Consider the following 141,489-nt stretch of genomic DNA (forward strand, 5'->3'; position numbering starts at 1 on the left):
TGCTGCTAAGAGTCCCCTCTGGCACTCTCTCAGACCAGAGCCATCATGCTGTTTTAGAAATGTACCTTTTCCAGTGCTTGCATATATTTCCAGGGATGCATCACAGCGAGAACGGCAGGGACCACCTATAAATCTGATTTTATTATCCTGAAACCGCTTTGAGAACCATTATGGCTGAAGACTGCAAATAAATAATCAAGGTAAACTCCTCTGAGCACAGCCTTTTCTTTAAAGGAAATAAGAAACAAGTTGCTATATTTCACTGTGCCTTTGCTTCTCGGGGGGAGGGTCCAGTACATACATTCTTTGCTTAGCTCTGCCAAACACAGCAAATGAACTCGCGCAACAAGAGCACATTGCCTCCATATCATCCGATATGAAGCTCCCAGGTTCAATAGCTTTAGCAAGAGTAATATTAAGTATTTGTTACTAGGATGGTGGTAAAGTCCTGCCTGCCTTCGACTCTGGGCTAGGAGTGCTGTGAAGAGTTTTTTAATGAGTACATGTATTGGTTTTTATCTTGGAAAGTTAGGGGAACAAATAAGATATGTGTGTGGAAGGGTTCTTTTCTTTTTTACATTATTTTCACTCTTGCAAGCTGCACAGAAAAGCCGCTTAGAAATATTTCAGTTAAACAAATTTTCCAGTAGAATAATATTATAAAAGCAGTAGCTGACAAATATTACAGCGGCCTTCCCCAAGCTTGGTGCTGTCCAGACGCTGTTGAACTAAAACTCCCAAAATCACTGACCATCAGCCATGTTCGCTGGGGATGATGGGAGTCGGGAGCCCGAAATATCAATGGCACTAGATGAAAGAAGGGCAGGTTACAACATTGCGGCTATAATCAAAGTTATCCCCAAATGCGTAGAAGTACGAATTGTTCAATAACAAAAACACAAAATGCGTTCCACAAATATTTCATTTTATTTTAGAGGCGTCTTCCCCCGTTGTGTTTGCTGCCATTCCACAGTAAGGGGTGTTCTTTGTTTTTCCAGGGAGGCAGCTGAGAACTGGACTCTTAGAAGGACCCACTCTTTAATGGACAGGCAACTTCCAATGGAGTCCAACATCGGTTGGGTTCGGCGTTAACAAGTCAGCTGCTTCGATGCAACTCCCCTACTGGAAACTCACTCGTAAGAACGAGCGTGAAGGAGACCCACCCCAACTCTCTTGTGCAAGAAGCTAACATCGTGACTCAAGTGTCTTGACATCTGCATAAGACTCTGACCTTTTAGAGTGATCTGGCTTATACAATATTGGGTGGAGGGAGAAAGAAGTCACACGGGTGAAGTAGCCCCAAGTTCCACTGGACATTCCACTTTTGGTGCAGCATTTAAGAAACAAATATACAGGACTGGCAGGTACTGAAACAGGATCCATGTGGGCTTAGAATAAGGATAATCAACCAAAAGCAGGTTGCACAGAAGGGGAAAAAATAGAAAGAAAACCCCACAATCATCTGAAGGCGTCCTTAACCTCACACAGTTACATACGAAGCAGATCCCTGCAGCTTGAGCTTGCTAGTATCTCATGTATATATTTATACTATTTCCGCAGCAAGTCTAAAGGGTCCAGGTATCTGAGCCAAGCATCACCCATAGTGACAATAGGCTGTTTAGGTCTGGAGCAGATCTCCCACTTCAGCAGCTCCATTTGAAGAAGAGAGAGAGGGAAAGAGTCCTGGCTCCCAATGCAGCCACAGGCAGGCTCCTCTTCTCCAGCAACTCCTCCCGCAAGAGAAACGCTTATCAAGGCAGCTCCTTGGAGATCAGCCATCAGATCCTAATGTGATGGAACAAATGAGAAGGGGGGGACACAGGGGGGTGGGGAAAACACTTCACCAGGCAAGAGAACAGACAGCAGGGGGAGCACCTAGCTCAGCCAAAATGGCAGATCTGTAACAGCGACTTCTCCCTTGCTTTCCTCAGCGCTGGAAACAACTTCACCTGGAAGGTGCAACTTGTGTAATTTGTGAATGGCTGGATTTCATAACATACACGTGTCGGCACTGCCAGCTTCACCATTTACATCTTTATTTGCAGACTTCTTTAATTTAGGGATTTTAATTTCAGAATTAGAGCAACTTAGACTTCTTAGCCCCTTGCTCCCTGTGCCCTAGTTAGGCAGGTGGGCATCATGAAATGTGAACGGCTCTCTATTGCCAGAACCTGTGCACCACTGCATCTTATCAAACATACGCCACATCAGGTGCCGTGCCATTGCATGTCACTCCCTGAATACTGTTAAATATGAAACATCAAATAAAATAATCAATACATGGTAACATCCAAGATATGAGGCATTTGGGCACCATATTAGATACCCAATTTTGCAGAAGAGAAGAATTAAATTGTTAGGAACAAGACCATCTCAGCTCTAAGCTGGCCATTCTCAAGTTACAAGAGGCACTTTCTCCTTGTTTCTGAAAAGTGAGGAAAAGTTAAGTTTGCAGCACAGTTCATACTAGCTCCATCCAACAGTGTTCAGTGCCGCTTATTCCCAGGTGACTTACTTCTGAGTAGACATGCAAAAGACTGTTGTCAGGCAGCAGTCCTATACTCACCTACTTACAGGGCGATCTTAAGCATGTCTACTGAGACGGTCCCCACTGAATTCAGTAGAATACACTTCTGAAGAGGTATGGTTAGGAATGCACTGAATCTCTGAATTCAGCAGGGTTCTCTCCTGGGTAACTGGGTATAGAATTGCAGCCTTAATTTCTGAACAGATGTTTATCAGGCCCAGGAACCAGCGCCCCTCTAGCTGCTCTCTGACTCCAACTCCCACCATCCCTTGTAGGAGCTGATGGGGGCAGAGTCCAACAACATTGGGAGGGGGCGGGGCAACAGGTTGTGCACCTGATGCATATGATCACAGTGTTAAAGCCTCAGACCAGTTTTAATGTTAAGATTTGCACTCATAGGGGTGTCTAATGGCCAGCCAAACCTGCAATGGAAACTAGCAAAAAAACCCACACCCATATAATACAGGGTTTTACTAAAAGACAGATATGCAGAGACTTGTGGAGGGAGATCAGCAATGCCACATCAGAGACTATAATTTACCATGGATTTTTATCATGGGCTTATTTCAGCCATCTTGGCTGAGATATGTGGTATAAATCTAATTTAAGAATTGGTAACTCTCATGAACACGAGTGAAAGGAACTGGGTACTTTCAAAGGAGATGTCAAGAGTTCAGTTCCATAATGGTTGAGCCGTGATTCAGAACAGTCTCTCTCTCTGTGTTTTGATGAAAACCACACTTTCTCTCTCTCTCTCTCCCCCCCAGCCCATTTTAGACCTTATATAAAAATTCCTTAGAAGCACAGAGATTTCTAGATATTTTGTGGTATAAAAAAAGTAATCACAACCAATTATCATTAATCGCATGGTTTGTTTGTGGGTTCTTGTTGTTTGGGACAGCTAAAAACATATCCAAGAGGAGATCATTGCATTTTGCAGTAAATCTTATCCCTTTTCTCCCAGCCCATCATCTGAAAAGCAAAACAAAAACCTGAGGTGACACTCCTGCTGTTGAGACATCTCTTGAGAATAAGACACTGTTTCCACCCCCACATGGAGGACCAAATCCTGTAAATGTCCAGAGTTTGTTTAGACACTTCTCACAGTGCAAATACCGTTTCGTGGGTGGACAGATGCACTCCAGGAAGGGGAAGAGCAAGACCCACTCCTGGGATATTCACACAGATTACGCCCTATCACTCAGGGAAGGACAACTTAGGCCCTTTCAGATATGGCTAGACTCCATCAGCCCCAGGCAGCGCAGTCAGTGGTCAGAGATGATGGAGTTGTAGTCCAGCAACATACTCTGGAGGGCAACAGCTCCCTGTTCCTCCTGTAACTTCTGTGCTATCCCTTGGGATGGTGTGTTTTCTGCCTTGGTTTTTTAAAAACAAAACCACACACACAGACCATAAAAACTTGTGCTAAGCCTTGAAATACTACAAGCTGACCTGCATAATTTTGCGAACCTGCCTGAGTCTACCTAACTTATTTGAACTTTGCTGTAATGGCGAAGGGCCAGGGTGCTGCAGCCCCCCACCTCACAAACCACTGGAAACTTAAGTTTGCAATTCCCCAGGCTGCAGCATCCGTTGCTCACATGTTTTCAAGCAAACTAAGAAACCTACTTGCTTGCTTTTCTCTCTCTTTTAAAAACAGACTATTTTTCTGGGAGGCCAAATTCAGTGGCTTTTATTTGTGTCTGTGGGACTGCACAAGCACACACTACCATGGGGGAAATTGGTCTTGTTTAAAGTGGGGCTCTTTGTTACTCCTGTTCTTTCCACCCATTAAACACCTCCCCCAGCCTGAACAGTGCACACGTTAAAGAACGTTAAGACTTCAGATGTGTTCACTAATGGGAAATAACTGATTAGTGCAGCAAGGGATCTAAGCAGAAGCAAGTATAGGTCCTTGTGCAATTGCATGCTGTGCACAATAATGGCCAACAGGCTATTGGTTCATTCAACTAAGAGGGTGAGAATGACAACTCACGCATAGCAGGGTGTGCCTATCAGCTATATTGAGACTGAAATTTTACACCCTAACAATTTTGTGCCCAGGGCAATTGCCCCTGTGCCTCCCCCCACGCTACGCCACTTGTTCTACCACTAAGTAGGCTTGAGGTTGCAGCCAGCCAATCAACCTGCTCCTTGCATTTCCAGGTGCAAATAGGGTTAAGTTATTAAACCACCATCAAGTGGCTCCCCAGCTGCCCCAGATCCACCCTTTCTGCAACAGCTTGCAGTTTGTTGCTTGTTGGAGAACCAGGTTTTGCCCAAGGAAGGATGCGCCCCCCCCCCCCATGCACTGCTCATCTTAGGCTACTCTTGCAAAGATGCATGACTGTTTTGGGGTAGGGATTTCTCACCAAGAGAGACACAAGCCTCAGGTTGTGTTTCTGCAAACAGGTCACACTGCAGAAGGAAGACCGCAAGCAACACCACTACTGGAGCCCTGGAGAAATCAAACTCCCACAAGCTTTAATGAAGAAGTCAGGATCACAAGTCTGTGCCCCAGGTGTCATACAACATATGGATAGTCTCCCTCTCTCCTCCCCCCGCCCACTTGCCAAGGAAGGCTCCAGGACTACAAAAGTCACACGGAAACACACAAAATGCACAGCAAGAACACACAGAATTCATTCCTCAGCTGGTGGGAGGGGAGTAGAGAAGGCAGCTAGTTAGAGAGCACCCACATACCGTATTTTTCGCTCTATAACGCGCACCTGACCATAACACACACGTAGTTTTTAGAGGAGGAAAACAAGAAAAAAATAGTCTAAACGAAACAGTGGATGTATGATTTTTGTGGTTCATGCTGTGGCCAAAGACATGTGACCTGACGGTGAGTTTGCGGAGCCCAATGCAAAAATCCTGAGGATCCATGTGGATCCATGCTTTGTAACCACGTTCTTGCACCACTGCGGTCCCAGGCAACAATGGATGCGTGATATTTTTGGTGCAGGCTATAGACATGGACATGCTATGTGATCTGATGGTGAATTTGGGGTGACCCAGTGCAAAAATCCTGAGTATCCATCTGGATCCGTGCTTTGTAACCACGTTTTAAGTGGGGAGGGAAGGAAAAGCACTCAAGGGACAAGGAGCATGCGTGGGGTGGGTGGAGAAGGATGCTGTTAATAATGCAGAAGAGGGGCATAAGGGGAGAAGGCTCCTCTCCTCTCTCGCTTTGCTCCTTTAAAACAAGCAGGCTCTGCTTCTCTCACTCCTCCCCAGCTTAGAGAGCTGAAAAGCTTTGCTGCTATTTAGCGAGCTGAGTGGGGAGGAGAGAGGGACAGAGAGCAAGGTTGCTTTAAAGCAGCCAACCAGACAGGAGCCGCTTACACCTGTGTAAGCAGCTCTTCTCCCGCTTTGCTGTTTCAAAGCGAGCCACGGAGGAGGGTAGGAAGGGGATCCATGGATCCTCTGCTCATGACTGCAGCAGATCCCCCGCCACCTGTAGGCATTCGCTCCATAACACGCCCAGACATTTCCCCTTAATTTCTAGGAGGAAAAAAGTGAGTGTTATGGTGCAAAAAATACGGGTAATTCCTTTGTTATGGGTCTGCAGGCTTTTGGACTTGGCAGTGTTGCCACCAAGGAAGGGTTTTAGGGAGACATCAGATGCAGAAAGGCTGGCTTACCATATTTTGACGTAACCTATGTTACTGTGCAAAGAGATGGGGAGAATAAGACCAAAGTCTAACAATACCTAACTGCACCACTGAGATTTGGGGGCGAGGAGGAGGAAAAGGAAGATGACAGCAGCCCAGACATTTCTGATATTTTGAATCACTATGAGTTTGTGCCGATTGCTATTAATTGTTTTATGGGTTACCTTATTGTGCTTTTTGATTATACGTACTAATGTTTGTCCGTTTTTAATGCTACTATTATGGTGAGCCACTTTGAGCTCCACAATGCTCTTAGAAAAGTGGAAAATACAAGTATCAAATCAAAAATAAATATCAACTCAAACTTTAAAAAATCTCCCACCCTGCCAGCAGACCTGCCAGTGGTTTGGAAATGTTGTTGCTAAGCAGATTCCCAAGGAAACCTAAAATGGCTGCTGACACTGATCGGTTCTGATTGAGATTACTCTCCTCGCAATGACGCAGTGCTCAACTCCTGAGTCCCAGTAGCAGCCAGTCATTTAAATGATAGGTGAAGGAACCCCATTTCTGCTATTGGGAGATTCTGAGAGCAGAGGTTGCTATAGCGGTCTGCAAGTATCAGGCTGGATTACAAACAGCAACCATAGATCCCAGGGAAGTGCTGAAGCTCAGCGGCAGAACATCTGATTTGAATGCAGAAGGTCCCAGATTCCATCTCCAGTTTAAAGAACCAGGTCAGTAGCGATGGAGAAGACCTCTGCCCAGGACCCTGGAGAGTCATTGCCAGTCAGAGTAGACAATACTGGTCTAGATGGACATATAGGCCCAATCTACACAATAATGCTTTAAATATGATACTACTTTAAATGTACCATACCGCTTCTCCGTCCCATAAGAATTCTGGCAAGTGTAGTTTGTTAAGGGAGCTGAGAGTTGTTAGGAGACCCCCTATCCCCCTCACAAAACTACAATTACCAGAGTTCCCTGGGAAGAGGGGTTGATTGTTAAACCACTATGTGAACTGTATCGTCAGAGGAAGCCATGACCATTTATAGTGGTGTGACGGTGCTTCAAATCTATGGTGCAGATAGCACTTAAGTATACCCAGGATTGCAACCTAAATGATCCGCTTCCACCTATGAATGAGCTTGTGTGGTGGCTTACAAATGATGGCTAATTAGGCTATCAATTTATTCTACACCTCCTTGGGTATTCCACAGCAAGGCATAAGATTTGAAGGTGCAAAAGGGAGCATGGGAAGAACTCTCCAAGAATCAGGATGTTACACCCAGCTAATCATCTGGAGGCACTTATTTTTGTATTTGGTTTTTTTTAATGTGTAAAATGTTTAGGGTAATATTTTGTTTTCTTGTTATTACGCTTCTTTAAATGTGCATCAGCACTGTAATTGTGTCTGATTCCTATTTGTAATGCTTGATAGTTTGTAAGGTTCTACTTGATTATTTAAGGCAGGTTAAAAAACTGATAAGAGATTGTTTCCTTTGCAAATGTGAAGCGGTATAGGAATTATTTAAATAAATACATAAATAAATAAAAACTTTAAAAGCCCCTCTTAGTATGTGCAAGGAAATAAGGCTCATGAGCCCACTGTTAATGTAATCAAGTTCCCAAAAGTGTAAAAACATGGACTTGCATCCAACCAAGTTACACTCAGAGAAGATCCATTAAAACCAATGGAGCTACGTTAGTCATGCTCATAAATGTTAATAGGAGTACTCTGAGTAGGAATACCACTAACTACAATCCACGATTTATTCTTTCCTGGTGTGTACTTGGTTTTAAACATAAGCCACTTTTTAAAGCTTTTCTTGGGGTGGGGAGGAGAAAAGAACTAAAAGCAACAGGGCATAATAATACCACATTTTAACTAAGGGCGTCAAAGTCTTCGCTCCCCCCCCCCCCCGAGAGCAGCTATTTCTCAATTGAACAGCTACAAAAAACAAGGGGGGAAAGGAAAGGGAAAAGAGATGGAAAGCCAGCTGGGAATAGAATCCAGTAGTCGCCATGGTGACTCCACAGCTTCACATTTTCGATCCTTTACTTTCTCAGCCACACCACAGGGAAGCCATAGGACCAGCACAGGAAGAAGAGGCCTTGCTTCTGAGCAGCATGTACTGGGACACCCCCACATAATACACTTGCCACGTGAGAGCTTCTTAAAGTTTCGCCACTAGAGGAATAAACTAATCCCAGGGTGGACAGACTTCAGGCTGATTTACTTACTTACATACATATTTACTTACTTACTTAGACCCCTAAGGTCTAACCTGAGGTGCAAAATGTTGTCATACATACCATGCATTAAAAGCACAATACCTACCCACCCACCCCAGCCAAAGTGTAGTTAAATATGCTGGGAATTGTAGTTCTGTGGGGGGGTAAACTACACTTCCCAGAATTGGGGGTGGGAAATGTGCTTTAAATGTGTGGTGTGTACCCAGTCTAAGAATTAACAGGATGCCTCTGAGCAGATGTGATCAGTACCAGAAGCGAGCTCACAATTTCCTTCACAGAAAAAAAATCCACTTCTGGTTGGTTCCCACCCCACCCCCAAATTTCAGCAATGCTTTTTTATTTTTTTATTTTTTTTTGAAGGGAGGAGAGCTTTTAAGGTGTTGCTGTTGTTAAGACAACTGGGAATCAAAAACTCTTGCTGGCCTACCACAATTCACCCATAGATCTACCAGTCTGCATGCTTCTGAACACATGTGCAACAGTTAGCAGGGGAAACTCACTAGGGCAATGGGAGCTTTTCTCTGGATTTTTTGTGTGTGTGTTGCTGGGGTGGTGGTGGGGAGTTTCATAGGGGCCTCAGTGGGTGATAGTGGTGACTGGTTCCTGTTAAGAACGGGGCTGCTTGCACACTATACGGCACATTCAAAGCACATCTTCTTCCTCAAAGAATTCTGGGTACTTTAGTTTACACCTCATAGGGCTACCACTCGCAGCAACCTCACAAACCAACTACAGTGCCCAGAATTCTTGGGGAGGGGCATTTCAAATGTGCTTTAAAGCAGCGGCATACCTTGGGATCTCAAATTTCAGCCATGCCCTGTGCCCCCACGCCTCTAAATAATTGTTGCGCCGCCCCCAAGGCTCTGCACCCAGTTCGACTGAACCAAACCAGTCGCACTCCCCTAAATTTAAAGGTATAGCATGCAAGCAGCCTGGTAGGGTGACCAACAGCAGGTAGAGCCAGTGACAGGTGGAGCAAACCGATTCTAGTTTTGTTGCAGCCCTCCTCCCTGCTCATTTCTACAAGGCGATACTGAGACTAAGGAGGAGACTGACAGTCTCAGGCACTCCCTGGACGGCTTGTTAAGTACAAAGACAGGCAGGTGGAGCCAGGCTGAGGGCATACTGAGGCCGGTGGGGCAGTGCCCCATTTGCTCTCACAGACCAGCCTCCACTGGTGGGAGAGGGAAGGATTTGACCACAGTCCCTGCGACCTATATTCTCTGTAGCAACTTCCCCAACCTCCTGCACTAGGCATTCATTTTAAAAACCTCAAGAAGTACCTGCACACTACATAATTAAGGCGATGCGTTGTTTTGAGCCTAAGGAAAAGGGCTGGAGGAGTTAGACTTTGCACACACAGATGAAAGTGGAGCTGCTGTTTGGTCGTTTTTATCTCCTGACCCAATTTCCCCCTCCCGTCTCCCCATCTCTCTTTTCTTATTGGCTATGCTGGCAAGCAAGTAGATCCTACGCCACTCAGTGTGCAATTTCTTTGTCCGCCAGTTGTTGGTAAAACCTTTGAGATTCAGCTGCTCTCTCGTGGCAAATGTAACATGTGGTCATGCTCTCAATCAAAAAAATAAGGGGGGGGGAGCAGAGGAGGGAGAGAGACAGACTCTGGTCAGCTCTGAACAGCTCATCTCCACTGCTCATCCCTGCCCTAGGGAAGGCCCATAGTTTCAAAAGCAAACAAGAGCTGGTTGTTTGCACATTCCCGTTACACACACAATCAATCAGAAAGTTAACAGTATTCAGTTCAAAGCAGTCCCTGTTCTCCATCCATCCCTCCGCTGAAAGCAGGAAAAGGGAAAAGCAAAATGTAAGCAGGATCCCCAGAGACAGTTTTATGCCTTCAGCAGAAGCCAGGAGTTAACTATTTCCCTGGCCTGTACCACTTCAGCATGGAAGAGAAGGATGCACATTTGAATATTCCTGCATATATATAAAATCACTGGCACATGAAAAACTAAAAGGCCAGGGATTTCAAGGTAGCTTCCTCTGAAGACATGCTACATTTCTATGTGCAAGGAGGAACAATCAAACATGCAAGCTCCTCGCAGCAGGCTAATGTTCTATGGTCCAGGAAAATCAAGATCATTTGATGCTGCTGAATGCATAAAAACAGGCTCATAATAGCCTTTCTTGGCTCTGAGGAAAGAGCCCCACGAAGGGAGTGGGTCTAAGAGAAGGTTCATAGATTTTCCTGGTTCCAGAGACAGCCCATTACTTCCCACTGTTCTTTCACACACAGCTACACCTACTGCTGGTTGTCCTCTCTGACGACAGGCAGCGTGCAAGGGAGATACAAAAAAAGGGGGGGGTTGGGAGGAGGCAATTGGGGACATGACGTTAGAGACAATATCAAAGCACAATGCCCCTTTAAACACGCCCAATACACACATTTCTGGTAGAGAGTCACTGATACGCCAAATAAATAGAAGGTTCCCCTTGGCTAGCATTAGTGCTCTGGTTAATGGGGACTGGAGAGGAATGGACATAATAGAGCTATGGCAAAATTACCGGTATAAGCTTTAGTTTGGAGCCAAGGACAGGGGTACAGTTAAGAACAGAGAAGCAGCATGGACCAAGTTAAGAGAGAATAAGATTTTAAGAGATTTGTACTTTATGTTTCAGATTGAGACAGGGTCTACCCCCAGAAGGGCAGAACTTCTGTTCCCTTTAAAGAACTCTGAATTTTCAGCAAGGCCAGTCCTCCTCATAAATGCACCACTATTTGTTTTTTTTTGTCAGGAGGGGAGCTGCACCTGCCTTTCAGAGAGTTCTGAAAAATGACAGGAGCAATGGGTTCATCCAAACTACCTTTTGTGCTGTGTGCTGTGTTACTAGGCACGGTCATGGGCTTTACAGCCCCATGTCTGAACGTTTGTTTGCTTGTTTGTTTGTCCCAGTGCTTTCCCTGCGAAAACCTGCATTTCAACACTAGTTCAGTTTTCTGCAAATTGCCATTTGCTCTGATTCAGCGGTAAAACGTGGGTTTTCCTGGGGAAAGCGACAGGGGGAAAAAACCCCACCTGGACACAAAGCTTTAAAGTGCAGGCCTGTGCCTGGAAAGTATGGGGCAAAAGATAGCCTGAATGAGCCCAATGTTCTATTGGGAATAGAATCAAGCTAGGGCTAAGCAATTTGTTACACAAACAGAAATAAGAGAGTGAGAGGGATGCTGCAAACAAAAAACAGCAGCAATCACTGTCTTTTTGACATCCCAGCCACCCCCAATAGCGGCAGCTTTCCCCAGTGCTAGAATGCCAAACAAACCCCTCTCTCAAGGTGCCTGAACAATTACGATTTAGGGTAGGAATCAGCATGAGCAAACGCACTCACAGTCAAAATTTGGGGATCACACATGGCTGCAATCATCAAGGAAGTTAAGCCCTCAATAGCAAGGCTTCTGGAGTGATTTTGCCAAACTGGCTTTGGAAGGGAGCCAGCTGCCCAATGATGTTTTAAAAGCTGGAACATTGGCAGGCTTTGGCTCGCACAGATTTTTTTATTATTTACAAAGCTGAAAATACGGTCCAAGGCTTTGGGCAAAGGGATACAACTGTCTTATCTTGCTTCAAATTCTTCCTCCATGGCCCCCAATAATGTGTTCCTAAGCTGGCCCACTGTTTAAACTGAGCCTTGACTGAGAAGAGATCCAACACTGGGGCAGAAAGATTCAACTAAGACCCAGCCAAATTTGCTGAGGGAAGTTTGAGCACCCTTTCCTACACAGAGGTATTTTTCTTTACATATATCCAACTTCAAGACTGAAGACATTGGCTGTGTACGCACCATACATTTAAAGCACACTGCTTGCCCCAAAGAATCCTGGGAGCTGTAGTTTACCCCTCACTGAGCTGCACTTCCCAGCACCCCTAACAAACTACAGTTTGCAGGATTATTGGGGGGGGGGGGGAGTCATGTGCTTTAAGAGTATAGTGTGTGTGTGTGTGCAGTCATTGCTGCCCTCCGAGGCAAAGACCAAAATGGTACCACCACCCTCATTCCATGTTCAGAAGCCAACTGGACTTTCAAATGAAGTCAACACTGGTGACTTGTCCAGCGTACCACAGGACAACAGGCTAGCTGGGCGTGCAGGCCAGGCTGTGTTGCAGACACAGCTCTGGCCTCTCAACCCGTCATCACCCACTGCCAGCCCCCAAGCACTTGCCACCTGAGGCAGTCACTTCACTCCATAACAGGCCCTGCCCAACTGGCTTCCTAGCACACACAACTGAAGCAAAAGATGATGCTCATGCCATAATCCACACATGACTATGTCAGTGGAGTACCTGTGTAGGAGAAAGCATCATTGTGTGAAGCAGGCTTAAAGACATCTTTTGATCCCACACTCTCCTATGAGAGGTGGGTGGGAGGAAGAAGAAGAAGAAGAAGAGTTTGGATTTGATATCCCGCCTTTCACTCCCCTTCAGGAGTCTCAAAGCGGCTAACAATCTCCTTTCCCTTCCTCCCCCACAACAAACACTCTGTGAGGTGAGTGGGGCTGAGAGACTTCAAAGAAGTGTGACTGGCCCAAGGTCACCCAGCAGCTGCATGTGGAGGAGCGGAGACACGAACCCGGTTTCCCAGATTACGTGACTACCGCTCCTAACCACTACACCACACTGGCTCCACACTCCACAGGAAAGAAAGAAAGAGAGAGAATCAAGGACAGATTGAGAGGAGGAGAACCCAGCTGGTGATTCTCTGAAAGGGTCTGTCGGAGATTCTCTGAAAGGGTCTGTCGGAGACAGAGATGGCAGCAGAAGATACAGATGAGAAACCCAGAAATATTGTTGGGCGCATGCGAGGAGGAGAGACCCTCACAGAACATTTGAAATTTCCTTTAACACTGACCAAAGATTACACACAGCAGGGATGGAGAGCTATTTGGCTAGGATTTTGTTCACCACCTGCCGACAAAAGTATAACCTACTTTGAGTAGGGCAAACCACAAGTTATAGCTTTTGCAATTTAGCAAAGTATGCTCAAACTGGCCCCTCGTTATATGGATAAAACATCAGTCCCAAAGATGTACTCTCAGTCTGGGGTTGGTTTGCCACAGACAACACTTTCACTCTCCCCCCCTCCAGGTATTTGCCCTCTGAAAGTGCTGCTTACAGTAAACAGCACCAACTTCACAGGGAAATATCAGCTTGTGGGAAGGTGTCGCGAGGAAAATGGCACAAGGCCCCATTCTGGTGTGAGGCCTTGATGTGGATTAGGAGAGAGTTCTAGATCGGAGGGCCATGCTATTACTATATTTATTTCCTTTATTTTTATTGTATAATTTAATTTTCTCTGTGTGTTTTGCTTTTTTTGTAATTGGTTTTTATACCAATTTTTGAAGCCTGCCCTTCCTCCCAAAGGAGCCCAGCTCAAGCACGCTTTTCTAAAAGTGTTGTACCTCCACTGATGGAGGCAGCATGCCTCCGTTTGCCAGTGGCTGGTAACCGCAAGTGGGGAGGGCTCTGGTGAGCTCAGGCCCTGTTTGCAGACTTCCCTAAGGCATCTTGTTGGCCACAGTGAGGACAGAATGCTGGACTATATGGGCCACTGGTGTAATCCTGCAGAGCTATTCTTATGTTCAGAGAGAAACCGTTCCCTGCTGCAGACAGTTGGCTTCCATAAATTGGAGGACAATGAAAATAGCAACCCAGGGGAATGAGAAAGATAATAAAAACAGGGACCCTAGGTGTGTGAAAGTAGCCACTGATGTCACACACACATCAGTGTTTTAAGGCATGTTCACACATTACACTAAACACAAGTACAAGCTGTTTCTGCACAGGCACATGTGTTTGTGTAAAACAGCTCAGCTACTGCATACATAGACTGTACACTCGTTGAATGTTACATGTGAATAACTGTACAAGCGTGTAGCTGAACTATCTGTGTTCACAGGTATGCCGACACTGAATGTAACATGTGAATGCCTCTACCTGCTGCCACTTTGGGACATCTAAAGAGAGCCGTAATCACAACACAGCCATAATGAATGTGAGAAAGATTTTTAAATAATAATTAAAATTTCAAAGCTTTGCTTTGCTGCCCTTCTTAAAGATCCAGAGTCCTCATTTAAAGTGAGTCACAGTTTTGCAGCCAGGGGATAGAGGGAGAGATAGCAGAACAAAGGAGGAAGTCGACAGAGAAACCCAGAACTGCAGACAGCCAGTCATGGGGTTGGATATGAGACTGCAAATATCTGTGTTGAGGAAATAAACGAGCCTTCACTAAAAGTTATGTGGTGTGAGTAGGCTGGACCAGCCCCTTCCTCAGCACAAAAGAGTACTGAGCTCAGTGGCATGTCGAACTGCCAGTCCTTGAACACATTCAGTAGCATGTATGTGAGAATTGCACAGCAGCAACGGAGAGAAAAACTGAGTGCAATGACACAGGAATAATGCGAAGGTGGGGAAGAGGGGAGGAAGGTTGTCAAGCGTAAGATCCTCTATTTCTGTGTTTAGAGGGATATAAGAGCTGATCTGCCGTGCTTTATACCCCAAAAATGCACAGAAGACAAACTGGGGGTGGGGTGGAGAAATGAAGACAGCAGGAGAGCTGAAACTCACAGCCTGGACAGCCATTTTGAAAACACATAGGAAGTTATTGTGTGATACAAGATGGCCGACCATCATGAAGGCAGGCTTTGCATCCCACTGGATGCTCTCGGTCTTCATGTGTGAGTAGTCAGTTCCAGTAACTTTCCCACTAACACCACCACATTGTCTTATTTTTTTAATGAATATAGTTTCTTAACTGCCCTGGGCCACATCCACACCATAATTTAAAACACCAGTATGCCACTTTTACAGTCACAGCTCCTCCACGTCTCAAAAGCATCATGGGAACGGTCATTTGTTAAAGGTGCTTAGAGGTAGGAGCTCCAATTCCCTAAGTTCCCTAACAAGAGCGGTTGACAGTAAAACCACTCAAAAATTGAGTTCTGTTAGTTCCTAGCAACTCTTAGCACCCTTAATAAACTACACTTCCCAGGATTCTTTTGGGGAAGCCATGACAAAGGAGTATAATGGCACTTTAAATGTACACTGTTGATGTGACCCTGGTCTAAACTATTATAGCTTGGGCACCAGATGAAAAACAACAAAAGGCCCTGAGGCATCTTAAAGACCATCAAACATATTAGGGCAGGCGCTTTTGTGCACCAAGCTCATGCCACAATAAAGCTGTCAGTCTTTGAAGATGCCACAGATTAAACAAAGCAATTGCTTTGGAAACTACCCCAAAATGAAGATCAGAATGTTCTTACGCACAGACCATCTCCCTCTCTGCTTCTCAGAGGACAGCACATTTCCCCACTACCACCACCAAACCCCCCCCCCCCTGCTCCCAGCTGCTTGTAGGGAACTTACAGTGTCTGATAGGTGCTGTCCTTTGCCTTGAGGAATTTCACCACGAAAAATACAACGGCTTGGAGGCTGAGCACCAGGATGATTCCCCCGATGAAGCTGGCAGAGTCAAATCCTGGCGGGTGGAACTCCGGGGAGTCAGTTAGCGGAGGGCTGGCCGTTGTACCTAGGGGGAGACAGAGCAAGGGGGTTGTGAAGGTACCTGGCAAAAAGGGAGAAGGCTGCAGCTCAATGTGGGAAGAGTATCTGCTTTATACGCAGAAGACACCGCTGCACAAAAATACTAGAGAGCCACTGCCAATCAGTGTAGGCAATGGTGGTTTGACTTGCATGTTCTTGAAAGAGTTTACAACTGAGAGATCATATTCTTTACTTTTCCACCAGTCCGTTAACTCACTATTACTGGCCCCTCCAGATTGAGTGGGGGATTTTTTTTTGGGGGGGAGGGGGAAGCGTGTGTTTTGTATTGAATCGCTTATACAATAATATTTAAGCATTTATAGGCTGCACGTTTCATAAAAATGCTACAAGGCTGTATACAATACACAAAATTACAACAAGATTTTGTTTTCATATACAGGTTCCAAAGATGGAGTAATGATTAGTTCTGTCATAAAAAACCCCCCAGCTAACAACTTATTCAAAAATTCAGCCACCTCTGAGCAGTCCCACATGTGCTTCTATGGACCAACTACACAGCAGCCCCTCCAACACAGTGAAGATGGACCTGTGTGCACAATGGAGAGCAGTCCCGGAGTAAGGTATCAGTACTGTGCTAACTTTAAAGAGAGCTCTGAAGTTTGAGCTGACAAAGACCTGTATGGAGGCTTGGCCACAGACCATATAACACCTCTGCTCAGAGATCTGTGCTAGTTGTTGATTTGCCAAGTTCAAGGTATTACTATTACTATCTGGAGGCAGTTGGAGGATGGATGGCGGCTAATGGATTAAGGCTGAATCCTGACAAGAAATAAGTACTTTGGGGGGGGGGCAGGAGGCTGGCAGGTATGGGGGACTCCCTGGTCCTGAATGGAGTAACTGTGCCTCTGAAGGACCAGGTGTGCAGCCTGGGAGTCATTTTGGACTCACAGCTGTCCATGGAGGTGCAGGTTAATTCTGTATCCAAGGTGGCTGTCTACCAGCTCCATCTGGTATGCCAGCTGAGACTCTACCTGCCTGCGCACTGTCTTGCCAGAGTGGTACGTACTCTTGGTTATCTCCAGAATTTCCTGCAGCATACAGGGGGTACCTGTAAGTCCCCTGCAAGTCCCCTGCAAGTCTTATGATTATCTGTCGCACAGAAATTCCAACAGCCTCTGCAGCCTAAATTTCCTGCTTTCACCAAAAACTCCCCCTAGCAATGTGAATGGGTCAAAGTGAAAAATACCCTTAAGGAACAATTCAAGCTTTCCTGATGGTGAAAGAGATTAGGTGGCTGAGGCGGGCAGTGTCTGAAATGGCACCTCCTGGCCCACCTTACACCTACAAGATGTAAGGATCGAAAGGCATCATTTTGTTGCAAGCTTTTTTTGTGTGTCTTCCAGCATGCCACGCCAGTCAGCTCATGTACAGGTCGTATTGCAAAGACGTAGCTGCTAGAACTTAAACCTTCGTTCCACGGACTGTGCATTCACCACCCAGCCAAGTGTTTCGCATCTCCATCACAAAAGCAGCCACGCAATGCTGCAGCATTGCTACTGAAGGGGTGCACTTTGCAAGGAAACAGAGGACGCAGTTAAACACAGTGTGGGCAAGACTGGCGTGGAAGCCAAAAAACAGGAGCCTTCGCTCATGCAGAGATAAATGAGTGCATACAACTTCCCGTCGGGAGCCTGCGCTGGATCAATAATTCACAAGGATTCAGGATAGAGTTACTCACTTTAATTAGCCCAAAGCTCTTCAATTCTTGCTCTTCTTTTCGGCAGGAAGATTCATTCTCCCTGAGAACACATACATCCATCTCTCCTTCACTTCTTTATTAGCTAGCTTTTCCCTTTCCGTTCCTTTGGCCTGCCTTGTTAAGTTTTCTCATCCAAACCAGCAATGGTGTACAGCAAGAGCTTGCCAGGCCTCTTGGCAGTAGCAAAAGGATCTGCTTTATTTTATTAAAGCCCCTTAATTTCCACCTGAAATAGTGGTGGGAAGTCTTGCTCTCTTCTAAATTGCTGTTAAAAGCACAGTCATTTTTCAAAGGTGAGGTCTGAATGACCCTCCATGTAGGATTGGGAACATGTTGTGGGCTTGTGGGTGGGAAGATTTGGAGCTAAATTCTAAGCAGAATCTGAACTGAATCCTAACAATAATAATAGTAGTAGTAGTTTCCTCAGCCACTCCAACAAAGTATTAAAATACAATAATTAATCAAATACTAAAACCTTTCCTAAACAGGGCTGCCTTCAGATGTCTTCTAAAAGTCCAAATTGTTGGAGAAGCACACTTTGCCCTGGATACAATCACACTGAGACTCTGGGTTTAGGAAAATAGGAAGATCCTAGTTCTACTTAGGTAAGGTGGCGATGCAATCAGCCATGTTTGCTGTCACGTCTCAAGGTAAGCTGTGGTCCTGTTCCCCGAGTGACAAGTGTTTACCACAACAGAAGGGCTTGCTAAGGAAAACAGGGCCTGGAGCACATATGACCACCAAGAAGCCGCTCTGCATTCCCCACTTGGAGATGCTCCAGCACTAGCTCACCAACATTCAAACCCTCCCCTTCTCCAATGCGCAAAAGATAAGGGGAATCACACTTACCAAGTGTGATGATCTCATGCTCCTTAGTGGCTGGTTTTGGAGGCTCTTTGGTGGTTGGCTGTGGAGGTTGCTTGGTGGTTGCTTCGGATGCTAAGAAAAGAACCATCATTAGCAGGGGGGGGGGGGAGGTCAACCCACACCTCTTTCCTACAAGAAAATTTCCCTACCACACATTGCATTATCCAAGCAGATCATCACATTAGAGAAGCACACTCAGGGTTATGCACACTCGGTGGCAAGAAAAGCCACACTACATTTATATAAAGTAGAATAATTAGAGCAAACTAATAAAAAAGTAGTCATTCAAATACCTGAAGGGAAGAAGACAAAGATTTGTTATCTACTGCCCCACAGGACAGAGCTAGATCTTAATGGAGACCATCTTGCCTGTGTCAAGATACAAACAGCTCCCAATGTCTGCACTTTCTGGAAACTACTGAACATGGTAGGGCAAGCTTTCATAGCTGGATAAATGGATATTTGCCACGAGCGAATATTTTGTATTGTTTCAGTTTTATTTTAAATGTATCTGCTTTTTGTGATTTAACTATTTATTTATTTATTTAGTGCTGTTTTTATTTAGACAGCTGTAGAACATGAATAAACAGACATAAACAGCTGTTAACATCAATAGCTAGGAATGAACTCTTATGTACCTTATGGCAAGAAATCCCATAAAGATGCCTGATAACTCAGGAAAAATTGCTGCCAGGAAGGGCAGCCTGTATTGGATCAGATGGGCAAATGGTTTGAAGAGGACTCCTCCAGCTGGTCATGTGAAAGTGTCCTCTGTGTCAGAGATAAAGAACCCGTGGCCCTCCAGATCAGGGAGTCTCCTCCCCCTAGCTACTTTTCTGATCCTTCAGGGAGGAAGTGCCACCCCACCCAGAACAGAACGTCTCCCTAGTTCCTTCTTGCTTCTGTATCAAGAGTCATAAGCAAGAAAAATGTTTGAGGAGGTCCTGGTGATCAGGTTCCAGAATGAACAGGCAGAGGCAAAGGTCCTGAGGCAGATGATGAGGCCTAACAGACAGCATGGTGATCAGTGGTTGGGCAGAAAAGCATTACCTTCACACCTGGAAGTAACATTGTAAAAGTGACACTTCTCCTTGGCCGGCTCTCCCTTCACAACACAGCTACCGGAACCTGAGGATAGAGGAGAGAAACCAAGTCACACTGAAAATCCTGCATGTCTCCCTCTCCCCCAAACACACATTTCCCCCACTCTTTTATACAGGGCTACGCAACCAGAAACAAAGTGAAAGACAAGCCCTATTCTGGGGTTCACATCACGTGACTGGCATCATGTGCCACGTCTGCGGTCTCCTCTCCCACCCCTGAACGTTGGGTGAAGGTCTGGAGAGTGGAGTCACACATAGATCGCTAGCCAACGAGATGTCCTCCAGATGTTGCTCAACTACAACTCCCATCATCCCTGAATATTGGGCCATGCTGGCTGGGGCTGATGGGAGTTGCAGTCCAACAATGCTTGGAGGCTGCCATGTTGGCTACCCTCCAGGGTCACACCCACACCATATGGCTTCCTCCAAAGAATCCTGGGAACTGCAGCTTGTTACAGATTCTGGCCACATAGACCTACAATTCTAAGCACTCTTAACATGACTCCAGGACTGTTAAATTGGTCTAAGAATGCTTCAAATGCATGGTGCAGATGGGACCTTAGGTTCTGGGTGCGATTTAGAATCCTGCTTGCATAGAGCACGCTCAGGTCATCTGATCTTCCCCCTCCCCAACGAGTGTGGAAGACGGGGCTGATGCAGATGCAAGAGACGGTGTGGGGAGCTAAGTAGGCATCACCCTGCTGCCCTCCTCACCACACAATTGTGATGGCAAGAGGGAAGCATACCTGGACAGGGATGCTGCAATCAACAGCAAGCATGATTTAACACAGGAGTGAGTGAGTGAGTGAGTGAGTGAGTGAGTGAGTAAGTAAGTAAGTAAGTAAGTAAGTAAGTAAGTAAGTAAGTAAATACAACAATAACAACAATAATAATAATAATAATAATAATTTATTATTTATACCCCGCCCATCTGGCTGGGCCTCCCCAGCCACTCTGGGCGGCTTCCATAGAAACCAGAAATACAGTAAAATATCACACGTTAAAAACTTCCCTGAACAGGGCTGCCTTAAGATGTCTTCTGAATGTCAGGTAGTTGTTTATCGCTTTGACATCTGCTGGAAGGGCATTCCACAGGGCGGGCGCCACTACCGAGAAGGCCCTCTGCCTGGTTCCCTGTAGCTTTGCTTCTTGCAATGAGGGAACCGCCAGAAGGCCCTCGGTGCTGGACCTCAGCGTCCGGGCAGACTGATGGGGGTGGAGACGCTCCTTCAGGTATACTGGACCGAGGCCGTTTAGGGCTTTAAAGGTCAGCACCAACACTTTGAATTGTGCTCGGAAACGTACTGGGAGCCAATGTAGGTCTTTCAAGACCGGTGTTATATGGTCTCGGCGGCCGCCCCCAGTCAACAACAACAACAACATCATCATGCCCATCTGACTGGATTGCTCCAGCCACTCTGGGCGGCTTCCAGCAAATATAAAAGTATGATAAAACATCAATCATTAAAAACTTCCCTATACAGGGATACACAGTTGTATTAACTAGTAGCACCTTAGAGACAAACTAAGTTTGTTATTGGTATGAGCTTTTGTGTGCATGCACGCTTCTTCAGATACATGAAAGCTCATACCAATAACAAACTTAGTTGGTCTCTAAGGTGCAACTGGAAGGAATTATTTTATTTTGTTTCAACTATGGCAGACCAACACAGCTACCTACCTGTAACTTGTATTAACTACCTTTCGACCTGCTCTTTGGGGCTGGCGGTGGGGGAAAGCAACGCCTTTCTGCTGCTCCCCGACCTGAACACACCTTGAATGGCACCTTGTTTTAGAGGGGGAGAACAAGGGGGAGAAATTCTCCCCCTCTCTGCGCAGCACCTCCTGCCGCTTCACTGAAGGGGCGCTGGGCAGAGAGGGGGATATATTTTTTTTCTTGTTCTCCCCCTCTAAAACCAGGTGCGTCCTATGGTCCGGTGCGTCCTATAGAGCGAAAAATACAGTAGATAGTGAAGAATGTGGAGTGGGGAATAAGCACCAGAGGAAATCTTGACAACCCAAATCTTTCCTGAAAGAATCATCTATTCTAGAGTTTGCTGGGTGGGAGATGCAGCTGCTACCCAAGACTCCTTCACCTGAGATCAGGGGTGGGGAACCTTTGGCCCTCCAGACAAGGGCGATGGAAGGCTAATCAGCACCCAGTGGGGGGTGTCGGGAGCGGGGCAAACAGCCCAGCAGCACATGTGCATGCGGCATACGTGTGACGCATGCACGCCGCCGCTACGTACTGCACATGTGCGTGTGCCGTACGTAGCATGTACAGCATACAGCGGCATTGCGCATGCGCCATGGGGCAGTTTGCCGACGGCGCTGGTCAAGCGCCATATGGACAGCGGTGGGATCCCTCCACCGCTGCTGCAGTCACAAGCAGGAGATCCTCTGTATGCGACGGCTGCGCGATTTTGGCAGCTTCTGCTGCTGTGCCCAGGGGCGGCGGGGCGAGCCCCCCCCCCGCAGGGTGCCTTCTTGCCACCCCCCTTAGAGATGGCACCCAGGGGGCACCGCCCCCCCCCCCCCACCATTGGCTATACTTCCTGGGACTGTTTGAGCTACACGGACCAAAGGTCTGACTCAGGATAAGGCAGCTTCTTGTATTGGGAAGCGACCGTAGCACAATGGCTGAGCATCTGCTCTGCATGCAGAAGGCCCTGGGGTTCTTTCCTTAGCATCTCAGTCTGGGAAAGAACACAGTCTGAGATCCTGGAGAACAGCTGCTGGTCAGTGTGGACAATGTTGAGGTGGATGGACCAATGGTCTGATTGGGCATAAGGCAGGTTCCTACGTTCCTAACCAAATCTCTCCCATCTTTCGCCTCACCCTTCTTCCACCTGCTGTAGCAAGTAGGGCTCCAGGTAGTCTGAACACCTGATGAAGTGGACGAAAGGGCCAGGTAGCAGCGAGGAAAAGGGCAGGACATCACCCCGTTCCTTCTCTGTACGAAGATAAGCACTTCGGCAGGAGCTTCCAGGACAACGTTGTGAGATGGGAGTTTGTTTCTGAACCAGCAGAGAGCAGAAGGCTGTATCTTTGTGACTCCCATCTATCTATCCCCCTGGGGATGGCAGTCATGGCAACAAACGAAGTACACAAACCGACACAGATGCAGAGCTTGAGGCGATTACACTCAGAGGGGTAGCCACAAACTCCCAGCAAAATGGAAGGAGGGATTTCCAAGTATCAGCCAGGGCATAGACCTTAAAGTAGCAAGGTCCTTTGCCTTTTACTTTCAAGCAAGACAAGTGGAAGGCAGAAGGCCATGTAAAGGATGCTGGATCAGGCCTAAGGCATCCTTTCCCTACTTGTATTCCCAGAGACTTTTATTCAGAGGCATATTGCCTCTTGCACATCCAGCAAGTCAGGGACTGAGTGGTCCTTGGAGAAGGTGGCAACTGATGAAGCACAAGGCATATGCGCCAGAGATTCTGGGACCTTCAATGAGAAGTGGCCGGTGGCCCCACTGGAGAGCCAGAACCAGCCAGAGAAGACAGGAAATGGCTTGATGCACCATTTTGTGGCTTCCTAACATCTTGGTAATCTTGGCCGAATCTTTTTAACAAGAGATGGTAGGGACTGAACCTTGAGACCTCCTGCATGCAAGGCCTAGTCCAAGGGTATGGTTTGAAGGTCCAGAAAGCCACCAGCTAAGCAGGTTTGGGTCTGGTCAGTGCCTGGATGGGTGACCACCTGGAAATTACATTGTCTTGGTTTCAGTGATGCATGCATCATCCATTGAAGAGAGGTGGCAGGTGATGGTAAGCCAGAGCAGACAATACTGAGCCAGGTGAGCAAATTATTGGACCTGGCAGCATTATGTAGCATGCACACCACGATGGAATTCTTTGACCATCTGGGGGAGAAGAGGGAAGCCATTACAAAAACTCAAAGAACTGGGAGGATAAGGCAGGGAAATGGAATTACTTTAGGCAAATATGTTCCACTTTGTAGAGAACGTGTAGAATTGGGCCATTCTTTACAAGGTGTGGGGACGCGGGTGGCGCTGTGGGTAAAACCTCAGTGCCTAGGACTTGCTGATCGTAAGGTCGGCGGTTCAAATCCCCATGGCGGGGTGAGCTCCTGTCGTTCAGTCCCAGCTCCTGCCCACCTAGCAGTTCGAAAGCACCCCTAAGTGCAAGTAGATAAATAGGTACCGCTTAATAGCGGGAAGGTAAACGGCATTTCCGTGTGCGGCACTGGTGCTGGTTCACCAGTGCAGCTTCGTCATGCTGGCCACGTGACCCGGAAGTGTCTTCAGACGGCGCCGGCTCCCAGCCTCTTAAGTGAGATGAGCGCACAACCCTAGAGTCGGTCACGACTGGCCCGTACAGGCAGGGGTACCTTTACCTTTACTTTACAAGGTGTATGAACGGAGATTTTGGAAAGCATCCCCCCCCACCTGCCGCAGCTCACCTGGCTTCTCCTCAGTCTCTCGGCAGTGCATCCACACACAGTTCGTGATGTTCAGAGTAGCATCTCCTTCAATGCACTTGCCACATGACTCCAATTCTTTGCATTCTCCTGCAAAACAGCAAAAAAGGAACAGGCTGAGTTTTCAGGCAAGTATGAATCCTGCATTGCCACTTTGGAGCAGGATGCAAGAGAAAACAAAAAACAGGAAGTGGAGCACGATGTGGTCTGGGGTTGTATACGTACCCAACCGCCTGTTGATTTCTGGAGTCTTTGCCCCACATTTTGCCTGTGGTCCTGTATGCTACAGCCCCCACTATTAGAAAAACTGTAAAGAGACTCACACACACAAATATACGCAAGCCTAGATATATCAAAGGCTTCAGAGATGGAATCCTCTGGTATCTGATACTCACTGTGCTATACTGCCTCTGAACATGGAAGTTTTATTTAGCTATCATGGTTTGATTTGATTTCATGTCAGTGGTACCTCTTGTTATATGCTTAATTCATTCCGGAGGTCCGTTCTTAACCTGAAACCGTTCTTAATCTGAGGTACCACTTTAGCTAATGGGGCCTCCCACTACCGCTGCACCACCGCTGCACAATTTCTGTTCTCATCCCGAGGTAAAGTTCTTAACCCGAGGTACTACTTCAGGGTTAGCAGAGTCTGTAACCTGAAGTGTTTTTAACCTGAGGTGTTTGTAACCCAAGGTACCACTGTATTCATAAAATGCACATGCCACTTAATGGAAAAAATAATAATATCTCTTAACTGAGGCCCAAACCATCAGCCCACCAGGCACCAACTGCTGTTTGGTCAGCAGCCATTCCAGCCAGCCATGAGAAAAACAATCACATACATTTTTGGAACTTTAGCGCTTGAATTTTTGCTTGCTTTCCCCCTTTAGTCTCCGGTCTATCCGACTGTGAGCCCCCAGGCTGGCAGGGACTGCTGTAGTCTGGAAAACATCTGTGCCATGTTTCTAAGATGTTAGGTGCTGTACAAATCACCACCACCACCACCAGTTTCATTATCAAGACACTGTGAATTCCATTATCAGCTATAAATACAGAAATATTTTTAAAGCTGCTGCTTATTACAGCTGTGGCAACATGATGGAAGAGTACCCAGCTATCTGGAGGAGATTGCACTGAATGTACCGAACCCAGAAGAGCTGCCTGCATGCACAACACATGCGGAATGAGCTCTCACCAAACTCGCCTGTTTTATGTATCAATGCTGACCTGCCAGTGGCGGAACTGCCAAGAGTCTCTGCATGCTGGAGCACAGATAAGGCTGCAGCGCATGGAAGCTTATTCAACTTTTATTAAACCCATAAATGTTGGATTACATTTCTGCCACGGCACTCCATGCTCAATAAGTCAGCTGGCCTTCGGGAGACAAAGGCTTTCGGTTGAACACGAGAAGATCAGAAACTGTCGGTGACCTGACTCCCCTTACATCAGGAGTAGGGAGCCATTCCCTCTTGGAGCAGACTCTCAGGGGCCACATGCAAGTGTTGGGTGTGGCCAAAGGCAAAAGGGGTGGAGCAATGAATGCACACACCCCTCTCTACCTTCCCTTCAGGCAAGCAAGAGGTGTTATCAGAGTTCAAGGACACATTCCAGACAAGCAAAAGCACTCAAAGAGTCTGGGAAGCAGGGCCAGTGAGGGGCATGGCCTGGGACAGTTCCAAGGGCCGGACAGAGTGGTGTGTAGGGCCACCCAAAAGCCGGCAACCTCTATTGCAAAAAAGAAGAAGAAAAGGATTCAAAACACTTCAAAGTGTGGAAACCTCCCATCACTGAAAACTAGATGGGTCTCTAATACAATTTGCAAACTTTTGAAAAGTTATCTGCTTCACACAGACTAAGTCATATAGACCTGCTTTTATTTTATCTATTGCTTTATTACTACACCAATATCCCAACTTTCCTCCAGGGAGCTGACAGTGCCAGGCATAGTTCTCTTTCCCAGCCCCTTGTATCTTAGTGGGTTGTTTTTGTTTCGATTATGCATTTTTTGTTTTTATATTGTGATCTTACATTGTAACTGCCCTGAGACCTTTGAGTATAGGGCAGTATACAAATTTTAACAACAACAACAACCCTCACAAGCTAGGCTAGGCTAAGATAAAGGTAAAGGTACCCCTGCCCGTACGGGCCAGTCGTGTCCGACTCCAGGGTTGTGCGCTCATCTCACTTAAGAGGCCGGGAGCCAGCGCTGTCCGCAGACACTTCCGGGTCACGTGGCCAGCGTGACGAAGCTGCTCTGGCAAGCCAGCACCAGCGCAGCACACGGAAACGCCGTTTACCTTCCCGCTATAAAGCGGTACCTATTTATCTACTTGCACTTAGGGGTGCTTTCAAACTGCTAGGTGGGCAGGAGCTGGGACCGAAAGATGGGAGCTCACCCCACCGTGGGGATTCGAACCGCCGACCTTACAATCAGCAAGTCCTAGGCACTGAGGTTTTACCCACAGCGCCACCCGTGTCCCAGGCTAAGATAGGGGAAGCCAAAAAAGTGCCCTCCAGATATTGATGGACTCCCAGCTCCCATCAGTCTCTGACAGCATAACCAACAGGGAGAGATGATGGGAACTGTTGTCCAACAACGTTTAGAAGACATCATGTTGGCTACCCCAACATGCTGCCTTATACCGAGTGAGACCATTGGTCCATCTAGCTCAGTACTGGCTAAACTGAGTGGTAGAAGCTCTCCAGGATTTCAGACTAGGGACATTCTCCGCCCCACCTGAGATGCCAGGTGTTCAACCTGGGACTTTCTGCACACACTGCAGATGCTCTACCACTGAGTGGCAGCCCTCATGACTGTCTCAAGATCACTCAGTGAGCTTTGTAGCTAAGAGGGGATTTAAACCCTGATCTGCCAAGTGCAACACTCTTAACTGCTAAACCACACTGTCTCTCTTTTTTGACAGCTGTTTCCTTTAAGTTGACCATGATAAGCAGCAGCAGTGAATTATGGGGCAAAGCAGTTATACAGCCAAGAGCAAACTATTTCTATTATCCTTCCATAAAAGGGCCCACTTGTCATATTTAAAACAATTTTCAAAAAGCTTCCAAGCAAGAAACTTTACACACACACACACACACAGCCACAAATGCAGCTTAGCTGCAAGAGGAACTATGATCCCAGCTACGTCAGTGTAACCTTCCCTTCCAAGTGTGGCAAAAAGTGCCTGTAGCCTTTGGTGAAACCCAATACGACTTCGCATCAAGCATGACCGAATCTAATTAAAGCCCACACAACACTTCTCCATTTCAGCGTAGGGCTGGCGCAATCTGCAGGCTCAGGCTTTTAATATCTGCTTCCAAACCCTTGTCGGTCTTCCACTCTGTACCCATTTTTAATTATAATCCTAAATTATATTTTTTGACCACCCTTCAACCAAGGTTCTCATACAAAGAATCCTGTGAAAAGCAACACGTAAACACTGAAATCATTTTTAAGATAACCAACTCATAGTTCAGTTACAAACACTTCATTTATTTAATTTATATCCCACCTTCTCTCCAAAGAACTCAAGGTGGCATACGTGGTTCTCCCCTTGCTATCAGAGTTACAGATTTCTTGCTTAACATCTAGCCTCATTGGTCCTAACAATGGTTTCCTTTAGTTAAAACTTGCGACTCCTATACTAGAATAGATGGGGGGGGGTGATGGGAAAGAACGAATGGTTAAACTCCCCCACCCACATTCCTTCCATCTACCATGACATACATTAATCCTAAATCCTATTACCATGGAATGCCATCTCTTTATGGCAGCCCCCTCCCTCGCCCCACATCCACTTGCTGACACTCAATTTTTTAAAAAGAAAAAATGAGCTACGAAAAAAATAACCATGAGTCACAGCTTATTAATAGCAAATCCGTAGCTTTGTTTTATGAAATCTACCTAGAGAATTCTTTTCACTCCCCCATCAGAGATTATGCTTCAGCATGCCAATAGAATGAGATTCAAAAGAGGATTTATACTGGTAAGTTTCTCTCCCGGTCATAAAAATATGCTATGATAATTTTACATGCAAAAGGAAGCAAGGTTTGGAACTAGTTTGGGGAAAGCAATAAAAGAGGTCAGTTTCTGAGGATGCTGCATCCAGTTGTTGTTGGATTCTTCCTCCCATCATTCCCAACCACCATGCTGACGGGGGCTGATGGGAGTTGGAGTTTGACAACTAGGGCACAGGTCCTTGTTCTAATCAAACCTCAGGTGCCTGAGGGTTTGGTTTTTTAGCCATATGTTAAAGAGCGTTTTACCAGGACCAGGGAGACCAGGGCCAAAATCCCCACTTAGCCATGAAGCTCACTGGGTGATTTGGGACCAGCCATTGCCTCTCAGCCTAACAGCTTTTAAAAGGGGGTGAGATAAATTCAGGGACGCAGGTGGCGCTGTGGGTTAAACCGCAGAGCCTAGGACTTGGCGATCAGAAGGTCAGAGGTTCGAATCTCCCATTGCTCAGTCCCTGCTCCTGCCAACCTAGCAGTTCGAAAGCACATCAAAGTGCAAGTAGATAAATAGGTACCGCTCCGGCGGAAAGGTAAACGGCGTTTCTGTACGCTGCTCTGGTTCGCCAGAAGCGGTTTAGTCATGCTGGTCGCATGATCCAGAAGCTGTATGCCAGCTCCCTCGGCCAATAAAGCGAGATGAGTGCCGCAACCCCAGAGTTGGCCATGACTGGACCTAATGGTCAGGGGTCCCTTTACCTTTAAGATAAATTCACTGGAGATTAAGGCCACTGGTCACCACGGCTGTATGAAGTCTCTACCACCTGAGGCTCCATCTCTCTAAATACTAGTTGCCAGGGAACAACACAGCCTTTGTGTGTTCTCCTCTCCAAGACCCTGCTGCCTTTCTTTTCTGTTTGATGAATAGTTTTGTTGATATGTGGAAATTTACACATCAGCCACACAGCAGTTAAAGGATATTTGGGGCATAGGGTTAAATATGAGAGAATGTATTGCCAATCCTTGAATGCAACCACATTTCATTTCTTTCTTTATTGCATTTATATCCCACCTTTCCTCCAAGGGGCTCAAGATGCTGTATGTAGCTCTCTTCCCCCTCCCCATTTAATCCCCACAGCAACCCTACGAGGCGAGGCTGAACGACTGGCCCAAGGCCACCCAGTGACAGCTTCATGACCGAGCGGGGATTTGAACCCTAATCTCCCAGGTCCTAAGGCAAAACTCTAACCACTATACCACACGGCCTCTCAGTGATGCCCAGATGAGCTCTTGCTCTGAGCTGAAAATGTGGCAGTTCTGTGCGAGCAGGAGGGGTCTGAAGAGGTCTAACTGCGCTGCCCCCAACCCTCCAAATATCCTTTAAAAAATCACACTGATGAGATGTATCTAAAAAATCTGCCAATCAGCCTGCTCCCATAGGGCTTACTTCCGAGTCGGCACACACAGGACAGGAAAGAATTTGGAACTGGGAGGCAACGGTAAGCAGGTGACACCCACTCACTTGGAGCTGACTTGTCAACAAGCAATGGATAGGTGTCCAAGTCAGCGTGAGTCTTTTCTGCTCATGCGAATATACAAGTTAACCAATTACCTTTCCACGGTGGAAAAGTTCAAAAGCTGATGGGGCCTATTGCCATGGATACGGGATTCTGACTACAGAGCTTTGCCTAGCAGTGAGGGACTGGTACTGTAGCCAATCAGGAAGTGGGACTTTGCTCTCCAGATTTCTGGCAGGTTTCGACAAGTCGAGTTATTTTTATCGCGGCAAAAGGAAAGATGCTCACAAATCAGACGCTTTACTTGACTCCTCTGAATCCTGGCATGCTTTATCGGACAGCAAGAGGCATGGGGGGGTGGAGTGTGTGTGTGTGTGTGTGTGTGTGTGTGTGTGCGCGTACGCGCGTATGTAGAGAGCGCACCGGCTGTTTCAAAATCTCTCTCAATCTGTTTCAGCCACACTACAGATGGGGCCTCAAACAGTAACCCCCAGAATAAGCAAATCACTGCGAGGGAAAGCGTTAACGAAAGTTATTCCCACTTTCCCATCTGCAGGACCGTGGGCAGTTATGGGCATCCACGAGGCTGCAATTCCGTGCAGGCACTTGGAAGCAAACCCCATTCAAATCAGAGTGAGGTAAAACGGGCATCAGAGAGAGCTGCAGGACTTCTTTGCAAGCATGGGGGAAGGGCCATAGCTCAGTGGAAGAACATCTGCCTTGCATGCAGAAGGTCCCAAGTTCAATCCCTGGCATCTCCAGGTAGGGCTAGGGATGTCCCCTTCCTGAAACTCTGAAGTCACTGCTCAGTAGACAAAACCAAGCTAGACGGACCAATGGTCTCACTTGGTATAAGAGGACAAGGCCCTTGTACCTTTGAAAGGTGTGCAGAAGAATTTTGTTACAGATAGGTAGCCGTGTTGGTCTGCCATAGTCAAAACAAAAAAATTCCTTCCTGTAGCACCTTAAAGATACAGTGTGTATCTGAAGAAGTGTGCATGCACACGAAAGCTTATACCAAGAACTAACTTAGTTGGTCTTTAAGGTGCTACAAGAAGAATTTTGGTTAGGGCAGCTTCTCATCACCCTGCAGGGCAAACTGCCCGCACGCTGAAATTTCCTCTTCTTGCACAGCTGGTAAAAAAGAGAAAACCATGCAAGAACCCCAGCACCTTCCTTGGTCGCCTGGTCTTTGCACCTCTTGCAAAACTTTCAGCAAACGCCACCATTCATCTATAGAGTTGGATGACACCCTGTGCTATCCACAGATAGCCTCCAAGCCATTTTCAGAAAGAGCAAAGACCAAAGGAATGCAAGAGTCTACAGAATGTGCTTTTTGGATCCAGTTAAGGTGAGTTGCACCTTCCAATTTCCCATGATGATCACTCTCAAGGTAGCCAAGGTAGTGCCCTCAATCCGTTGTTGGGAACTACAACTCCCATCAGCCACCTGCACCCCCACAACGTGGCTAATAGCAAGAAATGATGGGAGTTTTATTTATTTGAAATGCACCATGTTGACTGCCCTGGATCCTTGCCGTGCACTGCCCTGAGATCTGCAGACAAAAGGTAGTATACAAATTTAATAAATAATAGTAATAATGATGATGCTGAGACACCTCCAAGATATTCAGTGGTGCCCACTGGGACAGGAAAGCCAGAAGGCACAGAGAACAGCAGCAGGTGGCACCAAAGCCAATGAGAAGTCTTTCTCACACCCTCCTCCCTCCTGAGTTTACAAGGCCAACACAGAGGGCCACCCCCATGGAATGATTGTAAGGAAGAAGGCAGGCAGAGAGGCTGGCTGAAGGGAGAATATGTTGATGAAGCAGTGCCTCGTTGACCCTAATGGACTAGCCTCCATTGAAGAGACATTGACTTGCGTACTACCATCAATGAAAACTCACATCATCACGGCTCCGTTGGGGCAACTGGAATTATCCCACAATTGTTTCCTCCCACTACCAGAAACTCAAAGAGGCATATCACTAACTGTGGGCATTGAAACAGCTCTTATGGGGGCAGGCAGGTCAGCGTTGGCTCCAGTCTTTCAGACATGATGCCTTCAAGGGGGCTACCTCTTCCTCTTTGCTGCTACTGCTGCTGCTGCCACCCACACCCTTGCTCTCCTCTCCCTCTCTGCTTCCAAAGGAGAGGGTGAGGCAATAGAACCTGGTACTCCTTTCCTTTGTCCCTGCTGCCACTCCCTCAATTGGAGAGGGAAAGAGGTAGCACAGAGAGGATGTTGCACTCCCAACTCACACCAGCATATAGCCAAGGGTCAGGTAGGCGAGAGATGGAGTCCCAACAACATTTGGATGGATGGTCAAGCATGCTCCATCCCTGCAAGGAGTTCACTTGCAGAATTGCCTTACCCCATGTATGCCGACCGCGATCTGTGAAACTGCTACTCTTACAGGTGCCATACTCCTTCTGCACTTGTGAGAAGTTGATTTTTTAGCATGGCATCACCGACACATTGGGACTCCCTGCCTATTAACATCAGGCAGGTACCTTTGCTGGCCTCTTTTCAGCACTTGCTTGTGTTTGTTTAGGCAAGCCTATCCAGATATCTAGGGTGGTGACATGTGTTTTAATCTATTTTTGCTTGATTCAAATCGGCTTTGGAATGTCCTTAAATACATGTTTTGATCATCTTGATGTTTTTAATTTATTTTTGCAAACCGCTTGGAGGTTTTATTACAGTCAAGCAGCGTGTAAATGTTGCAAAGTAAATAAAATTTATTAAGGAGAACATGGTTAGGGGGCTCTGGGAGTTAGCAGTGGGCCATACATGCATGCTTGCAGCTGAAAGTTAAAATAGCCCTGTGCTGTGCTAGTCTCTCCTATGCAGCTACTTACAAAACCAAGGAGGGAGGAGGAGACTTGCGAGTCGGCAGTGAGACAAGGGTCTCAGCAGTGTCACAGATCTCCACTCAATTAAATGCCAGTTCACAGCAGAGCCTTGCTTTCTGCATGGAACATTCAGATACCCTGAGAGAACAAGTGACTAGATGCATTATTAAGGGAGAACCAGTTCTAGCAGTTTTAATACCTGCATAGAAGGGGGACATCCAGGGAGTGCAATTTTTCACCTGAGTTGCGCTTGGGTCATTAGCAACCTGCACTTGCCACAATCTCCTGCAGTTCCCCACAGGAGCTGGGCTCTTGGCTCAGAAACCTGACTACATTAGTTCAGGCACTGACAACCTCAAGGCTGAATTATCACAATGTGTTCTGTGTGGGGCTGCCCTCGGATCTGGTCTGGAGATGGGAAGAGACTACAGCCGATGTATGACACCTGTGCTAAAAGACCTGCACTGGCTTCCCGTCTTCTACTGAGCAAGGTTCAAGGTTCTTGAAGAAGTGCAAGCCCTGAACAGCTTAGGCTCAGGATACCTTTAGGACTGTCTTGCCCAGTATGTCCCAGGCCAATCACCAATATCATCTGGGGCAGCACTATTAGTGGCTCCCAATGGTGCAGAAGCATGACTCATGTCAACGTGAGCCTTCAGGACAGTGGGCCCAAATCTCTGGATCACCGTCCCAGTAGAAACCAGGCAGGCACTGCCCTGGCGAAGTTTCAGATGCCAAAATGGTTTTATTTCAGGAGTGCAGCTCTGATGTTCTCCCCTCCTACAGATGTTTCATCTATGCTTTATATTTTGTATGTTGTATTTTGTCTTCTTTGTAAGTCATTTTAAGGCACCTGTGAAAAGCAGGTTGCACATTTTAAAAACAAACTGTAACAGTTTGCTGCTTTCTAACCAAGTCAAGCACAGAGGAATGACACATATGTAAGGAAGTAAAGTCGAATAGCAAAAGATCCAGGAGAGACCACCCTTTTTGCTGTAGTTGTTAAATGACTTGTGCTTACCCTAGCTGCTGAACAGAGACACCCCACTTCTATACAGGTGTTAAAAGTGCCAGACAGGTGTGCCATGCAGTATAGTGGGAAAAGGACTGAACTAGGAAACTTGCACCCCAATCTATCCTTGCTTACTAAAGTCAGCCTGACAACTGAATGGAACTCACTGGGGGAAAAGAACACACAGAATTGTAGACTTGGGTTTCCCTGGGTGACCTGGGACAAACCATTTTCTATGGGTCCCCTCTGCAAAACGGGAACAGCAGCACCTTCCTTGAAGGGGCCCTGAAAAGATGGGTGAAAAGGATTGTACAGATCTTAGCACGTTAAAAAGAGCTTTTGGGGGAAAATTAGGGCAAAGGCCTTGTCAACTCAAACATCAAGGCATTCCAAAAGGAATATACAGTAGTTTGCTGCCTTATACGGAGTCATCAGACCAGTTGTTCATTTAGTACAGTCCTGTCTACACATGAATGGCAATGTCTCCCCAGGTTTACAGGGAGGGAGATGGCAGGGATTAAATCTGGGACCTTCTGCATGCAAAGCAGATGCTCTACCACTGAGACCAGGCCCACCCCTTGAAGAATCAGGGAGCCTTTTGTTTTTATGGGGTAATTTTCTTGGGATGAGCCCAAGGGATCTCGGGAGGGGGGCATTTTTAAAACACTTGTACAACGCTTGTCGTCCTTTGCTTTAAAGCCCTTTCTGCTTCTTTGAGAGGTCACCTATTTACCGTCTCTCCTTTCCCGTCCCAACCCCAAGGACTCAGATTACACTTACAATGCATCCAACTGTCACTGGCACCCTAACAACAACTTCACAACATTAATTAGGCAACAGCAACTTGGCAAAGGCTCGGTGCCAAGGTTACACCTAGGGCTCAGTGGTACAGATCCATAGTGAGAGAGGACACATATCTAAAGTGTTGATTCACTTCCTCAGCCAACAGGCATCCTGGAAAACCTTAAGTGACAGGTTTGCGGAGCACATGTCAACCAGAGAGGCCACTGCATGTTAGGTTGTTCATACAAACAAAGGAACATAGGAGGTTGCCATATACCCAGCCAAACCATTGGCATAGCCAACTTAGTATTGCCTACACTGACTGGAAGCACCTCTCCAGGCTTTCAGATGGAGGACAGTCTTAGCCCTATCTGGAGATGCTAAGGATTGAACTTGGGACCTTCTGCATGCAAAGCAGACTGAAAACCCACCCAGAGTAGGAGAAAAGCAACTGTTTGAGCTCTTTTTTCTCAGGTTACAACATTACAAAAAAGCAATAAATGCCCTAGATTGAACACTGAGAGGGATGAGAGCTAAATAATGCTAACATGCATCTTCAGTGGAGGAAACTCTGAACTCTGAAGAGGGCCTACTTAGTGGTGGCTCCCCGGTTGTGTAACACACTCTGCAAGGAAGTTGGCCTAGAACATACCTTATGGTCTATTTTATCAACAGGCAAAGTTATTTCTATTTCTCAGAGCTTTCTAGACTCAGTCTGCTGCATAAAGATTAACAGAGACAGTACTGGAAAGGTTTCCCTGGGTAGAACATTCCACAGGCAGGGGCTACCACTGAAAAGACCACCTTGTACACCTCCCTCAGGTGCAGCACCCAGAGAAAGGCCTCCGATGAAAACGTTGATTTCTCTCCATTAGTCTGCTTTTGGAAGCAGTTCAAACACTCACAGCTGCATTGCCCTACACAAAGGTAAGAGCAGGCTGTTTCATGCAAATGTGTTCCGCTTATTACCAGGTTAACTGAGTATAGATGCAAATCAGACATTCATATGTACAAATGAATGCTTGACGTTCCCCGTAACCCTTTCCCTCCAAAGAGGAACATGGCTGGATGGCAGATCTTTGCTGAATTAGGAACACAGGAAATTCTCTTATTACTGATTCCTTCTTATTACCTTGTTCAGGACCTACTATGCTGGCTGGCAGTGTGCGGCTTCTCCAGGGATTCAGGCAGGGGGGTGGCGGCATTCGCAGCCCCACCTGGAGATGCTGGGGATTGAACCTGGCACCTTCTACAGCCACTCCCTGTTGGTATTAAAGGGTTAAGAAGCTCTAATCAAGACGCTCTAATCACTGAGCAGCTGGAGATCGTTAGGCTTCCAGGAATGTGAGTTTGTATAAATAGTCAACTCACTCATGTGTTTGCCCCTTCTTCCCCTCCCTTTTCATTTGGGGCGTGTTTGCTGAAATGTGTGATTCTTCACCAGGGTTTTTTTGTTTTGTGTAAATAAACCTTTTATTTGAGTTCCAAACCGCTTGCTCCAAGATTCCTTTATTGAAAAGATGCTGACTCTCCAGCCCTTCTTGAGCCGCTGTGCGAAATGCTCTGCTGTAATGGGACACTGTGGCATCGGAAGTGCACTGGACATATGATTAGCATTAAACTAATTAAAGTTTAATGGGACAGGTTATGGCTGTTTGTACGTCAAGAAGGAGATAAGGAGTGCAGTTAAGAGTGATTTATACAAGGAATGGAGCGAAGACAGAAGCGGTTGCCGACAACGAAAGCCTTCAAAGCAGCTTGAGTCCTGCAACGTGCCTAGGAAAAGTTTTAAAGAGGCACTGTGCAGTTTGTACTCGCTGGAAGACGCCTTATTCCTCGAGGAGCCACCTCAGCAGCTGGGAGACGGTCTACAGGTCTGTGAGTATCGTTCCTAAGCCCCAGGGAGGATGGCAGAGTCCCAGGAAAGTTTTACTGTCCCCTTTACGCGACTCAATGGGAAAAATTGGCAAGATTGGAAGTTTAGAGTAAGGGTTTGGTTGCAAGCAAAAGAGTTGTGGAGTTGTACTGAAGCACCGCCTTTACAGGCAGCTGCAGACGCGTCTGCAGAAGACAAAGCAGCAGCGGCAGTTTCACAGAAACGCGACAGGAAAGCCCAAGGTCTACTAGTTTTGGCAGTGGGACCAGAGCAAATGCCTTATGTTTCTGAGTTAAAGAACACGCATGAGGTCTGGACGGTTCTGCAGCGGTTAAATTCCAGAAACACTGCGGGGGCCAAGATCCATGCTACAAGATGTTTGTTTGATTTACGTCTCCAACCGGGAGCGTGTGTGAAAGAACATATTGCCAAAATGGTGTCCGCCTTTAATCAACTAAGACAGCTGGGCATTCCTTTCTCTATGGAGCAGCAGTCATACATTTTGTTGTCTTCTCTTGATAAAAGCTATGAGACTCTGGCTTTAACTTTGGAAGCTATGCCTTCAACTGAATTAACCCTTGAATACATTTCTTCTCGACTTGCAGATGAACAGGATAAAAGGCAAAGAGAAAGAGGTTTGTCTTCAAAGGGGAGTTATGCTGTGCCTAAGAGTGGGGATGCTGAGTTTGAGAACACAGTAAATGCTTTTGCAGCTAGACACTGTTTTCGCTGTGGTTCCTCTTCCCATTTAATCAGGAATTGTACACGTGAACCTGGTCAAGATAGCACCAAGGCCGTTGCCCCTAGTTACCAGACAAGGAGTTCCAGAGGACGTCAAAGAAGAGGAGGAGGTCGTGGCTACTCCCACAGCACACAGCACATGGCTTCAGCAATGGTGTTGATGCAAGGGCGTGGCCAAGGCAGCAATCTACGCTGGTTGATCGACAGTGGTGCATCTCATCACCTGGTGGCGCCATCTAGTGTCCGTTTGCAGAATTGCAGACATTTGCAAACCCTTAAAGTTGTGACCATGGCAGATTCAACTAAACGTTCCTTAGAGACCGTAGGCACAGTGTTTTTGAAGTGTTTGCAAACAGAAATTGATGCCTACGTGCTAAAGGGAATGAAGGGGTGTATTTTGTCTGTGTCAGAACTTGATAGAAATGGGTTTAAAACTGTGTTTGAAAATGGGGTTTGCACTATTTCAAAGAATAACGTATCTCTTTTGCAGGTGGAATGCAGAAATGGGTTATATTATTTTGAGACAAGTCCAGATGAAGTTGAACAGGTTCATGCTGGTTGTGTGAACTCGCCTACCCATAATTCTTGTGTTCATTTATGGCATCGCCGTTTGGGACATATTAATTTTCAGTATGTTAAAAGGCAACCTGAATTATCAGAAGGGTGCAAATTGAACAAATGTACTAAGTATTTGGATTGTACTGCATGCAAAAAGGCGAAGGTTCATAGATGCAGCTATCCCAGTTCAAATAGGAAATCTGACAAGGTATTCCAACTTGTGCATATGGACCTATGTGGCCCAATGCCTGTTGCTAGCATGGGAGGTTCGAGGTATGCGCTGTGTCTCTCAGATGACAAAACAAAGGTCACATGGTTTTTTCCTCTCAAAACAAAAGCAGATACTGCAGAAACAGTTAAAAATTGGGTTCATGCAGTAGAACTTGAATTCGGTACTAGAGTTCTTGCTTTTCAAACAGACAGAGGGTCAGAATTTACCGGGTCCGTGTTGCAGAATTTCTTTAAGAAAAAGGGAATTAAGCATCGTCTGTCTACACCTTATTCCCCCCAAGAAGGAGGCGTGGCTGAACGTAAAAACAGGGTTCTGCAAGAGTTGGCAAACTCTATGTTGTTTGATGCTAAACTTCCTCAAAGTTACTGGGCGGAAGCCTGGCAGACGGCTACTCATGTTCTGAACCGAGTATATAATTCAGTAATTGATACTACGCCATATTTTGCTTTATATGGGAAGAAGCCCAAAGTTAATTACTTTCGGGTGTTTGGATCTCAAGCCTATGTACTTATCCCAAAAGCGTTAAGGAAGAAGGGAGGTCCAAGGGCTAGGAAACTCATCTTTTGTGGGTACGAACCACATGCCAAATCTTGGAGGTTCGTGAACCCAGATGGGGATACTACAAGAGTGGTCCTCAGTAGGAGCGCTGAATTTTGTGAGCAATCCGGATGGACTCACTTACATGCTAACCCTGACATTTTGAGAGATGATTTAGGCATTTATGCTGAGAAAGAAAGTCCAGAGGGTGATGAGCCAGAAGGGGATGGTGCACATGGTTCAGATGCAGATTCTGACCAGGCACAAGGTTCTTCTCCTAAGGTAGAAAAGCCAGAATCTAAAAGTGTTCCAACATTGCCAGTCATTAGGCCTAGCAGACAGCAAAAGCGAAGCAGGTCGCCTGCAACACCAAGCCCAAGGGAGGTATCTAAACGGAGGTCTTTATCCCTAGGGGCACGTCCAGACATAAAGTCTGAGACAGATTCTGACAGCCAACGGTCAGAGGGGGCACAAGAGGAGCAATTGCGCAGGTCAAAACGTGCCACAAAGGGCAAGCCGCCAGAGCGGTTTAAGGTGACAAGTGTATACGTAAATATGGCACAGTGTGAGCCAGATAGCTATGTAGAGGTACAACAGCTTCCAAGCTCAGAAGCCGCAAAGTGGCAGGAAGCAATGGAAAAAGAGATGGCTTCAATGAAGTCTCTCGGTGTGTTTACAAGTACAGAGCTTCCAAAAGGCCAACAAGCTGTAGGTTGTCGATGGGTATATCGTTTAAAGCCCACAACTACTGAGGAGTTGCAATATAAAGCCCGACTAGTTGCAAAAGGGTTTTCACAGCGCAAAGGAGTTCACTATTCTCAAATTTATGCCCCTACTTCAAGATCGGAGTCATTAAGAATGCTTTTAGCCTCTTCAGCTAAGAAGGGAAATAAGCTGTTTCATTTTGATGTCAATGTGGCTTATTTAAATGCAGACTTACAGGAGGAAGTCTATATGACGCCACCACCAGGTTTTGAAGGAGACAAGCCAAACCAGGTTTGGCGCCTACACAAATCCATTTATGGGCTGAAACAGTCCGCCCGTAATTGGAATTCCTGCTTAAACGATGCTCTAGAGAGCATGGGGTTCAGAAAGAGCGCAGCAGATGCGTGTCTTTATCTAAAAGGCTCGGGATGTGAACAAGAAGCAGTCTTGATATTTGTTGACGATTTATTATACAGTGGAAAGGACGATAACCTTGCACAACAATTTGCCACAAAGCTTGGAGAAAGGTTTCAGATAAAATCACTAGGCAATGTATCTGTTTATCTAGGAGTTAAAATTCAGCAAGATGAAGATGGGCACTATTGGCTCAGCCAAGAAGCTAAGATCCAGCAGTTGCTGGAAAGGTTTAAAATGGACAACTGTGCTGGTGTTAAAACCCCAATGGAGTTAAGTTACACAAAGGATGCTCAAGCTGAGCAACAGGCAGAGTTCTGTAATCCCGGGGTTTACCAGTCAGCGATAGGCAGTCTACTCCACATCGCACAGTGGACTCGGCCCGATATAACATATGCTGTCAACATGCTGTGTAGACAAGCTGAAAAACCATCAATGCATGCTTGGCAAGGAGTAAAAAGAGTTTTAAGGTATCTCCAAACTACCAAAAGATTTCGCTTAAAACTATCAGCAGAGGGCAGCACACAACTTGAATGTTGGGCTGACAGCAGTTGGGCTGATGCTGGACCAGATAGAAAATCAGTGTCAGGAATGGCGATAAAATTTGGAAATGCACTAATTGGTTGGAGATCAAGAAAACAATCACTTATAGCTTTAAGTTCAACTGAATCTGAGTACAATGCATTATCAGATGTATGTAGAGAACTGGAATTTTATAAGCAACTGGTACAAGAATTGTTTGGAGAATGTTCCCTACCTATCAGAGTGTGGGAAGACAATCAACCTTGTATTAAACTAGCTAAATCAGGTCAATTCAAGGCACACACAAAACATTTGGATATCCGTTATCAAAATGTATGCCAAAGTGTAAAACAAGGTTTAATTGAACTAAAGTATTGTCCAAGCAAAGAAAATCTCGCAGACGGTTTTACAAAAGCTTTGAGTCCGCAATCTCATAAATGTTTCTGTTCAGGTTTAAATTTGCATTAAGGTTGTTACAGCTCAGTGTTACGAGCGAGAGGGGGTGTTGGTATTAAAGGGTTAAGAAGCTCTAATCAAGACGCTCTAATCACTGAGCAGCTGGAGATCGTTAGGCTTCCAGGAATGTGAGTTTGTATAAATAGTCAACTCACTCATGTGTTTGCCCCTTCTTCCCCTCCCTTTTCATTTGGGGCGTGTTTGCTGAAATGTGTGATTCTTCACCAGGGTTTTTTTGTTTTGTGTAAATAAACCTTTTATTTGAGTTCCAAACCGCTTGCTCCAAGATTCCTTTATTGAAAAGATGCTGACTCTCCAGCCCTTCTTGAGCCGCTGTGCGAAATGCTCTGCTGTAATGGGACACTGTGGCATCGGAAGTGCACTGGACATATGATTAGCATTAAACTAATTAAAGTTTAATGGGACACTCCCTTAAATTACACACCCATTTGACCAGTGGCTGGGCTCACATACAGTTTTCAGTGTGGCGGCATGCCTTCACAGAGTGTCCAAGTGCAAAGGTGGATAGGGCTTCTGAACTTTTAATAAGCAGAAGATGACATTTCTGCAAGTGCAACCTGTATGACAAAGCTACATCTGCTCAGATTTCCTCTTCTACACAACTACTAAAGGAGCAGAAGGCCTGTCCTGTTTTTCATCCGGACAGCCTACTACTTCCCAAGGCTCGGGCCCACTCAGCATCCCAGGCAGCATCCCAGCCTGTACCTGAATTAGCACTGGGGTGACCAGAAGAATAATGTGCAAATTTAAGAAGCCCTGCATCAACATAAGAAGAGTCGGTTGGATCAGGCCAGTGGCCCACTTGGCTCAGCGGCTAACCAGGAGCTTATGGGAAGCCCACAAACAAAACCTGAGCACAGGCGAAATCTCTGCCCCCACTCAGTGGTTTCTAGCAACATCCAGAACCATGGAGGCAGAACATAGCAAATACGTGTAGTAGCCATGGATAGCCGTATCCCCCGTTTATTTGTATAATCCTCTTTTAAAGCCATCTAAGTTGGTGGCCATAATTGCCTCCTGTGGGAACAAACTCCACAGTTTAACTATTCACTTTGTGTAGCATTTTCTTTTATCTGTCCCCTATCTTCCAACATTCAGCTTCACTGGATGTCTATGAATTCACAAGTTATAAAGGGACGGAGCTTTTCCCTACCTACCTTCTCCACGCCATGTCTAATTTTATACATTCCTATTATGTTGCCTCTTACTTGCTTTTTCTCAAAACTGAAAAACACACAAACGCTGCAACCTTTCTTCATAGTGGAGTTGCTTGAGCATTTTGGTTGCCCTTTCCTAAACATTTCCCAACTCTACAAGATCATTTTTGAGGCGAGAAGTGGCAAGAACTGTACCCAGCATTTACATTACGATATCAGCTTATTAATTTCCAATTCTTTCAGGAATTATCTCTAGCGTGGAATTTGCCTGTTTCCACACCTGCCACATAGCAGGCCTATATTTTCATTCCAATGTGACAGAAAGGGATATCTATTCTATGAATTACCCAGGTCTGTGGATGAGCAATTCCTGTGTGCCAAGCTTCTCTTAAATCAAATGCTAAACATCCATTTGCACACTGGCTATACATTTGGCCTATCAAGCATCAAACTTTGAGAAGAGAAAGCTGGTTTCAAACCTAGAGTGGCTCCACTCAGTGCGCTTGGGTCCCTCTCTCTCTCAGAGACACACACACATACAGCAGTCGAACCCACCTCAAAGGATTGTTGTGAGGATTAATGGAGACAAAGGCAGGAATGTTGCTCTGAATTCCTCCAAAGTTCAAGATTAAGAATAAAACCAAAATGATGGCCTATATACACAGCATGAACGCCAACATGAGAGTGACTTCTTCTAAAAGCAGAGATGAAAAACTTGTGGCCCTCAAGCTGTTGCTGGACTCTTAAGTCCCACCATCCCGGCCGTACTGGGGCTGCTGGGAGTTGGAGTCCAACGAACAGGCGTGCAACGGCAATTCAGAAGAGCAGGCGCTGCTCTTTGGTTAAGAAATGAACCAAGGAGAGAACTTCCAAGTCCTTTCCCGGAGAGGCTCCTCGTGGATCAAAGTACAGTAACGCCTTATTACCCAATAAAGAGCCGCAAGTAACGTCGAGTCTCTACCGCGGAGCGAAGGTCGGGTTGGACCAACCCTGTCCCAGGAAGCAAACTCGCCCGCCCACCGCTAGGTCCTCTAGTGACTGGCTCGGCGGAACCGGCCGTTGGCCCACGATCCAGCCCACCTCGGGGAAAGCGAGAGAACCAAAACTTCCCGCGCGCACGCCGCCGCCCTTCCGAAAGCGAGAGAGACCTCCCCCAGTGGACGGGGGTGGGGTGGAATGGAATGGGGTTTAGGAAGGGCGGGGGGGGGGGAGAGACAGACAAACCTACGCCGGATCTCACCCACCTGCCTGGCTGGGGACCCCGCCGTGCGCGCAAATCAGGGCGCAGAGGAGCGCCGCCCGCAGGTGCCAGGCGCGGGCCGCAGCAGGAGGCATGTCTGGGTCCTCTCCGGAGCAAGCAGCAGCGCCAGCAGCGAGCGCCCAGCTCAGAGTGGCGCTTGTTTTTCACTTTGGGAATAATGATCGCCTGTAAAGTGATCGGGGCTCCCGGGGACGCAACCGAGCAGCAGCAGGAGGAGGAGGAGGCGGCGAGTCAGCGAGCAGAGGCGCGCACGGGCGGGGACCGAGGGAGGAATTCAAGGGGATGGGGCAGGCAGGTGCGCCGGCGGGGCTCTAGCAGCTCCGCCCCCGCCGGAGAGGGGCGGGTCCTCGCCTCCCTCGCACGCCGCGGTGCGCGTCTGTTTCTTATGCTGAGGAGCCGCCGTGCGTAAGCGGAACCCAAAGAACCTTCGCCAAAACAAAGAGCTCACCCGCTTAATTTGAGCTGCTGCAATTAAGAAGCAGGCTCCATCCTGGAAGTTTTATATGGTGATGATGAATAAAAAGGTGTCCATGCGCGTGTGCAGTGTGTTTTTCTCCCCCACCCACTCTGCACTTGATCACAGGCCTGCCTGGAGGTTTTGCTACCTGCAGTAATTAGGGAAAATGTCATTATTTTTTTGTCCTGCCTTTTAAACCCAAAGAGTGCTACAGAAAAGCATTCGTGAGATACACACATTGATGCAAAGGTAATAAAAGCAACAATGTAAATAAAAGACGAAAAGCGAAAGTTAAAATTAAAAAAATCAGAAAGGATCCAGTGGCTGGCTTCCGGAAGTAATTTTGGCATGTAAGTGGTATATATTAATTAATTAATTAATAACGCTGTGAGTTTTGCACCACCCATATTTATATTATTGTTATATTTAAAAAGGTAAAGGTAAAGGGACCCCTGACCATTAGGTCCTGTCGTAGCCGACTCTGGGGTTGCGGCGCTCATCTCGCTTTATTGGCCGAGGGAGCCAGTGTACAGCTTCCGGGTCATGTGACCAGCATGACTAAGCTGCTTCTGGCAAATGACGTTTACCTTCCCGCCAGAGCGATACCTATTTATCTACTTGCACTTTGACGTGCTTTCGAACTGCTAGGTTGGCAGGAGCAGGACCAAGCAACGGGAGCTCACCCCGTCGCGGGGATTTGAACCGCCGACCTTCTGATCGGCAAGTCCAGGGCTCTGTGTTTTAACCCACAGTGCCACCCGCATTCCTTTTATTACATTTATATATTGCTTAATGCCAAAGTAGGCTTCTATGCAATTCACAAAGCATAAGAATAAATTGCACAATACCGAAATATAAAAATCCATACTGGAGATATGTAGTAAAGCAGTATCATAAAACACTGAAATATAGACACCCATAATTAAAGTATGAAATAAATCAATCCAACTGAAACAACACAGCAATTAAAATAAGACACTGAGTGATCAGGGGAATGACTGTGTCAATAGAGATGCCTTCAAAAGCCAGTAGAGACGAGGCTATAACACTGGTGCCACAACTAAAAAAATAAATGTTTTTAAAAAGAACCTCCATGTCACCAGAAGCATCAGGTCAGGCCTCCAGAAACAACTGTGTCTTGATCCAGCACATAACACAGCTAATGTTTAAGACAGCTGCATTCCTGTGGGGAGGGGATTCCACACTTGGGGTGCAGCAACTTAAAAGGCCCTGCTGCATGTAGTCGCACCGTGGACTGCAGCTGTAGGTGGAACTATGAGCAGGGTCTCCTCCATAGATCTTACAGCATGGGTCAGCCAGAAGGAAGGGATGCAATCCTTCAAGTACTTGGAGCCAAAGCAGTATAGAGCATGAGTAGGCAAACTAAGGCCTGGGGGCTGGATCCGGCCCAATTGCCTTCTAAATCCGGCCCACGGACCGTCTGGGAATCAGCGTGTTTTTACATGAGTAGAATGTGTCCTTTTATTTAAAATGCACCTCAGGGTTATTTGTGGGGCATAGGAATTCGTTCATTTTTTACCCCAGAATATAGTCCGGCAACCCACAAGGTCTGAGGGACAGTGGACCGGCCCCCTGCTGAAAAAGTTTGCTGACCCCTGGTATAGAGCTTTATAGACCAAAGCCAGCACTTTAAATCAGCCTCTGTAGCAAACAGGCAGCCACTGCAGATCTTTAAGGACAGGTGTCACATTATCTTCCACCACACCTGAGGACAGCAGGCCAGTTAAGGGCAGGGGTGGGAAACCTTTTTCAGCCAGAGGGCCACATTCCCACCTGAACAACCTTCCAGGGGCCAGAAGCACAAGCAGACTGAAAAACTACCTTTTTGTGCCATAGGCTAGTTTCTACACCCTCCTGCCTGCACCTCTCTGTCCTCCATTTGGACAAGTAAGAGGCACTATCAGAGTTCAAGGACCCTTTTCAGCTAGGGAAAAATGCTTGGTATGGGAACCTGTGTCAGATAGCTTTTGAAAGAGATAGTCTCCCATCCAAGTACTAACCAGGCCCGACCCTGCTTAACTTCCGAGATCGGACGGGATTGGGTGTATTCAGGGTGGTGTGGCTGTAGGCTTGAAAGGGATAGTCAAATTTTCCATTGATGCCCATTGTCCCCTGTCAAGAACCAGGGCACAAAGAGCCTAGGGATTTGATCCATTCAACTTACTCAGTTCTATTTAGGAGAATGCCATGCGTTGTGTGCAATCACAATAAGTAAACATACAACTGCCTGAAGAAATAAACTCTCTCTTCTAATCATGCATGCTGGCCTATAAGCATTTCCTGGCAACTTTAACACACATACCTGCAAAGTGAATGCATAAAATAACACCAGACAAATGCTTAAATTGGGAAAACCTGTAAGAATGCAAGTTGAGAATAACATTAGCTAAAATCGCCCCCTAGTGGATTACTAGGACAAAGTCAGCAGGCAAGTTAGTACATACAGTATTGTGTACTGGCCTACCTTACAGAGTTCTTGTCTGGTGTGAGAAGTGCTTTGAGCAATTGGGAAAAGAGCCACGGATGAAGAGCCCAGATCCAACTCACAGGCAAGTAGTCATGCACACCCAATCAGCCTACCCCAACCTGGTAGTTCAAAACAGCTGGAGGGCAAAGGCTGGAGGAGGCACTAACAGGAATGCTGGAGAATTGCCATTGAAGTAGATAAAGTTTCCTTCTGCATGACCATGAGAGGCACACACTGAATTTCTGAATGGTCCCTGGATGCATGAAAGCCGGAGCTGGTGGAATAAACCCTGTTCTTTGAAACTATTCTATTCAGTTGCAGAAAATTCCATGCTATGAAGATTGCTCATAGATGGTTCCTCACACCTGTGCAAACAGCACATATTCAAAACTCAAGGAGTAAGTCCTATTGGAGGCACTGAGGAGCCATAGGGAGTTATTGGCACATATAGTGGAGGGGCCTGTGGGCACATACTTTCTGGACTCCAGGTATGGGGGCGGGAATTAGCAACATTATTGGAAACTTAGTCCAGCCAGATCCAACTCTGTGCCACATCTCTATGCCTGGAGAGCTGCTTTGCAAAATTCACTTAAGTACAAATTTCAAAGGACGGCTGTGTTTTGGTCGCCATATTTGGTTGTCGTATTGTTTTGGAAAGTACAGATGAGATAGGTTTGCCATTTAAATGACTGAATGCCCCCCACACCTAGCATTCTCTTGCTGTGGCCTGTTGGATCGTCTCAGCCTGCCTTTGGTTGGCCTGCTATATCCAAAACATTTCGCAGGGGAGCCATAAATCACTCAAGAGACCGTTACTATGGCAACACGACTTCCAGAATTGGGGAAGCACTTTTGAAAATCCAGGCCAAAATAATGCTTGGGAGGAGTGTGTGTGCAAGTGTTGAGTTTTCTGGAGATTTTATTTGTTTTATAGTTCTGGGTTAAGGGGAGCAGGGTTTTAACTCTCCTATTAAAATATTATTTCAACACATAAAGAAATAAATGACAGCAGAGTTGTTTTCCAGTTATCTCCAGAAGTGTGTGATCAGGTGAGCTTAGGTTACCTCAGCGGTGGGAAACGTTTCCTCAGGCCTTCTGGGTAACCTCCCAAGGGGCCCGTGGCAGTGGTGGGCGGGGCCAGAAGCAAAAGTGGGCGGAGAGATGGGCGTCAATTCTACATATGCACAGTAGCCTAGTTTCTACCATACACCCCTCTCTTTCCCCCATCCAGGCAAGGAAGAGGTATTATCAGAATTCAAAGACCAGTTAAGCAAACACACCAAGAAGAGCAGATGAGGGTATGGCTTGGATGAGGGGCCTGGAGAGACCTCCAAGAACCATATAAGCTGGGAAGGACCATGGTTCAGTGCCCTGCATACATAAAGTCTGTGGTTCGACCCCCAGCAACCTCCTTATCGGGGAAGAAAGAGAGAGAAGGAAAATCAATTTTTAAAAAATAAAAAATTCAAGACCAGGTCTCTCCATAGTTTTCATTTTAGTAATAAGTTGTGACAAGTCTATTTCTGAAATTCTAGACTTGAAAGAGAAGTTGCTGAATTACAACTTATTACTAAACTGAAAACTATGGAGAGACCTGGTCTGAATAGAGATATTGGATTCTTGTCTCATTACATATGCTAAAGCTATTTTTGGTCATCTGCATACTATCCATTGCTCCCCGCCCCCCAAGGACTAATTGCAGTCGTTAACAGTCGTCAACAGATTTGCCATACCCATTGAGTCAATCACCCATCTCCTACTATCCTTCTGAGAAAAACCCCACCCCACCCTCCCACTTTATATAAGGGTCTGGTGACTTCTGTTTCAGTGCATCGGAAGAAGTGTGCTTGCACACAAAAGCTTATACCCAGAACAAAATTAGTTGGTCTCTAAGGTGCTACTGGACAATTCTTTAATTTTTTTATTTATTTTGACTGCGTCAGACCAACTCGGCTACCTACCTGAAAGGAAAATCAAGTAGGGGTGGTACAAGAAATCTTTCTGTGCTTAACACCCTGAAGAGCCACTGCCACCCAGTGTAGACCAAGGGTGGGGAATCTTTTTTCAGCTCCACAGACAGGATCCTTATCCAGATCAGCCTGAAGGGCCAAAATTGGCAGCTACCTGTCAAAATCCCTTAGGGAATGAAGCTGAGAAAGATTTCTCTACTTGTGGCTCTCCTGCCCTGGAGGAGGAAGAGAAGAAAGCCTGTGTTCTAAAAATCCGGGCTTTCTTCTCTTGTTTACACCAGGAGCAGGAGCAGTAGCTGCGGGGGGGGGGGCGGGGAGAAAGAGGAGAAAGACTTATTCCCTTGATCTCCCCCACCCCCTGGTGGTATATAAGCAGACTGGGAGAGAGAAGCAGTTCCATCAAACCACTTCCTTCTCCTTGTGCAAAGTGTGCACCTACCGCACCATCAGCTTCCAATGGGTAGTTGAAAGCACACTTTGTTCCAGGGTAAAGGATCCTTTGGGACCCCAGGTGCTGGTGGTTCCATTGCAGGCCCTGCTTTACCCTTCATCATCTCACATCTGATATCAAATGGGGAGGCCTGGCAGGCCGAAGGTTTCCAACCCCTGGCATAGACAATACTTAGCTAGTCCGACTTGGCATAAAGCCACTTCCCATGATTCCTGTGGTGTGTGGGAACCAGGGGAAGGACTATATCTCAGTGGCAGAACATCTGTTTGAATGCAGAAAGTCACCGGTTCAATCCCTGGCATCTCCAGCGAGGGCTGGAAAAAACTACTATCCAAAACTCTGGAGAGATGTTGCCAGTCAGTGTGGACAATGCCGAGATAGATGGACCAATAGCCTGACTTGGTACAAGGCAGCTTCTTAGGTTCACATGTCACCGGGTGGACCTGAAGTGGCCATCAAGCATGAGTACATATAGGCCCCAACTGCAAAAGAGGGAATCCACTGAAGTAACATTTAAGCACATTCGGATACCTGCATTTATTATTTGGTTGTTCTGCAGTAACACCCCTCCTGTGAGAGCAATGGTAGCTCCGGGATAGAGCATCTGCTTTGCATGCAGAACGTCCCAAGCCCAAGCCCCAGCACCTCCGAGCAGGGCCTGCTGGAAACCCTAGAGAAGCTCAGGCAGTGTAGACAGTATTGAGCGAGATGGACCAATGGTCTGATTCGGTATAAGGCAGCTTCCTATTTTCCCTGGGTTAATAACAGGTTACTTGTGGCACAGCTGGCACTGCCTTGAAGTTGCTCCCTGGGGGGTCTTTTCCCAATGCTGCACTGGCAGCTTCTGTTTTGATTGCATGGGTATTTCCATGCATGATCTGACAGATGGGGGGGGGAGGAGGAGGAGGAGGAAAGTGTGCTGGCATGGAAGTGGATGCACCAACTAGGGCAGCCTTTTCCAACTTTGCACCCTCCAGCTGGGGCTGATGGGAGCTGTTGTTCCAAAGCACCAGGTTGCCAAAGACTGGACGATGCAGGGCTGTTCGTGTTGATTCAGTATCTTTTATCTATTATGTAGTGTTATTTATTAAACTTATTTGTAGCTTGTCGCCTAACGGGTCTCCAAGAGACTTGCACGGAAGAACATACACATGTAGTATATGTGATGTATTATAAAATACAAAGGAAAGGGGAAAGAGATAATATAAGTATCAACATTCCATGCAGAAAAAGAGCAGAATTCAGTGGAGATCTAGATGGATTGTTACAGGGGCTTAAGGTATTTCACTACGAAGGCTGCCACATGCAGTTCAGTGGTTCACCACATAGGGGTGCTGCACACCAATCCATCAGCTCCTAATATGGTCCGGCAAATCTCAGGCTCATCACCTGATCAGTCCAAATTGCCACTCAACTTTTTATTTTTCTGGATTATGATGACATCTACACCACAGCTTCCCTCCAAGGAGCTTGAGGTGGCATGTATGGCTCTCTCCCAATTTTATCATCACAACAGTCCTGCAAGGTGGGTTAGGCTGAGAGATGGTGGCTGGCCCAAGGTGAGCTTCATGGCTGAGGGGGGTTGGGAACCCTGGTCTCCCAGGTCCTAGTCCAGCATTCTAACCATTACACCACAATGGCTCTCTTCAGAATCTGGCGATTCCTTCCCTTCTACTCAGTCCCCACCCCAGCATAAAATATAGTTGAATGAGTTAATAAGCGTTATCTGGTCCAACCTCCTGCAATTCAGGAATCACAGCTAAAGAATCCAGGACAGATGAGCATCCAACCTGTATCACAAAAACCTGCAAGGAAGGAGAGTCCACCACCTTCTGAGGATGGGAACCTCCTGAGCAGATTATCATGGCTCCCAATGGAAGATTCAGCAACTGAGTCAGGGCGCTAGAAATGGGAGGAGGAGCACCTTTGTGGGAAGAACCATAATGAACATGTAAAGCAAATGAACTGGAGCATTCATGCTGTAAACAAATAAGGTCCAGTGCTGAGGGCCTTCTGGCGGTTTCCTCACTGCAAGAAGCCAAGTTACAGGGAACCAGGCAGAGGGCCTTCTCGGTAGTGGCACCTGCCCTATGGAACACCCTCCCACCAGATGTCAAGGAAATAAACAACTATCTGACCTTTAGAAGACATTTGAAGGCAGCCCTGTTTAGGGAAGCTTTTAATGTTTAACAGACCAATGTATTTTAATATGTTGTTGGAAGCCGCCCAGAGTGGCTGGGGAAACCCAGCCAGATGAGCGGGGCATAAATAATAATATGTTGTTGTTGTTTGTTGTTGTTGTTGTTTCTGCTTCAGCTAAGTAAAACCCGCAGGAGAAATTTCATTTCCAAGTTTAACCTCTGAGCTCCAAATGTATGGGAAACCAGAATGTCCTTTCTTATTTAGACTGGCTACAGATGTCCTGCTTGAACAAATGCCTATTTGGAAACAGGATTCCCCCCCCCCTTCCTCAAAATGGTATGGGACAGCTGCATATTCCCATATTGCAGGGGCTGGACTAGATAGTCCACAGGGTCCCAACTCTACAATTCTATGATCTCCAGGTAGGGTTGGGCGTGAACCCTGCCCCAAACCCTGCAGTTGCTGCCAGTTAGTGCCAACAGCCCTGAGCTGAAAAGGGCAATTGGTCTGGCTGAGTATAAGACATTGCTAGCAAAGCTTCTGGGTTTGAATGGGAGAGCTACCTGGCTTCTGGCGACTGCAGCAGCAGCAGCAGCGGCAGCGGCATCTGAGTTGGTAGGCCTAATGAGTGGGCTGTTACTGCTGGGTTAGGAATCGGTGCGAGAGCCAAAACAGCGAGGAGGGATGCTGTGACGGGGTCCCCACACCCTCGCTTGGTGACGTTCATCCCCGGGAAAGGAAAAATCCACCGCTGCAGCGGCAGCAACAACAACAATGCCACCACAGTGATGCTTCCCCGCTGCCAACTCTGCTCTGACAGCTCATCAGAGGTGGGGAAAGGGAGGCGGTGCGTAGAATCCTAATCAAAGGCGGCAGCTGACTGGGCCCTGGAGAATGAGCCACGTCTAATTTTGCTTTGCAGTCTGACTCAAGGAGAAGAGGCGGGCGGGGGGGGGGGGTTGAGAGCGGGTGGTCTTTGGGAGGCCAGGCATGGGGTTAGCGTGACCTAAGGGGGTTTCCATTCAAGCTAAGCACCTCTGTGGAGTGTGCTTTGAAACACTAGGGCTCAGCACTGAGAAGACGGGCCGTCGTGAATTATAAAAAGAGTCCCTCTGAGCATGTGCTGATGAACACTGCCACACATCTGGGATGGGGGAGAAGGGCTCCATGTGGTGGTAAGTCACCAGGGGGAGTCTTTCAGGCAGACACATGCTTTTTTCTAAGCAAAGCACCACAGCTGAGTGGCCAGCAGTTTGTCAAGGAAGGGATAGATGAAAGAAAAACTCAGTGAAGGTCCCACCCATTGCAGCAATCCTTGCTTCACCCAGCAGGGGGTGCCCTACGGAACAAGGGAAGAGCACCCACACTGTACCCTGAAAACACACCCAACACACATTTAAAACTGTAGTTTAGTAAGGGTGCTGGGAACTGTAGCACTATGCCAGTGGTAAGCTAAAGTTCCCAGAGGGTACTTTCGGGAAGCCATGTGGTCTAAATGTATGGTGTAGGTGTGATGAGAGAGATCCCTTCTCAGATGTTTAAGAAATTGTGGAAGTGGTGTAATAGGGATTGCGTACTCTGACCTTCATGGGTTCTTCAGTAAGTTTTGGGCAAAACCCTTCATGCTTAGAACTGGGCATGCATAGAACTCTAAAGGCATATCTGTCTTCAAGGAGCTACAAGATGGCCTCTGGCATCTCCAGTTAAAATACCCCTGGTACCACAGGATGGGAAAGAACTTCTGCCCAGAGAATTGCTGCCGGTCAGAGTAAACTATGCAACCAGGCAACATGGAAAGTTGGACCTGCTTCAAGGGAGCTTCCTATGGCTGCATCCGCACTGTGCATTTAAACTACATTTATACGACTTCAACAGTGGTAGCTTCCTCTCAAAGAATAATGGGAACTTGAGTTTACTCCCTCACAGAACTACAATTTCCAGCACCCTTAACAAACTATAACTCCCAGGATTCTTTGGGGGAAGCCATGTGCTTTAAATGTAAGGTGCGGCTGTCACACAAGTTGTTCCTAATGCTAGTTCCATCCAGCTAGGTAGGGGAGGGAATTCCTAAGCACTGCATTCCACACCTTTGTCCATTGTGTGGGCTGTAGAGCCTGGTCTCAACCTGAATTTTTCTTTACAGTTGTATATAAATTTGGGGTGCTGGGTTTTTTTTTGTTTTTTTAGAAATCTGAGCAACCTGTGCAATCCAAAGGACTCATGTCTCTTTATCTTTCCTGGCATGGAGGTGAGCAGCTCCACAACTGGTAAGAATTCAACAGATGCTGCTTTGAAGGTGCACTTCACCTGCTGAATGCCTACCTGTTTTGCAAGCTGCTAATGGCACAGGAACCCTGGCAGGTGAGGGGGAAAGGCAATGTCCGTAGCATGCGGGATAGATGCTAGAACGATGCTCTCTGGGTCTACCAGGTTTGGGGAGAGAGGGGGCAATTAAAATGCCTATAGAATGCCTACAGAAGTTGCAGTGTTAAAGTGTTAAAGACGACAGTATTGATTCCTTTTTTGCTGCAGTTCTGAATGAAACATTTGTGCGTCTGAGGGGATGAATTGTAAGCCTAGCAGTGCAGAACCTTTGGAGACCACAACACCCTCCTGCGCTGTGTAGCTGACACCTCATCCTGCGCCGAGGGATCGCAGCGTAAACACTCTGCAGCTTCTCTGCATAGGTGCCTGGAATATTAATAATCACTTTAATGGGTTTCCTCCTCTCCCCCCCCCCGTCACCCGCACACTTTCTTTTTACTCCTTGTTTTATGAGCTCTGGAAATTACCACGGCTAATGACGACTCCCTCAAGGATGGAAGCCTTTCAAGGCTAATGGCAAGAAGGTTCCTTGAGAAGCAGAGGACCTGTCTCTGGGTACACACACAATTGTGAGCATTCATGAGCAGACACATGCATCAGCATCTTTCAACCTGGGGGGTCACCTGCAAGAATGAAGGAGAGCAGGATGGGAGGCAGGAGTGGTAAAGAGCGGCTCCCTCGCTTTTGCTGAAGCTCAGAAAATAGCCCACTGTGGAATCTGGTAAGAACTGTTTGATCATGGAACCATCTCCTTCCTTGGAGGTTTTTAAGCAGAGGTTGGATGGCCACCTGTCAGGGATGCTTTAGCTGAGATTCCTGTATTGCAGGGGGTTGGACTAGATGACCCTCAGAGTCCCCTCCAACTATACAATTCTATGCTTCTATGACCTGATACAGGGACGCGGGTGGTGCTGTGGGTTAAACCACAGAGCCTAGGACTTGCTGATCAGAAAGTCGGTGGTTTGAATCCCCGTGACGGGGTGAGGTCCCGTTGCTCGGTCCCTGCTCCTGCCAACCTAGCAGTTCAAAAGCACGTCAAAGTGCAAGTAGATAAAAAGGTACCGCTCCAGCGGGAAGGTAAATCGCATTTCCATGCATTGCTCTGGTTCACCAAAAGCAGCTTAGTCATGCTGGCCACATGACCCAGAAGCTGTACACTGGCTCCCTTGGCCAATAAAGCAGGATGAGCACCGCAACCCCAGAGTCGGCCGCGACTGGACCTAATGGTCAGGGGTCCCTTTACCTTTACCTATGACCTGCTATAAATACTGAGAAAAGATCCATACTATACAGTAACAGATTTGTAGGGTTGGAATGACCCCGAGGGTCATTAGTCCAACTCACTGCAATGAAGGAATGACAGCTAATTTTTGGTAAAGCCATGTGCTTTAAATGGATATGGATGGGACCTGAGTGTGGAGGCTCCTGTTCAAGGTGCCAGCCAGCAAGCCGTGCCCTTTACCTGAGCTTTCCATTCCACCACCCCAGGCAGACAGCATTCTGTGGTTGCCAAGCATGCTTGGTCCTCATTGGGCTGCTTGCACTTCCATAAACTTTTCACTTCCAGCCAATATTTTTGTCTCATTTCTGGATGTTGCTGCTTTGGCTACGTGAAGGACCAACACTACGCAAGCTCAACATTGCAAGAGAGAGGGTTTTCTCCCCCATAGTACACACATCATAACTGGTCTGAGGACAGAGCTCACGCAGAAGCAAATCTGAACAAGGGGGAAAGTCAGAAGCTCAGTGACAGAACATCTGCTTGGCATGCAGAAGGTCCCAGGCTCAACCCCCAGCATCTGCAGGTGTGGCTGGAGCAGAAGCCTTATATCCTAGAGAGCCTTTGCCACTCAGTGTAAACCAGATGCTGGGGACTTTGGGGGGATGGAGGGCAGCATCCTTCTCTAGCCCCACTCACATAGGACAACTGACAGGGGGTGGGGCAATGTACCTGCCAATCACCTAATGTCATCATGATGTCAGGTGGGTTGCTCAGGGAAGTTTTTAATGTGTGACATTTTGGTGTATTTTTAATCTTTGTTGGAAGCCACCCAGAGTGGCTGGGGAAACCCAACCAGATGGGCAGGGTACAAATAAATAATAATAATAATAATAATAATAATAATAATAATAATAATAATAATAATAATTACTACTACTACTACTACCCCTTTCACCTGTCGAAACATGTTTTGCAGCACTTCCCAAGTGCCCAAGTGCTAGCTGGTTGTCAGGTGTTTGGGAGCTGCAGCGTCAAGGGGCTTTGGTGGTCCAATAGCACAAAGCATTTCCATTGAAACCGCTTATAAAATGGAGCCTTTTCCTCCCCATCAGCTGGTGAGCAGAGGGACCACGCTTTGCTCCAGCAAAGGAACAATCAGGGGTTGGGTTTAAGTTCCCAACTGCTGCTTTCTAGCTGCACTGGGCTTAGGTGAAATGGCCTTAGGATCACAGAATCACAGTTGGGAACATGAGGATCATCTTGTTCAGCCCCCTGCAATGCAGGGATCTTTTGCCGAACATGGGGATCAAACCCACGACCCTGAGATTAAGAGTCTCATGCTCAACCAGCTGAGCTACCCCTCAGGTTGTAGGCCAATTGTGGAGGCTGGGTGGGCAGTTTTGACCTTGGATCAAGAAGCAGGTCCTGAGCACCCAAACAGCCTGGTCTGCTGCCACATGCCAAGCTGTTGCTCCAGAGCAAAGATGGGGAGCCTGAAACCTTCCCCATGTTGCTGGACTTCATCTCCCATCTGCAGGGCCATTGGCAAGGGATGAGGGGAGCTGTACTCCAACCCAACCTGGAAGGTCACTCAGGTAGACCCTCAGGTGGTGCAATGAGTCAGTGCATCTATCTGTTAACCAGAAGTCTGTTGCCAGGATTCCTGCATTGCAGAGGGTTGGGCTAGATGACACCTCGGGGTCCCTTCCAACTTACAGTTCTGTGATTCAGGAGGGCATGACTAGAAGCAACGGGTAGAAACTTCAGGCAAGCAGGTTTCACTGGAACTTTATCCGAACAATACGAGATGTTCCACAGAAGGACCGGCTGCCCTTGGAGGTAGTGTCCTCTCCTTCACTGGAGGGATTTAGTCCAAGGCTGGGATGCCATCTGCCATGGATGCTGTTTCCTTCAGCGGTTGCCAAGCACCTGAGGCCATTCGTCAGTGAGTGACATGGACACCACCTTCTCTGGTCAGTTTTCTTTCTGCTTCCCCAGATCACCCACCCTGCGCCCCAAGAGACCAGGGAGAAAGTGTTGCATGCACACACTTCACTTCCCCAAGGGCCAGGTCCCGTGGAATTAATCTGAGCCATCAAATGCGCATGAAGCTGAGTGAGGAAGTGGCAAAGCGTGGCTCTCTTCCAATGTCCTCCTTCAGCAATATGTGATTTTCAAGGATGAAAAAGGTCCCCATCCTCACCACTTCATAACCAAGGGGGCAGTGTGTGTGTGTGTAAACTCAGAGACTTTGTAGGTGCCAAGGGAAGACTTCAAGAGTGCCATAGCATCCATAGGTGCTACATGGGTGGCTCCTGCTGTGGTTGCATCCTGCATTGCGGATCCTGCACAGAGCAGATGGTCGTACTAGATGACCTCTGAGGCACCTTCCAACTCTTATGATTACGGGATTATATCACTAAATAGTATATAGTGAGCCATCCTTGTGCAGTGATTCACCAGGCAGTGGGAGCATGGCCAGAACTGGCAAATTTACTTTGGGGATTACCTTTGAGGCATCTTTTGCATCCCCCGCAAATCAATGAGTCAATGACAGAGACACATGTGGCTTCTAGGGCACCTAAGCCCACATCCTTAGCCCTGCAGGACTGGCTTCTTAGGCAAGCAACACCAGCAAAACCATGGTAGCCAGTGAAAGATGGGGTGTAGCAAGGTGGAATGGTATATACAAACCTTCTGGAAGGGCAACAGCAGGGATCATTCAGTTTGTCACTTAGGGGTTAACACAGTTGTCAGTAAATCTACTGGCCAAGCAGGTGGCAGCAGTGTTGCTTAGCAACCAAAGAGTGGCAAGATCCTCAAAGAGGCAGCATATGCTCTGTTTTGTTTTGCAGCTCAGAGGCAGCTTTCCTCTGGAAATTTGGTTGAACTTTTCTCAACAAGGCCTTTCCCAAATAGGCAAAGCGCCTCTGCTTCTTCCTCCCCAAGTTATATATGCTGTTGTGTTCCCTTTGTTCAGTGAAGGGCTGCCAGGATTTCCTCTCTGGTCTCAGCCTGCTTTATTTAAGTGACAATAATAATAATAATAATAATAATAATAATAATAATAATAATAATAATATATACCCCACCCATCTGGCCGGGCCTCTCTAGCCACTCTGGGCAGCTTCCAACAGGATATTAAAAACACAATAAAACATCAAACTTAAAAACTTCCCTAAACAGGGCTGCCTTCAGATGTCTTCTAAAAGTCAGATAGTGGTTTATTTCCTTGACGTCTGATGGGAGGCGTTTCGCAGGGCAGGCACCACTACCGAGAAGGCCCTCTGCCTGGTTCCATGTAACCTCACTTCTCACAGTGAGGGAACCACCAGAAGGCCCTCAGAGCTGGACCTCAGTGTCCGGGATGAACCAACAGAGTATTATAATGCACACAGCTGTATACATTCTTCCACCATAGAGCATTCCTAGTTTCCACCTGACTCCCCTCATTATCATAACCCCGGGGCCATCCACTGAAGCTGAATGGTGGAAGACTCAGCACAGACCAAAGAAAGAACTTTTTCAAACAGAGTACAGTAAACATGGAACTCATTGCCACAAGATGCTGTGAGGACCACAAATTGAGATGGCTTTAAAAGAGGATCAGACCAACCTGGGAAAGATAAGGCTACTGGCCATGACAATGATGTTCTTACTCTACTGTCAGAGGTCTTGAGTCTCTTATATATAGCAGTTTCTGGGAATCACAGGTGAGGAGAGTTGCTGTTGCATTCATCCTCTGCTTACAGGCTTCCCAGGTTGGATTTTTTAGCAGGATTCAAAACTTAAATCAAACACATCACTGACAATAATTCCAGGCAGCCCCCTCTGACCCTCTCTCTGTCTCTCACATACGCACGCCAGCCTCACCACAGCTATTTCTCTCTGTTGCTATGAAACCGCACATAAGTCTCCAGGCCGATCAGACCTCGGCAAAGCAGCCTTTCGATAAACCATGCAGGACCCCAAGGTCTCAAGGGCTTACGGAGGTTGACAGACAGACCGGCTCACGCAATCTCCTCCAGAATCAAATCAGATCAGATCAATGCCAAAACAGGCCACAAGGAAAAGCGGGGGGATTAGGCAAGCAATTAAAAGGGGAAGATGCACAGGTGAAAAACAAAGAGCCCACAGTGAAGGCAGTAGGGCTGAGAGGTTATCAGCCTGCCCATCCTTCTCAGTAGCCCACACAGCAGTTTTAATTAAGCACGTAGGATTTATTGGCTGGCTGGCTGGCTGGCTGACTGGCTGAGACTTAAAAGCCCAGTAGATGAATCTCTATTCCAAAAGCAGCCAACTTGATGCCTATGGGTACTCTCAAACAGGGCATGATGAAGATGGTGGTCTTCTCCTACTCTGTCCCTGCAATCTGGCATTTAGAGGTATACTGCTTCCATACATGGAGGTTCTATTTTATTAGTAGTAGTAGTAGTGGTAAAGGCAAAGGCAAAGTACCCCTGAACAGTTAAGTCCAGCCAAAGGTGACTATGGGGTGTGGTGCCCATCTCACTTTCAGGCTGAGGGAGCCGGCGTTTGTTCACAGACAGCTTTCCGGCTCATGTGGCCAGCAGGACTCAACTGCTTCTGGTGCAATGGGACACTGAGACTTGCAGCTAACAGTCCTGTTCCCCTTGAATTATTCCAGGGGTCACATAGGCTCCCTCAAAGTTAGAAGAAGAAGAAGAAGAAGAAGAAGAAGAAGAAGAAGAAGAAGAAGAAGAAGAAGAAGAAGAAGAAGTAGTAGTAGTAGTTTGGATTTGATATCCCACTTTATCACTGCCCTAAGGAGTCTCAAAGTGGCTAACAATCTCCTTTCCCTTCCTCCCCCACAACAAACACTCTGTGAGGTGAGTGGGGCTGAGAGACTTCAGAGAAGCGTGACTGGCCCAAGGTTACCCAGCAGCTGCATGTGGAGGAGAGGAGAAGCGAACCCGGTTCACCAGATTACGAGTCCACCGCTCTTAACCACTACACCACACTGGCTCACTACACCGAACATTTTAGCATCAGTTTGTTACTGCAGAGAGGGGCATATTATCTACACCCCAGATGTCAACTGGTTAAATCAGGACTAAGAGCCTAAGAAGAACTCTGCTGGATCAGGCCATTGGCCCATCTAGTCCAGCATCCTGCTCTCACAGTGGCCAACCAGGTGCCTGTGGGGAAGCACACAGGCAGGAGCTGAGCCCAAGAGCCCTCTGCCTTCCTGTGGCATTCAGAAGCATTACTGCCTCTGACCATTGAGGCAGAGCATGGTCATCATGGCTAGCAGCTTTGTGGTGCCTTCCAGATGTTGTTGAACTATGACTCCCATCCTTGGCCCAGTCAGCAAGGCCAACAGTTAGGGGAAATGAGAGTTATAGCCCAGCAATGCATGGTAGGCACAGCATTGACCATTCCATGATTAAATAGTTATTCCTTCTGCCTTTGAGGTTGGGCGACTAGGAACCTCCCATCTAAAATTTCCAGCACCTTCACATTATATTTCAGGGGTGGGAAACTTGTGACCCTGCAAATGATGCTGGACTCCACTTGCTATCAACCCATCCATCCAGCATGGCCAATGGTCAGGGGTGATGGGAGCTGCATCCCAGGTTACTCATACCTGACAAAGACCAACACTGAACACGGCTGCTGAGGTATGGTTACTGGGTCACCAGACTGTGACTGTAATCAGGACTGTGTCACCAGAACTGGGCTGCGGAGAAAAAAGAGGGTGCTATTAGCAATGATTCAGGGAAAGCCAGGTTTTGCACATGTGGGTGGGGGTGGCACAGTCTCCCCCATGTTCTCGGAGACAAAAGCTGTTGCAATCCAGCAAGGCCCCTGTGACTGGAAGAAGCTGCTCCTAACAGACTAAGCTGAAGCTCTGCTTGAGTTTCTATGTGGCGGAAGCAGGATTCAAGCCGGCTTGTATGAATTCTGAGACTGAGCAACATACGAAGCTCTATCCAGTGTGCTACCTATAACTTGAGCTTTGCTTTTTGCCATCCTGGGAACTAGCACTTTACTTTGCCTAAATGGAAACTGAACTTTGCCTTGCTTCGCTTGGTCAACATGTCATCTAAGAACCAAGAGGCAGGTGCCTCAAAATCATATGGTACTGATTTCCATGGGCTGGATGGTACAACATCTGCAGGACAAGATAGAGCATGCCTCCCTGGGGAGCAGAGGAAAATTCCCAGGACAAAGGAAACCAGCATGTCAGGGATTTCATAGGCTGGCTTTCATCCTGACAGGCTAGCATTTTCTGCATAGGAAGGGTTCCCTACCACCCCATGGGGAGAATTCAAAAGCATGGCACACACAGGCACACCAGCTTGCTGCCTGAAGTAACACAGTCCAAAACAGTCTGCATCGCATGAATGATTCTGCTGCTTACATAAGGAAATTTCCTTGACCACCTTAGGAATCATCCTGGTATCATACAGGGAGCCTACCTTGAAATAAAGCAGGCAATTCTGTAGCAGAAGCAACTGCCCCCCCAGGAGAAAATTCAGCTCTCACCTTGTATCTTAAATGACACATCTGAGGTTATGGAGGAGGGGAAGAATTCTCACTGACTATTGAAAACATCAACATCAGTGCCTTCCTGCCTTCCTCACTTCTTCTGAGGGAGGGAAATATGCCCAAATGCATCCAGGAAAGGTTAAGACAGGTAATGAACCAAAAGTACCAGGAATTGACGGTGTCCAAAAGCTATTGTGCTCTCAAGAACATTGGGGGGGGGGGAGAAAGAGAAGCGAAGCGAATGTATCTGCAGTGCGCTGAGTCACCAATTCAGTACAGCCTACACATGTTGATTCATAAAACGGCACATCAGCCCCACTGTCATAAGCCCTGAGTGCTTCCCTGAGCATTTAGGCACTCTCTTAGACTTGCCTCTGTGCATGCATTTGTGCTCACATATACAGCCTGTTGCTTTCTCCCCCCAGACATCCACTCACAGGCCATTAGGTCCAAGCCAGATTTCCCCAGCAGCACTAACAAGCTGCAAGCAGCCTCTGCTCTGCTCTGCTCTGCTGCTGGCCAGCGGATGTGTGGAGTAATGTGGGTGGGAGAAGCTCATTCATTTGGAGAGGGGTGCAATCAAAATGAGGGAAGCCAAAGCCAGTGCAATGCCTCATGTACACCCACACGATCTTAATCCAGTTCCTGCTGTCAATCCTTCTCCAGCATTGCATTGTGCTGGTTAAGGATGTTTCTGCACAGCTAAAGCAGCATGTACTAAATGCTGATGATGATCCCTGGTGTACGTTTCACGTGAGACGCACAGCTTGGCACCAGCAACCCTATCTCCCTTCTACATGCAAAGAAGGGAGCCCAGTCTTATTGTGGTGTCAGGGATTCCCACTGAAGATCAGGGATGGAGAGCCTATGACTTTGCTAGACTACAATTTCCATCATCCCCAACCACAGGCCCTGCTGACAGAGGGCTCATTCACATTTCCTCTTGTCCTTCTGCTTTTCTCCAGGGAAAATTACTCTATAGTGCTCAATAGGAGCAAATGGCAATTTGGGTTTTCTCCGGATTGACGTTTGCTCCAATTCAGCACTAAAGAGTGGGTTTTCCCTGGGACAGGAGTGAGGCAAGTGGAAAACCACTCAAACCCATGCTTGCTAGGCATGGGATAAGAGCAGCCATAGGCAACCTTTGCCTTCCAGATGTTTTGGGACTACAACTCCCATGATCCCTAGCTAACAGGACCAGTGGTCAGGGATGATGGGAACTGTAGTCCCAAAACATCTGGAGGGCGAGGTTGCCTATGCCTGAAGGCTGATCAAAGCTGGAATCCAACAACATTTGGAAGGTCACAGGTTCCCCGTCCCTGATTTATAGCTATTAAAGGGATGATCCAGTTTACAGTTTTCTTTATTCTATGATATCTGGTGTGATTGATTGATTTCAGTTTATACCCACCTTCTGACACAAAGCACCCAAGGCAATTAACCACAGCAAGGACAGTCAACAATAAAACAATTTTTAAAACCAAGAGCAATGTGGTTGGCAGAGTGTTGCATTTGGATTAGGGAGACCAGGGTTCAAATCCTCTCTCAGCCATAAAGCTCTCCGTGTGGCCTTCTGCAAGTCTCTCTCAGACAAGCATCCCACATAATATTAGCAGAGGTTTCCCCATTAAGCTCTGATGTTGTTGAATACAGGGCATCCCTCATGAGAAAGAAAATGGAAAGGAAGAAACATGCACACCTGGAAAGTTTTAGCAATTAGTATCAGCTGCCTGGCTCAAAAAGGGAAGCAACTTAATTACAGGTGCAAGTTGGCATTACTATTTTAAGAAGCAAAACACTTGTTAAGAGATGTAAAGGGGGAAAATAAAGCACCGGATTCTCTTCGCTCAAGAGTCTTTAATTAATCTGGCTTGGTGGTAGGTGGAGAGTTATAGAGACGGGCAACTGTTTCCTGCATAGGAATAGAATATTTCATCCTGCAAAGGCTTGAAACAATGGGTAAAGGCCCACTTTTGCAACTGAATATATTATACAGATGAAGCACATTTACCTGTACTTTTCTGTTTTGCATGAGCAGCACCAGGTTGGCAAAGGCTGATCTACAGCCCACCTTGTCAGAGGCAGCTCAAGAGACTTCTGTGGTGCGGCTTGCCTGTTTCCAGTTATGACTGTTCCTGGATGAGGCCACAAGGATCCATGCTCTAGTTACTGCCTGTTTGAACAATTGCAGCGGTAGCCAACATGGTGCCCTCCATATGCTGTCGGAGCCTGCTCTCATCAGCCATAGCCAGCATGGCCAGTGGTCAGGGACAACAGGAGATGAAGTTCAACAACACTGGCTTCAAAAGAAGATCATGGAGGACAAGAGTATCGACTGCTACTAGCCATAATGGCTATGCTCTGCCTCCATGCTTGCAGCATTGGTGCAGAAACACCTGCTGAAGATCTTGCAGTTAACAAGCGCCTCCCTGTCCTTTCCCCATAATATGTGATTTGTGTCAAAGCACATGCACACACATGACAGCCGTAGTGATGGCGGGATGGTCTGAGATGCAGCCGCCACCAAAAGGCTTTGCTTCAGCTTCATGCAGATTAATGAGATGGTGTTTGCAGAGCCAGCTCTCTCCACTGGTTCCCTACAAGGCACTGCTGTGCTTGCCTGCTTCGTACAGGCTGCATAGATTCCAGACACTCAGCCAAGTCTGTGCAAAGAGCGTATTGTGACTTGAGCTCAATAGCACCATGACAATGCACAAAGAGGGTCAAGGACACCCTGAACCAGAGCACTCTCTGTTCTTTTATAATGTGTGTGTATGAGAGAGAGAGAGAGAGAGAGAGAGAGAGAGAGAGAGAGAGAGAGAGAGAGCGCGTTCAGCAGCATCACCATACAAATCAGTCTGGAGGAGAGCTGCTCGGCTTCCCATTGAGGGTGTCGGACTGACAGTTACATAGCGTTGCCCTGTGTGTCAGCATGAGAGCTACCGTGACGCAGTTTAGCAAATACCAGTGTTGGACTCAGACCAGGAAGATCTGGGTCCAAATCACCAGTGTGTGTTGGATTACTTCAGCCCCCTTGCCATATCTGGGGCCCAGAGCATGTTATACATGAGCACATGATTCTGGCCCAGCCTTGCCCAGCCTTGTGCCCTCCAGGTGTTTTGGACTCCCATTCCCATGTGCTCCTGCAAGCTGTTTTCTTTCATTATTGAGAGTCAGTGTCATGCCGTGGGTAGCTTCCATTGACTTTTTCCAAAGAAAGCCATGAGAGACTCCTCAGTCACTCTTTACTTTATATAATGCATTTATTTTAGTGTTTTAAGATTGTAAACCGCCTTGAGTGCCTTGGCAGAAAGGTGGCCTATACATCCAATGAATGAATGAATGAATGAATGAATGAATGAATAATTAATGTGCAAATGTAATTTGAAATGCAGAGGGGTGGGGGGACATGGACATATGACCTTGCTCAATTTTAGGCTGGTGATGTGTGCACAGCCTTTATCTGGAGGAATTGATGAGGCAATGCTTTCATTTATTAACCTTCAGAGGCCCTTTACAACCATCCTTCCTTGGTTCCTTCCTTGATTTCTTTTGCTGTATTTCCTTTTATTATTTTGACCTGGCTTCACCCTGTATCCTCAACTCACCTTGTATCAGAAAAGGCTGTTTTTGCTGCTTTTCTGGCATTGTTGCTTTAAAGAAATTAAAAGGGGGGGGGATCAGAAGTGCACGGTGACTGATGAAGTGAAGCCCTGCAGCATCACTCACCTTCTTAATTTCCTTTTTGCGAAAAATTGAGAATGGCATCTTCTACGACTTCTGTCCTCCACTCTTTCCCTCTATGGCAGCCTTTGCCTGCCATTCTCTTGGTGAAGAAGTACAGTCTAAAATTAAAAGCAACCAACTGGGATAACTCAGTAGGCAGAGCACGAGACTCTTCATCCCAGGGTTGTGGGTTCGAGCACTGTGTTGTGCAAAATATTCCTGCATTGCAGGGGTTGGACTAGATGACCCTTGTGGTCCCTTCCAACTCTACAGTTATATGAAACAAGAGAACAGAGAAGGCAACAGCGAGGTGGAGGGAGACCAGAGGGGAAGAAGGCTCTTCAGTCAGTGGTAGAATATCCATTTTGCATGCAGAAGGTTCCAGGCTCAATCCCCAGCATCTCCAGGTATAGCTGGGAAGACCCCCCACTTGACATCCTGGAAAAGCCACTTCCAGCCAGTGTATAAAGCGCACAGCTAGATAGACCAGTGTTCTGACTCACCATAAGGCAGATCCCTATGTTCCTGACGCATTAGCATTTTCTATTATTAATGTATGTGTTCAAAGGCACCTTGGGAGGGCTTTATCCCGAAAGGCATACAAATATTTTAAATAAATAAAAATCCGGTATCATGTTGAGAGCCATTGGCAGATGGCATTCCTTACAATGTGCTCCTTGACTTTAATGGGGTTAAAGAGACAGCATTTCCCAAATTTTGAAAATGTGTGGTTCGGCATGCTTCACTCCCAACAAGCCATATTAGAATGTGAAAATCTCTGAACTTTTCATTGCTAGCAGGAACAGCAAGGGAAGAACAAGTAAGAGCAGTGTGTATGTTAAAACTCCTAAGCAAAGACAGTTGCCCTCTAAATCTTGCACTCTTCCCTCATCTTTCTCTCTTATGCACTTCCAGCAAAATACTGCAGGGCTAAATCAGCTGCAGGAAAGCTGCCGTAAAGGCTGGTCCAGATTCCCAACTTGATTTCCACTGCCCCATCCTGTAACTTCCTTTCCAAAGCTCTCTTGACTTCACCTCATTTCTAGTTCCCCCTCTCCAAAAAGAGATTCCCTACTCTATTTTCCAAATCACTCAGGCTGTTTTTCAGCTACAAATTTCAGGGAATAAATTGCCTGGGCACTGTGATGGTTTGGAGATTAGGGTTAGGGAATCATGGACATAACCAGGATTTTTGTTAGGGGAGCAGGACTCGGTTGGGGGAGGCAGGAGTTTTGTTAGGGGGGACAGAACCAACCTGATTTGCCAGTTAAGTATTTCTGTTGTTTTACTAGATGGGGGGGGTGCCCCCACTTGACTACACCCATGTAGGGAATCCTTTTCAGCCAGAGGGTCACAGTGGTGGGCAGGGTCAAAAAAGTGGGCAGAGCAACAAATGTGGATTTTACCTTCATAACAGTAGGCGAGCTTTTTCCACAATCCCACACCCCTCCCTATCCTCCATCCGGCAAGCAGGAAGCAGGAACTGATTTCAAGGGCATATTCCAGCCATGTAAAAAGCACCCAAAAGGAGTTCTGGGGGCCAGAAAGAGAAGACGAGGAGGCCACATTTATCCCCAGGTCTGTTCTGGAGCTTTCAAGTTTCCCCATAACTCAGGAAAAAAACCCAATGATATCCAAATTCACTCTCCCTAGGAAGCCAAGGGGCTGAATATCCAAGAGATAACCAGAAGCTTCCAAAAAAAAAAAATAATAAAGGAAAAATGGGTTGTGAATGCATAGTATTTAAATCTGGGGAGAGATAAATATGGGGCAGGAAGACAAGCCTCCCGCTCTGAAATCTGCCAGCTGAAGCAACGGCTTCATTTTGCTTGATGGTAAGGTGAGCCCTGGAGCTAGCAATGCCTTTCATTCAGAGTTGCTGGGTCAAAGAATGGATATTCAGCACCACAGACAGCTCCCTGCTCTGTAGCCCTTGCAGAGCAACTTGAATCTTCAGCAGTGATCAAGATCCTAGGGCGGTTTGTTGTTAGCCTTGCAAACAGACCCACAGGCGACACCTACAACAGGATCAAGTGACCAACCCCTTGTTTTATTTCAAGGCCAAAAAAAATTAAAAATCCATTATGCATACGGGAGCACTCAAGATCATCATCCCGAAATACTTCAAAGGGTGTTCCTTCCACTGCCTGCCTGCTTTCTCTGGTGGGATCTAATTACACATGTATGGCGTGCAGTGGGCTATTATATAACTGGTGCTGTTTGATATTCTGCTGGCAGAAGCACCAGCTGAAGAAAAGGGAGATATATTGCATTTCATTCGCTTCAGCGGTAGAGTCACTAGTTAAAAATATAAAATAAAAAGATGGAGACAGATGATGCATCATAATCTCAATTAGGATGTTCTATTTTGAAAGATATTCCCCACCTCCACCCCCAGGAAAAGTTCTGAAAATGAGTTATTTTAAACTGATGATTGTCCACCCCATTCACACAGAAGCACGAGCTTCCACTCTGCTTGAGATGTCTGTAGTGAAAGGAACTGGCGCACACCAGTGATTTATGTGACATAGAAAGGTAGTCTATCCTAAAGGCCAGATTGTCTCTGGTAGTCTGTCCTGGAGTGGGTATCTTAAAAGGTCATGAAAGTAAATTATATGGTTAAGCTAAGAAGTTCCAAATAACAGGTCAATCAGTTTCTCAATCTAGCTCAATATTTTCTAATTCAGGCCTTTCAGATGTTGCTGAACTACAACTCCTACCATCCCTGGCTATTGGCCATGCTTGCTGGGACTGATGGATATTGCCATTCAGGGATGTCATAGAGAGCCAAACATTCCTCATACCTCATCTACTTGGACTGGCAACAAATCTTCAGGGTTTCAGGCAGAGTTCTTTCTCACTAGTGCTACCTGTTCCTTTAAATGGAGATGGGAGGGACTGAACCAGAGACCATTCTGCATGCAAAGCATGTACCACCAAGAAATGGTCCCTCTCAGATCTTTCTGGGCCTCAGACCCCAGAGGCAGCCTTATCACATGGCAAAGTAAGGCAGGTTCAGTGGAATATGCTAAAACTGTCTTGTCCTAGTGAGCAGCCTGGCTGCCGAATTCTGCACCAGCTGAAGTTTCCGAACTGCCTTGGAAGGTCGGCGGTTGGAATCTCTGCGACGGGGTGAGCTCCCGTTGTTCGGTCCCAGCTCCTGCTAACCTAGCAGTTCAAAAGCACGTCAAAGTGCAAGTAGATAAATAGGTACCACTCTGGCGGGAATGTAAACGGTGTTTCCATGTGCTGCGCTGCTTTCGCCAGAAGCGGCTTAGTCATGATGGCCACATGACCCGGAAAAACTGTTTGTGGACAAACGTCGGCTCCCTTGGCCAGTAAAGTGAGATGAACACCGCAACCGCAGAGTCGTTTGCGACTGGACTTAACTGTCAGGGGTCCTTTACCTTTACCTTAGTAATCTAACCCAGGGGTTACCAGAGCATAGAAAACAGAAGTTAGGCTATCTATGTCCAAATGAGGGCAGCTGGGTCACCAGCCAAAGCTGATGGAAGACACTCCACACCACTGAGGCCACTTGAGCCTCAAGCGTCCGCAGAGGATCCAGGAGACCCTCAAGCTACATATCTGCTCCTTCAGATGGAGTGTAACCCCAACAAGAACAGGCAACCTGCCATCCATGCAGTCTAAGGAACCACCCACTAACAGCGCCTCAGTCTTAACTGAATTGAGCTTCAGATTGTTGTCTCTCATCCAGCCTATTACCAAGGCAAGGCAATGGTACAGCACTTCCACTGTCTCACCTATAGATGTAAAAGAGAAGTGGAGCTGTGTGTCATCAGCATATTGCTGACAGCGCACTCCAAAACTCTGGATAACCCCACTCAGCAGTTTCATATAGATGTTACAGATTATAGGCGATAAAATTGAACCCTGAGGACTCCATGGGGATGAAAGGTACTCCCCAAGCATCACCCCCTGGAGATGACCATCCATGTAGGACCAGAACCACCACAAAGTGTGGCCACCCATCCCCAACTCCAGAAGGATACCACGGTTGATGGTACGGAAAGCCACTGAGAGGTTGAGGAGAATTAACAGGGACACATTTCCCCTGTCTCTCTCTTCCAAAATGAGTCATCATGGTGACCAAAGCAGTTTCTGTGCCAGAACTGGGCCTAAACCCTGATTGAAATGGATCTAGAAAATCAGTTTCCTCCAAGAGCACCTGGATCTGGTTCTGTGACCATCCGCTCAAGAACCTTGCCCAAGAAGGGGAGATGGACAACTGGCCAGCAGAGTAGGAAGTAGACAGATCTAATCCTTGAGGCATGATCACGAGGAAGGCCTCTGTAAACCCCTCTGAGCTTCCTAAAAGGTTTATGCATGGGGCAAGGGGGGGAGTGTTAACATACATGTCAGATTTATGTACCTGAGCAAGACTTGTTATTTAAGTTTACCTGGGCAAGCACGCATAAACAAAAAAGTTTTTAGGAGGTGCCAAAAACTGTACAACAAAGATGCCTGCCTTCTATCAATAGGCTGGGAGTTACATGATGTATGTGCTGCCACTCTTGCAAGTGTGAAAGAGCCACTTCTGCCAATCAAAGTGGGCATATATGGGGTAAAGCAATTCTTCAAAGGGAACAGGTCCCAAACTGTTAAGGGCTGTATATAGTAATAGAGAAACCTTGAATTTCACCCAGCAGCAGCCAATTCAGATCACTGAGCACAGGTGTAATATGCTAGCAAGTTTTCACTCCTGTCAGTAATCACATCGCAGCATCCTGAACTGTTTTGGACTCCCATCAGCGCCAGCTTGCATGGCTGATGGTCAGGAATTACGAGAGTTGTAGTTCAAAGCATTTGGAGGACACAAGATTAAAGAAGGTTTCGACAGAGCAATGAGTTTTGGATTTCCAACAGGCTTTTCACCATCCCATTTCACTGTCTTTAGTAGCCTGAGAGAGGCTGAAAATGTAGATCCAAGCACGTTTCCCTTTAGCCGCACAATGATGTAATGCAGCTAATGAAGGGGAATACAACTCGGTAGCAAATTACCTGGAGACCGGGATTGACAATCAGGCAGTGATTGCAGCTCTGCAAAACACTGTTATCAGCCAGAGTGCCTTGATTCTAAATTAGTCAAAGCCCTTGCCGCTGCTGTTTAAAAATGGACCTCCAAATGGATGAACGGTGATGGAATAAAATGAGTTTGCCCCGTCCAATTTAGAGTCTATGAAGACTGATGAATAAGATCCTTACATGACCACAGATATGAAGGGTTTCCCACAGGTAGCTGGTTGGCAGCTGCGAAAACAGGGTGAAGAACATCTATGAAGCTCCTCCAGCTCAGTACTGTCTACACTGACAAGCATTGGTTCCCCAGGGTTTTATGCAGGGAGTCTCTCCCAGCCCTACCTGAAGACTGAACCTGGGACCTTCAGCATGCAAGACAGATGCTCTGCCACTGAGCTGCAGCCCTCTCCTCCAGTGCAGGATTAGATGGGCCGTTGGCCTAATTTAGCAGGCTCCTCTTATGTTCTTGCTTAAGGCTCGTTCAGAAGGCCAGATTTGGTTAGAAAACCTTTTAAAATCAACTCAGGCACGATGTCCCACAACAGAGCAGAGGTGGCCCTCCAGAGGTGGTTGGACTACAACTCAACCCAAGAGGCCTTACTGGCTGGGGCTGATTTAAGTTGTGGTTCCAACTGCATCTGGAGAGCCACATTTCCCTACCTGTGTCACACAGGCTCATGCAGAACTATACCCAAAGACTTCAGACAAGGAGCACAGGCAGAAATCCGGCATCTAAGTACAAAGTAAATTGAGGTAAAGCTTTGATCAGTAAAACCATCCCATGGCGAGATGTTCATGCTCTCAACTTGAGGGACAACGCTCAGTGTGGCAGATGAATCATAATGCCCTCGGTGGGAGATAAAAGGAGAGGGAATCTCCATGATCTGACTTCCACATTTGCTTGGGCATGAGGTTTAGAGACATATACTGATCTACATCCCGAACAAGGGTGGGAGAAGAGAGGCAGCACCTCCTATTCGCCAAGAGGGGGGCTGCCAAGAGGACAGCAGATCTGGCCTCCAAGGAGTTATGCCACAGCTGTTGCTGTCACTGTGGCAGCAGGCAATGCATTTCTTGGAGACTGGACCGGCTGCCCTGGTGGATTCTGCTGCCTGAGGCGCTTGCCTCACCTTGCCTCATGGGTGAGTCAGACCTGAGGCTCAAAATGTTTTGTCCCATTCATGCCTCGTCCTCGTAGAGACCCAACCTGGCACATCATAAACCAGCCACACCACCAGCTCTTCCCTCCATTATGTCCTTGGACCAGAGGCGGATTTAGGGCAGCATGACTGGTTCCACAGCACTGGGCACCCAGCCTAGCGGGTGCCACAACTATGATGTAGTGAATTGAACAGAAGACATGGCGAGAGGTGGGAGGTGCCGAATTTTGAGCCAGCAGAGGGTACTGCTGATATTTGAAAGACTGAAATCCGGCCCTGCTTGGACCACAGTGCTGCTCCCGGTCGGGGAATCCTGGGGCTGGGAAGCCTCTTCCTCCCCTCCTCCTCCTCCTCCCTTCACAATTCCTTTTCCGTAGAGGACTTTAGAAGGGCAGGGTGGGCGGAAAGAGGGGGAGGGGGAGGAGGGGGAAGGCACCTGCTGGTTACGCATCAAGAGCCCCAGCGGTGCTGTCTATTATTATTATTGTTATTCTGCATACATTCCCTTTTTTATGAATGGAATTCTCCAGCTTTACTATGCCAGACGGCGCGCGCGCGCCCCTATCCTCTGCAGCCAGGTGATTGGCTCCCGCCGCCCATTGACGTCACCCGGGAGAAAGACATGCGAAGTGAGGAGCCGCCCCAGCCCCAAAGCCTGAAGTGTGAGTCACCCTCAAAAAGGGGGCTTGTTCAAGTATAACTCCGCGCTTCTCCTTGCCAGTCCGCCTGCCAGCCAGCCTCGCTGCTCTTCGGATTGCAGCTGCAACGGAGCCTGCAGTCCGCAGCCCTCCTGGTATAGGAGGACCGAGGGCATCTGCATTGAGAGAGGCGGATTCCTTGTCCTGCAGCCACCCAATCGGACGCGCAAGGCAGCGGACCCCCCCCCCCCATCCCGATTGAATGTGCAGCCTCCTGTTCTGGAACATCACCCGAGGTAAGTGCCGCCGCCGCCACCATCGCCGCCCTCCTCTTTTCCGCAGTATTTGACATGCTCAGGACAGGCCAGCTTCTCTGCATCAAAGCCCCTTTCCCAATGCAAAAGGTGAGACCCCCTCCCCCCCCAAAAAAAAATCCATTTAAAAATTAAGCCTTAGAGCTGCAATCCTCTATGCTTTTACCTGGGACGAAGCCTCAGCGAACTAAATGAGACTGACTTCTGAGTAGACCTGGACAGGGTTGCAGACATGCCATACATTTGAAGGGCACCCCCCCAAAAAGACTCCTGGGAACTGTAGTTTGTTAAGGGTGCTGGGAATTGTAGTTCTGTAAGGGGTATGGCATGCATGCATTCTTAGTCCCCCGGGGAAAAGAGAGGAAGGGGTTTAGAAGCATACAAACCTCTGTCTTACTTTCTCACCCACATATAGCATTCCCCACTGTAGCCCTGTCTCCAGGAAGCAAACCAGAATGTAGCTCTGCAGTGTGAATTTGGGGGAAATAATTTCTAATAGATAACTGCCTGAATTTTACTAGGCACGACATGGCATGATGACCAAATAGACTCAAGCGTTGGGGGTTAGTACAACAGACAAGCAAAGAAGAAAAGGGAGCATATGCCTGGTCTTTGGCATATGTAATAACATTGTCAGCTCTGTGGCAAAGGCTGAGATGAGCAGGCTGCTGCCAGACCTTACAAATCCACCGGTGATGCTTTTGGTGCCAAAAGACTGTAATCAGCCTAAGAGCTGCGCCGTAAGGCATCATTGCCTTCTTACAGTTTTCCATTCTAGAGTCTTGCGTAAACTTTGGGGAAAGTCGGTGATTTGAGAGAGCTCAGCCTGTGTGTGTTTTGGGCAAGGGAGGGGGTGAAGAAGGAAGGAAGATTATTGCCAGGTACGCAGTGATGATGTAATCCGGGGAAGCGTACGTTGACCAGAAACAATAGTGGCATTTTGTTTACTATCCTTTATCTTGATGGCTTTATTTGAGAAAAAAGAAAGGAGTGGAGGGGGGAAAACGATGGCAAACAATGACAGGCCCTTGCCAGAAATATCCCATCCAGAGACCATAGATAAGAACCATGCAGCCATCACATGCAACAGGGGTGGCATTTTGATGGGCACTCCTACCACCACCAGCAAACTTCAGCACTGAAAGGCAGCCTGCTTGCCTCTGCCTTGATTCCCAGCACCATAAAGGCTGGAGTTGGTTCTAATACCCCCACCCACCTCCATCAACACACTCACACACCCTCTGGTCCCCAGACACTTACAAACGCCTGCCGATTTCCATCATGTCTCAGAGGACGCTAAGTGGGTGTTTTTGTGCCACTGCAGGTCACCAGAGGACAGCATGAAAGAGGAGGTGCGCCTCAATGCCACTGAAGACCAGCAGCCCGGCTGGTTCCTGCCCAGCAATGGCAGCAGCAATTCCCTGTATCTCTCCGAAGCTCCTCCTCCTCTTCCCTTGAATCCTTGGGACGTGGTGCTTTGCGTTTCCGGGACCATCATCTCCTGCGAGAATGCCATTGTGGTGGCCATCATTTTCTACACCCCTGCCTTCCGGACTCCGATGTTCCTCCTGATTGGGAGCTTAGCCACCGCAGACCTGCTAGCCGGCTTGGGCCTCATCTTCCACTTTGCCTTTGTTTACTGCATCCAGTCCCAGGTGGTGAACCTCATCACGGTGGGCCTCTTGGTGTGCTCCTTCACCGCCAGCGTGGGCAGCCTCCTGGCCATCACCATAGACCGGTACCTGTCCCTCTACAATGCACTGACCTACTATTCGGAAAGGACGGTGACCCGGACGTACATCATGCTCATCATCACCTGGGGGGTCTCCATCTGTTTCGGACTGCTGCCCGTCATGGGCTGGAACTGCCTGAAGGACGACTCCACCTGCAGCATCGTCAAACCCCTGACCAAGAACAACCTCATCATCCTCTCCATCTCCTTCTTCATGATCTTCGCCATGATGTTGCAGCTCTACGTGCAGATCTGCAAGATCGTCTGCAGGCACGCACAGCAGATTGCCCTCCAGAGACACTTCTTGGCCACTTCGCACTACGTCACCACCAGGAAAGGCATCTCCACCTTGGCTGTCATCCTGGGGACTTTTGCTTCCTGTTGGCTCCCCTTTGCCATTTACTGCCTCCTCGGAGATTACACGTACCCAGCTCTCTACACCTATATGACAATACTCCCGGCTACCTACAATTCCATGATCAACCCTGTGATCTATGCCTTCAGGAACCAAGAAATCCAAAAAGTGTTGTGGACTATCTGCTGCGGCTGCATTTCTTCCACCATGCCTTTCCGGTCCAGATCTCCCAGTGACGTCTGAGTCATCCCACTCCCAAGGATCCTGCGCTGCTCAAAGACTAATTCGCAAAAATCCTTTCCCCCTCCTTCATTTCTCCCCTTCCTAACGTCCTTTCCCTTATGTGAGTGAACTTGCCGTTTTATCTTTTTATTTATTTTTCACTTAGGGAAAGAAGAGAGAAATATATATCATTTATTTTTTTAATCCATACATTAAAAAACAAAACACAAACGTGTTTCGGACAGATTGGTGTGTGTGTCTGTGTGTTTGCGTGTGTGTGTCTGTGTGTTAGTTACATGTCCAAAAGCTGATGTCAGTTGTTTGTTTGAGATCTTTGTAATGCATTATTTTCTTAAATGGGAAGAAACCTCAAGACCTTTTGACCTTGCTTTTTGAGTTCCTACAGCCTTAATTACCTCAGATCTTCAGAAAATATTTTTCTACATTTAAACAAATTCCATTGTATCCCCTTCTCCATCTTTTATTTCTCCCACCCCACCCAACTGATGGAAGAAGAGAGAGACCCGAAATTTGCCAGCTTCTAAAATAAATGTACACATTATTTATTTGTATTTTCCAGCTTTTAGAAACAAAATAGTTTTCCCCTTTTCTGTATTTTGCTGCCCTCTGGTGTTCGTTCTGTTTTAATGCACATAAAAATACGAAGGTGGGGGAACAGGGAGAGAGGAGGATTATTTTGCATGTCTAGCAAAGCCAGTATTAACAAATGGAATGTATAACTATTAGCTATAAACAATGTGAGTTGAAAGAGATTAATATGTTGCTAAGGCTACAATCCTAGACACATTTACCAGGGAGCAAGTCCCACAGAACCCAGTGGGACTTACATCTAAGTAGGCATGCCTAGGATCGTGCTGTCATGAACCTCAGAGGTAATACTCTAAAATAAGTGATTTAAGGATCACAGTCATTGCACTAGAAACTGTCATGCACAGGAGGGGGGGGGCATTTCTGACTACAGGGAAACAGAACAGCCAACATTGAAAACCAAGGATCACATAGTCTATAAATCAATCTTTCTCAACCTGGTACCCTCCAGAAGTTGTTGGGCAAAAGCTCCCATTGTCCCAAGCACTGGCCATCTAGGGGGTTTATGTCGAGTAACATCCAGGAAGGGGCTGGGGCAAGCTGATCTATATACTGTATTTCCTCCCCTGCTCCTCTGAATTTGCACAAATCCTGGCAAGGAAATTAATGTAACAAGGCACTTTTGGAAATCTGATGTTTTTACTACTGTGTTGCAGAGCAGCTTATAGAAAAGGCTCTGTATGAGTTGAGAAGTACTGTACACTTTTGTTTACAGCCATCAGAGAAATAAAGATAATTTTGTGATACATGTGGCTGCCTGCTGCTTTGGGGGGGGGCGGGTTGTGGTTGTTGTTTTGCAGATGGCAGAGGTTGCTCCAGGGCCAGCTGCAGAGACTGAAAGGTCTCCTGTGCCGATGCTGCGCGTTCTCACCCCTAAACCTGTTGCTTCCCCCTGCCTTGCACCCACAAACACCAGCCTGCTTAGTCATTTCAGGTTGAATACACCTTGACAGCAAAAACTCATTTTGGATATGAAACTCTGGGAGTTGAGTCACAGCAAATACCAGCAAAGTATTGCCACGACCCTCCTGCACAGAGCTATTCTTGTCACTGAGAATGTAGGTATTACATGCAAAGACAGTGGGGAATGCTGTTAATTTCAGATCTTCATTTCATGGTCTTAAAACAGCTGTGTGTGTTACTTCAAGCTGTGAAGCACACAACTAACATGGCCCTTCTCTTCCCCAAGTAGCATCTGGGGTTGCCAATGTGGTACCCATGGGCGCACATGCGCCCCCCAGAAGCCCCTCCCTACCCTTCTTCCCACTGAAGGCTTCAAACTAACATCCCACTAGAGCTAACAGAACAGGTAGTGGGGGGTGCTTTGTTGTGGTGGGGTGCCCACAACAGTCCCTCTGGCTTACAAAGATCCCCACAAGATCCAAAAGGTTATGGGACCTCTGCTTCACAACTACTTGTTCACCCCTGCTATGATCTTGTTCATCCCTGAGGGGGGAAAGTAAATACTTTGAGCATGTGCAGTTTTCATTTAAGACTCTCTCAAATCATAGCATTGTGGTGACGGCAGTCTACTGCTGCTTCTGCCACGCAAAACCACATGGGTTATATCCAGTGCAGCACTGAGTAACTTGTTCCAGCAATGCAAGGATTTCCACGTGTGAAACGGAACTTCCCCTGCTTCCCCTGCCATGTGCCCCCCCTAAATCTGTTCTGGGTTCCCCCCCAACCCTCCGGAGCAGGTTTGGGGAGGGTAGGGGGGATGTGCAGGAACAAGAGGAGGGCGGGGAGTTCCATTGCACAAGTGTAAATCCTCGTGCTAGTGGAACAAGTGCACCAGACAGCTCCCTTTGTCTTATAAATAAGCATTTTTATTTCTTTCTTTTTTTTTTTTTTTTTGGTAGAAAAGGCCAAGGTATTTCTAAAAGGATAAATAAGAAAAGGAGCATCTGTAACCATTTACATAACTACAGAATATTTCATATAAGATGGAGAAAGGGAGCGATCAGTCCCAGCACAGGTGAGTGATCAGTCCCAGCACAGGCCCAAGCTGGATCAAGTGCTGATCCAGGGCCTGTTTGCAGATCATTTGCTGCTCTCCATGCTGTCACTTTCGGGGGGGGGGCTGGAGTTTGTGGCTCTGGCCAGACCTAGCTGCACCACTGTGCAAAGGGGAGCATAGGGTTGGGGCACTCTTTGACCAATTGTGTTCATGGGTCCCGAGTGGGAAAACCAGCAGAGCAAAGCCAAATGGCCCACCATTTCCTGGGAACTCCTAGCCACGTTAGTGTGTTGCAGCAAAAACAAGGAAGAGTCATCCACTGCACCTGAAAGCCTGAACAGATCTACTGGATCATACTCTGATAGACCAGCAATCCACAAATCAGCACATCAGAGCCAAGTGCCCCCAACCCACTGGTGAGCTGAACACTTGACCTACCACCCCCTAGAGGTCTTATTCCCACTGCATTTTTTGAGGAGGTAAGAAATTGCAGGAGTCCCATTCTGAGCAGTAGCAGAGAATCCTTCTGCTTCTTAATTTTGCCCAGCTCCATCCAGATGAGAGAAGGCCCTGCCTCTCTCCCAAGTCACCCGTGCACGCCGGAAGATATGTGGATGCAAATTGGTGGTGATCAGAAATAATGCTTGGCTAGTAAGCCAAGCTAACACATGTGGACCTTTGGTACAGACTTACCGTATTTTTTGCTCTATAAGACTCACTTTTTTCCCTCCTAAAAAGTAAGGGGAAATGTGTGTGCGTCTTATGGAGCGAATGCAGGCTGCGTGGCTATCCCAGAAGCCAGAACAGGAAGAGAGATTGCTACTTTCACTGCGCAGCAATCCCTCTTGCTGTTCTGGCTTCTGAGATTCAGAATTTTTCTTCTTCTTGTTTTCCTCCTCCAAAAACTAGGTGTGTCTTGTGGTCTGGTGCGTCTTATAGAGAGAAAAATACAGTAATCCTTTAGAGGTCATTGACATCAGTGGCACCAGATTTAGCTGTATAATGATTTGGAAATTCATGAGCCTCATGCGATGAGAAGCAGCTCCATCAAAATAACAGCTCCACTGGGCTCTTCCTGCCCCTGAACTGTTTCCATAGCAGCTGACCATTATAAGAGCTACTATTTAACTTAAAGAATTTGTGTCCCCCCCCACCTCTTCCCTCCCCATCCCCTTTTGTGTTGCATCTTTTAGATTAAAATCCTGTCTTGTTTTAATCAAATGTTGGTAAACTGGTCTGGGAGCCTTTTCGGCTGAAGAGCAGGTTAAACATTCTCAAGAAATTTGCAGACAGATATTATCTTACATCTGATGAAGACGGGCTCTAGTCCACAATGCTGTAAGACTCTGTTGTCTTTGGACACAAAGAGTTACTTCTAGAGTGACATTTCAGACCGGCTCCTGTGTCTTGCTCTGGCAAGGAGGGGGCGTAAGCTAAAACACTGCAATCTGATTCAATGGAGAGAGATGAAACACACTGACTCTTCCCCTCACCCCCATTCCACTGCAGTGGAGCCTAGGATTCCGTCTAGCCTGACACTTAATCACAGAATATATGTGGTTCCAGGAAACCACCTGATTATACTCAGTTACTAATTGTCCTGAGCCCCCAGGCCTACCTGGCAGCCAGACAGTGTGCTGAGGCCAAGTTCAAAATCAGCATCCGCAAAGTCCACAATCCAAGATCCAAAGGAGGTCAGGAAACAAGGTCCAGTGTCAATGCAAGTCTGAAGTCAGGATGCAGTGCAGCGTCACGCCCAAAATACAGTCCCATGGAGGTCCAGGAGTATCCAAGGTCATCAACATGGGCAGTTGAGCAGACACAGCATATCAGCTCTGCTTCCCTTTGCATGCTGATTGCAGCATCTGGGCTTGACGAGGCAGATGACCTTCACCTGTTCTAAGCCTGCTCCATCTGAGGAATCACACCTTTCTTCCCAGAGCTAATGAGCCCCACCTGGGCAGCTAAGGAGCTGGGCTGTGGGCCCTTGCCTGTCTCAGCATCCTGGAGCACGCTGCCTGTTGCTCCCTACGCCTCAGAGCCTGCTGTGTTCAGGGAGACAGGGGCCCCTCTGGCTCTGGTGATGGGTCCTGCTGCTCTGATTTCTGTGCACCAACCCCCATTTCCTCGTCCTTCTCTGGCACCCTGTGAGTACTTCCTATACTAACATCTCCTTCCCCACCCCCAGCTTACCCTGGTGTGTCCCAGTCCTGGCTAAACTCCTGGCTGGGATCTCCCTCCTCTTCCTTTTCCCCATAGTCCTGCCAGTTCGTGACACTAATCTTGGCATGCAATCTAATATTGCAGAGTCAGCAGCATATTTAAAATACTGAAAATTATTAAAATTAACAAAAGCATTTGATTTTGTATCTCATCATGGATATCCAAAACACTCTTAAAATAGGACTGCCATATCACATATTCACATCCGGGAATCAGACTGTTAAAAAGGCATCTGGGATGATTTTTGCTGAATTGGCAAAATGTCCAGGGAAACCTGGAGGTATGGCAAGTAGAGCGATTTTTAAAGGGAAAAAATGCTTTTAAGAATTGAAAACAAGCCCCAAAATTTATTTGGGATAAATATTTGGGAATCAACAGATTCTCACTTTTGGGGATATGGCAACCCTACGAAAAAGAAACCAACTAGGAATGCAGGGCATCATCCAAAGGAGGAGGAGGGATTACTGAAAACATCGCCCTTCCTGCAAGGAGAGGGACGAAGCGCTGACCTCATCCTGTAACCATGCTGTGAAAGTTCGGTCCTTCCTGTTCTTTTAAAGCAGCTGCTCCACACAGAATAGGCTCCAGACCTCCAGATTGGAGCAAACTGTTCAGAGAGAGATTAGAAACCAAACACCTCTGCAGAAGAAACAGTACTTTCCTACGGAAAAGATGGCAATCACATTAATTTCCTGTAGAGGAGGCAACGCTTTCTTCATGTAGCCAACTTACTTTTCTTTTTAATTAAAACAGAGGGAGCCTAACAGCATGTCCCCCCCCCCCAAGGAAATGTAGTTTGTCCCTAAGCCTTTGGAAATCAAGGGACTTGGGCCCATCGTGAATACTAATCATGATGGCTATATTTCCTCCAGAACCAGACCTTTGAGGACCAGCTGCTGGGAATCACAGGTGAGGAGGATGCTATTGCCCTGATGTCAGATTCTTGGGCTTCCCATAGGCATCTGGTTGGCCAGCGTGAGAACTGGATGAGACTGGGAAGAACAGGGTGCCTTGGGCCTGATCTAGTTCACACTTTGCTCACAGTCTGATGCTTTGCAAAGTTCCTTGTCCTAAGAGCTCCAGGCACACCAATGCTTTCACACAAGTCAAGAGCAACAATCCTGCCTCTTTCTCAGCAAGAATCCCTCCTCCCTAAATCTCTCAACACTTCCCAGCTCCCAACTTGATTTTCTCTTGAAGTATGATGGGTTAGTCTGATTTGTGCTATATTTTGTGTTTGTTTCATGAGTATTACTTTTGCACTTGTTCTATGAGCGTAATTTTATTGTGCACCACCATAATAATGCCCCTCCCTTAATGTTGGTACCATACTAACATTAAGGAACCCGGGGGGCGGGATGCATGAGTGTAGGGTTGTCATATTTTGAAGAACAAAAAAGAGGACACATTTATATATATATTCCATTTTATAATATACATTCACATCATAACACTCCATTTTATGTCCCTGGCTCTTTAGAGCCTATCAACTTCCTTCCCTCCCGCCTCATGGCTTTCAAAATTAACCTTTATATCATTGCATTTTTGTACATTTTCCAATTCTAATTACACACATTACAAAAAAACTCAAAATTTAAATAGAAAGGTAGAGAATTTCTCATTACAAGTCTTCAGACAACCCTGCTAGTGATGTTAATTGCTTACAATAATCTTTCAAATATCGTATAAGTTTACTCTAGTCCTTTTGGAATACTTGATCATGCTGGTTTCAGATTTGCCAACTTCTACTTTTAACTATGGATCGCTATGACAACTCTACCCATGGAAAAGAGGGCATGCCCTGGAAAAAGAAGATATATGGCAACCCCACAGTAGTGGATTTCCTGCATTGGGCAGGAGGTCATAACAGATGACCTTTGAGGTGCCTTCCAGCACTGAGTCTGCAGTACCTTCTCCTCCATGTCAGCTTTCTGGCAGTACTTCTGCCTGCTTGCATCAGCGAGGCAGTTCAGGAAGTGGAGAGAGATGGACGGGCATATTTCATTTGCCCACATCTGGAGTGTTTGATAGATGATTGGTCCACTTTCCCATATGCACCAATGGAAAGGGGAAGCAACAGAAGCCACCCTAAACTGTTATGACCACGGTCAAGCAGTAAACACAGTTGCAAATGTTAGGCCCAGTCAGATCTTCCTTGTATACATAGTCCTCTGATTAAACTGAATTTGGCAACTGCTTGAGTAACATCAGGCCTTTCTCTTCAGAAGCCAAAAAATCCTGATTTGCCAAAAAAGAAAGGCGGAAGGGGAGAGCTGGAAGCAGTGAAGGAGAGAAAATGCAGCCTTCCCTAATTGCTGTGCCACTAGATTGCTCTGGCCCATCTGTGTGGACCCAGCATCTGACAAAGCTCTCTGCTCTAAGCCTTCGGCACGTAGGAGCTGGCCTTTGTTAAGCGTTTGAGCCTCACACACTGCCAGGCGGCAGAAGCTCTGAGTTCACATTTCCTCCTGTGGCAGCCTGTAGTTATTTGCAAACAGGTTGGGGAGTGAGGATGGGGGACGGGAGGCTAGGAACAAAGCCACTCCTGGCTTAAAAGGCCATTTCTGCTTCTGACCCAGCTGTGGAGTCAACAGTAAAAATGTCAGCCATTTCTAAAAGCTTGGCTTGTAGGCTTTCCACAGAAAAAAAGCCTGCAGAATCACAACATAGCAAGGGATTGGGGAGGCATGAAGCAACACAGAGAAAAGTTGGGTCACTGAAATGGCAGTCCAACACAGAACATTTCCAGGTACCGCCGCTATATCCAGGTGGGATTCAATTACACACCCACAAATTCGGGTTGTGCATTGTTATAAGAAAAATTGCACCTTTTCCCTTAAGGGGTACCCAAGAGCCCGTATCGAGGTTCTCTATCAGTAGGAGAAAATAACAGAGGCCAACCAGAGAATATTGAGAAGCAAAGCAGCCAGTAAGCCTGATCTTTATTACCTGTTGCAACAGGGTCCCCCCCCCCCATGAAGGGAGGGAAGAGAGGAACCTAGAACATAGGTGTGTAAGGTCCTAGACTTTTGAAATTGCCACTCTGTAGCTCAAGGCCACCCCCAATACATCATACATACATCACTGAAGGGCCGGTCTACAGCAAAAAACCTGTATGCCAGGATACCTGATAATGGTCACTGATTGCTTTTACCTGGGCATCCTGGCCACTCTTTTGTGATGGTAAATACTCAGTTCCTGAATCCAGGTCACAGGCTCATCCTATTCATATAGAAATACGCCCTTAAGACAGTATTTGTGAGCAAAGAGACAATGGGAAGGTTTTCCCATTTCCTTCCTCCTTGCAGAGAAACATTTGAGGTCAATTTGGGAGAGTCAAAATGGTTTCAGGAATGTTTTCCTGTACTATTTCAGACATGTAGTTTATATATATATGTATGTGTTTGTCTGGTACATTGATGAACATTTATTTTATATCTTAGACCTTACAATTCCCATAACAGCGTTTATAGATTACGTACATAACATGCATGCAAAGATGTGTTTCCAGCAAATAATCTTGTGGTTGGTTAAGGGTGCTGGGAATTGTAGCTCTGAAATAGGCAAACTGCAGTTCCCAGGATTCTTGGGCGGGAAATCATGTGCTTTAAATGCATGAGGGGTATGTGGCCAGAGCTGGTTGGGCAACAAACTCACTGCCCACGGAACTAGAATTATTGTGATAAGGAAAGTGCTGGAAGAGTCGGGGACAGCCCCTGCTTTTGACAGAAACAACGTCATCTAACCACTCCACGAACAAGTCAGAATAAATGGTCATTAATTAGCCTGCCATGCCTGATCTTCCTGCAAACTAATCAGGAGCAACGCTCAATAAACAGGACATCTAGAAGCCTGCACAGAAAAACCACCCCGCACTCCTAATGGTTTGCAACATCCACTGCTTTGTCCTCGGCGGATGGCTGAATAGTGCACCCAGCCGACACTACCGAGATGACAGTGGCAGACCTGCACTGCTAACGCTGATTGGCGCTGGCAGCACCTCATCTCACCTCCGTCTCAGAGGGGGAATTAAGATGGAGGGGGTGAAAGGAGGAGCATGACGTCAGCGTTGGAGAGGATAGACGGTCCCTGCTAGTCCGAGTTAAGGCGGCAGCATTGTCTCGCAGTTGCTGCTAATGCCACCTTGGAAGGAGAAAATTAAACAGGTCTTGGGAGGCTAGACGCCTGTAAAAGCAGCATTTGGACACACAAATGCATACACTCTCGTCGACTCCAAGAGCCCAGGGCAGTTGGAGCTGTGAGGAGCTCCATCCTGAGAAATCACAGCTAGCAGAGAAGAATCATAGCATTTTAGAGCTGGAAGGTACCCTGAGGGTCATCTAGTCCAACCCCCCGCAATGCAGGAATATGCAGCTGCCCCATACGGGGGTCGAGCCTGAAACCTTGGCATTATCAGCACCAGGCTCTAACCAATTGAGCTTGGGAACAAGTTAATGCTGGCAGGCAATTAGCCTCTCCTTCGGGGTACCTGGACCAGGTAAGCAGGTGCCACGAGGAAGTCAGAGCAGTAGCCAGCAGAAAGTGCCTTTGAAACTTCCAGCTTCATGAAAGAAGCTTTTTGTGCTCGTTGTAGATTAGAATAACTGAGGCCTACCCCAGGGGAGGGAGAACCGCAGGTGGCGCTGTGGTCTAAACCACAGAGCCTAGGGCTTGCTGACCAGAAGGTCGGCGGTTCGAATCCCTGCGACGGGGTGAGCTCCCGTTGCTTGGTCCCAGCTCCTGCCCACCTAGCAGTTTGAAAGCATGTCAAGTGCAAGTAGATAAATAGGTACTGCTGTGGTGGGAAGGTAAACGGCGTTTCCATGCGCTGCTCTGGTTCGCCAGAAGTGGCTTAGTCATGCTGGCCACACGACCTGGAAGCTGTATGCAGGCTCCCTCGGCCAAACGGTCAGGGGTCCCCAGGGGAGGGAGAACCTCAGGCCTGGAGGTCAAATGCAGCCCTCTAGGCACCTCAGTCTGCCCCCCCCCCAGCCACGCCCCCTCTTGCTTGTCTGGATGGAGGATAGAGAGTGTGTCAATATCGGCCTACTTTAGGAAGGTAGAATTTGCATTCTGGCTTCACCCACCACTGGCATGTGGCCCTCAGGCTACCCAGAAGGTTCTCTGGCTGAAAAAAACCTTTCCTATCCTTGGCCCAGAGAGGCTCACATGTTGATCACTCTGTTTGCCCCCTGCCATGGCGCAGACAGAGTCTGCTGCCAATCTGACCAGAGGCCCCTGCAGCTCTTGCTTCTGCTCCTCACAACTGCCACCCCCCCCTCTTTAAGTGTGTGGCTGGGGGGGGGGCATACAGTTTGGGCAGGCTTTGAAAACTGCCACTTTGGAAAGACTCTTTAAACTGCTCTCCATGCGGCTGCTTTGGTATTAAATGGCTATTGCAATGTTTCATTGTTTTTAAATAATTGTGTAAATCACCTTGAGCATTCCCTCATTAGGGAGCCGATCAATTTTTAATAGGGCTAAAAGCATTTGTTGGTTTAATCAGCTGGTTAAATCAATTTAAACCTTTTAGTTCATTCAGTGGCAGGGCTCAGAAATGCTCAGAGCAGCTTCTGCCCAGTGTCAGATAGCAGATTTGGGGTGGCATGGGGGCAGAGTCTTTTTATTTGGGGCTCTGACCCTTCTCTACATGCCCCTAATCAGCGGAGGCAGGTTGATAAGGGCAAGTGGGGCACTGCTTCACCAACTTCAGCCTACCCTTATCTGCCCATCTTCTTACAACCAAACAGCAGCTCTGCCTGCCATTGCCTCTAGCGCCACCTACTGTTGGGTCTTCCTGCCTTCCACCCCACCACTCCCAATGGACACCAGCCAGCATTGGTCCTAATTGGTCCCCTCAGCAGCTATTTATAGTGTCTGTTTGTTAAAAAGTGATGCAACACCAAAGTATGTTGGCAGATACCAAAGGGTAGCTTTTTAATTGCAGTCCTAGAGACATATCTGGCAATAAGCCTCATTAAACTTCATAAGTCTGATACTCCTACAGTTGTGCTGTGTGTATCTTAAGTACCATCCATAAGCCCCAGAACGAACAAAAAAAAAGTGTCTGTTCCATGGCAAAAAGCCATATTTATGACCAAAAGATCTTCCGCGTATCTTCTGTCCTTCACTGCAATAGGAAGACTCCTTGGGTATTGGAGAAACAGTAGCCACTCATCCTTTGTGACTTAGTAAGGTGGTCATATTATACCAACCTCCTTCCACAGAAATACCTGGATTGAAAGACTGTTCAGTTCACAGATCAAAGAACCCTAAGAAGGGAGAGAAAGGGGGCCTTGAAGTTGCCCATCAACTGTTAGTAGCAGCTGTACAGCAGACTGGGCAAGTGCAGAGACCAGTCTTTACCACTATGCTATGTATTGTATTTCTGTGTGCCGCACAGAATCATAGAACTGGGACCCAAAGGCCCAGCTATTCCAAGGCCCTCCCTGCAATGCAGGAACCACCGCTTCCTATGTTCACATATTCAAGAACACATGCCAATTTTATGCCAACCAGTGCTCTCTTTTGTCCCTTTTCAGTGCAACGCATCTCCTCTGACTTGGCGATACCTGAGCAACTACCCTGCCACCTGCGCCACAGCTTAGGGTACTTTAATTCAAACCAGCCTTCAGTTGGTTGGAAACGGGATGCTTATCTTGGAATGCCGTTCCGAGATTCCCTTTTCCACAAGCCCTGCCTCTTGCGATCTCTACACCCTGAACCGTTGTGGCTCAGCCCATATTGATTGGATTTGCTTTAGTGATGTGTTTGCTTGAATCCTTTGGGTAGCTGTTTTGTGGGCTCGCATGGGCCAAAAAAGGGTGGGAGGACAAAATATCTCCAGTAAGTTCAATGGAATAAAAAACAATTGACAAGGCTGGGAAAGACAGGCTTCCAACTTCCTCCTGACAGGCTGGCAAAGCACAAGGATTTTTCCTTTAGTGCAGTGAGAACCTCAAGCCCAGCAGCCCTTCTCTCTTTGGAACTCTCACTTAGCCACACCCCTTACTGATCCTGCTTCCTCCCCCCCCCCCCGCCCCTGTGTTTTTGCCTGGCTGGAATGTGTTATTGAACTCTGATGATGCTTCTTGATGGCGGACAGAGGTACAGGGATGTAGAAACCAGCCTACTGTACAAAGGTGCGGCCCTCCAAAGGTTGCCATAGGGAATGCAGCCTTTGGGCTGAAAAAGGTGCCCCATCCCTGCTCTAGCACAGGGATGGAGAACCTAACCTTGTTACTGCTTGATTACAGCTTCCATCATCCTAATTATTGTCATACTGTCTGAAGCTGATGGGAGTTGCAACCCAGCTGCATCTGAAAGTCCACAACATCCACCATGCCTGTTTTTGTGCATTAAAGAAAAGTTATGAGTCAATGGGCAACCATTACCAATCAGTGCAGAGAGGACAGAAAAGCAGAGCAGTGTTGACGTTAACATGTAGACAGCATGTAAGATGGATGGCTTTATGATGTCCAGTTTGTGGGGTTTAAAATGGCAACTAATCATATATAGTAATCTTAGGATCATCAGACACCCATATAGTTTTTGCCCATAAACAAAAGTGTTTTCCAACCATGTCACTGATTTTGTCCATCAGTTAAACAGACAGACAATAATAAACTGAAGCTTGATTTGGACAGTGGAAACCACCAACCAGTCACCCATCAATCCAGGTTAAGAGGAGAATCTGATCTGGCTTTAAAACTTTTTCCCGCCCTGCCAACTGACAAGAGCCTTTTCTAATTTTTCAGAGAAGGGAGGCTGCAAAGCGAGGTTTCTGTGGTTAATGATTTCACACGCCAGCTAGCAACTCTGCTTGGAAAGCAGCAAACTCCTGAGGGAGAAGCCGCAGCTGTGATATTTCTGCTTGCTGGGATTTGCCCCTGGCAGGAGCAGCCGTCACCACCACCATCTCCAAGTCAACCAATGCAGCTCGCTGCTGAGATGAGCTTACTTTCTAGCCCCAAGCATACGCAGAGGGCAGGATTTAGCTAAGCACCCCAGTCCCTGACTGTTCCCCACGAAGTATTTCCTGATTACAATCTTCCTCCTTAATTAGAGAGGAGTTAGGTACACAGAAATGGGAGTTAGGAATGTTAAGACTCTGGATTTAATGGTCTTGCACTGCCACCCTCTTTTCATGGCAATTTGTATTACTTTTCCTTCAGAATGTGGAAAGCATTTATTCTTCTTTTGCAAATAAAAAAGGGGAAATGGAAAAGGGATGGGAGGGGGGAGAGACCAACCCATCCTAATCAGCTCCTATTAACAGCAGTAATCAATCAAAACTAACTGAAATATACATTAACTTTAAAAACCCATGTATTTGAAAATGTTCTCGCATGCCTATACTGTGACGTGCTAACCAACAGAAGTGGATCTTGTGAACCCATATGGTTGCAGAATTGCAAGCTAGAAGAGAAAATACCCACTCAGTGATCTTAACATCTTACACCTCCCCATGTGGAAAAGGGGAGTATCTTTTAACGATCTTGTTTGGACACCTATTTGGACATGACTAAAGTGCGGGTGGCGCTGTGGGTTAAACCAGAGCCTAGGACATGCCGATCAGAAGGTTGGCAGTTCTAATCCCCGCGACAGGGTGAGCTCCTGTTGCTTGGTCCCTGCTCCTGCCAACCTAGCAGTTCAAAAGCACGTCAAAAGTGCAAGTAGATAAATAGGTACCGCTCCAGCGGGAAGGTAAACGGTGTTTCCGTGTGCTGCCCTGGTTTGCCAGAAGCAGCTTAGTCATGCTGGCCACATGACCTGGAAGCTGTACGCCGGCTCCCTAATGGTCAGGGGTCCTTTTACCCTTTACCTTAAATGTGAAGTACTAGCAGCATGGCTGCATTTGGGGGGTCCTCCAAATGAGTGAACCCCTGCATTTTCTGCTGCAAAGTGCTCACTTTGCGATATCACCACCACCTCAGCAAGCAGTTGCTCGATCTCAAGCTCTGAACAAAAATGTGAGGCTTCCTCCTCAGCGTCTACAGAAGAAAAAAATTAAGTGGCAGAAGCAAGGGTGGTTCAGTATTGCACAAGTCCTCCCCACCTTACTCTTCCCACAACCTCTAAAGCCAAACCTTTGCCCATTTTCAGCATGGTCTAGTTCTCTCTTTTGGGATGGTGGTGGTTATAAATGATTTACTATCTTTATTCTTATTATTTCCTGCCCTTCCTCCCAAAGGAGCTCAGGGCAGCAAACAAACAGGAGACAAAACAACTAAAACCAAATTCCAATACAGATGCAGGCTGCAAACGAGCTTGTTAGAAGCAGGTCTCCAGTAGGTGCCAAAAAGACAATAGAGAAAGAGGGGAGGGAATTCCAAAGGGCTGGTGCCACCTCACTAGAAGTCCAATTCCTACATTGTGCAGAACAGATTTCTTGATAAGATGGCATCTGCAGGAAGCAGGGATCAATTCAGTGAGATGATCTTTCAGGTATTCTGATCCCAAGCTTTTAAAGGACTTTAAAACCTTGAATTTAGCCCAGTGGCTTGTTTGTTTTTATATCTCTGGGATGACTTGTAGGTCCAGGTTCACATAAGAAATCTCACATGGGGCATGTCTCATATGTCTTGGCTCCATGAAGTTACAATCACCTGTCATGATTGGCAGGGGCCCAAAAGTGGCCCTTGGGAGCACTGATCTCCCTACTGAGTCTGGCCCTCTGCACTACACCAACCTGGCTTCTTGTACTGAGACTCTTTCCTCAACTCTTTTTCAAACCAGGATAGCTTGCTTCTTTCCCTAAATGTCTTTTGCTGTTGTTTAGTCATTTAGTCGTGTCCGACTCTTCGTGACCCCATGGGACCAGAGCACGCCAGGCACTCCTGTCTTTCACTGCCTCCCACAGCTTGGTCAAACTCATGTTAGTAGCTTCGAGAACACTGTCCAACCATCTTGTCCTCTGTCGTCCCCCTCTCCTAGTGCCCTCAATCTTTCCCAGCTTCAGGGTCTTTTCTAGGGAGTCTTCTCTTCTCATGAGGTGGCCAAAGTATTGGAGCCTCAGCTTCACGATCTGTCCTTCCAGTGAGCACTCAGGGCTGATTTCCTTCAGAATGGAGAGGTTTGATCTTCTTGCAGTCCATGGGACTCTCAAGAATCTCTTCCAGCACCGTAATTCAAAAGCATCAATTCTTCGGTGATCAGCCTTCTTTATGGTCCAGCTCTCACTTCCATACATCACTACTGGGAAAACCATAGCTTTAACTATACGGACCTTTCTTGGCAAAAAATGTCTTAAACCCCTTAATTAAGCAGCAAGCCAAGAAGCAGCTTAAAAAGGTTGGAATGACTCAACTGTGTGTGCATTTTGGAATCAAGGAGCAGGGCAGGGACTGAGATATTTTGGTATGAGCTTTCGTGTGCATGCACACTTCTTCAGATACACTGAAACAGAAGTTGCCAGATCCTTCTATATAGTGAGAAGGTGGGGAGGGGTATTACTCAGAAGGGTGGTGGGAATGGGAGATTATGGCAGACCAACACGGCTACCTATCTGTAACTGAGATATTTTGGTACACCTATTCATGACTCCTGCCCAAAGTCTTAGGGTTTGAAATGTGAGCACCATAGGGCATCTCCCTGCAAGCTGATAACATCGGAAGCAGCTTGCACATTTAGCGATCAACCTCCCTCTTATTTCTCTCCCCAAATTTGTGTTGACAGAAAACAACAACATTGCAGTGTCCAATCCACTTCCAGTGAGGAAAACAAGCAAGGAGGCAGAAATATTCAAGTGGATGCCTGCCCAAACTCTCTCTAGATCTTGAAACCTCTTTGAGTCTTGTAACTATTGCTGGTTCTGCCAGCCCTAACTAAACCTAAGTTACAGATAGGTAGCCGTGTTGGTCTGCCATAGTCAAAATAAAATCTGATGAATTTATCTGAAGAAGTGTGCATGCACACAAAAGCTCATACCAAGAACTAACTTAGTTGGTCTTTAAGGTGCTACTGGAAGGAATTTTTTTATTTAAACCTAAGTTGTTAACTAATGACCGCAGATACACATAGGCAGATACACTTGGCGAGAGGAGGAGCGTTCTATGATGCTTTAATGCTTATCCTTGCCACCCCAGGGGCGGGGAAGATGAGAGGCAAAGTGGCAGGCTGGAACCCCTCCCTCGGCAAGAGGGAGAGCGTTCCATAAGGCCTTGACACTTGTCTTCTCCGCTTCAGGGACGGAGAGCACAAGTGGCAACACTGTGTGCTGGAATGTTCCTAATGAGAGGGGGCATTCTGCCAGGGGTGGAAGTGGAGGGGGGAGCTGCCTCTTGGCACTTTCGCTGCCTAAGGCAGCCACTTCACCTTGCCTCATGGGTGGTCGGGCTCTGCACAAAGGCCATGGCGCCCCCAAAGAACATTGGGAACTGGGCTTTATTCTTTGCAGAGCTGCAGCTTCCACCACACTTAACTACAATTCCCAGCATTCTTTAGGGGGAGCCATGTGCAACCACATGCTCTATACAGCCTGGGGTACTTCCCCTGGTGGTCCTAGCAGTAGACTGATGAAGAATTCCAGCAAAAGGAAATAGAAGATGGCGTTACATCAACCTGAAATGAATGGCCAATTTCTTTCTATGAGCATGGACACTGAATATTCTAAAAAATATTTGATACAAATGGTGGGGTGCTCTTGTTCAAGATTCCAGACCTGGTCTTTTGCTGGTCTTCCCCCTTTTTCTTGCTCCCTTCCCCATTCTGTTTTCCATTCTCCCGGTCTGCATTCCATGGCTACTCAGCACACTCAGTCCACATGAACTGTTTGGGTGGTTTTTCCTGTCTCGGGGGTTTCTTCTCCTAAGGATTTTTGGTATTTCTTCTACAAACAGATGTCTTCTGGGAACGAGCTTGCTGTTTAGTATGATTATTTTCCCCCTGTGCTTTTCCATACAAATATGCACAATCCAACATGAAATTTGGCATGCTGAGCAATGCCTGCTTCAGATTACAGAAAGATGTTTGAGCTATGTGGCCTTTAGTTGGTGCAGGCTGAGAAAATCAGAAGCTGCTGGGATGACTCCCTCCAGCAGTTGAGAATAAGAAAGGAGATCTTGCCTAGCTAATTACACTCCCTTTTAAGTGAGTTTTTCCCACTACTGAAACCCTGGTCTCCATCCACCTCTTATTATGCTTGCAGACATTCTCTAAACTTCTAGATATTTGAAATGGCCAATGGCTATATAGATTTAATAGTTTTGCCATTTGTGTGTCACTGTTTTTAATACACTATTTTGTGGGGTGGGGAGGGGAAGATACAATAATATTAAGCGAGGCCAGTGCCTAATCATGACAAAATACTTAATACAGAAGGCCAAGGACACCAAACTGACTGGCAAAACCCACCAACAGTACAAAAACACATCTATAGCATCCTTCTGTACCACTATTTTTTCTTCAACTAATGAATTTGAAACTTTGGGGCAGCAGGTAGAGAGAAAAAAGCAAGCAAGGATTTATTAGGAACAGTGACAAGGGCAAGGAAGGAACATGAAAAGTTGTATTTTGGACTTGGGAAACCACTACGGACATTCTTCTGTAAATGCAGAATTCTCTGTTTGCCTTGCAGAGTCCAGGGCTCTTTCACGAGTCACTCCAGACTTCTTAAAAATCTTTTAGGGAGATGCGTGTGTTAAGGGTAACGTGCATAACTGAAGTCTGTTTCTGGGTGCCAATCCAAGATTCAACAGAGTTGCGCAAACAACGTGAATATGAGCTGAAGTTTCATGTATCTCCACCTAAAATAAGCTTTGGAACGCCCTCAATCTTACAGACACCGACCAGGCTAAGTGGAATTTCTGCTACACATATGGTTGATGTGGGTTGGTTGTTTTTTGTTGAGGATTAGACAAATGTGCAGAAAATAGACTTATCAATGTGCATTAGCTATGACAAAGCCAAAAACAGAGCTTTCGTGACTGAAGGCAGTGCATTCTTATTACAAACAGGGCACAGCTATTACCCGTGAACTTCAAGGTATCTGGCCGGCCACTGTTGGGAGATGAACTGCTGGATGAGACAGTCTTGATCTGATCTGGCAAGACCATTTTTGCTTTGACAGATAGAATTTCCTGGAAACAAATGACAAGGTTGGCTATTTATTTGGGGCATTATGAGCACAGGGAGGCTGAAGAAGGTGACCTCCTTTTTAAGTTTAGTTTGCATAGACACAACAGCAGTTTTAAGAGCCTTTCCAATCCCCAGTCTGAGCATGAAGGAGAAAGCATCTTACACTTCTCCTACCTCAAACGTATCATTCCCCCCTCCACTTCCAAGTAACATGAACACAACTTTTGATTGGCTAGAAAGAATTTATCATTTCTTTAAAGTTTACATGGTAAAAAGTATTTTTTTAAAATCACATGTACATTACAAAAAGTCCCTCAAGAAAAGAGATAGAGAGAGAGAAGACTGGAAGAATTTATAAAAGCAATTATTTAAAAAGTCTGGATTAAGAACTGTAGCCAGAAATAATAATCAGATGAACAAGGAGGGCCAAATTCTGTTTGAAGGTAATGAAGGAAAGCAATGTTACTTCCCTCCTCACCCAAGGTGGACAAACTAAAATTTGGCACCTCACCATCGAGCCGTTACTGGCCTCAGTGTTGAACAAAGGTGGGCTCATAATAGCATTTTCTGGTAAGATCAGACAATATTTTCTTAGAGCTACCCAAGGGCAAGTTCACACAACCACTGGATCTATGGCAACAGCCAGTTTCTGGGCATCTAGTAAGTTCTGCATGTACAGCAACAAAAACAGTTGTCTGACCACATGCCTCATTATTCAGTAAGCATGTGAAAATATACATGATGATCAATCTGGGAAAACATGGCAGCAGCCATTGTGCCTACCACTCAGAAGCATGTGAACCAACCCTTGGTCTGACAGGAATATTTTGCCCCCAGTAAGAATCAAGCAACTCCAGTCATAACTGCTTCCCCCACAGATACCAAGGCGCATCTAATGATGTTTCTCTACCGTAAAATCCACCAGGGGAACTGGGGAAGGGGGAGAATTAAAGGCGGTTTTCTTTCAGCATTCCATCTTTTGTTTAGGTGAGCCCCTAGCAATACACATGAAATAATTACTCTTATAAATATATTTGTGTCATACGAAATAAGGCACTTATCAAAGTCATCTATCATCCTAGACAGGAAACAAAAAGAAATTGGTTAGTTTTTAAAAAATCATTTAAAATGAATTGTGTTAAAAGCGGCAATACAAAAAATATATATAATCAGACCCTTATCCCACCCCACACTTTATAAAGATTTTTTTTTAAGGTACATACAAAGGAAAATCAAACACAGAACAGCTTGAGAGTCTCTGAAGGCATGAACAGCTTGTCAAAAAGGACACTCTCTCCTTTCCCCAAGCATGTAGTTCAAAAGGAGGCACATTTTAGAGAACCGAAAGGCTGCTTGTGGCCTCTGGGACAGTCAAGGGTCTTTCTCCTTGGATTTGGTCAGCGGTGATGGAGAAGCAAGGAAAGAAGCGGAAATTCATTGGCTGTAGAAGAGGTTTAAGACCGAACACTCTGCATCCCAGGTGGCTGTGGTCGAAAATTGGAGCCAAGGAAGAAGAGAAGGAGCACTTTAAAAGAGCTTGAAAAAGGACTGACTCGGAAATGTGCTGTGAAGTAAAAGAGAAGGGGGCAGAGTAACTGGCAAGCTTTCTGCAGAATGCAATGGGGGGTACCACAGTTCTAGCGGATGTGCTTAAGGGTCCTGGGGCCTAAAAAGGCTCAAGCATAAGGGTTTTCAAGAAATTTGCTCCCCCCCCCTTCACTTAACTGAACAATGGCTGTGCCCTATCACTCTGCTTTAGAAGACTGCTAAGTAAAATTTAAGAACCCTCAAGGAGGGGTTAAAAACCAATCAACAGAAACCACACAATGCCCACGATAGACAAGCAATTCTACAGTCAAAATAGCTTTAAAAAAAACCAACTGACTGATGGAAACCATCCCGGACACACATCTTGTTTCCATTTTGGTTACCAGCACACACTAGCAGATGTTTCAAGAGGAGACAGTGTGATTTCTTTTAGAAAGCTTGATACCTGTTTCTACTGCAAAACTAAACTGCAAAAATGGGACAGGAAATGTTCAGTATTTTGACAGCACCCATTACACGGCTGCAGGCAGAGGTTCACAAGCCTCAATGATACAATCTGGGCAAACAATCTCTTATTTTAAACTATTCATCTTAAACTCCCATTGGTTGCATGTCATTCTCCAATGCATCATGCTGCCCATTTCAAAGGGCAACAGCAGACACAGATTTAGCAGGGAGAACCTGAGTTACAGGCATGACTTTTTTTTTCAGTTGGAACTCAGTTCCAGGACTGCTCAGATGGGCGCCATTGGCATTATAAGAGAACAAGGGAGGTGTTCATGGTGAGTTCTGGCACCTCTTTTTCTAGAAAAATAGCACTGGTTACAGGTAACTTATTTTTCAACTCTTAAAATGAATTGCTCTGTGCATATGTTATATCCACATCTACAGACTGCAGAAAGTTATCATCACCACTATAAAACCTTTAGAAGTCCAAGCACATGCTGAGAAGTTCATGTTTATTCTGCACAGTTAAGGATGGCCACTACACCTATTTCTGTTCACTCGATTACAATCGTCAAACTGCTAGCCAGTGTGAAACCATCCACTGGGTGAGGTGGACAGCCACGCTAACTACCACTGACCTGATTACAAAATAATGGGCGTAGCAAGTCCATGAATAACCAGTCCATTTTTAGTGATACTTAATGTGTAGACTAGGCTTTGCAGAGAGTATTACCTGTTCCCTAGCTAACAGGACCAGTGGTCAGGGATGATGGGAGTTGTAGTCCCAAAACAGCTGGAGGGCCAAGTTTGGCTAACACTGCCTTAGACAGAACACCACACACACAAATGCCATCTCTAAATAGTTACGCTAGTGCAAAGCTGCAGGTTCTGTTGCATAGATTTTGAGAGCAAAGACTGGGAAGAACTGCAAGGCACATTATACAACAGACATTATAAGCCAGCTGCTGATCTTGGTGCCTGAACAAGAAACTCAGTGTTCCAAATCACAGCAGACACAGCACCTTCCAGGATGCATGGTCTATGTGAAAACAGCACCCTGTCTCCCCCCTGCCTTTTTATGATACAAATATCCTGTGTTCTAACATTGAGTGCTAATCCAACAGTGAAGAGCCTATTGTCTCCTTTTTCTCAAGACAATGGAAACATATGCTTAAAGCAGCTCTGCACCAAAAGCAAAAAGCACCAGCCTTCCATCAGGGAATGTCTGAAGGAACCTCATAGTGTAGTTTAGATACAAATTCTCCCCGCTCCCTCGCTGGGACTCTGAGTTCAGTCCAAAACAAATTTGTGCCTGCTTTTAATACTTTGGTCCCTTGGCTAAAACAAAACACTAAGCTCTGGCATCAGACACCCTTAAAAAAAAGGACATGTAATAAAGGGTTGGAAGCATGAGACAGAAAGAAACAAGATGACACCTTTCCTTTGGTGTACGAAAGCTGTTACAAGGCATGTCACAGTGTGAAAAAGGAGGAGAGGCATGTGGAAAGGTAAAGAATTTCAAACAGGTTAAAAAAAAGGAGAGCTCCCAATTAGCACCCAGAACAAGCACCCTCATTATGGGAGTGGCTGTCGTTATTCCAGTAACCAGGATCCCCAGATAAATTTAAGGACCTTCTGCACACCAGCTCTTGGCCAAGGGAGCTAACTGACCCAGAGAAGCTAATGTATCCAGAGCTCTTGACCTAGAAAGGCTAATGTAAAAAGGCACCTGTCTAAAAAGAGGTAAGGGGATCTAAAGCTGCTGCTATAGACCTTGGAACTAACTGCTGAAGGATTAAAGCAAGCTAGTGAAGCAGACTAGGCGTATAGAGATGACCAACTTTTTAATCCTCAAAGTCCCAATGTGATGCCTGAAGAGACAGAGAGCTTGGGCCAATGGCTTGAAATTGCTGCTGCTCAGCCTCTAATATAAGATGTTACAGTCTCATAATTTTGAAACAGATGTGCAACCAATCTGATCCACTTTTGGCCCCCAACAGACCAAGATGATGCAGCTATATTGTCTGCAATACAAAATTATGCCCAGTGCTTATTGCTTTCTATTTGGGGAACATGGCAGAAAGTTATTGCCCATGTAGCAGGTACTAATTCTATCATTAGTGAAACCAGCTTGGCAATATGGAACTGGGCAAAAAGGATCTATGACTTCTGGGCCACACCTCAGACTGTAAAAACAGGAATTGGCGGGGGGGGGGGAGTAACTGTTCTGTATATAGTGCAACTCTCATGAACATTGGGCTTTACATTTTGAATTGAGCATTCTGGAGATTGTTGATGGAATGGGTTGGGAATAGAAATTCAAATCCATTTGCCGATTTGACTGGATAAGGCAAATCACCGGCTGCTTGCAGAGTATTTCCAATGCACACCGTAAAGCTGTAAAGTGGAAGAGCATCGCCTGGAAGTTTTATTGCCCTTCAAGATGCCCATCATTTTAACCAACACATACTGACTGCGACAGGACAGGCAATGTTCTTTTGTTTTGTTTTTACGAAATTATCTCCCAACCCCGAGAGAGCAGATTTTTTTGATTAGGACCCTGAGAATATGGAGATCTGGGGTTAGTTTCAGTTTCCTTCTTGCTGGAAGGAGGCACAAATCCCAACAATGGAAAGAGGCTGGTGGTTACTTGGAAGTTGGGCACATTGATCTTTGGTTACTGGACGAGAGAGAAAAATAAGGGGGAAATGGTTTTGGCAATCTCAGAAGTTATATACGTTTTCTCTCAAACCCACTCCCCCCACCCCCAAATGGTGGGCTGGTGTTTAATCGGACCAGTCGTCCTCATCAAACTCTGAAGAATCATCCTCGGAATCGCTGTATTCCACTGCAATGCGGCGGGCGAGGATGGTTGCCACATCATTGCCCACAACTTCTCGCTTCTCTTGTTCACGCTCCTCTTCTACTTTACGGAGCTGGAATCCTATCAAGGGAGGAAAGAAAAGGTTAGAGGTGGTCCTTCCAGGGAACAGTGGTCTTTGGTAATGTTTGGTAAGGGCTGCTCAGTGTCAGGGGAGGGGCAGACACGGGAGTAGTATGAAATACCTTTATTAGGGCGAACTGAAAAAAAACAAACAAAAAAAAACAAGCTAGATCTCAAGAGAGATAATTTATTTATTTTTTTATGTTGCTGGTGCAGGACTTAGCAGGGGCCTAATATACGACCCTCTGAAGACTGTGGCGCAGGAAGCTTATTGAAGACTGATTATGTCAAGAGCAAAGGATCTCAGGTTGAAGTAAAGCATATTGGGATAAAGCAGCAAAAAGCAGCCTCCCTTTGAAAAGACAAAAACCAGCAGTTATTTCGACTTGCAGTTTTTAAAGTTTCAACTGCTCCTAATATTCCGCTACAGCTATAGTCTGAACCAATTTGGTGGTGGAACTATCACTGGCAGTGAAGAATTCAAATGAGTAATAAGGAAACGAGAGTAAAAAAGTGTGGCTCTTTCACTACTTTCTCAGCTTAGGACACGTGATAGACAGTTACAAACAGGCTAAATTGCAAAGGTTCAAAGAGGATGCCCTCACTGGAGTGAAAAAGGAAGGTTTATTGCAAGTATTCCCAGTACACATTTGCTAAATGACTAGGCATCTTGCAGCTCCAGTAAGCCCCACCAAAATACATACACACACGTGAAATGTCGAGTCCAGACATTGCAGGACCACAACTCTCATAATCCATGACCACTAGGCATGCTGGCTGAGGCTGATGGGTGCTCTAAAACACCTGGAGGACTCAATCCATTGGTCTCGTTTCAGGCATTAAAATTTAGGATATGCAAAATGAGAAGAGACTTACCTTGACGGATAGCAGAAAGCAAGTCGCTCCTAGCCTCACTAACAGCAGGCAATGAGGACTTGGCCTTGGATGATCCCGAATCTGGTTGTGGAAGATGGGTTTCTGGCCCATCCATGCCGCCAAAAGATGATGGAGGTGGACCAGGAGGGGGCGGGGGTGGAGGAGGGGGCGGTGCACCTCCTGTTGGCGGGGGTACCAGGGGTGGAGGCACAGCAGCGTATTCTGCTGCTGGAGGTGGTGGAGGAGGAGGGGCGGCAAAATCGGGGTGAGGTGGGAATGAGGGTGGAGATGGTGGCGGTGGGATGCCTGCAGTCGGAAAGCCTGACAGTGGAGGCGGTGGAGGAACACCAATCATCGGTGGCGGTGGTGGCGGTGCAGGAGGTGGTGCAAATCCTGGCCTGGCACCCTGTGGCGAGCCAATAGGTGGAGCTGGTGGAGGGTGGCTTGGGCTGACTAGGCTGGGTTTTCTCAGCCCTCCGGAACCACTCTGATTTTGTGCTGGATAGCTGTTGAAAGTAGAGATTTGAGAAGGAGACGGGGGGAAAATGTCCCATGAGTTTTGCAAATATCATAAACTGGAAAAGGGTAAGCACTATTTCTCAGGTTTTCCTGATAGTAACTTGCTTCATTTATTAGATCACTCTTGGCTAAGAGATCCAGGAGTTTGGGAGTTATGTTCCAATATTCTGTTTAGCATCCAACGACTGACTTTGGAAAGTATTCCAACACATGCACACATGTGAAAGTATTTGAGCACAGCTTGCTCAAAAGATTAAAAATTCTTGTTGCCAGGGTGTGTGTGTTTGTTTGTTTTAAATCCAGCTCCAGCAAATGCTGGTTCCTTGGAATCCCATCATTCCACAATAGTATTTTCCAGCTAAGATAGCTACAGGAACCACTCTTAAAGCAACCCTGAAGAGGGAAGGAAATCCATCGGAACTTGATTTAGGAATATGGCACATTAACACATTAACACAAAATTGCATCGGAATGTCAGAATGACAGAGACATCGATTTTCGAAGCCCTCGTGGTAATGAAAAGTAATACAGTACTGTATCTCATTTTGCGACCAGGGTCTGTTCCGGAACCCGGGTCGCTGGGCTGAAAAGGACGCTGGACAAAGTGCTGCATCTGCGCACGTGTGCAGAACAGTTTGCACTTCTGCGCATGCACGAGTGGCGAACCCGGAAGTAAACCATTCCGGTACTTCTGGGTTTGCCGCAGATGCTTGACGAGGTACCACTGTATGTGAATTCTCACCTAAAATCCCCCCCCTCCTCCACATACCTCCCCTAAGGAGGAGTATACTCTCCTTCTTAGTAAAACGCTTCCCCAGTCTGAACAATAACTATAGCTGTTCCTCACCAATTGGATTCACAGTGGCTGACAGTCATGTGCAATCATGGCAAGACACTTGGGTTGCACATAGCAGCCTAACATGGAGGGAATCTGATCTCTCCATGAAGGGTAAATGTGCTACACAACACAACCCTAAGCAGTATCTGGCAAGAAACCACGGGGCAACACCCTTATTTGTGAGGTGTTTTGTGGATTGCTTAAAAAACAATAATGAGCACTTCTCCTCCCAAGCTACCACTACAAGCTTCATGGATGAGGTTTATATGACAGGCTCACTGTGGTCTTATTGGAAGCACTTGTTTTATGGAAAAACGAAACAGCTTGCTTCTTTCACTCCATTGATTGTGGTCCTTCAGTGGTGCTTACCTAAATTCCATTGGTGGTGGTGGAAGACTGTCCTCTGTGAACGAAGGAGGCGATGGTGAATCTGGCTGCGGAGGCGGGGGGTAGTAGTTGGCATCAACACTCTCATTGGAACCAATGCTACCATTCTGATAGACCATATTAGACGGGTATCTAAAAATCAGCAAAAGGACAAGATGGACTACATCAGATAAAAACCCTTCCCTTCCAAGGCTTCAATGGTCCCCAAGTAAAGAATACTTCCAGAACATTCAAGTCAGGAAGAAATACAAACAATGCCATCAAGATCAGAACCACTCTGGTACTGAAAACTGTAGCATCTTGCCAGATCATTTGTATTGAAAGTCTAGTAAGAGGCTACCATTTTTAGTACCAGAGTGGTGCTGTGTGCCCATGAAGAGTCAGAGAACAGCCCCTGTCACAAGACTTCCAATGCCAATGACTCTCCTGCTAATGTGTGCAAGGCAGGGCAGCTGCAGCTGGGGAACATTATGAGATCACACCTGAAGCAGCAAGAGAATGGAGTTTATTAATTAAACAAAATTAAAATACAAGTTGTGTCCCCTACTGTTACAACTGCATGTTCTATGAGCTGTGTTTACGCACATTCCCACTGTTCGGTTCTTTTGCTTAGTCAACATTTTCTATTCGTCTATTTTGTTTTCATTATGTATTGTTAAAATTTCAATAAAGATTATGGCTTTAAAAAAGGAAACCACCACATAGCCGCTCTGAGGGAGCTGGGGAGGGCGGGGTATAAATAAAAAATTATTATTATTATTATAGAAATTTGACTCATTAGAATGAGATATTGCATATAATACTGAAATAAAGCTTTTATTTGGAAGAGAGGGGGTAGACAGATCCTGAAGCTGAGCCTCCAATAATTTGGCCACCTCATGAGAAGAGAAGACTCCCTGGAAAAGACCCTGATGCTGGGAAAGATTGAGGGCACTAGGAGAAGGGGACGACAGAGGACGAGACGGTTGGACAGTGTTCTTGAAGCTACCAACATGAGTTTGACCAAGCTGCGGGAGGCAGTGGAAGACAGGAGTGCCTGGCGTGCTCTGGTCCAGGGGGTCACGAAGAGTCGGACACAACTAAACAACAACAACAACAGACATTCTGTTGTTGCACCCTTAACCTATCTTAAAGGTGCCATTTATCTCAGTTTCTAACACTGGTATAGAGGGGAACTCTCCAGCTCCCCAGATTGCTCTCATTGCATCATAGAGTGAGGTGGGGCTGCATATTCCATACTTTTTCAGGCAGGAGCTAGAAAGGAATATATGTGCATACATGTATTTGCGACGTGTGTTCTGAACATTTGGGAAGTCCTCTCCAAAGGACCAACAATTTTTAGGAGCTCCAACTGTCCCTTCCTGCACATTTGAAAGTGATCTAGCCATATACAGATTGGATTCAGTTAGAAATAGTGAAGTGTCCAGTACAGGAACTGCTTTAAGATAAAGCACGGGTGAATAATTCACACAAACAACCTTCTCCTGCCAAAGGTGGGAAGTGCAGTCCTGGGAGTCTGCTCATGATCACACCAACTCAGGCAAATCACAAACACTCATTATGTCTGTAGTGCTGCACCCGATTCAGATATAGGCTCCATTTGTTTTTACAAATTTGCTATATGTCTCCAAGCCAACAGGTACTAGCTGTAGGTGATGGACATAAATACACAGTTACTGAAGATTCACCTGCTTGCCTGAACAATTAAGAAAACCCTTTAAAGTTATCTAATTGACATTTACAATTCACTGCTAGACCACATCAGTGTGGAAAACAGGCGCTAGCAGTCACATGTTGAGGGACTCTGAAAAGTGTGATAGTGTGGGCAGCCCCTTCTAATAACCTTCAGATCAGGGCCCAGCAGAAGGCACACTGGAAAAGAGGCAAGGCAAGGGCACACCTTTGCCAATCATCCTTCCATTCCAGCACAGCCAAAGGCTTCTCTTTTGCAACAGAAATGCTTGCAATTTTAGGAGCAGCTTTAGACAAGCTATGTTTTTAATGTTTTTAAAGGGACAGCAAGTAGGAACAAACAAGTATCCACAACCTGAGTGCACACAGCTTTCCAGTCCACTCACTTAAAGGGCAGGAATGGTGTTCTTTAGACTATGATTATGCAATTCTGTGGAAGCTAAGGCAAGAACTAAAAGCAAAATCCACAAACAAGAAAGAGGTATGGAAGAAAAATGAGGGTTTCTTTTCCTAAAAGGAAGGCTTGGAAAATGCAAAATGGGTGGAAGCTTCATACTACATGGGTCTAAAACAGAAGGCCACATTCTTTTATAGGGGAAGTGGCCATTAAACCTGGTCCCTGCCATCTTCTCCCCACCTGCTGTGGCATTCAACCTTGAAATGGACAGTTCCATTAAATCTCTGATTCAACTAAAAGGAGAAAGGCTACTAAACGGTTCTATTTCTGATCCCTCCCTTCTCTGTTAAGAGAGTATCAGAAAGAGCCAGAATCATCTTGTGTGCTTATCTCTCCGGGTAGAAAGCTACCGCCTAGAATGCTGCCAAGCTAACCAGCTGGGAATTGTTCTGAATGCCAGAACGCCATGTCCGAAGTGCCACCTCTACAGTCATGAGCTGGGGCCAAACAGGAACACACAGCTTGTGGCCAAGTTTGGGTGAAGAAAGTACCCTCAATTTGGATTCTGCAGAGAGAATTCTCTTCTTATAAATGGCTGTGTTCCTCATGAAGAATGGCCAGCTTGGAGAGCATGCTCTGACTTTAATTCCAGTAAGTCATACCAGGAGCAGCTACCTCAGTCCCTATTACCACTTGCAATGGCTCCAAGCACCAGTATGCAAGTTCAGCAGCTATTACCTTAAGACGATCCATCAGGCTGTATAGCATGCAGTTACATGCACCCACTATCACATACTTAACATCTATTACAAAGCTGCTCATTTTCCTTTTCATTTTATCCCATTTCAGAATTATGCAAATCAATAAACATGCAGTATTTGGGAGTGGGAGAGGGTTTTGTGAAAGCAGAATGAGACAGGACTCCTGCAGACAGCTATCAAAATCAAGTGGGGAAATCAGCTTCCAAGCCCTTGAACTTCTGCACCAGAGATACAGAAAGCTGACTTGGGCTAGGATCTGAAAAGCTGCTTCAGGCATGCCTATGGGTGGGTCATGCTCAATATGAATCCTGACTTTGCTTTGAGCAACAGACCACCTCTGTGCCAGATCACAAGCAGCCAGAGAGCCCCTCCAGTTTCCACGTGGGCTGCCATGTGACACAGGGCTGCTATTCAAGAAATGGAAACCTCAAGCTCCTTGCATTTTTGTTTTTTGCACTTCTGCTGTGCTTGCACTGAAGCCAGCCCAAGGATAATCAAATTCTGAAAACACTTCATTAAAGACTCTCAGCCAGTTTTAAGTAACCTCCCCTAAGCACCACACACATGCAGCAAGTTGCAAACTTATGACAAATGTTTCACTCCTGGACTTGTTATAAAACCTCATTACCAAATGGATTATTGGTAGAATGTAAAAGCCACAATAAGAGTAGCATTGAAATGTTAAACCAGAGGAACAGCAGAGCTATGTGGATCATATTCAGATCAACCAAGCAGACCATTTGCTGAATAAGCTCTTACCCTCCTGGTCCAAGTTTTTCCCTCGACTCAACAAACTCCTGTCCCATTTTCATTTTCTCCCATTCTTCCTTCCGGCTTTTGATTTTCCGAGGGTTCACATTTCCTCTGTTTGGATTATCCTTCTTTTCTTTCTAGAAAATATATAAAAAGGATTATGAGTTACCACAATAACCTGCAATGATGCTGAACAAAAGACACAAAGACGACCAAGTGCTGCCCCTCACCCTAGATTTCATAGGACATAGGAGAAGCTATTAATATGCCAAACCTTGTGTTGCAGCTGCCAAAAGGCTCTACCTGCCACTCAGGTGGAAGAGACAAATAGTGTTCACTTCTTACCTTCAAAAAACTCCTTCTATACTGAATTGTCTGCAACTATGCACATGCTCCTGCCAACCTAGCAGTTCAAAAGCACATCAAAGTACAAGTAGATAAATAGGTACCGCTCTGGCAGGAAGGTAAACAGCGTTTTCGTGTGCTGCTCTGGTTCGCCAGAAGCGGCTTAGTCATGCTGGCCACATGACCCGGAAGCTGTACGCCGGCTCCCTCGGCCAATAAAGCGAGATGAGCGCCGCAACCCCAGAATTGTCCGCGACTGGACCTAACGGTCAGGGGTCCCTTTACCTTTACCTTCATGCACGTGCCATAAAACCACAATCTGCACAGCCACAATCCCTTTCAAAGCAAAAGAGAAGCATGGCTCCCTTTGCCTCAGAAGAGATCAAGGAGAGGGAGTGTGAAAATTTGGTTCAGAGAAAACACCTTTTAGCATATTGTGTTGGAGCCCATTTGCCTTCTCTCCCTGCCCTGCCACTCTACCATGGACATTTTGGAAAATAAGTGGGGCTTCAGTCCTTCCCCTTTATTCCTCCCCACCCCCACCCCCGCCAGGGATTGCAGGCCTCAGATCAGGGGGAAAGGGGTTAGTTTTGGAAAAGCTTCATCTGAGCACAATCCCAACACAATTCACACACAGCAGAGGAAAGGGAGGAAAATGTTCCTAATGCACTTAATTATTTTCCAGAATGTTAAAGACAGGCTTGATGAGTTACAACAAATAAGTACAAAAGCCAGATTTTTCTTCAGAGTGAAAAGCTTGTAGTCCAATCATATGTATTTGTGTTTACTCTGATGCAAATCTCACTATATTCAATGAAGAGATGTTAACACCACACCGGAATTTGTGAAGAGACTCTAAATATTATCTCCACAGGTAAATAAATGGCATGACTTGTCGCAGCACAAACACCCAATGATGCAGATTTGATTCCACTTTATCTACTTAAACTGAAATAAAAAGAACCAACCCTGTTGTGTGTTCATGTCCACTTCAAAAAAGGGCTGCCTGGATTCAGACAGTGGCAATATCTTATATCTTGCCTTTCCCCGTTTAAGGGATAAAAAACCCACAAAGAGCAAAAGATACCCTTCATCTTACCCTATGCTTCCGCTTCTCTTTCATGATATCCTTCGTGTCCTGCAGCATTTTCTCCTTCCAAAGATCAAAGAAATATGACGGATCTGTATAGAATTTAAGTGCTTCTTTGCCGTCATCCCTAGGAGGGGGTGGGGGGGGGGGAGAGAGAATGACTCACCACAAGATAGTCAAATGTTTACCTAAAGCCCAACTAAGATGCACCAAATTTCAGATGCAAACGCTGTGGTCCAAGAATGAAAACACCCCCACCCCTTTTTTAAAAACCGTCTGGGACAGGTGGAAAAGGATTGAATCTTTCCATCCCATCCTGCACTAGCCAGGGCATCTGCTGTGCCTTCCAGGTGCAGAAGGCAATTTTTCACAGTATTCATCAGGGTTAGAGAACCTGTTGCCCTCTCAGATGTTGTTGGACTACGACTCTCATGTGGGAAAGAGTCTAAACCTTGTTGCTTTCTCACAAGTAGTCCAATCAGACACGATGGGCTGCAACTCAGTAAGTGTGGGGCTGATAAGAGGCTGCAAGTCCTCCAAACTTGGGCTGACAGCTTCTAAGTTTCTAAGACCACCAAGGAAGAGGAGGGGGAAAGTGGAAGAGGCCACACCTGGAAGTATATTAAAACTGGTGTTAAGTATTAGGTGGGTTTCTTTCTCTACTCTTCCCACCCACCTTAAGATGAGCAGAGATTCTCTGCTCTAATAAGGAGGCTGAGAAGGAATGATAATAATAATAATAATTTATTATTTATACTCCACCCATCTGGCTGCTCCTGAAAGAAGCAAGACACCTGTTTAAACTGTAGAGTCTGGGGATGGGACACCTCATAGTCCCTGATCATGGAGAGGAAACAGGTTCTCAGTCACTAGCTCACAGCCACACACCTCCACTGCAGTGCAGTCGTATCTCAAAAACAGCTGCCTCCAGCTATCAGTAATTACTTTTTACCTATTCAAAAGATATTTGTTGATGGGGACTGAGTAAATATGTGTATTCTTAACCCTGATCCCATTCCAATTGCACCATGTGTACTATCTTCACAAGATGACATGACATAATTAGATGGCAAGCAAAGAAAAGCTGTCTGGTATCACTGGCACATTCTCCTCTAGGATGTATCAGTCTCTGGAGATGCAAAAGGACCAACAGACAATCACACTTTTCAGAAGAACTGTCTGCACCCACTTCAGGCAATAATACGTGCAAATGTATGCACTGCAAATTGCGCAAAGGGAGTAAGAAAGGAACAGCAAGATTACACAAAAGAGCTTGTATGAACAAACACCAAAGTTATATGCTAGGCTTGCCACCACAGAAACTTATTTACTGCTATGACTACAAATCTATACCATAAAGCACCAAACCATTTTTCAAAGCACTTCAATTCTCAAAATTCCCAAAAGGAAAGTTACAAATAACCTCAGTAGCAGGGAGAACTGACTGGAGGCCTCCAGGCCACATAAGACCCCTGCCATCTAGCTCCATAATGTCTACACTGGCTGGCAGTGGTTCTCCGTGCTTTCAGGCCAGAGTCCAGCTCTACCTAGTGATGCCAGGGATTGAACCTCAATCCTTCTGCATGGTACGTGTGAGAACTACCACTAAATAGCAGCCTCTCCCCATAGCACATTGGGAAACACATCAGGAAATAAGGTAAGCACTTGCCCATGCCCAGTGTAGACCTCATGGACAGACATATCCTCCGTTTGAAAGCAAAAGGCCTCCGTTGGCAGGGGCAGCTTATTTCCCACTGGAAGGGGCACTTGCAAGGTAGGGATGTACTATGCAACCCTCCTGTTCTGACTCTCCACCTTGCACATGCTGTTCCGTCAAATGCTTGATCTGGCAAGGGTGTGCAGAAGGAGCATGAAATTATGCTACTGCTCCGGGTGGAGAAATATGGCCCTTGAGCCGTTCGGCTAAAGGAAATCCAGTCTGTAGGCTCAAGACATTAGACATCCCTCCATTGCAGAGAAGGCAGTGTTAAGAACCATCTTGCTGAATTGCAGCAAAGACTCACTTAGTTGAGCAGTGACTGGCTAGCTGGCTCTAGAGCCTCATATGCACAGCACATCTCCAGCACACTCAGGCTAGGCAGGCTCTGAACATGGGAATTTCATTTACGTATCATGGCTACCCACCACAGATGGGCCCTATATTACACAGATTTGTTTACTGCTTTTTAACAGTTTTCGAAGACTAGAAGGCATCACCAGTCACTGTGGGAGTGATGCAGAAGTCAACTGCATGCTGTGTGAAGTAGTGCTTCTTCTTCTTTTTTCAAAAACCAGTTCCTAATTTCAACTGAGTGTTCTAGTACTGTAGCAGAAAATGTTTCCCCATCTCCTTAATGTTACAAATCTGTATAGTGTAGTCTTTGCCCACCACTCTCATCAACTTTTCTCTCAACTAAAAAGGCCAAGACATTTTAGCCTTTGTAAGGAAGGTCCGCTGGCCCCTTGGTGAGTCAGCAGGTTTTCTTATGGGCGAGCTGGACCATGCCACAGTCTTTACAGAAGAAAGCCCTTTAAGAGCAGGTCCATTACCTTCTCAACTGAATGGGCAGCCTCCCCACTTAGCTAGAAGCATAAGGTGCATTACCTGTAAGACGAGAGGATATTAAGAGGTGGAGGCATATTACAAACGCCATAAGTTTCAAGGACAGGCACAGGGAGAGAGTCTCTGTCAAAGAGCTTTTGGTCCTGAGTTGTGGAGCTTTTGAAGGCTTTCCTGGTGTTAATACCTTGCAGAGACACTAAGAGGAGAGAAATGAAAGAATAAGGAAAATAAAGCCACTTCAAACACAACCTAAGCCCATGTTTGCCCAGTTATAGTTCTCAATACTCTCTGCTGTCACAACATGGGATCCTTCTGCCACATCAATAAAGCTTTCAAGACAGTATCCCCTGAAATTATGCTTTTAAAAAAAAAGAAACACACACACACACAGAGAGAACATGGGGGGGGCAAACCCCCTTTAATCAAAGAGAAGATCTATACGCATTCAGAAAAACTTCCAAGTAGAATTGGCCTTTGAACAGTTCACCTCCATCCACCCCCATAAAAAACCAAAACCCCTCTTTCGTCTAATGACCAGTCAAATAACAGCCAACTATAGGAACATATTTATTACAACTGAGAATTATGGTTATTGACAAAAACTACCACCTTCTAAAAATCTCTGGAGGCCAATAAAGCTCAGAATCCTTACAGATTGTATTTTTGCTTCATTAAGCCCTCATGAACTCCAATTTCAGCTTGCTCCAAAATCCCTGCAGCTAACTTGCATGGCCTGCAGGAACAACTAAACAGTTTACCTTGAGAGAAGAGGACAGAAGCTCTTTGGCGGGAGCTGCAAGAAGAAAAAGGTGCCTGCTGCTGTATCAGGCTTATGCATGTGTGTCCCTAAACCTGCAGAGAAGGAGCAAGAGGTCCTCACTTTTGCCATTACTACCAAGTGACACACACATCCATGGGGCGATAAGCAAGTTAGCTGACCACAGTCTGACAGTCTCAGGTGTCAAGTTCATTCCAAGTCCACAAGCATTTTGCAGCTGCTGCTATGGCAATTTAGCGTAGTTGGCCTAAAAGTGTATCAATTTTGCACCATTACCTTCCTCCTCCTTGGGATCCAGCTGAGTAACTTTGATCTGAAGGCGGTCAACTCTCTCGACTAGAGAGCTTACACGAAAGGCAAAGGTGTTTGCCTGAGTAAAAAGCTCTCCAAATATGTCTTCAGCGAATTTACCTGAAAAAGAATAGCAGAACGTTATAATTCTAAATGAACAATTTCTTGCTCTCTGTGTGTCATAAAGCAAGCTGGCAAAGGCTCCTTTTTCATTATAGTTTTGTTATGTACCCCACATGTCAATTGGTAGAGGGGTGCCATAAATTGTATGTGCATGCATAGGTGTGCTAAGTATTTATACATAAGTATTTTAGCCCTCTTATCTCAGGAGGGAATGACTGGAAACAGTCACGTTTTGCTCTCCTAATCAGGACATTTGTAACAAGCAAATCATGTAGGGAAAAAGTCTACAAACCAATCTAGCTAAACATGACCCTTCCACAGCATCATTAAACAAGGAAGGAAGCGAAACAAAAAACTTAAAGACTTCCATAAAGTAATAAAGAAGGAGGGCAGCCATGAATCAGATGATATTGTTGCATTTAGCCTTCATCTTGTGGGTCTGTGATCTCTTTAGCTTCTAGGATGGTCTACTGGATAGACACACAATGACAGCTACATTTCATTGTCCTCTAAAAGCTCAAAAAGACTCACTTCATTAAATGCTGCCAAAAGAAACTCCCCATCTCTCGGCTCTCTTTCACAGTAGGCACAGAGTCATTTATTACTTGCAGGTGGCAGCACAAAAAAAGCAAGGTGCTTTCAAGGTTGAAAACAATGCCTCCGAATTTGAGTTGGGAGATGTTAATGTTCCTGCCAGACTAGACACTTACAACAAGTATTTTGAAGGAAGAAACCTGAAGTTAAGCAATTTAAAATTTAAAGATGAAATTCAAAACTACAGAACACTTGAAGTTCCCACTGGTACCCAAGTACCCTAAATCAGTGTTTGGTGTATTTAAGAAGCCAACAAAGCAAAGTAAACCATTCAGTATTCAGTTTAGCTCTGCAGGTCAACTTCTCATGCAAGCACAGTGGATTATGTAAATTTTAAAGTATAACACAAAGGAAATAAGGGAAGGATTTAAAGAAGAGAGATCCTCATCCCCAAGCAGTGTCAAATCTAGTGAGTAGCCCTGAAGGTCCCAGAGGGCTGAAAGGCAGGCTACAAGTACAAAAATTCACTGTTTTTGTGAGTACAGCAGAACCTTGGCTTACGGTACCCTCGGGTAACGTAAACTTCAGGTTGCGAAAGCGGCAAACCCGGAAGTATTCTTCCGGGTTTTGCCGTTCATGCATGCGCAAAAGCACTCTACCACACCACATACATATGCAGAACAGGCACCTCCGGTTGCGGAAACCCCGGGATCCGTTCCGGAGCTCCGGGTCAGATCCCAAGGTTTCCACAACCGGAGGTACCACTGAAAATAGTCTTAAATGAAAGACACTTTAATACGTTTAGGTGGAAGCAAAGGTAGCAAGACAGGTGATGCTGCCTTGAAAGCAGAAGCAGCTAGTGGAATCTTCTAAGTCAGCTGCTAGAAACTCTGGGAAAGCAATTCAGTTTCAGCATCGCCACCAATCAAGCCTCAGCTACTAATAGCTACAAAATGTATACAGATTCCAGACTTCGGAGATATACCAGCCTCAAAGCCCACCCATAAAAGCTGTGGGCACAACAAAATAACTTAGAATATTTGTTTTCCTTAGTATTGCTAGCAGCGGGTTCTCATTGTCAGCAAGACCACATAAGATGTTTAAACAATATTCACTGTTAGTTCGACCTAGATGAAGAGCAGGAGTTCCCCTAAAAAGCTTTGTGGAATACTTGCTTTTATGGTACAGTGGTGCCTCGCAAGACGAAATTAATTCGTTCCGCAAGTCTCTTCGTCTTGCGAGTTTTTCGTCTTGCGATGCACGGTTTCCCATAGGAATGCATTGAAAATCAATTAATGCGTTCCTAGGGAAACCGCCTTCAGACCAGGTCCGGGGACAGTCTGTCCCCGGACCTCTTCTGAAGGCTGGGGGGGGGGACAAGGGCTTTTCTTCCCACCCCCAGCATTTTAAAAAACCCCGGGACAGCGGAGGACTTCTCCGCTGTCAGGGCGATCTTAAAATGCTGGCGGGCAGCGTTCCGAAGCGGGGCGGCTGGGGCAGGTGTTCCCTCCCCCCCGCTTCGGAGCAGCGTTCCGAAGCGGGGCGGGCTGGGGCAGGTGTTCCCTCCCCCCCCGCCCCGTTTTGGAGCAGCGTTCCGAAGCGGGGCGGTGGGGGCAGGTGTTCCCTCCCCCCCCCGCCCCGCTTCGGAGCAGCGTTCCGAAGCCGGGCGGTGGGGGCAGGTGTTCCCTCCCCCCCGCCCCGCTTCGGAGCAGAGTTCCGAAGCCGGGCGGTGGGGGCAGGTGTTCCCGCCCCCCCGCCCCGCTTCGGAGCAGCGTTCCGAAGCCGGGCGGTGGGGGCAGGTGTTCCCTCCCCCCCGCCCCGCTTCGGAGCAGCGTTCCGAAGCCGGGCGGTGGGGGCAGGTGTTCCCTCCCCCCCGCCCCGCTTCGGAGCAGCGTTCCGAAGCGGGGCGGCTGGGGCAGGTGTTCCCTCCCCCCCGCCCCGCTTCGGAGCAGCGTTCCGAAGCGGGGCGGCTGGGGCAGGTGTTCCCTCCCCCCCCGCCCCGCTTCGGAGCAGCGTTCCGAAGCGGGGCGGCGGGGGCAGGTGTTCCCTCCCCCCCGCCCCGCTTCGGAGCAGCGTTCCGAAGCCGGGCGGCGGGGGCAGGTGTTCCCTCCCCCCCGCCCCGGAGCAGCGTTCCGAAGCCGGGCGGCGGGGGCAGGTGTTCCCTCCCGCCCGCCCCGCTTCGGAGCAGCGTTCCGAAGCGGGGCGGCTGGGGCAGGTGTTCCCTCCCCCCCGCTTCGGAGCAGCGTTCCGAAGCGGGGCGGCTGGGGCAGGTGTTCCCTCCCCCCCGCCCCGCTTCGGAGCAGCGTTCCGAAGCGGGGCGGTGGGGGCAGGTGTTCCCGCCCCCCCGCCCCGCTTCGGAGCAGCGTTCCGAAGCCGGGCGGTGGGGGCAGGTGTTGCCTCCCCCCCCGCCCCGCTTCGGAGCACCGGGAGAAGCGATCTCCCCGCAGCCCCTTGCTTCAAAAGAGGTCCGGGGGCAGCGGGAAGCGCTTCCCGCTGTCCCCGGACCTGGGGCTGCGGGGAGAAGATCGCTTCTCCCCGCCGCCCCTTGCTTCAAAAGAGAAGACCCGCTGTCCCCGGAGCAAGCTTCGTTTTGCGAAGCAAGCCCATAGGGAAATTCGTCTTGCGAGGCAACTCGAAAACGAAAAAACCTTTCGTTTTGCGAGTTTTTCGTCTCGCGAGGCGTTCGTCTTGCGGGGTACCACTGTATATTCCCTCACACAAAAAGGGTTGCCTGCACTGCAACTAGACTTCTGTCAAGGGAATCAGTTTCAGTGTATATATGAAGATACAGCTGCCTTACATAAAGTCAAAATAAATTCTAGCCCTGTGCTATGTATTAGCAGCAGCAATTTAATGCTTCAGGCAAATATCTCCCACCACCCAACACCTGATCACTTGAAATTGAGATGCCAGTGATTGAACCTGGGACTTTCTAAATGCCATGTGTTCAACCACAGAGCTATGTTGTGCCCATACCTGTTTGAAGGGGCATTTATTCCCACTCTCATGGAACTGAACCAGTCCATTTATAGTGTTGGATAGCCACACTTACATTCAAGCTGTTTCACCATGAAAAGAGAGGAAAGCGCATTGATATTGTATTATGCATTTGCACGTTAAGTTATCGGTGCAACTGATATACAGTTTGAGTCTATGCATGTGCATCTAGTAAAGCTGCACTGCTATATACACTTTATCAAACAGTATTATCTGATGGCTCTTTTGAAACCCTGTACTGTGGGAACTGTGCTTTATTCTGGTGCAGACTTCGGCCATTCCACTGATTTTAGCACACATACCCTTGATAAATGGCAACACCTGCTAATGAATTTGACACACATTTTATTTTCTCATGGTGCTTGTGCACCCAAGGGAACTGGCCTATCCCTGGGGAAGCAGAGATGGGATTTCTGAGTCTGCCAACTTCCTAGGCCATCCCTTTTATGGATGCAGCCTGCAACTTACTCACATTTAACTTGTGTGCATTCAGCTTCACATGCTTGGCAAAAAAATTAAAAGGGGAAGGAGGGGCAGGCATCCAGGATAAAAGACTTTGGCAATCACAGAATTGTACAGTTGGAAGTGACCCAAAGGTCATCTAGTCCAACCCCCTGCAATGCAGGAATCAACTAGAGCATCCATGACAGATGGCCACCCAACCTCTGCTTAAAAACCTCCAGTGAAGAAGAGCCCACAACCTCAAGAGGGCGTCCGTTGCACTGTGAAACAGCTCTTACTGTCAGAAAGTTCTTCTTGGTGTTTAGTCACAATCTCCTTTTTTATAACTTGAATCATTGGTTTGAGTCCTAGCCTCTAGAGAAGGAGAAAACAAGCTTGCTCCATCTTCCATGTGACAGCACTATAGTTATTTTAAGATGGCTACCTCCTCTTAGTCTCCTCTTTTCCAAGCTAAACTGTTCCTCATAAGGCTTGGCTTCCAGACCATTTAGCACCTTGGTCGCTCTCCTCCTCACGCATTCCAGCATTTCAATAACCTTCTTATTAATCCCACCTGCCATTGCACCTAATGTGTTTTGTCTATACATGATTTTGGCTTTAGACACAAGCCCTGGAATGTAACCCCTGCGTACGTTGAGGGCTTGCTCTATTGCTTTCCAGCCATGGTATGCTGGCCCAGTTGAAACAGACGCACTACGTTTTGCAACTCCACAAGGAACCACATAAAAGAAAGTGGTATGCAGCCCACAAACCTGCCTCCTTGAACAGTCTCTCTTATGCTGGAAAGGAAAAAAGCAGCAGCCCAGATACAAGCAGGCTCAGATGACACCTAACAAGAGGAGGATTCTAGCTCATCCGCATACATATTGTATTAGCCCTTGCTTCTACAAAGATCTGGATACTTAAAGGCTGATTTTATGGATGTTTACTCATATGTGATCCATTTTGTTCATGCTTAGTATCCTTGCATGTACATGGAGAAAACCAAACAAAAGACCTACATCTTCATGACCAAAAGGCTTTTGATTTTGCTCTTTGCTTGTAAAAATCTCTAAAAGTTGCAAATCAGTTGTTTTAATTGTTTAATTGCAACCAGGTACGCTTGTTCAGGAAATATGTGCATTAAAAAACAACTTTATTTAAATCAATTCACACAGCTATTCAACCTTAACCCTACATAGCTTTATACAGGCACTCTCTAATGAGTATCTACCTCACAGAGTATATGAGGACCCCTTTGCAAGCATTTTAGAAAGTCAAAAGTCTAGAGAAATAGAGTTAATGCAACTCCAATCCCATCATGATTTTTAAAGAGTAACAAAGACCCAAGTGGCCGATTTCTCTCTTTTTAAACCTTTGCCCATGTAGTAATCCTGCCCTTTTACAAAGCCAGCTAAATAAAAGCCAAAACATATTCATCATCCACAGAAATAAACAGCATGAAAAAACCAAATAGAGTGACGGTTCATAGTCTCCATGAGGGAATTTCAGTATACAATGTGGTACATGCATAATCTTCAAATCAGTAAGTAGCTGCATCTGCATCATGACAGGAATCGGATAAAAAGGAATGCTAGCACACTAAATACTGAAAACAAATGAGAGGGACACTTGATAATGTGCTCAACATATTGAAGGTTCTTAGCCCACCGCTTCTGTATGGAGGCTGCCTGTCTTGTATTCCTTCCAGCTGTGCTTCAGCTGCAGTCATCCCTTGCTCATCCCTCTCCAACACAGACTGGCTGAGCAGAGGAGGGAGAAATTCAAGGAGGAGAGAGAAGGTTCAAGGAGGTTTCATAGGAAGATCTTTTAGCACTACCCATGGAAGACAGATGGGGGAGAAATAGGAACACAAGAAGAGAGAGAAGGCAGCTGAATCAAGAGCCTAGCAGCTCCTGAGGGCAGCAGGCAGGCTGGCCATGGTACTCACTCAGGCTGCCCAGCTGTCGAATGACATTTGCCAGGGTGATGTTGGTCACGCATTCCAGCTCATTCCGAACACTAGGCAATGTCTGACGGCACAGGTGCCTTGGCTCGATGTTCCTTGTTACTAATGGCATGGTGGACCAGCTTCAGGCGGCGTTCTGAAAAGAGGAAAAAAATCCCGCAAACAGGAAAAGGATTACTCAGCCACAGATGCTGGCATCACCAGCAGCACAACATTCGTTTCCCTGCTCAGAAATCAGCTTTATCTAAATCACTGCTTTCATCTCCACCCCCCCTACATACACACACACACCTGTCAGAACTAGGCTTTTAAAATAAAAAACCCCGCAGTTTTAAGGCTTGCTACAGAGAAGCTGGGGCCAGCCACTGTAAGGTGCTTCCCACTCTGGGCTGCTGTGATCTGTCCCACAAACCATGTGCTCAAATCTATCTAGCCGACTTCTTTCAAATACTGCTCCAATACTGCTCCAAAACATTTAGCCAAAACCATTAAAGGCTAACAGGAGGGGTGTGGAGAACAAACACCAACCCAAGTCCAGTTGGGAAAGGGTTAAACATTTTCCATCACACCAGACAAGTTGGGCTCTCAGGACAAAACAGGAAGCACTTTTAACAGACCAGGAAGCTTGCTAACAAATGCTTCTCAGTCTGAGGTCTGCATCACACACCCACACACCAAGTCCCTTGTGTTGGAAGGTTCTCCCACTAAAGCAGCTATGGTTTTAGAGATACATGCACACTAGTAGTTTTAGAAAGGCATACAGCAGCTGATAGCTTGACAAACGAAGACTGCAGCTCTAGGAATTAAAGTACAAGTTTGAAAGGGTTTGACAGGGAATCGTGCTGATCTGCTCTCCCAGAAGTTATACTATCAAAGAATCTGCAGTTATGCTAACCTGGCACTTGAATAAAGCACCCCCCCCCCCATTTTACAGCATTCCAGTATAAAAATATCAAATACACACATCCCAATAAGAATATTCTGATCATCACTATCTCCTTTCCACTTAATTACAAAAAACACAATCATGTTTCTAGCAAATATAAAGTCCATTTGTAGTGCCTATATGCCTAAGTCATTCATCCTCAAGAGAGTATTTCTCTGAGAAATTTAAGCTCTAGTGGAGAACAAAAACAAGCATTAAAAAGATATCCAACTAGAGTACACTGAAATTCATTTGCTCATTTCTTTGAAGGAAAAGGGTGGACCCCTTCCTAGGTCAGATGGTGAACAGCTCCACCGGAGGAGACAGCTGTCTTATGACAAAGACTCTGATCGGCTGTGGATGGAAGGGAAAAAATAAAAGCAGGAAGCTGACAGCTTGGGGAACATGACTTCCTGTCACCAACAGCAACAAACCAAGAATCATTTTTAAAAGTCAGCTGTTTGTGCTTGACTTTGAACCACCCTTTTATAGTCTCTGTGGCAGCTGGCAGCTTATCTCTGAGGTCCAGGAGTCATTCCTGGATGCTTTTCTATCAGTGCGTTAAGGGACTGAAGCCGATATTAGCTTTTGCTAATTACCTCCCAAGTCAAAAATCTGAATTTCCAAATCTGACCTGCCACTGCAGAGGAGTTCAAGATCTGGAGGGCACAGAACAGCATCCAAGGTTTTATATGTAACATGAGGTTAAAAAAAATCTCAAGAAATTAACAGTGTGAGCCAAGAAGCGCCAGCAAAACTTGACAGGAATACATTCACCTTTTAATGGGTCTTCCTATGCTTGGATACTGCAGAGGTCAGCCAGCTTGCTGTATGCACAATCACAACAAATGATAAAAAGGACAGACTTCTATTTTTCATAGCCAGAAAAGTTGGTATACTTTGTATATGACTGAAGTCTTCCATCCATTTTTGTGTGCAGCACAGCTCTTTAACCTATTTCGGAGGTGGAAAACTGAGGCTAAAGAAAATTTGCTCAAAGTCAACCACTGTCTTGGCTAAACCTGAATCTGACTCTAACTCTTCATAAGGGCAGCATCAGACTTTTTATTACTACAATTAGAATAGTTTTCTATTCCTGTTGAAAAGCGGAACTACACAAAATGCTGCAAATAGCATCCCTAGAGAATCACTTGCCAATCATCATGTTGTGAGTTTTCCCTCACATCATTGGCTGCAGTATTGGGGGGTGGGGGTGGGAGGACAATACACAATGTCATACAATGGAGTGATTCCAAACACTGCAGTAGACAGCATAACTTGCAGAGGTCCAAAGGAAAAGTCTGGAAGACCACATGTGATTAGCTATGTAAAGTACAAAGGCACTCCCAGAGCAACAGATTTCTTCATGTCAGTTCTGCCAAGGACAACTACAGAATACTGCATACTAACAGTTTCAAGTCACTCAGAAGCACTGGTGATTGTTTAGGTGGATATATGACATCACCCCAAGCTGCATCCCATGTGACCACAATGTTAATGTTCCAAATACAAGGAAAATTCACCCACACCAAATTATCACTGAATTCAGGACTGCAGTGGAAAAGCAAAGATACAACATGCCAACTTCCACATAACAAACATTAGAAATGAACACACACAGGTGGAAACAGACTTCTACACGCGGTATTTAATGTTCTGTGCTGCTAAAGAGGGCCTTTCCTACTAGAAATGAAAATTCACACCATACTTAGAATCTGAAAAGGTCACCTCAATTGCTGTTGTTATCATATATATTTAATCAGTTGGTAAGAAGGTGGATGCATCATCAACTAAAATTTAATCAAGTGGCAGGCCTAATTTAAAAATACCTGTTCCACCTTAAGGGATACCCTTTTTGTTCTACATTTTTATTGTGATTTGGAATCTACTGTGATAACATTTGATTATTGTTTGACTGATGTTTATTAAGGTTTTAAAATCTCATATACTGATTTAAGCAGTTTAATGGTGATGCAATTCATAAACACCACATGCAAATGCACCACCTGGAAGATTATTAAAGAATTAAAACCACATATTCTAAAGTCCATGAGTTTTCCAATAGTACTCTTTGCCCATAATCATAACACAAAGCCTAACCCCCCCCAAAAAACCCATCTTCTGGAAGGACTCAAATCCCCATAAAGTCCCCACCCTTTTGCAACATTTTAATACACAGCTGTTAGGCCTGTAAATTAGGTCAGAATAGCAGTTCTAGAGGAAGGGGTGCTTTCCTTCCTGCCCATTTTCCATCCTAAATTGCCCTACTGGGGAAAAATATGGGCATGGTACAAGCCCATGTATTTTATCAAATTTAACAGCAGATGTGGTGGAGTGGGGATATGGAGTAGGATAACTTTCAGAACATCCCTTCCCCCAGAATCTGTGCCAGACCGATGAACACACACTCACACTGGGATATCTAGTCACTCCTGCAACACATGAGCATGAGACTCTTCATCTCAGGGTCATGCATTTGAGCCCCACATTGGGAAAAACAAGGGGCTAGACTCTATGACCTTCACTGTCCCTTTCAATTCTCTGATTCTTTGAAATACACGCTGCACCATCACAGGAGGTAGGAATGGAACACTCAAGAATCAGCCTAAGAATCAAGTTTGGCATATCAGAAATACATAAGTAAGAATGTGAGAAGGAAGACAAATGTAAAAAGGAAAACGGGAAGGAGTGGATTGTAATGGATTTAAAAATTTAAAAAAAGAAAGGAAGAGGAAATAAAAGTGCAAGCACAAGCAACAGAGCAAAACAAGGGGGCAGGGAGACAGATCATCCACCAGAAACAGAACTAAAGAGAAGAAATCTTTGCTTCACAAGTTTTGCTCTCTGAAAGTTTACCTCAGGTTTGTTCTGTGAAATTGTAGAAGACAATGTAAAAGCACTCCAAGATTAGTCACTTGCTTCCATACCTTGGAGGCACACTGAAAAGGCCCGACTTCCATGGCAATAGTAAAGAAGAGAGCCACCTGGACTGTTGAGTGTCTGTGGGCACCCTCCCAACATTTGACTTTGTAACCTCAAAATATGAGGGTGGAGGAACTCTGCCTGTGTTATGTATCTTGACCAGAAATCCAACAATAGCAGCCTTCCTGACTTGTGGCAATCATAATGCTGACAAAATCCTGTGGGGTTGTGGTTATTTTAAGCTTCAAAAAACAGAAATGGCTGAGCTGTGGTCCAAAAGGTCCAGATACAAGACTGGCTATTTCTAGCACTGAACAGCAGCTATGTCAGAGACAGAAGTCTCCCACTTGCATAAAGTGCACTAGCAACCACATGCTAAGTACAGCTAAATATATTGCTTATTTATCTATTTATATTTATTAACCTTTTTTCATACACAGGACAGTGCCCCAAAGCAACCTAGAATATAAAAAACATTAAACCCCATATAAAAACAATAATAATACATATGCAAGCATTAACATTTTAATAGAACGTGGTTACCAAATAGGTTCTCATAAAGATTGTGGTAGCACTCTCAAAACATGATACAGACAAACTTACCACAATGAGCTGAAGAAGCTACTCTTGCATAACACCAAACACATAAGCATGTACCCAGGTAATGTGTCCCAAAACCAGTAGTTCTCAAAGGGTGTGGCAGGAGAGAATAGCAATTGTGGCGGGAAGATTCAAGGACAATCAATATTGTATTTTGAGAATGATTCATGTTCTTATGCAGCTGCATTGTTTTTTACTTTCGGGCTACCCCATGACCATATTATAAAGGAGGCATAGGCAAACCCGGCCCTCCAGGTGTTTTGGGACTACAACTCCCATCATCCTTAGCTAACAGGACCAGTGGTCAGGGATGATGGGAACTGTAGTCCCAAAACATCTGGATGGCCAAGTTTGCCTATGCCTGTTATAAAGTTTTACAGAATCACAGAATTGCAGAGTTGGAAGGGACTCTAAGGCTCATCTACTCAAATTCCAAGCAATGCAGAAATATTTTGCCCACATGGAGCTGTAGTTGTGTTCTATGTTACAAAACAAGCACTGCTAGGAGGTGCTTCTTTTTGTTTTCCATTGCATTTCTGTCAATTAAAAAAATTATTCTGAAAGTGTGACCCAGAGAAAAAAGTTAGAGAACAACTGCCCTAAAGTAAGCAGACCAACACAGTCGCAGTGCCAAAGATCACAAATGCCCTTCCAGAAAAGATACCGCATGGCAGCAATCTTTTGGCACCAAACTGTGGGGGTGGGTGGGTTATTTTTTGTTTAAAAGCTATCTGTGAATACAGAAAGGAAGGAAGCCAACATATGCCCCACCCTCCCCAACACAACCGTAAGAACCACTTCAAGTAATCCAGAGGAAATTGGGAGCCTGCTTTAGCACTGATACTTAAAGGTGAGAGTGAAGACAGAAAAGGGTGGGGAGGAACCACACATGGACTTTACCAATTTCACTTCTTCTTTACTGTGAGAGATTACCTTTTACTAAACACCATCTGTGTGAAACATCTTTAAACTAGCACAGCCACAATAGCTGTCTGCTAGCAGCAAGCCATCCCCTTAAAGGTCTGGCATTTTTAGGAACTGAGCACTTTTGTAATAACTCAGATACCTGACCCTGAACCCAAGCCCTGGAGCATTTCTACAGATGAGACCTCCCCCCACTTACATGGGGGGTTACATTGCAGGGCCCTACGCACATGAGTGAAATCATGTAAAGTAGGGAGCACCTCCCAAACACCTTTTAAATGCCCTCTCTGCCACTTTTCTTTTCTTTTTCTTTTTTTTTCTTTTTTGCCATGCCAAAAATTCTGTATCCAAAAATCCAAAACTAGAATTGAAGCTTTGGGGCCGGCAGGAGGCTGGAGAACACATCGGAGAGCAGCTGCTGCTGCGCTACCTCGTATACAAGCTGTTAGACAGGGGGGTTGAACAGTGTAAACAAAGCCTCACTGCTCCTCTGGTTTCTTCAGGGCTTCCTCCACCCTCACTGATGTCCTCTTCTGGCTTCGGGGAGAGTCTCCTCTTGAGCCACAAAGACTCTCCAGCTCTCTCATGCCATTTCCTGATTTGAATTGAATTCTTTCATTATTTCCTGGCTCCACGCATATACGCGGTCACACTCAAGTCGATCACGTGTAAATGGGATGCCTGTAGTTGCAAATTATCCCCCCCACAAACACACACACACCCTACAAACCCAAACAGCAAAACCAAGCAGAACCTCAGGGATAGCTTTTGAGAATAGACACACCAGAAGGTTTGGAAGCAAGGGTGAAAGAGGATCATCAAATCTGAAATTCTCATCAGGCCACAGAGCTAGAAGTCCTGTTTCATTCTGCCAACACAGGCCAACTGTTCCTTCCAACATCTAAAAAGACAACTAGCTTTAAGCGTCTCTCAGCAGTAGCAGTTCCTCCTTGAAAAAGCCAGAAAGTCTGGCTTTGTGAAACTCCAAAAGGCCAGGGAAAAAATAATAAAAATAACACTGGAAATACATGCAGAGACCAAAAAAATAAAAAGGATGTTCAGCAAAAAGTTCAGCTGAGGGCCCAGAGCAATATTCACAGAAAAGGATGCTGTAAATCCAGGGCACTAGAATTACAGGGCAACCTAAGGGAGGTGCCTCAGCAATCGGCACTAGAGCGATAATTATGAAGCAACTACCACGTGATGCCACATGCTATTGCTTTCCGACTGTAATGAGTGCTTATTCTCTCCCTGTAATGAGCACTTATTCTTTCACAAATATCATGGGTTCATCTGTCATTGCTGGCTATAGCTGCCCTGCTATAGCCAGCAGCCAAATAATAATTGGTAGGAAAGGGCAGCTATAGTGATTTGAACAGGATCCTCTTCTCCCAACAACCCTAAGAGGCCTGGATATTCATCACAAATAAAAAAACAAAAACTCTGACCTCTCACATTTCCTAATCATAAGGAAGTTAGTTTGTGTGTGGTCCTCACTATACACTCATAACAGGTTTTATTTCTTTCCTCATGAGGAACCCAGAGCAGAGTAAAAGTCTCACAGCTCAATCGGCTTAAATGCAGCACTAAGAAAATCCTAGGCTATTCCTCATAATGGTACCCACAAATTGACAATATTAATCTGTTTAAGAGATTCACAAAAATGCTTGCCTGAACAAAAATTGGTCAGTTTACGTGTGTGTGTGCTAATCACTGCAAACTACCGTATTTTTCGCCCTACAGGACGCACTTTTTCCCCTCCAAAAATGAAGGGGAAATGTGTGTGCGTCCTATGGGGCGAATGCAGGCTTTCGCTGAAGCCTGGAGAGTGAGAGGGGTCGGTACACACCGACCCCTCTCGCTCTCCACGCTTCAGGAAGCTATCCGCAAGCTGTGGGAGCCCGGCACGAAGTCGCACAGCTCTCCCAAGGCTTGCGGAGAGCTGCCTGCATCCTGAAACCTGGGCTCCCTAGGCTTGCGGATAGCAGCCTGTTCTGGGGGCTGGGGTCGAGGGAAGCCCAGCCCTGCGCCTGGGAGGGAAATAATTTTCCCTTTATTTCCCCCCCCAAAAAAAACCTAGGTGCGTCCTATGGGCCGGTGTGCCCTATGGGGCGAAAAATACGGTAATACACAAATGAAAATATCTAGACAAAGGTTTAATTCCTCAAATACTAGGTTACCAATTAAAATTGGGTAACTGCAGTAACCAATGTTCATCCAACTGACAAGATTTCTAGTACCTGTAGGGTAAAATGTCCAAAGGCATGAAGAAAGCCTTTGGAACAACAGTTGGAAAAACTTCACCGCTGAAAACTTTGTCTGGAGAGACCATCACAGACTGCAGCAAGCAGATGAAATGATGGGCAGAGCACTACCGATAACTGTACTCATGGGAAAACATGGCCTTTGACACAGCAATTGACAGCATCCAGACTCTGCTTGTCTTGGAAGAGCTGGATGTTCCTCCCTCTCTCGAGGAGCTGAAGATCTTCATTCAGAACAGCTCTTCTTTATTTAAACTGTCCGTTTCCAACATCGTCTTGCAACGGGGGGGGGGGGGAATGTGTGGGGCTAAGATCAGTGAGCTCAACTGTCTAACTTTATACTTTATGTAAATTCTGAGGGAGCCTTTGGGAGTGAGGAGAGTAACTGGCCAACAAATGCATTGAAATGTAAATGATTAAACAACCCATTTCTGCATGCAAATCATCTTCACTATGCAAAGTTGCACTTTTTGTTGTTGCCTCTTTAAACTTGCTTTAACAATTATTTTTTGGCACCATCAATCACAACAGTGCTAGGAAACATGGATCAGGTCAACATTTGGCACATTGGTAGACTCCATCAGGTAGCTCATATATCCCAATTTTCAAGTTATTAGTTCAACAGGTGCCATTTTTATAAGCTGTATAATTTTGAGGCTTACAATGTACTAAAGGCACACTCCCGTGCCCCTTTAATATGGCATGACTCCAGAATGTTCATTCTTGCAGCTTGTTTTTCTACAAAAAACAATACAACCCCTGCTACAGAGAGCTACAAGCATGGAAGTTGGTTTCAGCAATTCCAAGCATCCAAGGCATTATGCACCTTCAATATTAGAACTGTATGCAATAAATGATAGATAAGGGAAATGATAAGGGGCAAAAGCTTTCCCATACTGTATAAATGGTTATATAATTTATAGTGAGTGAGTAGCGTGGACTAGATTAAAACTAATATTTCCTTCCAATGGAAAAAATCCTATCACGGTAAGCTGGGTATCACAGGAATTTAAGTCAACAAGCTAATGACTGACTTGGTCAAGGGTTGATTAACTGTTACTTTATGTGTTATGTTTGGATATCAGTAAGTTTCAAAAAAGCATGCACATTAAAATGAAGAATGACAGAATGGTTATTCATTCTCAGATTCATGTTTTGCAAAGCCACAATGCCAGTTTGACTCCAGGAACGTGTTCTGGGAAGGGTCACTCATCCCACCATTCTGACATTTTAGCACACACATTTCTGTGGATGGTAAATATTAACTGAAGCCCATAAATTAACAGAGCTGCTCTAAGAGCAGGTATCTTTCGGACATAAAAAGGTGCAGTGTGCACATGTGCAGCATGTTTCAACTGTCACTAATAAACAGCAGTGAGGAGAACATGCCTTCAGCACCTTCTGCATCTCAAAAGTGCTATTTATGTTCTTTAACCAGCTTTTTAAAAATGAGTCTATCTGTTTTCTGGTCATGTTTCGCAAATACAGCATGCCCCAGTCTAACCGAAGCAAATGTCTTACTAATGAGAAAATCAAACTATACCAATTCACTTATTTCTAATTTGCAATAATAAAGACCAATAAAGATCACCACTATCACCAGCCAGTGAGTTCATTATAGGCAGGAGAGGGAGACAACCAAACAGAGAAGTTGGTGATTTGGCAATATAAGCTGTAGGATTCTTCTTAGCCCTACACCACCTCTAAGCCCGTAAGTCGCTTGCCCAAAGCTAGTAACAATACTCTGTGAGTAGCAGACTAGTCTTGCTCTTGTGGGTCACATAGGCACATACACTTTCTGCAAATAGGTGAAACAATGCAGTTGGGGGCTGTTTACATGCGTGATCTATGACTCCTTTGGTTGTGCAGTGATTGCGACCGGATTCTGAGGTGCAACCTCAAATAGGAAACCTAGTTTACCCCCTAGGTTATTAGTGAGAGATTTTGATTCAATTCTACAGACTGAAGCCACTTTGTATGGCCTAATGCCGGTCCAACTAGTTGGCAAATATATTACAGAAGAGAAAGAAAGCTCAGGCCCGGGGACTGAATGCAAACCTCCAGGCCTCTCCATCTGGTCCTTGGAAGGTGTCCTAGACCAGTGTTTCCCAACCTTTTTTTGGGCAAAGGCACACATGTTTGATGAAAAAAATCTCGAGGCACACCACCATTACAGCCCCGTGACGTCAGCGCGCAGCGTCACGCCAGGAGGGACGCACGAAAGTGTAAGTTTCAATTTTTTTCCCTCCCCCTTGCCGGGGAACCTCCAAGCTTTGGGGGTGGGGGGGGAGGAGGCAGCAAAGCGAGGCAGGAAGGAGAGCGCGGCTTGGCTGGGTGAGCTTTGGCAGGGAATGATGGCCGCGAGGCGGGCGCTGCGGACGGAGGCGCTGCCCGCCGAGCTCGCAGGCAGCCAGGCAGGCAGACGGCGAGAGCCCCGCGCTGGGCGGCCTCTCCTCGCCGCCGCCGCCCTGCCTCTCGCTGCCCGACTCGCCCGCCTCCCTCCAGGCAACATCTCGCGGCACACCAGGCAACATCTCGCGGCACACTAGTGTGCCACGGAACAGTGGTTGGGAAACACTGTCCTAGGCAATGGCAGACCACACCCCTCACTGGGCCTGCTCCATGCCCTTCTTAATAGGTTTTGGCTGGATAAAATTGATCCATGTGATAATGTTACTTGACTGTTTGGATGGATGATGGTGAGGCATGATGTGTACAGAAACCTCTGACTTTTGTATGGCTGGAATGTAGCCTGTGGTACAAAGGCAAGAGAGACATCCACTGCTCCACACACTTCCACCTCTAGTCCTGCCCACCAACAACATGAAGCCTCCAGAAGATCCACATTAGGAAATGTGGCCCTTGGGCTGAAAAGGGTTCCACACTCCTTGTTCTACAGTGTGTTTCAGCTGCTCACCTAATTTGTGAAAACTGCATCACTAGCATATTCCACAGCACCAAAAATTCAAGCAGGGAATTCAAACTGTTATTGATGCAACAATTACTCCATGGCTACTTACCAACATGGCTTATCGTTGAGAAGATGTGCAAAGGATTCTAGGCTGGTCAGCAATAAACTAAGCCATGAACTTTCCCAGGTGAAGGGGCGGGGGAACACTTCAAGCCTCCTCCACTATAGATGACCTCTACTCCAATGACATGGGTGAGGGCAGCTACAAACAACTGGTGAACCATAGGCAGCACATCCTTAAAATCCTCCTATGCTTTTCAGTATCCCAGCAGCAGTTGCAAAGAGATTAAGAAAACTTGTAAATCATCATTTGCCTGTGACAAATAAACACCTTGAGGTGACCAGACAAGAAAGCATTTGTAAACTGCTTAGTTTCTTCTTCCACGCCCAAGGACATTCCACAAATTATTAGCATACACGCGTCTCTCTATGTGTGTTTGTGTCTGCGTAGACTAGGGCTGGGTGATACATATAGCAGTTAAGCATCATAATTTACTGATATATTACAATGTCTGAAATATGGGTGGAACTATGTAGAGGCAAACAGTAGGCTGGGCGCTACCTGTTTTTTCATCACCAGCTAAACATTGTGATATACCAATATATCTTGATGTCTGAAATAAGGATGGAGCTATGTAGAGGCATTGGCTGGCGTCATGGTTTTTCCCGGACTGTGATTTTTGCATAGCACACACAAGCACACATCACGATTCGCAATCTATTACCAGGTCAAAAATTATGAAACCAGTATCACAATACAGCCTTCAACCCGGTTTGGGACAATATATCAATATATCGCCCAGCTCTAGTGTAGACAGAACCTTTACGCACCTATTTACAAAAGGGGTTACTCCAGTATCAAAGTACATCTAAGGAAGAAGTACTATCTGAAGAAGTGTGCATGCACACGAAAGCTCATACCAAGAACTAACTTAGTTGGTCTTTAAGGTGCTACTGGAAGGAATTTTTTTATTTTGACTATGGCAGACCAACACGGCTACCTATCTACATCTAAGGATAGTTCACTCTCATTTGCTCATGGCTGGCATACTGCATTCTTCACCTGGGAAATACCCTGCATCTTTTCCTCTCTTAAAATTTACATGTGCTAGAGCCAGACCACAAAAGAGAGGGTTGCTTCCCTACAGAAAAAGCAGAAAATTTATCTTCCCTTTACAGACATTTCCTTCCTCTCACATTGTATCTAGCTAGGAATGGTTATCTGTTGGCATTCTCCAGGATGTGTGCCCAAAATTGTATCATACCAGAAAGTCCCTAGAAGCAGTCAGCTCTCTTTCCCTTAATGCAGATTCTAAATTATGCACTGCTCTTTCAATAGCAATTCTAAATTACAGGAATAAAGCAGTCTTTTCCACAGCAGCTCAGCAGCTCTTTCAGTTTCAACTTATGGCTTGTTAATTATATCCCAGTACTGAATGCCCCCACCCTTCCGTTTGTTGCACTTAGGGAATACTGGAAAGATAAGTCTTTTCTTAATTATTAAATGTAAATAGCTCATTAAATATAATCCAATTACTTTAATTGTACGAAAAGGAAGTCATTACAATATGTACACGCATTCTTGCCTGAATAGATTTAATATCTTAAATTAATCATGGCTGCATTCATATTATTAAGTCAACCTTTGACATTACAAAATTTATGGCAGTCAATTTTATCTTCTTAAAATGTTTTTACAGATAATTTTTTGGAAACGAAATCAACTTTTTTTAAAAAAACAAAACTGTCTCAAGCATTTCAAATAAGAATACAGGCGGCAAAGATTTTGCCTGTGTCCAACTGACGTGTAACCCTGAAGAAGGTAGAAAGGGGATGAAACTGGGGGAAGGCATAACTGGGTGGGGCAGACTAATGCACATACGTGGATTCCAGGAATGCCTGTATACAAATGGTACCAAGACAGAAAAGGAGTTGAGCTCTGAACACATATTTTTTTTGTTAGCAATCTATACTTCAAACTCATGTTTTACTTCCTCAGGATAAAATTCAGTTTAAGAAACAGAAGTTACGGGAATCAGGATAAAACTTCACAAAATAACCAGGTTAAAAATCTTGGGGCGCCTTCCGGTCTCATCAGTGACCATGCTACGCTAAAGTGGGTTTGCAATCTGAGCTCCTGTCCTCGTTAACATCTTAGGCTTCTTCTTCAGTCTTTGCTTGTGAGACATCTAGTTGCACAAATACAGACATGCTTACTAGTGGCTAAATACAGTAGTTGCATCTGAGGAAAATATTATTTAAAACAAACAAACAAATGCAAACAAAAAACTAGGAATTCAAGAACCTAAGCAGCTTCTTAGTAGTCCAGATGTTATTTCTGGTGTAACCAAGCAACTGGATAGTTCACTATACCCAGGAGTAAGGCAAGAGCTAAAATATACTGACTACCACCAGGTCTTAAAGCAGGGGTCAGCAACCTGCGGCTCCGGAGCCGCACGTGGCTCTTTTACACCTTTGCCGCTGCTCTGGGGTGGATACTAGCGAGCGGAGGAGGCACATTGTGTGCCCCGACACTCCCCACTGTTTTAAATGTCGCAATGGTTTTGCGGCTCCCAGTTTTTTTTTCTTCGGTCCAAGTGGCTCTTTTTGTCTTAAAGGTTGCAGACCCCTGTCTTAAAGCATTCTGTTAGTCAACTAGAAACCACCAAGCCAAGATTGAGGAGGTAGAGCACTTGATGCTAAAAGAGACCACCAATAAAGTAAAAATATCAGAAGCCTGATGGAATGGGGAAAGTCAGTGGAACATTTATTCCCGGCTAAAAGCTGCATAGGAAGAAAAGGATAGGGTGTACTGGAAGTGATGGTGCTCTTTATGTCAGAGAGGACATAAAGTCCAATTACAACTACAAAAGAGAGGTAGTTCAAAGTATTGCAGTAATAAGCAACTACAAGTACCGTCACATCCATTAGTTTATGGAATTCACAGGCAAGATGGGTAGAAATGGACAGTAGCCAATAGGTCATTAAAAGGGGATTTGACAAATTCATGGAATATAGCCATGATTTGATTTAGAAAAATTATTTATTTTGTATTTTTTAAAAAATCACAAAGGCAATGTACAGGAAAATCAAATACAATAGAACAGAATTTCAAAACTGTATTTGATTGCTTGTATTTGATTATATGTTGTTCTTATATTCAACTAATAAAATAGTCAAAAAAAGGGAAAAAATAGAACAGAATTTCAGAATACTGTACAAATTAGAGGTCCAGTACCAAACAAAGAATATAAAAAGTGTACAAAACAGAGATAAACTATAATACAAACAAGAAACCTCAAAATCAATGTACAATATAAAAATCAAATACACTATGACCATATTGAACCTCCAAAATAAGAGGCAATATACGTTTCTATACCATTTGCTGGGAACAACAGAGAAGACTGTTGCCAATTCCATGACTGTAGACTTCCCCAAAACAACTGATTAGTCACAGTGGAAAAGCGAATGCAGGACTAAATAGAGCTTTTCTCCAATTCCACAATACCCATTTCTTACATTTCCATGCCTATTTCTTGTCAGAGATAGTAAGAAGCTATTGATCAGTGATATAGAAGATAGATAGATAGATAGATAGATAGATAGATAGATAGACAAATGAGAGAGAGAGAGAGAGAGAGAGAGAGAGAGAGAGAGAGAGAGATGCCACCTAGTAGAACAACCTCCCATCAGATGTCAAGGAAATAAGCAACTTTCACTTTCAGAAGACATCTGAAGGCAGCCTTGTATAGGGATGTTTTTAATGTTTGATGTTCTACTATGTTTGGTATTTTAATTTGTTGGAAGCCACCCAAGAATGGCTGGAGCAACCCAGTCAGATGGGTGACATATAAATAATAAAATACTATGATTATTATAGAAGGATAAGACAAATTTGTACAGAAGACTATCAATGATTACTAGACATGACGGCTACACTCTGCCTCCACAGTCGAAAGTAGTATGCTTCTAAATACCAGTTGCTGGAAATTGCAGGACGGGAGAGTGCTCCTCTACTCAAGTCCTGCTTGCAGTTTCCCCATAGGTATCTGGTTGGCCACAGTGAGAACAGGATGCTGGACTGGATGGTTTTATCCAGCAGACTCCTCTTATGTCCTTTGAAGAAACGATGTGGGTAATGACAAAGGCGGCTCTTAACAAAATTTGTATTTATACACCAAATTAAAAGTCTGGAACTATGGGGGGAAAGCATCTGGCTCCAGCTACATCCCCAATATCTCCCATTTGTAATTAATCCAAAGTAGCAACTTCAAGAGCCAATGCAAATATTTTGGGTTCACTTAAACCCTCCAGGAGGATAAAGTGTTAGCTAATAAGTAAATTCCCCTAGGTACCAGTATTTCCAGGTCTCAGTTCTTGCAATTTCCACATCTTAAAAATACTTGAGAGATTTAACTTTTTGAGAAATCAATCAGATATACTGCATATTTTAAAAGTGCTACTAAATTTTTATGCCACTTAGGTTCTTATTACTGGGGGGGGGGGGGATAGAAACAAGAGACATTAAGTTATAGGTACAGGGAGTAGGGGTGGTGGAAACCAGAGAAAGAAACTTGAGGCTCTGGACTGGAAAACATCTCCATGCCTCAAAGATAGACAAAGCACTTTTTAAACTGATGGCATCATAAATCGGATGAACTTAAGTGATGCACAATGGTAAGATTTGGCCAGTGTTGACATAGGTTTGAAAAGGAAAAGTAGTTTAAGTATATCTGGCGAACTTGCCATAGGCTTGAACTATGAGAACAAGGTACCATACCACACCCATAGATAGAAAATCACTGGATTTAATCAATGAGACCAAAAGTTATTATCCTAAAGGTTATAAATTATATACCCTTAGCAACTGCAAATCTCAGCTTGCTGCTCAGTGAAAATAAGGATCTATCCGCCCAGTGCTGCTTTGCGAATATCTGGGACTATTTGTTGATAAGCAATATAGCAGCAAAGACCCAGGAGATTACAAGAGGCCTGTAGATCACTTTCTTGATAGTTATATTTTCTGTCATCTATTGAAGACAGATTGCCACAAATGACCTATATGTCAATATATTCAAAAACAGCTTATGTAACCCACTAATTTAAGCTCTTGGTCTGGAAATACACATTCCTTGTCCCCATTGCTATAATTAGTTGCTTTGTTTTGATTTATTTGTTTCAGAAATAATTTAAAATAGAGGTGGTTTTAAACACACACACACACCACTAGGGTCATCACCAATGTAAACCTGAGATTCTATGTCCTTTTATTGTGAAGGCTTTATATTATCTGCCTTGCTTGGGAATGAGGGCTAACTGAAGCCTCTTACGTAAAGCAAAGTTTCACAGAAATGCCCTTGATGCTGTTCTGGTTTCTCAGAGGTTTTTTTTTTAATGCTGCTTTGTAAAATAGGTAGGTCAAGGGCATTTCTCTGGGGAAACAGACAGCTTTTGCACTCTCAGAGGCACAGTTAAGCCTTTGTGCAAGTTGCCTTCAGAAGATTTCTCCAATGAACCAGACCCAGAAGCTGCTAGAATTAGCAGAACAAGATTCAGATGTTTTACTGCTGGAAGTCACTGGCTAGGTTAGTCAGAGAGAATGGGTCAAATCCTCGGGGCTGTGAGTCACCTTTATTCTTTTTACCTTTAAATGCTCCACACAGAACACAGAATGTAGCAGAGGATTTGACATTCTGAGATATTCAGTCTCTCAAGACTTTTCTCAAAGAATGATTCTAGTCCTCATGATTGGGGAGAAGATATATCTGAAAAGAATCAGACAGTTACAACATAACCACCTTTAATTCACTGGCACAAAATGTTAGGATGGCCTCTAGCATTTATGTTATTTAAAAGGGATTCCACAAATTCATGAAGGCTAGGTCTAATTATGGTTTTCACTATGGCTTAAGAATGGAAATTGTGTGACAAGAGACAGTGTACCTCTTACTATCAAAGGCAAGACAAAAATAAGAAATGGCTACCTTCACCATACCCCTACTTGTGAGTTTCACATGGCTTACAACAGGCCTTTATTTGAGTTACAGTGCTAAACTAAATGGGCTGTGGGACTAATCCCACCAGCGAACTCGTATATTATAGGTGTGTAGCTATATATGCAACCAGCTGTTGCATATACAAGCAGATGTGTGGAAAAGGGGAACTATCACTTCTGCTCTTACACCACTTTAAGAGGTCTTTTTGTTTGAACCTTGAGAGTACAGTGGTACCTCGGGTTGCATACGCTTCAGGTTAGAGACTCTGCTAACCCAGAAATAATAACTCGGGTTAAGAACTTTGCTTCAGGATGAGAACAGAAATGGTGCTCTGGCAGTGTGGCGGCAGCAGGAGGCCCCATTAACTAAAGTGGTGCTTCAGGTTAAGAACAGTTTCAGGTTAAGAATGGCCCTCCGGAACGAATTAAGTACTTAACCTGAGGTACCACTGTACCACAATTACACCAGCACTTATTCCCAATTAGGCGCTACCGCTTGCATTCTGCGCATGTTGCAGCCATAGCAACATGCCCCACGTGGAATGTTTTTCGCCCATGGATGCAATTTGGAGTATCTCACTGTAAAGCTGCTTGAAAGCCAAATGACAGTATCACGTTTCCCCCTGCAAAACTATATGCAGAGAATCAAAGACAATGAATGCAAGAAAGCAAGTGGGAACAACAGCCTCAGAAGCAAAACCATCTTAACCGCACTTACTATCCTTAAGTTAAATTCCATTTTAAGTAGCTTCACTTTGAGCAAGTCTGAAACTAAAAAATAAAATACACCTAATGGTTACTACCAAGCTGAAAAAACAAGCATGAGAGTGTCTATTAATCCTGGATAGATATTTAATACTAGTTCAGCATTTTCTTGTATACCAGACATCCGATACTTATTACAAGGAATGTGGAACTTTGTTGCAAAGTGAGGCTAAATGAACAATAGTCCCATCTCCCCTTTTGCCTATGTCTCAAGAGAAAACTCAACTCTGTCTTCTATGAGCCATCTGTTTGGAGACATTTATTTCTATCTTAGTAGATACGAGGCTAAAATAAACTGCACACAGACTTTATTCAGGCCCATGGAAAAAAAAGAGATAAACAGATGATCAGAATCCGAAAGTTCAGTAATGTAGGGAGAATTAAGAACATAAAAATAAAACCTGAGTAGGAACATTGAATGCCAGGAGAAAAACTGGATCCTTGTACAGCTGTACCCCTGCTTCTCCTTAATAGCCTTATCATCTGTGAAAGCTGCAGTGTCTAGGCAGTGTTTCCCAACCTTGGGCCTCCAGCTGTTTTTGGACTACAGCTCCCATCATCCCTAGCTAGCAAGACCAGTGGTCAGGGATGATGGGAATTGTAGTTCAAAAACAGCTGGAGGCCCAAGGTTGGGAAACACTGGTCTAGGGAATAAGTAAGTGAAAACCTATCCTGGTGACTAGGACATACGAAAAAGCAGACAACCTCCAATGGCAAATTCCTACTATCATTTTTTCAGACCTACTGTTGGAAGTGCAGTTATCCCTCTAATGGACTCTTTTAACCCAATAGGACTGTGCTAAAAAATATGGGGGGGGGGGCGTTCTTTAAAATGTATCAAACCATGTAAGTGCCAGTTCAGCATTTTAAATGTGCAGGTGGGGAAGAGAGATGTAAGAGCAGGAGTCCACAATTTCAATCACTATAGACAAGTGTCCCATTACCCTTTGGCAAATGTGAGAGGGGACCTAACCTCATCTCCAGGTTGGAGCCAAGGAGAGAATAATCGCCAACCACTATGCTTCAACTGCGAGATTCATACCTGCTACGCCCACTTCCAAATTGAGAAGAAGGCTGCAGCACTATCAGCAAACTATAATTTTTAAGATTTGGGGGAACCACAACAGTTAAGCAGGTATAAAAACCTCTATGCAATTGTAACATAAGCATGTTGTGTGCTTTTCCAAGACTGTAGCAATGCAGGAGACTTGATATTCATGCCACATCACAGTTTTACATTTTTAAGCTGCTTTTTAAAGCTATAATGTGTATGACAAATGCTGTATTAACTGGGATACCAATCCATTAGGCACTACTCAACTTTTCTTGTTTGGTTAAGCACTGAGTAGGCACCATGAGATTTAGCAGCATATACTTTGTATACAAGCAAAAACAAAATATAAGAAGCCTTGAAAACACGAGAAAGAGAAAACATCTGCTGGGGATTCACAAATCTGATATATAAATATAAATACAAATAAAGCAATGCACTAACAGCCAGTGTCTGCCTCCTGATGGGGTAACTTAGTTCACACATCACCATAAGTTATGGTTAAACGGGTTACCTTGCATGAACAGAGTAATAGTACAAACTTGCCTAGTTGCTTCTGCTTCGCTCTTCCCCTGGGGCAAGCAGAAGTAACAAGCCATGAAGTCTGACATCCAAACCAGGACGTAACAACACGCCAGCCAAGAACAAACCATGACCATGGTTTGTTACACAGGCATAAAACACAATGCTGGTGTTTGGACATTAATGACAAGCCAAAAGTCTTGGCTTGTTGCTCTTGTTTGCACTAGAGATGGAGCACAGGGGGTGTGATGGAGCAGCAGGCATTGGTACACTGCTCATTTAAAATAAATTATCAGCCATGACTTGTTGTGAGAAATGAAGTGAACCAACTAACATTAAGAAAACTGAACCTGCCTATCCTTGGAATAAATACTCGTACCTCTTCAGGAAATCATGCTGCAACATGAAAAGAAGCTGCAAGCGCAGTTTAAGAGGGGACTGACTACGGCTTGTTATAAATACAACTCGTAAAGGTAAAGGACCCCTGACAGTTAAGTCCAGTCGCAGACGACTCTGGGGTTGCAGTACTCATCTTGCTTTAGTGGCCGAGGGAGCCGACGTTTGTCTGCAGAGAGTTTTCCCGGGGCATGTGGCCAGCATGACTAAGCTGCTCTGGACAAACCAGAGCAGTGCACGGAAACGCCGTTTACCTTCCCGCTAGAGCGGCACCTAGTTATCTACTTGCACTTTGACATGCTTTCGAACTGCTAGTTGGCAGGAGCTGGGACCGAGCAACGGGAACTCGCCCCGTCGCGGGGATTCGAACCGCCAACCTTCCGATCAGCAAGTCCTAGGCTCAGTGGTTTAGACCACAGTGCCACCCGCATCTTCTTAGGAAGGCTTATTTCAAAGTTATTTAATTTTAAACTAAATCTAAAAGGCTGTGCTAAAAGGTAAATTGGAATTTCTCATTACAGTACAGTAAAGACATCCAACTCTAGATTTGGAAAGCTTCTCCACTCCTTTACACTTAAGTAATCATGGCCACACCCAATAACCCAAGCAGTTTTCCTCCCTACTCCTTTCTACTGGGGATTCCAAGATAAACAATGTGAGTGACACCATAATAGACTGAGATTAGTCAAGTGTGATGAATAAATCAGTTGCTCCACCTGTTTAAAAACACTTGTATGCCATCCTTTATTGAAAGGATTTCAGGGTAGTGTACAACATATGCCTATCAGAATACAATGCAACATGACATTAACCTAAAAGTGGCATGACACTCTAATATATGTCCTGAGTTCAACAGAACTTACAGGTATGTGTGCATAAGACTGCAGCCTCAGTTTTGAAAAGTTGCACAAGAAGTATACCACGAATTCAAGCGATGAATCTACTTTGAACCAAGACCTTCTGGCAGACTAATAATTGCAGAAAGCAATCAGAACTTAAATATAACAAACACTTTATATATGGCTTGAAATAGAATTTCTAATAAAACTAGTATGAGACCATTTGGTCTGTAGATGACTCATTTCCACAGATATGCTATGCAGACACTGGCCAGCTGTTCCCCAGTTCTTTTCTTTCTTTAAGAGGGAACCATGACAAATCCTATTTTTCTGTTTGTGGAAGGTATGTTTGTGGGCAAATGGGATTTATTTTTGAATGGCTCAGTCATGTATTCCAAATGGGTAGCAACGCATAAACTTCTATTTTATTTATTAGCTTTGATTTATGTTAAACTGTACAGTGGAACCTCGGCTTGCGAATGTGATCAGTGTGGGAGGCACATTCGCAACCCGCAGCACCGCGTCTGCGCACACGCGGGTCATGATTTGGCGCTTCTGCGCATGTGCAAAGCGTGATTTGGCAATTCTGCACATGCGCCGAAACCCGGAAGTAACCCGTTCCGGTACTTCCGGGTTCGGCACAGTGCGCAACCCGCAAACACATAACCTGAAGCGTCTGTAACCTGAGGTACCACTATATTTTTGTTCTTGGATTGTTGTGGTTTTATGTTGCACAGTCCTTGGGAAATTTATATTGAACGATTCTATAAAAGGCTCTCGTTAAGAAATAAAATAACACAAATAGAAAAAAGGAAAAAGGATATTAATGCTATGTAAACAAAGAATCTTGGGGTAACTTAAAAACAAGGACAGTTCTGGTGCAATGCTGCCAGTGATATTTACAGTAAAGTACTAGGGCAATTAAGGAGTTCAGACATTTCTAATATTAGTATTGATGGCAAAAGGAAGCAATCTTATGCTATGCACTGTTCTACTTACATACATAGGCAAACATTAGCTGAGCATTCAATATATCTCCATATTTTTATATAGAAAAGCACCCAAAATGCAGCTCCCTGTGAAGGGCAATTAATAAGTAGCAGACAATTGTTTCACAGCCAATACTGCACACCAGTGAAAACTGATACACATTTTAAAAGGTTACTATGCAAGTAAATTCCAGAACAATTCCACCCATAATAGATTTTACAAGTAAGGGCAACTGGCTGCATGTGCCAACAAAAAGGGTGAAATTTTCACAAGCAAAGCAAGTTTCATGGAGACAAATTCCATCAACGTACATACAGAAAATGATACCACATAAACAAAAATGGTAATAAACTTTGTTGGTTTGTTCAGGAGCAAGCCGATCATAATATCCACCAGGTTTCCTTGAGAAATAAGGCCTGTTATGTTTCTTAAAGAGATCTTCAGGTGGCCTTAAAGGAACAAATTCTTTCATCATATAAAGGAAACATTCCTGCATTCCAGAACTGGCACCCCTACTGTAGCGTGCCATTGCCAGCGTAATGGTCAAAGCATGGAACTCGGATCAGGAGAAACAGGTTCAAATCCTCACTCAGTCACACTGCTCACTGTACAACCTTGGGCCTGTCACAAATTCCTCAGCCTATCCTACGTCAGAGGGTTGCTGTGTGAATGAAATGGAGGAAACTGTATGTGTACTGCTCTGACCTCCTTGGCGAAAGTTGAGGACAACAAGAGAGACCGCAGGCACACAACTTCCTTCCCTTTCCAAAGTCTAAACTTGTAGATGCAGACGCATAGAGTCTCATTACTTGCTACTGAGTACCACAATTGCCCCAATGCTGGTGACAACGTTATAAAATCCAGTCTTGTATCTGGACAACTCCAACTGAGTGCAGGTGCACTTTTCAATGTATCCCTGGATTTCACAATCCAAGAGCCTCCCAAAGCAAACATTCCTCTATCTCTGCCCAGCCACTGCCTTTATAATAGAGCATAAATCTGAAATTAAAATAAGGAGTATGGATACCATTCTTATTACAGGATGATTACCTTTCTCAAAGGTATCATTGTCCATGTCACACTGACACTTTAAGGTCACAAATACATAGATCACTACCCCAAGACCTCCAGCCATGCCTACAGCATTTGTCATACACCTTATAGCTTTAAAACCCAGGACTTCTTAATCCTAGGGCCCAATTTAGGCTCCTCCCCCACATAAACCACAAAGACTCCCTAATCTACCATGCTCCTACCAAGAGTCCTACAATTGAAATGACAAAATCCACAGCTGGGCAATACCTTTATTTGGACTAACCAAAAGTATTGGTCTTAAAAAAAGGATTTGCCCAACTTTAGCTTTTGCATTTGGTTCCCCCCCCCCCGCCTTACAGACCAACACAGCTATCTTTGCTTTTAATGATTAAGACAGTCTCATCTCTTTGCAGACTTGCTTCATACTTTGTCTCCTGCACCAACACCCTCACATTCAATATGGTCAGAAGCCTGTCCCACCCGCATTCAAAGTTATTCCTCCTGGATTCCCTTTCCTGTTCTTATTGTCTTTACCTAGCTGTGCCACCTACAGTATATCAGTTGTCCTACCTTCCACCATCATAAACACAAAAACACACTGCCCTTCTTCAAGTCCCAGAGTACCCACATCCTTCCTATCACACAACACATTTAACTGTAACACCTCACTCATAAACAGTTTCCCCCATCACTTACAACTGATGAACCCCTAAGGAAGAAATGATAGGAAATCCAATCCCAAAACAAGCTTACCAGATACCTAAGTGGAAAGAGATGGAGAAGGACATGCATTGCTTTAGGGCAAACCCAAGAACCTGCCATAAGCTAAAAGGGCTGTGTTGTGGAGCACACAAATGGGTACATTCATACCTATGATCTCAAGAGAGCAATAATTTTCTGCAGCTGCAGAACTTTCCCCTTTTGTATTGTTTGCACTGCCAACTCAGTATGCCCCAAGTGCAGTTAAAAAGCAACTTTACATTTTAATATAACAGCATTTCCTATACTAGGTGTGTAGGCATCATTCAGCCCTGCAGATATTGAACTGTAACTCCCATCATACCCAGGAAACATGAACAATGGCCAAGGATGATGGGGGAGATGTAGTTAGTTCAGCAACCTTTGGCAGGATAAAAGTTTCCTGCACCTGCCCTGTATGGGTGGTAGTGTAATTAATTATTATTATTATTATTATTATTATTATTATTATTATTATTATTATTTATTATTATCCCTACCCCGCCCATCTGGCTGGGTTTCCCCAGCCACTCTGGGCGGCTTTCAACAGAACATTAAAAACAGAATAAAACTTCAAACATTAAAAACTTCCCTAAACAGGGCTGCCTTCAGATGTCTTCTAAAAGTCGGATAGTTGTTTATTTATTTGACATCTGATGGGAGGGCACTCCACAGGGTGGGTGCCACTACTGAGAAGGCCCTGTGCCTGGTTCCCTGTAACCTCACTGCAGTGAGGGAACCTCCAGAAGGCCCTCGGAGCTGGGCCTCAGTGTCCAGGCTGAAAGATGGGGGTAGAGACGCTCCTTCAGGTATACTGGGACAAGGCCGTTGATGTACATTACAGAAGCAAAATGCTTTACTATGTTACATTGGGCAGGTGACAATAAATTCAGGCTGCTATCCAAAAAACATTGATCAGGAATGTACTGGGCACAACTATTATTGTTATATTGTGATTTATTTCATTTTTATCCCACCCTTCCTTCAAGAAGCTCAGGATATATGATTTCTCTCCCTTTTTACTTAAAACAACATTCCTAGTATCAGGTAGGTTAGACTAAGAGATAGCAACAGGAACAGGATTACTCAGTGAGCATCCTGACTGAGGATTTGGACCTCAGTCGCAGTTTGACACCCTAATCCAGACTTTCTCAACCTTGGGTCCTCAGGTGTTGTTGGACTACAACTCCTATCTTTCCTAGCTAGCAGGCCCAGTGGCCAGGAATGATGGGAGTTATAGTCCAACAACATCTGGAGACCCATGGTTGAGAAAGGCTGCTCTAACCACTACATCACATTGGTTCTTACAATGGAACTTACTTTTGCTTAAGGACATACAGGATTGCCCTCTCAAAAAATGATTTCTTGCTTCAGCAGCTAAGTACTCCACTTGATACTATCTGTCCCTCCAACTCCTCCACCTAGAAAGCAGTGTGAGACTGCATGGTAGAAAGAGTGCTTTGCTTCAGAATTTATCAAGAGAGCAAGCTATTGCAGTTTAGATGCGTGCGTGCATGTGTGTATACCATCTTGTACGCTTCGTAGAACAAAAACCATCTTAGACCAACACAATCAAGACCAACGTTTCTCATTTTCGAAAGGAACTCTCTCACCCCACCCCACCGGTGGGTGATGCAGCCCTTATTAAAAGCAGAACCCAACTAAACTTTCAAACATTTCCTTATTTCCTCTTCCCTCTTAATCCTTTGATTCGTAACCCACTCTGGGAACCCCCTAACTCTCCTTTTTTCTTTTGGCCGAAGGGATGAATAAAAACCTCTTCGATCAGTAGAAGTTACACCAGTGGCTCGTAGTGAAGGGGGAAACAACTTCTCCTACAAAAAGATGGGTCTGCCTAGGAAGGGCGTTGACGAAGAAGGTAGAGGGGACGAGACACACACCAAGGGTGGAGGAGGAGGAGGTAGCCATCCCAGCCCGCTTCCTGCACCAGGTGCTGAGGACCCTGCGGCCCTCTATAAAGTTGAACTACAACTCCCATCAGCCCCAGCAAGCGCAGCCAAGGCTAAGGGATGCTGGGAGTTGTAGACCGGCAGCACCTGGAGGGCCGCGGCTCCCCACCCACCTTTGCCCAACACCTTCCTGTTCAGAAAGCCCGAAGGCCCCGCCCGCGCTACGACCCTCCTATCGCTCCTCGGTCTCTCCCGTGTCAGCCTCTTCCCACACAGCGAAGGCAAAAAAACTGCCCCATCCCATAATAACCGCCCCGGCCCATGCCCTCCAGCGGACACCCGGAAAAGGGCAGCGCCTCGCCCTCGCGCCGCCACGGAGCGAGGCTTACCCGCCCACGGCCGCCTTCTCCGCGCCTCCCTCCGAACTCCTCAGCACCGAAGCGGCCTGTCCCGGCCGGCCGCCATTCCACAGCTTTTCCTCTCCCCCGCCCCGCCCCGCCCCAGCTTGCGCTGACTGAAGGTGGCCCCGCCTGCTCCGCCGCCGGTCCGCGCCCCCATTGGCCGACCGGTGTCTTCCCGCCCCAGCACCATTGGCCGGGCCGTGCTGTCAGTCACTTTATAACCTTCCGCGATTTGCGTACCCACCCAGATTTCTTAAATGACCACACCCAAACCGAGCCTCCTCTTTGATTTTTTTTATAAGAGAACAAGCGGGGCGTACCATAATGCCGAGGTGGGTAGGGGGAGATTTAAAGTGGTAGGTCGGGGAGGTGAAGCACGTTTTGGAGCGAATGCCAATGGATTGAGAAGGGAAAGTTACAGCTTTTTACGGTTGCTGTTTTGCTTTTAAATAGAAGTTATTTCTTTGTTGATAAATTCGCGTCAGAGTTTTCAGCAGAGAACGGACCTCCTCGTGGTTTCGCCCGGCCTCTCGTTCGTTCGCCCGGGCGGGGCCGACCAGTGCTCTGCTCTTCGGGCTTAAAAGGAGGGCGCCCCCTGGCGCGTTAGGGGTATTACTGCAAGAAGGGGAAAGGGGCGGGGTTGCTTTTTGAGACTCCGGAGGCGGAAGGGAGCGGCGAGAACCGGCGTGGCGCTCGCTCGGGACTTCTCTTTCAGTGGAACCTGCGGTCAATCCAGTCCTTCTGAGGGAGGATCTTACCTGCATATGACCCACGTACTTTCAGACGTCTCTGCCGGCGGCCTCTCCATTCATGAAGCACAAAATAGGGTGGCCAGGTGCAAAAGGGGGCAAGGCTCCTGGAACTTTTAAAGTTATGTATAATTCCAAAGAGCTGTTTGAGGTGTAAGAGCCCAACTCTGGCTTGCATCTGGCTACTCTAAACACTAACCTTATTTTTTATTTTAAAAAACCCTGCTTCCTTTTGCTATTTCTCTCTCCACCCCCCTCTCCCGAGTCCCGACCCTGTTGTGGTCTGAATGTCTCTGATGGCTCCTTATGCGGAATTATCCAGATGTTGATTGATTTCATTTCCAAGCATAAAAATCAGTCCGCTGCCTCTGTAAGGACTCCATCGTCTAGCGTGGCAGAGCCTGCACTGTGGAACTCCCTGCCTTTGGAGATCAAGCAGGAGGTGCCTTCCCTGTACTCTCTTCGGCGCCTGTTAAAGACATCCCTGTTTGGGCAAGCCTACCCAGATGCTTAGAAAGTCGAGTTAATTTCAATCTTTCTCTCTTTTTTTAGTATTTTGTATCTTTTAAAATAGGGCTGTGCATTTTTCTTGATTTTTTGTAAACCTCTGAGGTTTCTACAGTCAAGTGGTTTTTAACTTTTACTAATATATAGATCAATATAGATAAATAATAAAATCTATACAGAATTAAAACACACAAGAAACAATTCCATCAAAACATTAAAACACACATATTTAAAATACTAGTGGCTACTGCCAGGAATCAACTCCACATACCCCATTCCTCTTTCCCCACACTTGACCAGCCCCTCCTCCTTCCCTTTACACCTCACCTATCCCCCAAAGCTCAACCCAAGCCCCTCCTGTCCCAAGTCCCACAACCCTTTAAAGGAGGGGCGAGACACTTCACACACCTTGCTAAAACTGCCTGAAGGGCCTCTCTGCCCCCACCCAGGCCACCATGATAAGCCTCTGTTGGTGGCCGTGTGAACTGCAGAGCATTGCAACACTGTGTTTTAATGTATACACTGTATAGGAAGATACAATAAAACAAGCCAATTAAAAAGCATAACTGAATACAGTCATACCTCAGGTTGAATACACTTCGAGTTGGGTGTGTTCAAGTTGTGCTCCGCGGCAACTTGGAAGTAACGTAGCATGTTACTTCCAGGTTTTGCCGCTTGCGCGTGCACATATGCTCAAAATGACTTCACGTGCATGCGCAGAAGCGACGAAAAGTGATGCACGCGTGCGCAGACATGCTGTCGCTACTTACGTTTGCTTCTAGATGTGAACGGGGCTCCGGAACGGATCCTGTTCGTATCTAGAGGTACAACTGTACTTAAAAAACAATTACCGTACTTTTCCATGTATAAGACTATTTTTTTTTACTCTAAAATTATGTTCAAAATCTGGGCTCGTCTTATACATGGATAGTGCAGAGTGGGGAGTCCCCAAATCGGAGTACCCCAAAATAGGGGGCATCTTATACATGGGGCGTCTTATAGACGTAAAAATACGGTAAAAGAGATGGATGAAAAGGTTTCAGGCTCACCAGGCCTCTTTATCCTGCTTAAATAAATTATTAAAACCCATCCTTTCTCATTTACATTTCTTTCTTAATGTTCTCAACTTTTTTATTTTCTATTGGTTGGATGATTATTGCATTGTTTTAACCGTGTTTGTGTGTGCACGCTACATTTAAGCGAGAGTGCCTTTTCTGCCAGGAGGCAACATTCCCTTCTGTGCAATTTTCTGGGGGCCACATGTCATTGATGGCCAGGGCCAGAAGCAAAGCAGGTGCAGCAATGAATGTGTGTTTTGCCTTTGTCTAGTAGGCTAGCTTCTGTACACACCCACACCCCATTCTCCGTTCTC

At 45.9% G+C, this 141,489-nt stretch overlaps 3 protein-coding genes and 1 long non-coding RNA gene across 10 annotated transcripts; 2 read left to right on the forward strand and 2 right to left on the reverse strand.

Annotated features, from left to right (window-relative positions):
* Positions 1-904: 904 nt before the first annotated feature.
* Positions 905-42,971, reverse strand: CD164L2 (CD164 molecule like 2). 2 transcript variants are annotated; one of them, XM_081202083.1, is made up of 6 exons: positions 42,677-42,967; positions 24,075-24,182; positions 19,594-19,671; positions 18,526-18,615; positions 15,780-15,942; positions 905-1,785 (listed from the first exon to the last, which is right to left on the reverse strand). In XM_081202083.1, the coding sequence occupies exons 1-6, from the start codon at positions 42,765-42,767 to the stop codon at positions 1,779-1,781; spliced, it is 537 nt and encodes a 178-aa protein (XP_081058209.1). In that variant the 5' UTR covers positions 42,768-42,967; the 3' UTR covers positions 905-1,778. The 2 variants fall into 2 exon arrangements, with proteins under 2 accessions (XP_081058209.1, XP_081058208.1); XM_081202082.1 differs by lacking the exon at positions 905-1,785 and adding an exon at positions 7,485-10,679 and having other exon boundaries at positions 42,677-42,971.
* Positions 13,135-47,062, forward strand: LOC308591347. Of its 4 annotated transcripts, XR_014010120.1 has the most exons (4): positions 13,135-15,088; positions 16,357-16,537; positions 18,165-18,281; positions 18,880-19,585. It is a non-coding gene; the product is annotated as an uncharacterized lncRNA (long non-coding RNA). The 4 variants fall into 4 exon arrangements; XR_014010119.1 differs by lacking the exons at positions 18,165-18,281; positions 18,880-19,585 and adding an exon at positions 46,870-47,062; XR_014010121.1 differs by lacking the exon at positions 18,880-19,585 and having other exon boundaries at positions 18,165-18,497.
* A 23,681-nt stretch (positions 47,063-70,743) lies between these two features.
* Positions 70,744-74,805, forward strand: GPR3 (G protein-coupled receptor 3). Of its 2 annotated transcripts, none has more exons than XM_081202113.1 (2): positions 70,744-71,121; positions 72,464-74,805. In XM_081202113.1, the coding sequence occupies exon 2, from the start codon at positions 72,480-72,482 to the stop codon at positions 73,467-73,469; it is 990 nt and encodes a 329-aa protein (XP_081058239.1). In that variant the 5' UTR covers positions 70,744-71,121; positions 72,464-72,479; the 3' UTR covers positions 73,470-74,805. The 2 variants fall into 2 exon arrangements, with proteins under 2 accessions (XP_081058239.1, XP_081058240.1); XM_081202114.1 differs by lacking the exon at positions 70,744-71,121 and adding an exon at positions 71,134-71,229.
* Positions 74,806-91,332: 16,527 nt separating this feature from the next.
* On the reverse strand, positions 91,333-138,951 carry WASF2 (WASP family member 2). 2 transcript variants are annotated; one of them, XM_081202735.1, is made up of 9 exons: positions 138,850-138,951; positions 113,593-113,746; positions 107,532-107,666; positions 106,520-106,673; positions 103,924-104,041; positions 102,486-102,616; positions 98,859-99,008; positions 97,133-97,638; positions 91,333-96,256 (listed from the first exon to the last, which is right to left on the reverse strand). In XM_081202735.1, exons 2-9 carry the CDS (start codon positions 113,720-113,722, stop codon positions 96,099-96,101), a joined length of 1,482 nt encoding a protein of 493 aa, XP_081058861.1. In that variant the 5' UTR covers positions 113,723-113,746; positions 138,850-138,951; the 3' UTR covers positions 91,333-96,098. The 2 variants fall into 2 exon arrangements, with proteins under 2 accessions (XP_081058861.1, XP_081058862.1); XM_081202736.1 differs by lacking the exon at positions 138,850-138,951 and adding an exon at positions 137,871-137,995.
* Positions 138,952-141,489: the final 2,538 nt, after the last annotated feature.

The sequence above is a fragment of the Podarcis bocagei genome (genome assembly GCF_964188305.1).
Source record: "Podarcis bocagei genome assembly, chromosome: 7".
In the NCBI taxonomy this organism is placed as follows: Eukaryota; Metazoa; Chordata; class Lepidosauria; order Squamata; family Lacertidae; genus Podarcis; species Podarcis bocagei.

Coding starts and splice junctions, on each gene's coding strand:
- CD164L2 (XM_081202082.1), bottom strand. CDS start 42,767: ATGCCTCCTGCTGCGGCCCGCGCCTGGCACCTGCGGGCGGCGCTCCTC. Junction 19,672..24,074: donor AGAGACTGAGGAGAAGCCAG/GTGAGCTGCGGC, acceptor CTCTATCCTCAG/GTTCCGGTAGCTGTGTTGTG. Junction 18,616..19,593: donor TGTTACTTCCAGGTGTGAAG/GTAATGCTTTTC, acceptor TTCTTTTCTTAG/CATCCGAAGCAACCACCAAG.
- WASF2 (XM_081202735.1), bottom strand. CDS start 113,722: ATGCCATTAGTAACAAGGAACATCGAGCCAAGGCACCTGTGCCGTCAG. Junction 107,667..113,592: donor TCGACAGCTGGGCAGCCTGA/GTGAGTACCATG, acceptor ATTCTTTTTCAG/GTAAATTCGCTGAAGACATA. Junction 104,042..106,519: donor AATATCCTCTCGTCTTACAG/GTAATGCACCTT, acceptor ACCCCCTCCTAG/GGATGACGGCAAAGAAGCAC.
- GPR3 (XM_081202113.1), top strand. CDS start 72,480: ATGAAAGAGGAGGTGCGCCTCAATGCCACTGAAGACCAGCAGCCCGGC.